Raw genomic sequence first — 144,179 nt, forward strand, 5'->3', positions numbered from 1 at the left:
CAGATCCCTTGCCATGTATTCTCCAATCTCATCAGGCGTTATAGGAGAAGCCTCGGAGCTGTTATCTTGGCAAATGGAGTATTGAATAAAAGGGTGCCAATAATTGTTGCACACCTATATTGAACAAAGCCTTTTTTTTTTTTTTGATAAACCTGTGGTTTTTTTTTGCAATTGTTTGATATCCACGAGAGCAGAGTCTTTTTGTGAATTGTTTGAACAAAATATCAAAAGGTTAAACGATAAAGACAATTCTTCACAGCCTTCTTTACTCATATTTACCAAGGGTGCCAATATTCATGAAGGACACTGTACATGTACATCAAAAGTTTGAGGTCCCCTAGAAATTCCCTTGGTTTTGAAAGAAAATCACACTTTAAGTAAAATAACATATAATAACAATAGACATTGTTATGTTGAACATGACTATTATAGCTGGAAACTGATGATTTTAATGGACTAGGTGTTAAGAGGGATATTTTCAGCAGCCATCACTCCTGTGTTCCAATGGCACAGTGTGATAGCTAATCCAGGTTTATCATGTTAAAAGACTTGTATATCATTAGAAAACACTTTTGTAATTATAATAACACAGCTGAAAAACATTGTGCTGATTAATGAAGCACTAAAAGTGGCTTTCTTTAGGCTAGTTGAGTATCTGGAGCATGATCATTTGATTATAGACTCAAAATGGCCAGAAAAAAAACCCAACCCTCTTCTGAAACTTGTCAGTCTGTTCTTGTTCTAAGAAAGGAAGGCTATTCCATGCGACAAATTGCCAAGAAATTGAAGATTTCCTACAACAGTGTGTATTACTCTCTTCAAAGAACAGCAGAAACTGGCTCTAACCGAGGACAAGTACATCAGAGTCTCGAGTTTGAGAAACAGATGTCTCACAGGTCCTCAACTGGAAGCTTCATTGAATGTTACCCGCAAAACACTTGTCTCAACATCAACAGTCGAGATGAATCCAGGATGCCGGCCTTCTAGGCAGACTTACAAAGAAAAAAGCCGTATCTGAGACTGGCCAATAAAAGGAAGAAATTATGATGGACTAAAGAACACCGACATTGGACAGAGGAAGATTGGAGAAAAGTGAACAGACTAATCCAAGTTTGAGATGTTTGGAACAGAAAGAAGACCATTTGTGAGACACAGAAAAATGAAAAGATGCTGGAGGACTGCTTGATGCCATCTCTCAAGCATGGTGGAGGAAATATGGTGGTCTGGGGGGAGCTTTGGTGGTGCTAAAGTGGGAGATTTATACATGATAAAAGTAATCTTGAACAAGGAAGGCTATCACTCCATTTTGCAACGCCATGCCATACCCTGTGGACAGCACTCGATTGGAGTCAATTTCCTCCTACAACAGGCCAATGACCCAAAGCACAGCTCCAAACTATGCAAAAACTATCTAGAGAAGAAAGAATCAGCTGGTATTCTGTCTGAAATTGAATGGCCTGCATAGTCACTTGATCTCAAACTTATTGAGCTGCTGTGGGAGCAGCTTGACCATATGGTTCGTAAAAGTGCCCATCAGGCCAATCCAACTTGTGGGAGGTCCTTCATGAAGCATGGGTAAAATTTCCTCAGATTACGTCAACAAATTGACAGCTAGAATGCCAAACGTCTGCAAGGCTGTAATTGCGGCAAAGGGAGGATTTTTTGACAAAAGCAAAATTTGAAGGACAAAAATTTTTATTCAAGCAAAAATCATTATTACTAACATTTATCAATGTCATGACTACATTTTCTGTTCATTTTGCAGCTCGTTTGATGAATAAAAGTATGAGTTTTTATGGGAAATTTTCTATCTATGTATCTATCCCTCAGTATGGAATTGACATTATCAATGATATTTTTATTGGCATATACATAATATACATGCTCTTGTTGATGATATTCATTTTGATTTTAATTGTTTAACTGCAAGTCAGGTATTTTTCAGGTTGTTAGGCTGAAATATACACAAGCTTCAATCAGTTGTGAGTGTGATCATACAGATATGGCAAAGATGAAACTAATGAAGAAGGAAACGTTTGGTGGAATTATTTTATTGCAAATTTGACCATATACAACTTTGATTAATACGAGACAGTGAGATTATATTCACTGAAATACAAATGGCTTTACATATCCTTTATGTACGCTCGTGGTGGCTTTACAATGTCCACTCACCTGCTCATTCATGCAGTTATCTTATCAGCCAGTTATGTGGCAGCAGCACAATGCATAAAATCATGCAGCTACAGGTCAAAAGCTTCACATAATGTTCACGTCAAACATCAGAATGAACGAAAAAATTTGATCTCTGTGACTTTGATCTTGGCATGGATGTTGGTACCAGATGGGTTGGTTTGAGTATTTCAGAATCTGCTGATCTCCTTTTCATTTTCACACACAACAGTCTCTAGAGTTTACACAGAATGGTGTGAAAAACAAAAACATTGAGTGAGCGACAGTTCTGAGGGTGGAAACGCCTTGTTGATGAGAGAGGTCAGAGGAAAATGGCCAGATTGGTTCAAGCTGTCAGGAAGGATATAGTAACTCAAATAACCTCTTTTTACAACCGTGGTGAGCAGAAAAGCATCTCAGCATGCACAACACATCAAACCTTGAGGTGGTTGGGCTACAACAGCAGAAGACCACATTGGGTTCCACTCCTGTCAAGTTTGATGTATTGTGCATTCTGAGATGCTTTTCTGCTCACCACGGTTGTAAAGAGTACTTATTTGAGTTCTCGTCTGATCTCTCTCCTCAACGTGGTGTTTCAGCCTGCAGACCCTCCACTGACAGGATGATTTTTTTTGTTTTTCGCACCATTCTGTGTAATATCTCTAGAGACTGGTGTGTGTGTGTGTGTGTGTGAGAGAGATATTCCCAGGAGATCAGCAGTTTCTGAAATACTCAAACCAGCCCATCTGGCATCAACAGCTATTCCATGGTTAGTCATATAGATCACATTTTTCCCCATTCTGATGTTTTATGTGAATATTAACTGAATCTCTTGACCTGTATCTGCATGAATTTTTGCATTGTGCTGCTGCCATATGATTGGCTGATTAGATAATCATGTGTATGTACAGGTGTTCCTAATAAAGTGGAAGGTGATTATATAGTTATAACAGTATAGCATTTTGCCTTCATTAAAAATGAGAGCTGAAAGTCACCCACCAGGAGGCCATCTGTTCAGCGGTAGGTGGTCTGTCATAAAGTATATTCTTAGTAACTCTCAGAACTTAAAATATACAGAGCATCCCAGAAGGAATGGGGCAGTCAGAGATTTCATATTTTAGCAGGTAAAAAAAATATATTAACAACATTTGTGCAGATGATACCAAAATCATTTTTACAAATGTGGAATCTGTTATTTTTGCTCTTCTACAGTGTGTTAATGTTGAAGATGTGCAGTTGATATAATGTGTTTACATAATCAGTTAATTTATAGAATCACTTATGGGTTTCCATATTTCTAATCATTCACAGTATTAGTTCACATCACCAAACCATGTACTTAAGCATTCTTAAACACTTTAACTGATGTTAAAATAATTATTACTAGTATAGTGTCAAAGTATTTAATAATAGTATTGATGTTTGTGTTAACAAAATAAATAAACACCTTCATTAGTTAATAGCTTATTCTTTCGATGTCTAAACATAAAAGTTACACAAAAGTAGCATAAATTGAATTACAAATGTTGCTAGTTAACGAAACTCATCTTGCTCAATATACATGTTCTTAGATAACGAAACTTGCATTACACAATGTAAATGTTGCTAGCTGATGAAACTTGCATTACACAATGTAAATGTTGCTTGTTAACAAAACTCGCCTTACTCAAAGTAAATGTTCCTAGCTAATGAAACTTGCATTACTCAATATAAATGTTGCTAGTTAATGAGACTCACCTTACTAAGTGTAAATGTTGCTAGTTAATTACCATTTCAGTAAGTTAACCAAGATATATTATGATTTTACTTCGTTATTTACTGTCAACCATATTTACAATATGGTTTCATCAATATAACATTAAAATTTGTAGGAGAGGAGGGGTTCATTAACATTTAAACAAACCAATTAATAGCAGTGCTAATTATGTAAATACATCACATATGTTGTATTAAGAGAATCTTAAGGTAAAGTGCAAATTTTATTTGGAAACAAAACAGTGCCTTTAATATATATATATATATATATATATATATATATATATATATATATATATATATATATATATATATATATATATATATATATAATATTATACATATGCTACAATGTTTTATTTTAATTTTTTACCTGCATATATGGTTAGCCTAACATTAGAGATAGCATTGTACAACATGTGGGTAATTAATTATAAAGTACATGGCCAACATTTCATTTACACAATGTAAGAATTATCTTAATGCTAGCCAGCAAACTAAGCTATTGGTTTTAATCATGAAATGTACTAGTTCACCTAATGTTAGTTACTTTTTTTTAAACACGTTTTAATCACATATATAATTAATCTAAATTTGTGGTAATGTTGTAGATCATGTCAACCAAAGACATGGTGAGTTCAATCAGTGAATGCATGTCTTACAATCCATTATTTTAGCACTTATAGGCTATTAGCCACCAGTTTTCACTGTTTTTGTCAAATCCTATCATGAGGGCAGAGACTCCTAAATGGCAGATGGCACCAAGTGGCTTCTTCTCTTCTTCTGCTTTCATTGATCCCATTCTGTGATTATCTTCATCTTTCAGAGAGAGCGAGCGAGAGAGAGAGAGAGAGAGAGAGAGAGAGAGAGAGAGAGCGAGCTGATCCCATGGAAGGCTGAAACAGGACACTTCAAAGGCCTTTGATATGAGGTAAGTAGTTTTATTGCACTAGACTTCACCAGAGACGTGCGTTTTTGAGCAAGAATATGGGGGGAGGTTGGATTTTTCTACACAGAAATGTCACTCAGTCTTCTCTGTGGTTAAAACGGAAGCTGCAGTCAGTCAGGATTGTCTCTTACAAATTCATTGCACACACTGTGTTGAGAGGAATTTAAAAAAAAAAAGCAGCAGACTGAATAATTGAAAGAAGACCTTGCAGTGTGTGTGATGTATTAAAATAAACGGAATGCTGGGAGCACGATGTATAGCCTAATCACATCACCAGCATGCGCCATTGCCACGCAATTTCTGTAAAGCATCTTTTGTACTCACTGTAGCGATCAGCGTAGAAGTGGAATGATAAATGAAAATGTGTATGACTCCTGTTGAAGTGCTACTGTAAGAGATACTAAAATGCTAATGCTCTGCTGTGTTGGGCGTGTTGCTTTTTACCAGAAACCATCATGTCAAATCTGAGTGTGAGGCAGAGCCTCTTATAGATTAACTGCCATCCTCTTGAGAGACGCAAATATGACCAAGAGCTACTCTAGGGAATACAAACTCAGTACTTATAGACACCAGAGTGCTTGGAGAGTTTTCAGTAAATGATTTTAAACTATATCGGATTTGCCTTCAAACCAAGAATTATATATTAATGTGTTAGCTTGAATAGTTGAATGTTTGTGTTCAAATCCAAGGACTGTCACAGAGCCACTGTTGGGCCCTTGAATAAGGAACTCAATTGTTTTGCTATATAGAGTTGTGCTTGAGAGTTTGTGATCACTGTATTTGGATCAGGTTATAAATCTGGACTAAATAAAAGCATCAACCAAATGAATACAGTACACCAAAACAAATTCAAGTGCAGAACCTTATGCAGAATTATTTGGTGTTGATCTATACTCGTTATTCAATCAATCACAGAAGACCCTGGGAATCGTGAAATATGGTTATACCACAGCACTGTTGAATTCTCGATTCTGATTGGTTAGAAGAATCAGAATATTGCCTTAATCTGAATCGGGCAATTGGACTGCGGTGTTTACATGAGTCGATACTAATTAGAATATTGCCAAATTCTTATTAAAATAGGAATATTAATTTGCATGTAAACATAGTCAATTTGTGCTTGAACAAATTAATTTAGCACTTAAAAATGTAAATACACAAACTTGCTGCTGTTTACTACATCATTCAAGTAAACAGTTTAGATTGAGCAAGTATACAAAGATGAGCATGTATTAAATTTGGGGTGCCATAGTACATTTAGGATAAGAGGAAAAGAAATCAATTTTTTTTTCTCCCCATTTCTTTATCATTGCTTAAGACCATACAATTATTTTCCTTTATTTAAGTAATTTTGCAATTTGATTGCATTTTATAATCTTTTCAGTAATCAGAATTTAAGCCAGGAGCTTACCTTGTATTTATAGAATATCTTATGAATATTCAATTGATTGTCTGTAAAAAAAAAAAAAAAAAAAAAAAAAAAATGCAGTATGCAACCATGGTTCTACAGCATGACTAAGTGGAGTATTACCATGAGCTTGTTTCCTTGCTCAAAGTCATAATCTTGTGATGGTGACACCATGTGAGTAGCCTATAAATGATCATTCTTGTCAACGCAAGTGACCCAGGTGGCCTGGTGGTTCACCAATCAGTCACAGTAGCAAGGTTATAGTTATACTGCATGCAAACTCACTTAACATAAAACCAGCACAAAGAACACCATATTGATCAGTTGTTCCGTTCAAAGATTTTAAGAAATACTATTGTTTTTTCACTTCCAATTGGAAAAACCTTACAAACGGATGCCGTGAGCAATCCCCCTTAAAGTGCTCTGCATAGTGTCCATCATATCAGAATACAGCACTGAATCAGTTTCCAGAGAGGAAAAATAATTGTGTGTCTAACTCTTTTTGTTGTTGTTTTTGTTAAAACTTTGGTTAGGTGATGTTAGCTGAGCCATTTAAACATTCCCTCCAAATTGTGCTACTGCGTTATAAACTCAAAAGCAAAGAAAGAAACATCCCTTTCTCAGGACACTGTATTTTAAAGATCATTTTGTGAAATCAAAATAAGCTATACAGATCTTTTATTGGAAAGGGTTTAAACAACGTTTTTCATGCTTGTTCAATGAACCATAAACAATTATTGCACATGCACCTGTGGAACATAACTTTAGAGACAGGTTACAGGCGGTAGGTAATTAAGGTCATAGTTACAATAAGTTAGGACACTAAAGAGACCTTTCTGCTGACTCTGAAAAACACCAGAAGAAAGATGCCTAGGGTTCCTGCTCACCTGTGTGAACATGCCATAGACCTGCTGCAGAGAAGCATGAGGACTGCAGATGTGGTCAGAGCAATAAACTGCAATGTCTGTAATGTAAGACACCTACAGGGAGACAGGAAGGACAGCTGATCGTCCTTACAGTGGCAAACCATGTGTAACTATGTGTACCTGTTACTTTTAATATTGACTCCCCCCTTTTGTTCAGGGACTCATTATTCCATTTCTGTTCATCAAATGTCTGTGAAACTTGTTCAGTTGTTGAATCTTTTAATGTTAATGCAAATATTTACACATGTTAAGAGGTTTGCTGGAAATAAAAGCAGTTGAACAGAAGGACCTTTCTTTTTTTTTGTTGTTGTTGAGTTTATATACTATAACAATTGTGTAGCTTTTTTATTTCATGAAATGTTGGTTAGCCAACATTAGCTGATCCAGATTTCCAGTACATTCCAGTACAAATGCTGTTGTGTATATCCATATTATAGTTGCCAAAAAAAGAGAACAAAAACCTTGGATAATACTGAAGCTGCACCTCCTTCATCATTTATTTAAATGATGACTTCCATATGGTTTGTACTTAAAGTTGCACCAGCGAATTATGCAGAGAAACTACGAAAGCCGGTTTTAGACAGTGATTTCAGCAGTCTTTTAAGATTATTACTTGTCACATTGTATGAGATGATCTCAATAAAATTCTATAACAGACATTGCGATAACATGTTCTCTGTGTCAGATTATCTGATAACGATCCTCTAAGGATAGACCTGTGACTAAAGAAAATTCTACTTAAGATTCTAATTCTACATTATCAATCGTGCGGATCATGGCTCATGCAGAAAACGGGTTCTCATAAACAGAAACATTGCTCAAAGTGAGCTTGAGGTAATAAGGATATTTTTTCTGCCCATTAACCTGTTTCGTTTAGGTTTCATCATTTCACCAGTTCGGTGTTTGTAGCTAATTGAGCAATTTAATGATATTCTTGAAATGATGCTCTCCGGACCTGCCTGATCCATCCTGTTGCCCTACTTCTGGTTGGAGTTCTCCAAACAGATGTGGAAATCAATTGGAAATGACTCGCTGCTGCTCAGGTTGGCCCCACATGGACAGCCTGAAGGTCATAGAGATTACTGAGGATGGTACCACTTAAAAACCATGAAGATGGCTTTGGACCACAATTCATATGAACAGTTATGCTACGATCAGTTTACAAATGCAATTATAACTAACAATTTTGCACTGAAGTCTCAACCAGTGGATAAGTTCAACGTAACAGATTTCATGTGAAAACTGTAATAAATTTCCTGGTTACACAATTGCACTGACAATCTGACAATGTAGTACATAGTTAAAGAAGGGATTTATTTATAATTGGACAGGTGTCACCCAGATGAGGACGGGTTCCTTTTTGAGTCTGGTTCATCTCAAGGTTGCGTCCTCATATCATCTCAGGGAGTTTTTCCTTGCCACCGTCACCTCTGGCTCACTCATTAGAGATAAATTCATACATTTAAAATTTATATCCTGAATTGATATATTTCTGTAAAGCTGTTTTGGGACAATGCCCATTTATTAAAAGCGCTATACGAATGAAATTGAATTGAATTGAATTATTCTACTGATGGATTTTTAGACAAGCATCACAGCAGCACCATTCATTTATGATGTGTTGATTTTTGTCTGCAACAGCAAAATTGGGCCAAAAATCATATACTGTAAACCGGCTTAAGGGTCCTCATTTGGGGTTGAATTGGATAACTGAAATTTACAACAATACAAGAATAACAATTTGCATACACGACAGCTTTCCTGCTGGGAAAGACCACTGTCGAAAAAATCCGAGGCGCAAACTGATATCACAGCACAGTGACTGGTTAAGCGAGAAGTTGACTTAAAAATGACTTTAATAAAAAATAAAAAGTGTCTGTACATAGAAAAAGCCAATAAAAGCACGTAAATATATGAGCAAGGAAAAATACTTTCCATCTGAAAGCATCACTACAGTGCTGTAATTTTTACATCTATTCAAGATACTGTGAATGACTAAGAGAATCTATTAGTCATGAATGAGTGAAAGAGAAGACTGAGTAAGTGAAAAGATCTGAAGCAGTTGAATTTTATCCAAGCAGGAAATAAATGTACAGTATTCACAGGCATTCGAAGTGCAATCGAGAAGAAATAACAATACAAAAAAGCCCAAACGACCAGGACGGTCCAACCGTCAGCCCTGAATGAGATCACTGCTTTAGCAGTAGATCATTTCTAACATTAGACAACAGCTTCTGTATTTTATGATCATATTCAGCATCCATAACCTCCCTCTTTTCTTCATTCATGAGCCTATAGGCGAGTCATCAATCACAGTAACACACTCACATAAAATGCTAAACTCACTAACAAGCCATCCATAACGCACCAGCCTGCTTTTGATCTCTCTTATCTTTTCAACGTGTTTCATGTGCTCTTTTTGTCTTGCACAGGATTAAAAGTACAGCATGTCTTTACACCCTGGTGTGTGCTAAAAATAGAAATGTTCTTGACACTTAGCAAAACGCTTCTCTCCGGAATTTATAACAAACCACATAATAAAAAAAAGGCTAGCTTATGATGAAAGAAAGTGCAAGCCTAAAATTGAATCAGCTCAGGGGGAAAAAAGGCTCTTTAGACAACTTTTTAAGCACCTCCTTGTAAAATATTGTATGTAAGACACTTGTTCTGCAAGTATTTCCAATGGTTCAACCAAAACTGCCTCAAATGTAGTCCCACATTCAGTTTCTTTGGAGTTGAACAAGTAATTAATGTTCACCCTAATTCATTTCTGTAAATATTTCTGCTTAAACTGCATCCAGTTCTTCAGTAATGCAACTTTGTGATGTGGTTTAAGAAACAGCATGATTTACTGAAATCTATAAACATAACCAAAAGCCTTTGTTTCACCATATAGCTGAACACTGTAACGTTATTAAGGCAGCCATTTTGGACATCTTAACAAAGTGTGGTATCATTCTATACTTGATGATTGTGTTTACACTAGGAATGTAACTGAATATGATTGCATCCTTGCTGTAAACAAACAATAGAAAAACAATAGAAACCATCACAGAAATTCTAATGGCTTCCACTAGAAATACCAACAGTTAAAGCCATTACCACTACTGGTTCTTAATGGTATCCACTAGACATAACATGACACCATTAGAAGGCAAAAAATTACCAGTAGAGTCCCACAGGAACCATTACAGTTTCCATTAAAATCAATTAAATTCCCATTATATCCATTAAACCATTACAAATTCTATGCAGGTTTCTATTTTTTTTCAGCGGGGATTACTCAGAATGAACAGATAATATGTTCTAAACAGTTACGGATGAGGATAGGATAGGTTTTTCTTTTTTGTTAGAAAGCGTGCCAGAAAAGTTCATAGGGTATTTGGTTGAGACTAAAGGTGCAAGGGCGTATCTAGATCTTTTACAAAGGGGTGGCCATATTAGAGCCAATGACTCTATTGTGGTGCCAATTGAAGGTGGGACAAAACACTGTAGAAAATGACATAATGTGACTTCCCATATCTGTGTACGGGCTGTATATGGTCTTCATACATATATATATATACGAACATAAAACACACACAACTAAGCAACATTATTTTGTCATCTATCAAGCTATATAAAATTCATAGCTAACAAAGCTTACAACAGCTTCACTTTCCCAGAATGCTCTGCAACTGCTAACCTCCTCTGCTACTGTTTCCTAAAACACACTACTACAAACACCACCACATGATCAGTCACATGATTCAAACCATCCAGAATTCTATACTGCAGGCACCTGAACACAACCACTGCTTTTCCTCGTTGCTTCAAATTATTCTACTTACATTATAAAACACTCCCAGTTTTTCTAGTGATGATTCTAAGTCTGTTGCTTGTTTGATTGCCTTTCTAGATTACAATCTCTATTTGTTTGATACTTTTGATTCCTGTCTTTCCTACAATACATAATCATGTTTACACTGATCAGCCATAACGTTAAAATCACCTAATATTGTGTAGGTCCCCCTTGTGCTGCCAAAACAGCTCTGTCCCACCAAGGCATGGATGCCACAAGACCTCTGAAGGTGTGCTGTGGTATTTGGCATCAAGAAGTTAGTAGCAGATCCTTTAAGTTCTGCAAGTTGTTAGGTGGGGCCTCCATGGCTCCCACAGATGCTCGATCGGATTGAGATCCGGGGAATTTGGAGGCCGAGTCAACACCTTGAACTCTGTCATGTTCCTCAAACTATTCCTGAACAATTTTTGCAGTGTAGCAGGGCACATTATCCTGCTGGAAGAAGCCACTGCCATTAGGGAATACCACTGCCATGAAGGGGTGTACTTGGTCTGCAACAACATTTAGGTAGGTGGTAGGTGTCAAAGTAACATCCACATGAATGCCACGACCCAAGGCTTCCAAGCAGAACACTGCCCAGAGTATCACACTGCCTCTGCCGGCTTACCTTCTTCCCATAGTGCATCCTGGTGCCATCTCTTCAATGAGCCCTGGGCGCCCATGGTTCACCGGCTATCCTTAGTTGGACAATTTTTGGTACTTACCACTGCATACCGGGAACATCCCATAAATCCTGTCATTGTGGAGATACTCTGACCCAGTCGTCTAACCATAACAATTTGGCCCTTGTCAAAGTCACTTAGATCCTTACACTTGCCCATTTTTCCTGCTTCCAACGTATCAACTTTGAGAATTGACTGTTCACTTAGTGCCTGATATATCCCACCCCTTGACAGGTGCCACTGAAACGAGATAATCAATGTTATTCACTTCACCTGTCAGTGATTAGAATGTTATGGCCTGTTATTTTTGATTTTGGTTTTACCCTTCTGGTTGTTTGCTCTGTGGACAACAATAAAACTATGCATTTACATCCAACTGTGCGTCGTTCAGGACAACATAACACTGCTGAAATACACCATCGGTATCTTTAGCTAATAACAAACTATCCAATGTTATGCTTCCAAATAATGAATGATATGTTAAGAAGTTTGACCTGGCTTTGTTCATTGTAGTCAGTAGACCAGGGAATAGTTTGCTTCTGTGTTGGCTAACTAAACTTTCTTGTTTTTCTCCATTGCACGATGAAAATAGCCACTGAAATTTCCCAGAGACATTTTAGTGAGCGTTCTGTTATCATTCAAGTAGCACAAGTCACACAAGTAGCCCATCACAGCAAGGTTTACCAAGTTGTTTGGTTTCAAATCATGACCTTAGTAAAGGTTATTTCTGTTACTGTAGTCAACATAACCAATCTGGCCATTCTCTGACCAAGAAGGCATTTCTGGCCACAGAACTGATGCTCACTGGATGTTTTTTTGTTTTTGGCACCATTTTGTGTTAACTCTACAGACTGTTGTGTGTGAAAATCCCAGATGATCATCAGTTTCTCAAACCAGCTCATCTGGCACCAACAACCATGTCACAGTCAAAGACACTGAGCTCACATTCTGATTTTGGATGTAAATGGTAAATGGTCTGCACTTATATAGCAATATTTCCAAAGCACTTTACACTGTGTCTCATTCACACACTCACACACCAATGGGAGCAGAGCTGCCATGCAAGGCGCTAACTTGCCATCTTGGGAGCAACTTGGGGTTCAGTGTCTTGCCCAAGGACACTAGTCATGTGGGCCGGGAATTGAACCACCAACCCTACGAATAGTGGGATGTGAAAATTAACTGAATTTCTTGACCTACATGATCTGCAGATACAGGTGCATAAAATCTGCATAATTTTATGCATGGTGCTGCTGCCACATGATTGGCTGATTAGATAATTGCATGAATAGCAGGGATACGTGTGTTCCTATTAATGTGGCTGATGGGTGTATAGGATTCATTATTACATTCATCCAGCACTGTGAATGAACCCACTGCATGAGTGTATGTGTGAAACTGAGCTCTGCATCCTCTTTAAAATATCAATTGAACTCAAATACAGAGATCTCCATTCTTTAAAATCTGAGCTCAACTCTTCACCATAGCTCACTTTACTGTTGCCTGAAACTCTGAGCTCTGTTTTTAATCCTAGAACAAAACCCCAATTTAGAGGACTATTCTCACTCTCCGGCACTCTGTTCTTTCCAGTTTATGAGTCCTCAATGGTGCCAGGTCCCATTTAGGTTGAGCGGAGGCTCTCGACAGTTGAGAGGCCCTCACCGTGTAATTAGCGGCTTCCATTTCGGGCCTTCTTTGTCTCCAGCTTGTCTTTAATTGGTGGTAAATTGTAATTATTATTCTAAACATCGCCGGGATGAGGTTATTGCTGGGCTAAATTGCTCAGTGACTTTTGTCTTGGGACGTCCTTCGACTAGAGATGGAGGATGTTGGTTACACAGGCACGGCTGGAGGACCAGAACAAAGTGCTCTTTTTTTTGCAGGATGCATCGAATGATTACATGTGTAGTCAATTCCAATGTGTTTTTATGTGACACAGGCAGTGTTGCAGGGTTATCATTATACCCCCTCACCTCCCCCTACACACACACGCCCAGGATAACCCCTTCATGCCGCCTGGAAGAATTTGTTTGCGTTTGAGCAGCTGTTGAAGTGTGAGCTTATTCATAGTAGGATTTCATCTCGGGCGTTGCCGCATTGTCTTTGTCTCTCTTTTTGTGTCTGGATGGCAGGACGGTTGGCGTGTATGGGGAAGGGAGGGATAAAGTTAAAGGAAAGGTTTGGCTAATTTAGAAGTTTACCTTGCAGCTTTTGTGTTTTTAATTTTGCATACTGACAGATTTAAGTAAAAAAAACCCCAAAAAAACAAGTACGTTAATGATGTAATCTTTCAAAAATGTCCACCATTAGTTTTTTTTATTGTTATCTGTTTAACATTCTTGAGTAATTCTTCTATACCATTCCAATTTAAACAGATATTAGACGTGTGCTTAAAGAAGCGCACACAAACCTCAAAGCGTTATTGCATTTATATAATAGAAAATGTCAGAATTATTCATAAATAAGAGCAGAAGCTAGCTGAGTATTAAGATTAGGAAAGTTGGAAAAGGTTGTGGCTTTAGTTCAGTGGTTCTGAAAGTGGTGACTTTCGTAATGAACGACTAAAATCCAAACCTCAATAACTCAAAAACAAGTCATTTGTACATAATGTGTACAACTTGGACCTAATGTCAGTCCGTACAGGATTGATTTTTTTTTTTTTTGTGTGATTGTTGGTACTTGTTTATACTGTGGAATAAAAAAGATGAACCATGTTCATATTACACATATCAAGAAGGTGTTGTTTTTTTGTTGTTGTTTTTTAACCTGATAGAAACAAGTTGAAATAAAATGCCAACCCAAAATGCTTTTGTTTCTTGTCACAGTCCCTCCATATTTTTTTTCTTTTTGAATGCAGCACAGGGGTCAATGCTGTGCTTAGACAATGTTAGATTTAGAAATATTAATAGAGAGAACAATGAACAACAAAGCACTGGAATCAAGTTAATACAGTATGGTTTTATTCATTTGTATGGCATTAATGAATGGAGCAAAATCAAGAGTCACACACACACACACGTGCCAGGCTGACACGAGGTCACACCTGGGTGCAAATAATAAAAAAAAAACAAAAAAAAAAAACTAACGTTTAGAGAGAGTAGTCAAGCAGTTGAACATTTCACACTCAAATTTTGGCCATAGTGGAATTATCACGTTCAAGTGCAATGTCGCATGTCATAAAGCAATGCATGTGCCGTTTTATACAGTATAAAGTGGTGGTTACTATGTGTTAATGTCTGGAATGAGATAATGGATAGAATACAACAAATATATAGAACGTATATGTATATATTATATATTTATATATATATATAATCGCACGGTTCAAGATCTGCGCTCGGCCTCGTCGCTCGCTTTCGGCGCAGTCCTTTAACCCAGCAGTGGGTTATTTAGAGCTGCTGATGAGGCATGACACAGGAAACCTCGCTGAACCACCGAGAGATGTTTTGCATAGACGCCAAGTTGAATTCATGCAAATGACTATGTGAGGCATTCGAAGGAAACATAAAAAGACGGACACGTACGTACACAGGGTCGAGATTAACCACATCAAACGGATGAATTGGTGAGGAATCGTGGCCATGTTCTGTCCGTAAGATCTGGCTTTACAAAAATAAGTGAGTTATATTCATAGATTTATTCAAATGAGGAAAAAAAAACTAGGACAGAACTAAAACAAGGTCTATGTGTATGAAAGTCTTGTGAATGAAGACAGTCGTGATTAGAAAAGCTACAGTTGATGCACATTTATGTTCGGGTCTATGAGTAAAATCAAAGTGTTCAGTCCAGTATTGCTTTTGTGTTATTCTGTCAGTGTATGTGTGTGTGTGTGTGTGTGTGTGTGTATGGGTGTGTGGGTCAAGTCATTATGCAGCCTAGCTCAGCATGAATGCCACGGCCTTTTTTTTATACACACCTGAATTCTCTGTAAAAGAAAAAGGACCTACTATTAGTCCCAAGTCACATCTCTGTAAATGAAGTGAAGAATGAGAATCTGTAAATCTGTGAGTAGAAAGAGTTGTTATCATGGAAACCATTGATTTGTAAAACAAAAGAGTCATAATAAATAAAATAAATAACCCATTTTCAAACAAATGTGATGAAACATTAAAAAAAAAACCCAAAAAAAAAACAACCAACACAAAGCGAGCGTTTAAACCGGTCAACTTCTTAAAAACGTTTTTTTTCTAATTTTTTTTGAATATATAGTTTAGAGTACTAAAAAAATCAGAAAGTTTGTATACAGAGGCATACACAGATATCGTTGTATAAAAGCTGATACAGAAGTGTTTAGCATCAGTCACCAGTGTCTCGTTGTATAAAGTCTTTCGCGGGAATATGTCGTAATCATTAATAAATAAGAGCAGACAATAGATGAGTATTAGGATCGGGAGAAAATTACAGGTTAGGAATAAGCTATGGCTTTAGAGGCTACATCAGCCGGAAAAAACAAAACAAAAACATAAATAGAACTATTTAAATACGCTATTGTCCTAATGTCTTAACAGAGTCAAGTTCAGGACAAGCTCTGTAACAAGCTATATCAAAACAAAACAAAACAAAAAAAGGGTAAAGTCTCGTTTGACTACACGGCTACAACAGGTAAAAGTAGAGGAACTCCTCGTTTTGTTTGAACAGAGGTGTGAGATTTCTTGTCTCTTTCAAGACGAAGGTCAGTACGGCGCAAACTTCTGGCGCTCGGGTTTCTTGATGCCATTGGCTGAAGAGATCTTGGCTGTGTAGGATGCCAGGGTAGCGTGGGCCGGCGCAGCGGCGGCTGCAGCTGTGCCGGCAGGAGCCGAGAGTGCCAGGAAGGGGACGGATTTCATTCCCAGGAGGCTGGAGAGGGGGAGGGCATAGGGGGCGCCCAAGATTGGAGCATGGGGCAGAGCGCCCATCGCTGCCAGGGCTGCGGCGGAGGACGAGGCAGGGGAGGCAGGCTGGGTGAAGCTCATGTTCAGCTCTACGGGGCTCGACATGGAGGAGGACTGGGCGGTGGATTTGGCGGTCTCTAAACTGTACAAGGAAGGAGTGGAGGGGAAGGGTGGAGAGGAAGAGGTGTCAGGAAGGACAGGTGGAGGGACAGGGAGAGGGGTAGGGACCCGGATGGAGAAGGGTTAGAAGGTTAAATAAAAGACATGTTAAAGAAAGAAATTGAGAGAGAATTCAAATAAAATAGAAGAAATCAAAATAAGGAAACAAAAAGAAAAAAAAATCATAAGAGAGGTGTGTTTTGCTGGAGGTTGCAACAGATTATTTGAGGGGGGACCTTGGCACTCATGGGGGAGGTGCTGTTTAATTCGGGGTGATGGCTCGGGTAGGGGCTTAGGGAAAGGAAACAGAATGATTTTAAATTCATTAGGACTTCCTCAGTCCACACTCGGTGGAAAAGACAGCAAATGCATTTGGCAATATGCTATCCATTGCGAACGCAACTGATTATGTGTGTTTGTGTTTTCGCTTTAGGGCATATCCTGAATTTGGTATACCACAAGGTCAATGAAAGGTGAAATGAAAGAACGGCGTGTGTTCAATATGCAGAACTTTCTGATGCAACACTCTGTAATGCTGTGTCTTTTGAAGGATGGGTGGCGTCCTTAGTCTGAATTTTGAGGCGCGAATAAAAACGGCAGGATGAAAGTGTTTGATTTAATCGACTCATTAATGAAACATTGTTGAACTGGAACACTATGGATTCACTGCCCCAAGACTTTGCTACTCTCATTTTTACCCTTCTATAACAAGGAGCAACTCTGCTTATAATTACATTCACAAGACTTTCGCCCTCATCAGAAGTTTACTTCTTTGCTTTTCAGAGGTATGAGGCTAATAAGAATGGGAAGCTTATAGTTTCACATCAGTTTCACTCCACCAACTAGATAAGAGGTGTGGCCAAGTGCGTGTGAAATAATTAGGATTATAATTAAGATCCATTTTGATTTGTATATATAGCCATAGTCTTCTTTCAGGATTTTATTCAACTGTGAATAGCACTTCAGTATGGTAAGCAACTGGTAATTAATAGGTAAGTACCATATGTGGTTTGAAAATACTTTAATACTACTATCTAGCAGTTCCTTACCACAAATTCTGATACATACTAGACAATTACCACATGATATATTAGTTACCAGTTACTTATGTACGGTAAAATAAAGTGCGACCCAACTGTTTCTGTACAAGTGACATTGCTGAGCCAAATAATGTATGTTAAGGCAAGTTGTGACCTCAGTATTATAAGATTATAGTTCAAAATAAGTGAATCACATACTACTGTGTTGTTTGTTTGTTTGTTTGTTTGTTTATTTATTCTCAAAAATTATAGCTTAATTTCTAGCTTTTTTGACTAATCTTACAGCCAACCATCATCCAGGATGAACAGCACAAGTGGCCAACATCCAGGTTTTATTTACACTCAAAGCAAATAACAGACTTGAATATCACTGACATTACTAGTGTAACTGGGGGACTAAAGGTCACCTAGCAGAAACTTATCACCAAAGATCACCATGAAATTACTGTGGATGGTACTACATAGAAACCAGAAAGATGGCTGTGGATGTTTTGCACTCAAGTCTCCATCATTGAACAGTTAATAACTTCAGCTCATTACAATAGACTTTAAGTTAAAACTATATAATGAATTCAGTAACTACTCTGACGCTCATACTCATAAGTTGCTCATAAGTTCCTGTTAACACAATTGCATTTTTGACTATAGAGTATACAGTTACAGAAAGAAATGATTTATAATTGCACTATCCGGTGCCACCCAGATGATGATGGGTTCCCTTTTTGAGTATGGTTCCTCTCAAGGTTCCTCATGGCATCTCAGGGTGTTTTTCCTTGCCACTGTCACCTCTGGTTTGCTCATTAGGGATAAGTTTATAAAGTTCAAATGTATATACTTCTGTAAAGATGCAGAAATATAAACCTGTTTTGTGGCAATGTCCATTGTTAAAAGTGCCGAACCAATAACACTGAACTGAATTTGAATTGAACTGAACTTTCTAATTGTCTCAGAATTTTCAATAATGTCAGTTTGAAGTAACTTTAGAGTTCTGCTAGATGAAATGACATTCAATGTCCCATATCACAAAAATGGCTCTTCATCCAGACAGAACCTTATGATACTAAGGTCACAAAGTGTGTGATGATTTAGGTGTGTATTTTCCCTAACTTGTTAGCTACATGGGCCTCGTGGCTCTCAAGAAGCAAATGTTGAACACCAATCACATCTTGTGTAATGGACTCCATTTGGTGCAAGCAGAACATTGTGTGCATTTTAAATCAGACACGAGTCAAATAAAACTTGGACAAGCCAAATGTATATCGAAAACCAACAGGAATTTGTTTTCCGTGCAGAATACTGGAACTTATTTGGAATGAAATAATATGGTGCTTATTGAGAAGACTGACCGTGCCCCAGTCTGCTTGTTGAACACACCTGGGATGAGCCTCCATTTATTATTTATGAGTCATTCTGTATACCTGCTGATTCAAGATGGAGGCCTATAAATATGCTGCTGACATCTGATTATGTCTTTGAATATGAGTGTCTCCAGCAATGTATGCGAATATGTGACAACTGTCAGAATTTCTGTCAGAATAAAGGAAACATTTCAGCTATATTGCACTGTAATCAGATTACACCATTGTGTCACATCTTATTAAATTTCACTGATTCACACTGATCTAGTACTATCATAAATGATTATATATTCAACTCTATATTCTGATGTGGATTTGATCTGTGCTATTATGCTATGTCTTTATAAGACATTTGATGGTTATTTTCATTCACTTGAGTTAAGTATGAAATTTGTTTGGTTGTCATGTTACATTAAAGCTGACGTTGACAGGCGAACAATACCCCAATAAACACAGCGAAGCGTTCAGAAATCTATGCCTCTCTTGTCTGACTCCACAATTAATCAAACTTTGACTGTCTGAAAGGAGTGAAATGCAGTCAGTGTATGAGATGGTCTGAACACTCTGCCACTGGCATCGAACAAGCCACCACCTTTAGTATTAAATAATTCCTCAGTTTGCTGTATTTTTCAACCTTTTTCTCTCCATTATAGTCTCACAGTTCTCCTGAAGAACTACTGAGTCCTATTTTGTGGCCTAATTGTGTTTGGGAAGATCCCAATTTGCTTCTAAAATCAGCTTTACTCAAAAAGATCCTTATCCAAGAGTGTTTTCCCACTGCACGTTCAGAAACAATAACTGGCCTAAATGAGAACAGAACTTCTGGTGTTATAGTATTTTTTTTATCTTCTTCTCCAAATTAACCCTAACCTCACAGTGACAACAGTAAAAATGTCTGCATTGTTTTCATGGCAACCAATGATACCACTGAGTAATTCAGGACAACATGTCCAATCAGCCATTTGGTTAAAACGACCATTGAAGAATGGTTTTCAAATATCCAGAAGAACAATAATAAGAAAACATAATCATTAAAATAATCTTTTTTTTTTTTGAAAATGAGGCAAGATGGAAATAACGTTGTAAGGATATACAGTAATAAACACTATAGAGACCTCGGAAAACTGTTGCTTCTTGTATTATAGGAAACAAATAAAAGCATTTCTGTTGATTTGGGTGTGTTTTTTGAGAAATTAAAAATTGGAGTGTATAAACCTTCGAGCTACTGATTAGAAAGTCCCAGTACTGCCAAGCTGCCACTATTGGGTCCTTGAGCAAGACACTTAACCATCCAACCAAGGAATCATTGGGGAACTCTTTCCCCCCCCCCCTCTAACAATGTGCTCATTCTGGCAGCGATGTCACTCTATGCTGGTCGCTTGTGGGTGTTCCTATCTTTACTTTACTGCTGGATTTCACTGGTAAGGCTGAACAAGCTAGCTACGGAACATATATAAAACCACCCACGTCAAATTTCTTCCCACTAAAAATAAAATACTGAAGGGAACTGCTTATGCATAAAATGCATCCATGCGGTACATCATTGTACCAGTATCAGAATGAGCCTGAAATACCGTCTTGAGTTTCAAAAATTTTGCCACCTATTTTACAGTCTTAGGCCTTGATGTACCAAAAAAGAATTGTTCTACAGTAGTTTTGGGAAATCAAACACTTTAAGCTCATAGCAAAACAGGGATTATCACTGGCTCAGGAGTTGTGAGTGGGAACGAATATGTGTGAATAGTCGGCGGGAAATAGAAACACACCACCGTCCTTCACTCCTATTCATAATCAAATTGCTTCACTTCTCTTTTGCATAAAGTTAACCTTTGCTTATCTTTGTTGTGTTGCTTGCTCAAACTACTTCTCCTACTGTCACTGGAATCCACCATCATTCATTGAAAATGAAGGACTTATGGCTGCTATGTTGCATTGCTGCAGCAAACAGTGCTGCAAGCTCTATCCTGAAGCATCCTTAGGTACCAAAAGCTATACAAGTGCAACATACTGATTTGGATTGTGCCAAATGTTCTAGTATTTTGTGCAGTGGAAAAACACCCTAGGGTAATATCAAGACATGATATTGAAAATTAACAAATGGGGAAAGATGACTAGCAATGCCGTGGCTCCGGTGCGAGCAGTCAAGCTTGTGGTGCTTACCAGGACGTGATGAGGTACTGAGCTAGATTGATGCTGATTGGAGAGCCTGTGATGGTGACGTGTCTGTCACTGGTGCTGTCCAGCTGACTGCCAATCTTGATTTGAGCCCCGGACACTTGGCGGATCTCGTTGATTTTTGTACCTTGTCTGCCGATGATGGAACCAATCAGCTGTGAGGACAGAGGAGAATCAATAACAAACATAATGAAGGTCATTTTACCAGTTACAAAGAGAACTGAGTCATTTTATTAACCATTTGTACTGGTGGATGTGGCCAATTTAGCATCTTGCCTTTTTAGCATATGGTTGGTACATTTATAAATCTTTGTATTGTGCACATCTTCCGGTCAGCCAACAAACCAGAACTTTGAATGAGTTTTCTGTTGCACTAGTGGGATTAACTGAATATGATTTTTTTTTTTCTTTGGCACTGGGAATGACGGTGCAAAATCTGTTTCATATTTCATTAAGTGCATCCCGGTCATTTGGGAACTGTATGTAGTTCTGAACTTGTCGGAGGAGTGATGTCAGCACTACAGACAGTACAGCAGAGAAAGCTGAGTGTGACATTTTTCAATAACTGTGAGGGCCCCAGTACACTGAGAAAAACCTCAGGCCAGAAAGTGACGGATAAAAAAAAGCTTCTTTAGGTTTGAGACTTGAAATAATGCGGATGACTTCAGAGAGACTTGGCGTCAGGAAAATGATGACTTGGCAGATTTCACAAAATTATATCATCAATCATGAAACAAAAATACACTGAAAAGTCATAAACCTGGTCAGGGCTAAATGGGTCATTACTATATAGTAAGAGGTTCAGAATCGATAATCGATCAGCCCAATATCTTATTTATTTAGATGAATGCGTCACAAACCATTAATCCTGGAATTACAAATTTAGGGCCAAATTGCTGTTCATATACAGTAGTAGTCCTTGATTTGGAAACTACACGTTTGATTCCCATTTCAAACCCTTCATCATCAGCTCAAAATAGCACTGTATCACAGAACCTTTTGGCTATGTTTTGGAGCACTGCTATAAAACTCGAGTACATCTGTTACCCCACAGTGCTTTGCCTTGTGAAGCAGATAGCCTGTCAAGTGTAGTCTACAAACTCCTCAATCTGTGTTTAACTGCAGACCGTCAAGACGTGTAAAACAAGACGCCTTCGCTGGATGTGCATCGCCTGTCTGTGCCATTAAATGGCTATTGATCTTGAAACTCAACATTGAAGCCTAGACCAGTTCAATTCGCAGGTTATTGGGTAGTTATCCAATGCTCAGGATCTGAAGTGAAGGCTCTGAAAGGTGCCTAGAGAATATTGTCAGGCCTGGACAATGAAAAAGTGACCCCCATGCAGATGTGTTGGCGGTTTGGCATTCGTTTGACAGACAGCTCCTTCTTTTTGCTTCGCTCTCCCACTCTGTCGCTGCATTCCTCCCTCGCACTGCGAGTAGCTGAGTGTGTCTCTGTGTGTGTTTTACCCACAGAACATTCCTTTCCTCACAAGTCATATGGCTGCTGCAGATCCTGATTTGTCACACTGCTCTCCCTGGTGCCTGAGGCTATTAATGGCTTGGCTGATTATGTCGGTGTCTAAGTGCTTGGTGGAAGACCTCCAGGTCTTGCTGCCACCCCGACGTGGTCCATCCCCATCCCATGCTTTTATGAAGCTCTGAATTATTCATCCACACATCCTCAAGATGCAATAAACAGCAGGTTCCACTCCCCATATTTTTGAAGTTATTCTTAACAAAAGTGTGCAGTCTCAAAACTTTTGACATCATCGGTTATTTGGTTTGAAAGAATTGCCACTATGGGAACAAATCACATCAGCAAGGATAAATCCCCCTCAAGTCCTTAGCTAGAATTAGGTCTATTTTTGCCTGGCCTTTAGAATTCGAAAAACCCAGGGAGATGAAGGAGGCCACGACTCAACAAAGACGAGACCGCTCCCACTGATCCTGCCGGTCTTGACCAGTCCTCAGCCTTATAGACCTGGTGTCTGAGCCACTGTGTTCGCAAGCACCAGCTCTGATCCCTGTTTAATTGCCACATGTTCATGAAGACTTGGTGGGGAGGGCTGCTGTGGAGAACGAGCTCCTCTAGAGAGGAAGATGTGATTGCTTGTGATAAACAACTTCCTTCTGCCAGGCGTTTGATGTCTGTTTGATCTTGCCTTGCTGCAGAATCACTACGCTGTGAGGCCATTTCAATAATAAATGCCACGTTATCTCTCTGCTCATAGCTTTTTGGGGGGAATATGAATGTGGAAACATTCACATTTGGTTCTGTTTGGAGGAAAAAGTATGTACTTTGTGTACGTGTAGCCTGTGACACATTTGTAGTAATAGAATGGATGCATTAGGTAGATTTAATATAACATGACGTGATTCGGAGTTCATGTATTTATAATTTTACTGCAATCTTGTCTGTTGTTTAACTCATGAATATTAAAGAATAACTGTGCTATATTTGCTGCACAGTAACATTTTGGCTAATTAGTTCCTAATTAAACATATTCTGCAATTTTCTCTGATAGTTTCATTAGGCTCCATAGGTAAAAACTAAAGAGCAGTAGAAAAGGTAGGCAAAAAACCTACGATATCCATCCGGAAAACTTCGATGACTCCAGCCTGTATTTATATTTATTTATACCACAGAGCTGTTAAATTCTCGATTCTGATTGGTCAGAAGCGGTTGATTCATTTTCTATAACAGCAGATCTGACAAGAGTTCCAGCTGCAAGGCATATTAATGCGATCATTCTAATACTACTTTATCGTTTCTAGTTCACAAACAGCCAATTCACAGGGACTTGTATAGCAGACGCTCCATATAATCTAAGTCTACTAATAACATTTAATTAACATTTGGGGGACATGGTGGCTTAGTGGTTAGCATGTTCGGCTCACGTGTCTGGGGTTGGGGGTTTGAATCCCACCTCTTCCCTCTGTGCACAGAGCTTGCATTTTCTCGTGCGTCAGGGGTTTCCTCTGGGTACTCTGGTGTCCTTCCCCAGTGAAAAGACATGTGCTGTAGTTTGACTGGCATTTCCAAATTGTCCATAGTGTGAATATGTGTGTGATTGTGCCCTGCGATGGTTCCCAGGGATAGGCTCCAGGCTCCCCCGTGACCCTGTGTAGGATAAGCGGTATGGAAAATGGATGGCTTTAAAATTTGACATATTTAAAAGGAGTCTCCAGTGTCAGCACTTTGTAACAGTCAGAGGTGAAGCTGTTCAGGAGGACAGAGGACTAAATGTTACGAAATGTAACCGAACATCTGGTTATAGCTGGTACAAGTGACAACAAGAACTAACTTATTTCGTGGATGTTGCAGAACAATAAATGGCTATAAACAGATAAATGGTGTGAAGTGCCATAAAAATAATGGGTCAGGACATGCGGTTATAGGAAAATTCATGTCAGGCTTCATGACACTACCCTGTTGTTGATTATTTTCCCATAACAGCACGTCCTGTTGTGTTTTCTTCCTTACTTATTTAGAGTTTAATTCAACTGGAGAGCATATCCACTTGATTACTGTAACATCACTAGTTTTATTTGCCTCACACCTCCAGGGTTGTGGGTTCAATTCCTGCCGTGGCCCTTTTTGTGCAGAGTTTGCATGTTCTCCCTGTGCTTCAGGGGTTTCCTCCAGTTTCCTCCCCCAGTCCAAAGGCAAGGTAGGCTGATTGGAATGTCCAAAAGAGTCCATAATATATGAATGGGTGTGTGAATGTGTGTGTGATTGTGCCCTGCAATGGATTGGCACCCCTTCCAGGTTGTCCCTAGCCTGGGATAGGCTCCAGGTTCCTCGCTACCCAGTAAGGATGAGTGGTACAGAAAATGGGTGGATAGATGGATAGTTTATATATGTTTACTAAGAGGTTTTGGAGTTGTTTAAGGCTATTTTATTGAGTACAGTTGAGTGTTGCATTGTCCTTGAAATTTCATTCCTTGCACTTGTTCACTTGTCTCATAACAATTCCAAGAATCCCTTCTGCCATGAACCACAACTAATAAAAACCCAACACTGAATAACAAAGGATCCTCCTCCCTACCCAAGCAGAGGCTCTTAAAATAGAAAAGCATGTGATGCACGATTGCGGATCATGTACGCCAGGTTGGAAGCCAGTGGATTAATCCAGTGGACTCAGAGAGAGAGAGATCAGGGCAGGGGGGAGCCCCAGCATGCAGCCATGACACACACATTGATGTTCTCCGCACTGAGCTTAGGGCTTCGATGAAAGGATGAGGGGGTTACTTTTATTTACCACTCTGTTTTGACAGCCAGGGTGAGTAAAGTACGTCAGCTGCCATGATAAGATTGAATCCAACTGAAGCTCCTCTGAGGGAAGCAAAGCAGAGGGAAAGGTGGATGAATGGATGGATGCATGGATGGCTAGATGGATGGATGGATGGATGGATGTTTGTCTCGACAGGTTATGTAACAGAGTATGAAAAGCCCGATGAATGATATTGGAACGCCTTTAAGGACTGTGTTATGCTTTTATGAGTTATGAACAGCCACAAATGCTCTTCAACAATAAGCCCACGGGTGTATGTCAATGTGTTCTCTATGTTCATATATTAAACTCACCCACCACACCATATTTGATTTTTTACCTGGTGGATTTGATACTGCTTATTATTTGTGTTGGATCCATCTCATAATTCTTGTCTGTGAGTTGATATTTATATAGCATGACAGATATTTTTCAGTCCAAGGAAACCGTATTACAATGCAAACATGCTCCTTTCAGGCGACGTAGGAACAGATGTCCTATGGACTGTATTCTTTCAAAACTACCTCTTCTACTCGTACGCCGGGTTATGAGTAAATGAAAGCTGTGCTTTAAAACCACATGGCTGCAATTTCAATACACCCAAATGGAGACATAGTGAAGACAGGCTGCCTCATTAGCTAAGACTGTAACTAAATTACAGCTGTAAAAATTAAGCCATAAACGCACTGTGCGCACTGGCTGTGATCAAAAAGTGTGAAGAACAAAGAATGCAGCTCTTACGTCGTTTGGAATGAGGAGCTCCTGTGATGCCGTTTGGGTGCTGGACTCCATGCCTGCTGAGAAAGACGAGTGATATGGAGTTAGCAAAGCTCAGGAGAACTCAATTGCATTTTGCAGCTCTAAATGATTCCCCCTTTCCTTCGTGACAATCGCTCATTACGTCAACTTGACGTGGAGCTTCTGAAATGCCCTGGATGGAACATGATGGATGCCAGTCCTTTTTATTTCTGTCTGATGGGCTGAAAGACAAATTCAGCTACTGTGAGGCCTTCATTTGATGAAGTTTAGTGGGGATGTGATGTATTTGTCTTTATTTTCTGTTCTAAGTGTTGAAGAAACCTTCCTTGGGGACCTTACAGAGTGGGTAATGTATGTTAGTTTTCACTGTACAAGGTTCAGTACCCTAGAGAAGGAGTTGAAATGCACTTAGCAATGCCTGCAAGATTCAGGAGTAAGGGAAATTGCACACTGTGTAAGTAACAAATGAAGCATTCGACAAAAATTCTAGATAGTTGTGACTCTGATTACAAAATTGTTTAGACAGTGTGTCATTTTGAAAATCAAACCAAGATTTTTTTTTTTCCAGATTTGTTAAAACTATAATGGAATTCATAATCATAAGATGGTTGCTGATTGATACTCTGTATCCAAGCAGGAAGAGAAGAACAATATGTGGTATGGAATTGCTGAACTCGACAAATCCACAAACTTTCCTGGACTATGGCTCTCAATATCTTGTACTGGTCCACTGCCTAGAATATTATTTAACAGTACACATCTTTAGCTTACGTAGCACTAGGTAATGTAGTCTAGCTTTGCTTCCGACATATAGCCTAGAACCCAAATTTGTAGTTTGGGTAGCTCCATGGTCCACGAACTCATGAACTCGGGTTACTAAACTCGAGTTACACTCGGTACAAAGTTTCAACATTTTCTCTCTATATACTATCTGTATACTTTAACACTATCTGCTGCCCCACCTGGATGCACTACTACTACTACAACTACGACTACTACTTGCATTCCAATGAAAGCAACCTATGTCTACACTTCTGCACATCTTATCTAGGCCGGGCCCTGAGCCAGCACTCTTAGCCATCAGGAGCCCTTTTTAATAGACTGAAACACTGCCTTGACTGATGAGCTTTTTACCTCCAACATAATCGAATTCTGCAGCCATCTCGTGAGAGGGATATGCTCTCCAAGCTTCTGCAGCAAGAGGGGGGCTACCATTGTGCTTGCTTCCGATGCACGGAAATTGCTTCGAGGCTTTTTCCCCTCCCTCTTTTTCACCAAGCCAAAGCGTTTATTTACCATAATGCTTAACCGTTGGTGCCATTCAAAAGGGCTTGCTCAGAAAGGAAAAAAAAACTTGCTTCTAAACAAATATTTTGGATCCCTAGACATGGTGAGAGATGTCCCAGAATTGATGGACAAGAAGGGGGTAATATCCCATGTCTGCAGGTCTCAGGAGAATGAGAAGATCCTTCGGCTGTGCTGGAAATTGGAAATAGGCTTTAAAAGCCTCCGGTGCTTACTGTGAAATCCTAGCCAGACTTGGCCCTATTTTACCCAGGTCTAATCTACACGTACCATATGGCCCTTGGAGTGCAGGTGCAGTGGCTAGGCTGAGACAGACACTGCTGGGAGGTTCATTTGATCCACATTTCTGTTCCCAGGTGTTTCAACGTGAGACTTCTTCTGAAGATACTGGCATCCATGACATTTTATGTGATCAAGCGTCTGAGAGACATTCAATTCGATTTCCATATTAGAACACTACTATGAACTTCACGGGAATGGGGGCCAAGCACTCTCCAATCTTTCAAGCAGACAGACATTCTTAAGATCATTTGCTTAGAAATGTTAGGCTTTCCCCCCTCTGCTCACCAAAAACTGCACAAAACCTACCAGGCAGGACGGCTGTAGCTGCTGGCTGAGCGATTGGTGTCAGACCCTGTTGCATGGACAACTGGTGCAGCTTGGCCAGCTGAGAAAGACATACATGGAAAAAAAAAACCAATTAACGAATCATTAAATAATAACAATGAAGTACTAGTAGGCCAAATAAGAAAATATTTTGCAGCCGGGCTACCAAGATTTTGCCACTGAAAGAGTATTATAATGTATTAATCAAGAAATTATTTTGTATATAAGTGGCCACAATGTCATAGCACAAATCTTTAGAAAACATCCTATTTAGAGAACTGGAGTAGCATAAGTTCAAAAGAAAAATGAGCCTAAAAGAATATATTTTCACTCGACAGTTCGAGTCTAGCTGCCATGTGTTCCATAAATAGTGGGTACTCAGCAATAACCCTGTAGGATTTGAGGTGTACAGAACCCACTGGATCATGATAGGACCTTTTATGTTTTAGATGGTTCTCCAAAAACGTTTTGAGTGATGGGTCTTTAACTTTGTCTGTTAGTTCCACAAATAAATAACAATGTTCCTACCACAAAGGTTGCCATTATGTGGATGAAAAATACTCTTCCTTTTCTTGCAACACCAAGCAAGAATCACAGACCAAAATGTTCTTTAGGGAACTAAAACTGGACCTTTAATGTTCTTCTATGGCATTGAACTTTTCTCTTTAATTGCACAGAAATGTAACCGTCACGCTTAAATAATGAAGTCAAATCTGGAACTCTTAAGAGTTCTTTGGCCTGTCACTCTGTGGAAGCCTTCAAGGAAATCAAAGAACCTACTAAATATCCCTGAGAATCCTTGAGGAACCTCAGTGTGTTATTAACTAGTTAACTAGCACTCACTGACAATTTTGAACCTACAGTAAATTCATGAAAAATATGTACAAAATTGAGCAATAGAAAACGTTGTGGTTGCATTTCGCTTGATGTTAGTGTGAAATATTTTGTAGATTGTAAGAAAATCTACTATTAAAACTATAAAACCTCTACATTTTTGCCTGCTGGCTGAATTGAAATGAACTGATGTAGGTACATAATAAAATTATCATTGTAAGTATGGAACAAGAACAAGAATATCCTCAGCCCTTACCTCTGAATGTGGAATGCCATATTGGTTTTGTACAGTGTATGCCTGCAAGAAGAAAAAAAGAGAGATAGAGGTGTTTTTGAAGTATCTTCCACTTCATGTATTTCACCTACATGTCTTGGAGTTTAGGGCTGAAGCACAGCTTCTGTTATTCACACCTCAACCACTGCCATCAGTGGAGCGCAACGCCTCAAGACGGCATTGTGTCTCTGAAAAGAAGAATTTCAGTTTCAAACCGAAGAACTCGCGAGTCCGGGCCTCAGCATTAAAGAGAATGCGAGGCTCAGTTAGTGGAGTTAGTGGAGTGCTACGCACTATTCCCAGAGGCTCTCTTGTATAAGCCTGTTTAAAAGTTTAAACATACTGCAGAGGAAGAGTGGGAGGGAGAGCAGGAAAGAGAAAAAGAAAGAGGAAAACAAGAGGAGAGATGGGAAGACAGCATGAGAGAAAAAGGAAGGAAATACAAAAGTCTAGTGATGCACTAATTATCGGTCATGCCATAGGAAAACCCTGGTTTGTGTTCCTCGGTGCTGTGTTTAATAAGAGCAATTGGTCACAGGAAAAAAGTGCTCCAGCGAAACAAGAGACTCCTTCCCTTCAATTCCAATACCTCTGTGTTTTCTTCCTTTATGGGTTCTTAATGTTGTGCTGTATAAGGCCTGTGCCAGTGAAAGAATCATGTAATTCAGTTAACCTTGTGGAAAAATGCTGTAAACGGTTAAGCCATGGGGGGTGGTGTGGGGCATGTGAACAGTGAACACTCATGATATCTGCCTACCACTAAGACATGCAGAATTCAACTAGTATAATAGAACTAGTAAACTAGTATAATACAACTCAACAGTGGCATTTCTAGACCAATCTCATCTATGCTAAGTACAAAAAAAAAAATGATGTAGGATATCACATCATCCAACATAAAAGTTCAATTATGGTAAGCAAGGTTTTTCCCATCACTGGGGCCTTGGTTAACCGTCACCAGGCACAGGCCTATGCTATATGCTAACTCATTCTTTTATAAGCATGTTGACTCGATTTCTCTTTACCTGTGTAAGTCAAAGCAAGTTAGAGATTAGAAAAAAGGACACTCATTTGAAGAATTTCATTTAATTATTGTTCTCTCTCTTTCTTCCTGTTCTCTCGCAGTGCCCTCATAAATAGTCTCTAAAGCATTTATAGGAGCACTTAATGCACTCTAATTCCCCTCAACTCTCTCTCTCTCTCTCTCTACCACACACACTCTTGTGGTCCCAGGTTCCTCAACAGTTTATCTTAGTTTTTTGGCTCATCGGTTAAAAACTAAGAAGCTTTTTTTCCTGTTTTGTGTCACGTCCCTGCTTCATTGTGTTTGCTATTTGTGTGTGTGTGTGTATTTACACAGGTCATATGCCTCCCCTGTTTTAGCTCTAGTCAGATAAGAACATCAATAACACACTAAGCACTAGGGCTAACCACACACACACACACACACACACACACACACACACACAAACAAGGAGACAAGGGGGCACCTGGCCATGATATTCAGCGCCCCTCGGTTCTCAGCGTGCTAAGCTGCTGACTGTGGAATGGCGGATTTTATCACTAGCCAGGCCTGTAATGCTGAACGATCAGATGATAAAGTCCCTAGGTCAATAAGTAAGTCTGGCTGATCACAAACCTTATTGTATGACATCACTACTTTCTCTCTCTCTCTCTCTCTCTCTCTCTCTCTCTCTCACTCTCTCTTTTTTGCTTCACATACTGCATAGCATAAATAGTGCTTAGTACTAAATTACAACATTAGCTTGTAAGCTATCTGAGGATTGACTTGGCTTAGCTAACATTTACAATAACATTAACAATAAACATTTAGTTACTGCTCTAGAAGTAGCTATACAATGTTATGTAGCAAGTTTCCTAGCCAGCTAGCTACTATTTGGTCATTATTTTGGTGATCTAGATCTAGGCCTAAATGGCATTAAGGAAATATTACACTGATATTTAAAAAAGACAGCAAGTCAACCCAAGTCCATTTTAAAACAAATAAGCTAGTCGTTCAATTCAGATGAAATGGCCCTGTAGAAAAGTCGGATGGGTGGGGTCTGGGCACATGGGAGCCATAAGCCAAGGTGGTAGAATTGATGAATTGCTGGAAGAGTTAGTCAGTAAAAAGCTTTGTCATGGCTAGGCCTGCCCCTTTAGCAGAGAAGCTCTGTCAATTAACAGTAGTACTTTATTTTTACTCAGAGTTTTGTTAAACCATTTTTTTTTGGACCTCAATTATATTGTGCTGGATGGCTGGCACTGAATTTAGTTACCTCTGTAATTTCTCATTTCTCTACATATTTTGACCTTTTCAGGTGCTGTGACTCTGCTGGAGACACTGCTAAATAATATTTTTTCAAACAATTCTCATAGACGTGAGTCAAAAGCACTTCAATTTCTGCCTCAGAGAAATGCTTCTGTTTTTTTGGCTGTTTAGTAGCCATTCTGCACTTTCCCATCTGTGAACTTGGCCTTTTTATAGAGTTTTGTGGGCGTCACCAAACGGAAATCAGCTGTTATTTACCGGTAATTGACGGGTGATTGACATTCATCAACATGCACACGCAAATACAAAGAAAACCGGCTTTGGTAAACCCGTCATAAATTTTCTGTTCAGTTTGGCTTTTTTTTTGGTAAACATTTACATACAGCTTTACTCAAAGATTGATGAATGAGGCCCAATGTGTGCAGGTGAACATTTTATGTTAGGCTATGTTATTTTGTTATGACATTTCATAAATAAAACATGGAAAAAAGTGTTCTGTGACCCTGAAGCACACAAACACCTCAAAAACGATCTCGATCTGTTTTAAACTTTTAGATTCAGCAAGTTGTAAACAAACCCAATATGAATGCTAAATTGCTACATACCTCTAGGGCAAAATACTGAGAATATCGTGAAATGTTTCCAGATGCTCTAAACCATCATTCTCAAGGAATATACAGATACAGTTTAACAAAAATTTTATGTTACCATCTCTGCCCTTACACCAGAAGTCATGTTTGGTGTCTGAAGTTTGCTTTTGCACTGTAGCTAATATGTAAGTTATATATAATATGTAACTTATAGCCACTAGACTTTGTGGAAATAACATGGTTAATCATCATACACTCACATCAAAATGTATATTATACTTTCCTAAGTGGTTTCTGACACTGTGTGACACACTGGTGTCTATAAATACGAGTTAAAAAACTAACAAAAAAGCTATAATCAGTGGTGGCGGCCATTTTGAAAACAGCACACTGTTCCTGAGCACACAGCTGATCAGATTCAATTGATTTAGAAATGTACACTACATAGAAGTAATTTACGTGAAGATATTATTCCAGTTTGCTTGAACATTTATTCTTTTTTTAATACAAAGTTGAACATTTACAGCATATTGTTTTTTTTTGTTAGCAATATTAATTTGTTAGCAGTATTAGCCTTGTAGTGGGAGCGTATCCCAGAGTGTTTCCCAGAGTGAGACCTGGGACATGTTCATACTTAACATTTTGCTCTTTTTATGATGGTTTACTGTGTTTTATATTCTACAGTATGGTATTTCTCGAGTTTTGTCTATACATTTCACTATTGTTCACACATGAATGTAGACTAACAGCTATTTTTAGAGCAACACAAATGAGGGTTCAGCATGTGCAACCTAGTTAATTTTCCAAGTTCATAACTTTCATAAATTTCAAGTGTGGATGAAGGATGGATTTCAAACTATTGTATTTTGTTATTCATTTAAATGTGTCTTTGGTGTTTAAAGTTAAAAGGAAACTTTATGAGTCCTGACTACATAAAACCTTTGGAAAAGTTAATGCGCGTTAACAGAACATTGAACTGGACAACATAGGACCCTGGGAACATATGAATGTATTTGAATGTATGACCCCCCACCAACACAAAATGTCCTGATTACATTTGAGGTTGTGCTTTAATGTTTGGTCAAACTGTCCGTCAGAAACAGGAATAAAGCCATGCATAAAACTAAAGGAAAATGTAAACAAAAGAAAAAAAAGGGAGGTTTTTTTGTGCAGTCGTTCTCCCTGGCTCAAGAGCAAGTCTGGTTGCAACATGCGACATGTAGCATGGCAGGAGAACAAAGTCTGTCTCCATGCATTGAGGCAGTTCTACTAAAAAAAAAAAAAAAAAAATACCGTAAAGATGCAGCGGCAAGCTAGTTGCCTGTCTGATGTCCGTTATTAATATGATACTCACTTGTTGCAGATCCAGAGCTCCCTGAGCCACTGAGAATAGAGGGTGAGACCCAAACTCAGAAGCTTCGAAAACCTTAAAGAGGCAGACGGGGACAGAGACACACAAACCAAGGCTTTCATTTGTATATCATTGCTACAAGCCATATTTTTACAAAAAAAAAGAAGGTATATTTGTATGATGGCCATACAAATTAAAGCATAAAAGAGGCTAGACATTCATTCCATTGATAAACATTTATCTTGCAGTGATAGGGTGATATATCAACGCTGTGCACATCCAAACTTGCTGCTTCTCTAATTCATTTTTTGGGGCCATCAAGCGACTCAAAAACTAGTTTTAATGACAATGAATATTCATGAGTCTAATTGATCATAATGTGAGCACTGCTTCATGTGTAAGAGTGTTGCTAACGAACAGTCGTGCCAGGGTGAATAAACATTACAGCCATTCCACTGATAAGTTAGAGAGATGCTAGATCATTCCGGGTGTTAAATGATTATAGGAGAGAGTGTGAGATGAAAAGTGTGTTTGTGTGTAGTAGTAATCACATTAATAGACTCACAAAGGGAATGCAAACTACTCTTAGGGATGTGCTGGAATTCAGTTAACATGATTTATCAAGATATTCAACACATCCATTATTATCGCGTTCACGATTAAGGGTAGTACACTTTACCATTACTGTATAGTTTAGTGTTCCTTTAAAGGTAATTATGATCCAGTTAAAAACCTTAATCCTTTTTTTAAAGGTACACTACAGTCATGTGAAAAAATAAGTACACCCCATGGAAATTGTTGCCTTTTTTGACATATTTGGACAAGCAAACATTTGATTCTCTTTGAAACAGTCCCTATTACTAAAGTTGATACACTCTATCAAATGACACATAAAATTGACATTTTGTAGTAATTTTCACAATTTAAATTAACAAAAAAACAACAAACAAACAGAAAACAGTAAGTACACCCCCACATTTATCACACCTTCAAATCCATAAAATTAGAATCAGGTGTTCAAGATTAGAACCTGCTTAGGGAGTGCAGGTAGAACCTGTCTTATTTATACCCTTCGCATATCTAGTGTCTGGTGTTCCCTTTGTTATTGAGGTGTGTGGTGTCATCATGCCAAGATCTAAAGAGGTCTGTATGAAACTTTTGAAAAAAAGTTGTGGATGCCTATGAGCCTGGCAAGGAATTTAAAAAGATCTCCAAATTATTTGATATACATCATTCTAATGTAAGGAAAATAATCTACAAATGGTGGAGATTTCAAACAATTGCCAATTTGTCCAGGACTCCCTGCAAATTCAGCCCAAGAGCAGACTGTCTGATGCAGAAAAGAGGTCTCCAATGACCCCAAAATTTCCTCAAAGGATCTGCTTGTAATTGTTGGTCTCAAAGAGCATGCTTCTACAATCAGAAAGCGATTGCATAAATTTGACCTACATGGGAGACGTGCCAGGAAAAAGCCTTTGCAGGACTATAGTTGGCCAATGAGCATATAGGTAAAGACCAGGCCTTTTGGAACAATGTGCTCTGGACAGACAAATCAAATATAGAGTTGTTTGGCCACAATGACAGCAGACATGTTTAGCGCTGACCAAAGACAGCTTTTCTGGAGAAGCACCTTATACCAACTGTGAAGCACAGTGGTGGAAATGTTATGGTTTGGGGTTGCTTCGCTAATTCAGGAACTGGACAGCTTGCATTCATCGATTCAACTACGAATTCTGCATCATATCAAAGAGTGCTTGAAGATAATATGAAGCCATCTGTCCAAAAGTTAAAGTTGAACTGAAAGTGAACCTTTCAACAGGATAATGATCCTAAGCACACTAGCAACTCCCCCAATTAATGTCTCAAAAAGAAGAAATGGGGGGTTATAGAATGGCCTAGTCAAAGCCTGGATTTGAATCTCATTTAAATGTTGTGGGGGATTTGAAATGGGCAGTACATGCAGGAAAACCCTCAAACACCTTGCAACTGAAAGAATATTGCATAGAAGAGTGGTCAGAAATTTCAGCAAGCCTGGTGGACAATTATGCAAAATGACTACAAGAAGTTATTTCTGCTAAAGTTATTTCTGGGGGCAATACTAACTTTTGAGGCTGAGGGTGTACTTACTTTTTCTACAGAAGAATATCACATCTATTGATATTTCTGTTGAATAAATTATTGAAAAAGCTCATTTTCCTTGTTGTTTTGTTCAAGTATATAAAGTTTATTATTAGGCCCTGTTTCAAAGATGATCAAATGTCAAAAAAGCCAACAATTTCCATGGGGTGTACTTATTTTTTCACATGACTGTATATTGACCTTTCCAGGTAACAAATACATATGTTTTAATGGTACAAATGATAAAGGTACTATCCCAGCAACAAGCAAACGTACATATTAGCACCCATGTTTTAGTGAACATTGAACAGAACTGTCATTCTGAAAAAAATGTTTAGGGACTTTAAACACAATATTACCATGATGTAACAACACAATATCGGCACATTCCTAATTACAGCGAAATTTTTCACCTGAAATCAACGTTAACATTACTCAAACCCAAACCAATATCTAAGAAACTACAAGTTTAAACTGACATTAACTCAAAAGGACACCAATAATATAGCAGTTGATTTATATCTTTATATTCATGGATTGTGTCCAAATCCTGCTGGTTTCATACAAAAAAGTATGCATCCCACAACCAGAAATGTTTATATATATATATATATATATATATATATATATATATATATATATATATATTTCCTCATTTATCAAAAACAAAAACAAAATTTTGGCCAGATATTTACTATTCAAGAACAGATTATTGAAAACTGACAAAAATCAATTATAGCTGTTTGAGAAAGCAGTGTATAAAAGTGAATATCTGAAAACCCTGTTCACACATCATTTGCTTTATTTATTATTTTTTTTACACCTGTATTGCTATGTATGCTCATCAAAAAGCATTAATTCTTGTTCTTCACAACCAACACTGTCTATTACATGGTCCTCTAGTATGAAATTAGATTTGTGGCAAAAGTTTTGAACGTAAAACTTTTCAAGAAACGAATATACAATGAGAAAGAAGGAAAAACACTGAAACTGAAAACAGTGAACTCAGTGGCAAAACTGGAACATGGTCGTCAAATAAACTGAATTCTTTGTTAACAGCTTTCTCAGCTTCCTTTTCACTAATCATGGTTTATGAATGCGCTGCCAGAGTTTATGCTTACGTTTACGCTTTCAAACTTTTCGTTTACGCTACGCAAGTTTATGTTCACCATTCTGGCACAAATTTCTCATGTGGGTGGGATTAACAGCAATTTACTCTCATTGGCTAGTGAGATTCGGATCGACAGCCAGAGTGTACAGCTTAGGAGGAGGATGATGATGATGATGACTAAAACAGCGCTCTGTGCCACTCCTGAGAGCTCATCTCGAAAGAATAATCATATGAGACTACTCAAACCTTAAATATTAATTACAAACTTATACTGACTAAGTAAGTAAGTAATTTCCACTACAAAGTACAAACAGTATTATTATACAGAGAACTGCATCCGGAACGTTCTCCAAACTTCTCGCCACTGAAGTCCATACTCCCAGGTCAGGGAGCTGTCGATCTAAATCTCACTAGCCAATGAGAGTAAATCACTGTTAAGCTCCACCCACACAAGAGTTTTGTGCCAGAATAGTGAATGTAAACTTGCGGTGTATAAATGAAAACTTTAAGATAAGATAAGATAATACTTTATTAATCACCAGATGGAGAAATTAGGGAAGAATAATCATATGAAAGCTTAAACAAAATCTCTGGGAGCGCATTCATAACCATAAACCATGATTAGCGAAAAGGAAGCTTAAAAAACTGTTAAAAAAGAATGCTGTTTATTTGTTTATTTAACCATGTTAAAGTTTTGCCACTCAGTTCACTGTTTTCAGTTTCAGATTTTTTTTCTTCCTTCTCATTATATATTTTTCCTGATGTCTTGAAAAGTTACGTTCAATACTTTTAGCACAATTTTAATTCCATACACTAGAGTCTAGACAATGTCTTTGATTGAAAGAAGTAGCGATTATGAACAGAACACTTTTTTCTTAATGAATATTAATATGAATCAGTTCTCATAATGATTCGCGTTCTCATTATAGCGATTCGTTTTTCATAACTGATATGTAAAGAATAAAACATGACAGGGAGTGTTGTTATAGGAAAATAACACTCCAGCAGGGTGGTATACATCCTGAAGTGTTATATTCCTCTCACACCACAGCAGTTTGGCACTTCTTTAAAGAATGTCATGTTTTTTTATATATACATATATGTATATATATATATATATATATATATATATATATATATTATCCATTTATAGTTCTAGAATGTCAGATGTGTTAATGTTAGTTCCTGTTATTACTTGCGTAATTATCTTTTAAACTGTTGTTCCCTCACCAGCCATGCTTATTTTATCTCTCTTGAAGGTAACAAGACAAAAAATGCAGTTTGCCCTACATCCTGAAGACTTTCCCGTGTTAGAAAATTTAAAGGTTTTATACAGCTCTAAGCGCTAACACTGGAGACTCCTTCCAAAAATGCTAAATGATCATTTCACCAAAAAAAAAAAAAACCTACAGCATCTGCCATACAAGTCCCTGTGAATTTGCTGTTCTTAAAGGAATGATAAAGTATTTGAACGAGCAGATTAATATAAACTGGTGATTTTCCTTACAGATGGATCTACTCTCAGAGCTGCTGATATAGAAAATGAATCAACACATCCTGACCAATCTGAATTAAGAATTCAACAGTGCTCTGGTATAAAATGAAAAAAGAAGAAGAAGAAAAACCCCCCAGCTCTTTGTAGTGAGACTTTTATTAAATGCTGACACACTGAAGTGGTTATAGCATATTATTATTATAATGTCACATACACTATATGGCTATAAGTTGTGCACACCTGACCATGACACTCATACTGTATGTGCTCATTGAACATCCCATCCCAGATTTAGTTGTCACTTTGCTGTTATAATAACCCCCACTCTTCTGGGAAGGCTTTCCACTAGATTTTGGAGTGTGGCTGTGGGAATTTGTGCCACGAGAGCATTAGAGAGATCAGGCACTGATTTTGGTTGAGGAGGTCTGGGGTACAGTCAGTGTTCCAGTTCATCCCAAATGTGTTCAGTGGGGTCGAGGTCAGGGCTCTGTGCAGGACACTCGAGTTCTTCCACTCCCAATTTGGCACACCATGTCTTCTTGGAGCTTGCTTTGTGCACAGGGGCATTGTCATGCTGGAACATGTTTGGGCATCTTAGTTCCATTGAAGGGAAATTGTAATGCTACAGCACACAAAGATGTCCTATACTATTTGGAGAAGACTCACATATAGGTGTGATGGTCAAGAGTCCACACACTTTTGGACATATAATGTATTTGATATATAGTGTGAGGGTGTGACTGGGTAACACAGAGTGGTGTTAGTCGTATGGCTGAAAAGGATGACGAGTTTTGAAATTCTCACCTGGTTTCCGGAGAGCAGTACCGCCCCGGGTAAGGGGCTAGGGCGGTATGGAATTGTCGCACCTTTCGGAGGTGACTGCAGGAGAAAAGAAAAATACAAAAGATTTAGACTGTGGATTATAAATTTCCTTGGATTTCCAGGCTTATCAGGCAGAAGTGAATATATGGATGAAAACCTCTTACTTTTTCAGGTATTTATATATTATTAAGCAAAGATTAAGCAGGGGAAGCTCTACTGAGACTAAAATCTAGCTGTTGAAAATGAGACAGAAATTCAAAACATTAAACAAGGTAATAGATAATGATACTACATAAAAGATTCCATTAAGATGAAGTGAAGCAAAAGCAAAGTTGAAAAATAAAAAGGAACAAACCTTGCAGTTTATTATATATGAAAAAAAACCCCTCCAAGCCTTTTTAATAAGATTTGAATAATAAGAACACCCCTACCTAAAACAATCAGTTAGGACTAAAATCAGTCTTCTATTTGATATGAACAGATTGTCAAGGACATTTGTTCATTGAAATGCTTGTGGTGAGGCTCAGGTGAATTGCTACATGAACAAGTCTAGGTGTTTTCATACTTCGCTTTTTTTTTTACATGTCGTCCTATGGGTAGCAGCCACAAGGTGGGTGGAATAAAGCTGCTTTAAATAAAAAAGATCTGCTGCCTGTGTTTGTGGTCACAGTGGAGCTTGCAAATTTGAAAAAAGTTCAACTTTTCAGAAAAGTGAAGAGTGACATAAAACTCTTTTATCTTTTTACCACCCGACCAATAAAACGGCAAGTTAGGATGTAAGCAAGAAAAAGAAACATGCAGGATAAAGTGCTGGTGAAAAATGTTTCTAAGTGAGAGAACATGTACAGTGACCTCCACTAATATTGGCACCCTTGGTAAATATGAGCAAAGAAGACTGTGAAAAAGTTGTCTTTATTGTTTAACCTTTTGATCTTTTGTTAAAAAAAATATCACAAAAATACTCTGCTCTTATGGATATCAAACAATTGCAAACACAACACAGGTTTATCAAAAAAACCCCCAAAAAAACAACTTTGTTAAATATAGGTGTTTAAAGGTTGTACAAAGCTAGATTGCTAGACATTGCCAGACACCCAGACATGAGGTAGTTTGAATTTTACATTGAATTTGAATGATTTTCATGATTGTACATTTGCATACAAGAAGACTATATAAGTGAGTTTCTCTGAGTACACGGTGTGACGACATTGCTTGTTTAATTTAATCTAGCTTGCTAGTTAGAGTAGTTAGTTAACTGATACCAGCTAGGACTGTTCAGAACACAAACAATCCAAAACACGCACAAGTGTGAAAAACATCTGATAAGCACAAAATATAAATGAATATAACCAAGTAAATATGAATAAAATAAATTATTCATAGGTTTAGAAGTTAGTAGCAATGTAGTGTGGTACCAGACTATGAAGTTTCAGTGTGTTCTTTATTTTATTCCACTGGCGAGACTGCAGACTGATGTGCCTGTATTTCCTTAATGAACAGAAATGCTGACAAGCCAAACACAAATGCAATGTGCTTATCGATCAGTTCTTCAGCGCATTACTTAGGAGAGGCCCATTATCTTTAAGCAAGAAGCCATTTGCTTAGATTATTCGCTGCTTATTGTTGAGACTCGGGATGCTTGCTAATGGTAGTGCCATATGATGCTTTCACAAAAAAGTATGAGTGTGAGAGGTGAACCGAAGACACTGAATATTAAACTGAAAAATCCTCACTATTCATTTCAGATTTCGAGACTAATGTGCCCTTACACTGAAATATAGCTTTTCAAATATTAAAAAAAAAAAAAAAAAAACAAACCAGCACAAAGTCAACATAAGTTCATATATACGTTCTATTCGACTTCTTTTTAGGCAAACAAAGTATTCCTAAAAAAGGAACACTTATGAAATGTCTGAAAGTCTTTACTTACATCACCTTGAACATATAAAAATGTCTACAAACCATGAAAACTACACGGAATTAAAACAATCAAGATCTTTTCACGAATAGCCCAGGTCAAACATGAGTTTCAATTCAGATTTAAAAACACTTACAGTCCTTGCTTTTCTAGTATTCAGACTCAGAGACTTAAGTTATGCCGGGAAAGAGTTGCTTATTCATAGACGGGCTACGTACCTAACTGGAAGGCCCATTTAGATTAAGGAGCTCACCTGTGTATATTTTTTGCTTCTGAGGTTACCAGATTTTCAATAATGTCTAGACAACCCATCTTTAAACATAAGCACTTGCCTTTAAGACAGAAAAGGCAAGTGAAGAATGAAACTGAAGAATGAAATACGTTTTGTTTTCTTTCAGATGTAATATGATGTAACATACAAGCAAGAGGCAATTTGAAAATAAAGATAAATACTAATACGAGGACTATTATGATGATATGAATAAGAAACATAAATTTAATACATAATACAGTGGTGCTGGACTTAATACAGCTCCTCAATCGAGCTGATGTTATGCAAGAAACACTGACTTAAGTCCAAGGACAGAATCAGGTGTAACTATGATATACTACATTTTAGGTGGACTCCACCCTGCATAATTTATTTTGGCAATTAATAAAATACCATTTCTTGGTAATGGACTCTACTTATTAGCTGCCTTAGTATCTAAGTGATCCAGCTTTAAAGAATGATTCAATGTGCTCAAAGTAGTGTGATGTCAGCTGTGATTTGGATCAGGCCAGGCATAGCCTCGCAGCTACTCATTCAAGTGAAATGAATCTGTTTAAACATTCAACATGTGACTTTGAATAATTTGCATCCTTGAACAGATGAGAACAGCCAGTAAGAAGCAAGCCTAAAGCAGGACTTGAAGCTCTCAGCGTTGGGGTTTAGCGCAAATGGGCTCTGACATGTCATGCTGCCTTCTAACCCTTTAACATTAAAGGAACAGGAACTGGGTGCATAATAACACCACTGATTAACCAAAAAAAAGCCAAACAAACTAAAAAAGAAGCCAAACAAACTAAAAAAAAAACCCTCCTTCCAGAATCGTTCAAGTAAAAAGGTGGCGAAAGCATATTCATTTTGGACTTTGGGAGATCTGAGGAAACGAGCAGTGATCGTACCTCAGTGACAAATCTTTTTTGCTGGGTTTAGAGGCAGTGTGCAAAAAAGGCATAAAGAAATTACAAATCACCATGTGCACTGCAGGAGATTATTATAACAGTCCTTGTAAGTAGTGTTCCGAGAAGAAAGTGCAAATTCGGTCCCATATTTCAGACAAAGCTTTTAAAGTTTTGTCAGGTTTTATAACTGTGGCCTTTGTATTTAACTGCATTTAAAGTTCCAATGACAGACTGCAATAACAGAACTAGCACTTAACTCTTTAAAGGCTTGACTTAATCATTGTGTATTTTGTGAGTATTTTTTCATTGGCTTTTAACAGGCAACATACGGTATGCAAAACATAAAATATAACATGACTCACTCAAGTCTTGGATTATTATTCAATGACTCATCTTAAAGCATATTATTATGTAACTACATAAGAATTTAACATAATGGGGCATGCTGTTATTGGAAAACAATCAACAATGAGATAGTGTGACGCCACATTGGAGCTATTTTCCAATAACTGCACATCCCAAAGTGTCTTTTTATACCACAGCAAAGTGCCAGCATTTATTTATTCATTAAAGAATGATGCATCATAAATTTGATCCGTTTATAGTTATGTATACATTTTAAATTCAAACTGTAGTGGCACTTTTCTCATTCCATAAAAAACTTATTAAAAGCCTATTTTCTTTTTAAATCTAGGAATGAAACATTAGATCCCTTACATTTCCAGATTTTTAAAACATTTTAAAAAGTGTGAAGATTAAATAAAAGGACAGAAATGGTATGTACCTCGAGTATGACAGTGCAGATGAGTTTGACACACTGGATGATGGCTTCTTGGCTCCCGGATATCGTCACGCCTCGTTCTGTGGAGTTGGGAAGCAGATCACCTGCGACCTGCACTTGTGCCCCTGTGCTCTGTTAGTGAAAGAATAATCCATCAAGACACCCATATTGCTTTAGAATTATTTGCAGCTCATTATTATTTATAAAGCTTGTGCAGTACACCTCATGCATTATAAAGAACAGTAACAACATGATTACAGTTTATCAAGAAATGACTTATAGCACAGTTAATAAAAAACAAATGCTTATAAGGAATCATTACCAAACTGCAAAGAATTATAAGCACAGTTAATAATGATTGATGAATATGGGCTTCATAGAAAAGGTTGCCAAATAAATTTCTTTTAATAAGTAAAGGCAGGCTGATGTATCGAAATAGTGAAGTCCTGGCCTCGCTCAGGTTAACAAGCCTGAAACCTTTATGCTAGCCATTAAAATAGTACATGTAGGTATTAGATCTGTCATCTTGTGAAGGTTCTTTTTTGGTGACTGTACACCTACTTAATCCAGAAATATACTATCTCAGGTACAACCTGTCCTCTGTAGAACCCTTTACCTTACGAAACAAGATCTTGGCAACAATACGTAAGGAATGAAACATGACCATGTTTGCTGTTATAGGAAAGTAATCAACTACAGAGTGGTGGGATGCTGACCAAAGCAAGGCAGAGTTACTGTTGCCATTTTTTTCTATGACAGCATGTGCTGTATTGTTTTATTCATCTTATTCAGCAGCGATTTGCCAGCTGAAATTTGGTGTACCGCATGATAGTGCTAATTTGTGAGTGGATTTATAATGATAACTGGGTTACATCAAAAACATGGCCGCCATCAAGCAATTAGTTTTCACCAAGTAAGTTGAGCTACAGTCATACTGTTCATCTATGGCCTCTTTAATGTTTACTGTAATTTGGCAAGAACTGTCCACTGGGGGCACTGTTTGAGAAGGGTGCTTGGATCGCTTGAACCCTAATGTTTTTGCCCATAACTTGAGAACCCTGAAGCGTAGACACGTTCTTTGTTCTTTTTACCACAGATTCCTTGGCTACTTCCCAAACCAACTTGCCATTTAGACCATTAAGTTCCACCCACTGAGATTTTGAGCTAATTTGCAAAATATGCAACACCTACTTTTGCAAAATAGTCCTTGGATTTTTGCTATATCCTTACAAATTTGTCTCCTAACAGATATTTTCACAAAATCAACAATTATACATGGTTTTTCTCTGTTAAAGAATAAATTTTCCATGAATTATTAGCCTTAGATTATGTAGATGCATAATGCATTATTATATGTACATGCATTAAATCTATCAGTTAAATTACAGCCAAAACTACTGTCAGAGCCGTGCTTTTCTAGAACATTAATCATCTTGTGGCCAATCAACTTCAAGAATTCAACAGCATTGTGGTATAAGGCGTGAACACCATTTAGATAATTTAAATAAGCATTTCATCAAATGTTTAACAAGCGCAACAGAAAAAGTCCACTTGATGATTCAGATGGATGACTTGAAAATAATAATCCAATAAAGGTTCCAACCCATTTTCTACGTATCCCACCCATTTCTTCCACCTCCCTCCATTTCCTGCATTAGCGACCACTCCAAAGTTAGCATGACCCGGCACGTGGCATTACCTCATCCCCCGGCCGACAGCAGAGACCATAAATGTAAAATAAGTGGGTTTTTACTGGCATCCAGAGCCATGAAATATGCAGTAGAGTAAGCGACTTGAACACACTAAGCATTGAGGAACGCTCCTTAGAGGTCTTCTAGTGGAAGGAGAGGAATAAGGGAGGGAGAGGTGGAGATATAAATGTATTTCTCTGGTCCTTACCTCTCTGATCTCTTTGATTTTTGAGCCGCCTTTTCCAATTAGAGAGCCGCACTGGCTGGCAGGGATAACCAGACGCAACGTGACTGGAGGCTTGCTGGTTACTGTGCCGTTAGCCACGAGAGTAGCCAGGTCCTGAAATACACAATACAGTATATGTAAGAAAATTGGAGTACATTTAACAGATCTTAGAGCAGAAAAAAACATTTAAGTGGTGTAATATTAGATCCAAGCATTATGTGTAATGTATTTGATGTAATGAGTGAGGTGTGCTTCAAGATATAGGTCTGAAATTTGACCTTCATAAAAACCATGTCTATGGGAATTCCCTAGACTCTTAAATCTGCTTCTATCATTTTATACCCCAGCACTCTTGAATTCCTATCTGATTGGTGAGAAGGTGCTGATTAATTTTTTATCACGACAGCTCTGCCAATACAATTAAAGTGTATATGTTAGCACCTCTGCGTGTAGAAAGATCCATTTTTACAAATGCGAAGCTTGTACAGTTTTATCAGAATCCCACCACCCAGCCTGTGAACAGAATATCCTTATCTATTAAAATAATGTTAACTCCTTTGTAGCTGCCTGCATTAATTGTGGAACATTTACAGAATGCCCCTGGCCTTCCCAAATGAAACCATTACCAAGTGAAGACCTTGTGTTTTGGATTCCGTGCTTGAAAGCGGTTCTTCGCAGTAGAATTTAATCAGCCCCTCCATGCCCGTCTCCTTCAGTGTTTGCCAATCAATATAAATCACTGGCTAAAGGTTGGCAGCGATTGAACAAAGTTGAACAAGCCTTGTGGCTGAGATTCCCATTGATCTCCACCACCAGGTTATGCATAATATTTACCCATTCCACATCTCGCGTGTTACTTTCGAGGTTGCAGTTGATGCACCACTGGCCTCAGGAACATTCGTTGGAATCAAAGACTCGTATTTGAATGCTTCAGCAGTATGACTGATAAGAAAACTGCAACGTGGCTTGAGCTCAGCAACGCAGGCCAGTTTTCATGAACACACTCTTTGCTTTAAGAGGAATGAGCTTGAATGTCCTTTAGTCAGGCTGCACAATTTCAGAGGCTCTTTCTTTAATTAAGCCTGGCAATAAATAGTGCTCCAAGTCAAGGCCCACCATCACTGCAATTAATTAATGGGGAGCAGGATTCTTGCTGGGGTTTGAAATGTAAATAGCAACCACTGTCTCGCTGCCCATCAATTTCTGCTCTTTCTACGTGAAGGGAATAATTACGACCTGAGTGGGCACCTTGTAATGGGACCCAACAAAGAATTTATTCTTGCAGATGTGTTTGCACTGGGTTTGTTTGTGTCCACAATGAAAATCCTGTAAGAATGGATTGGAGGAGACAAAAAAAAAATCCAGAGATGTATCTATTTCTGCAAATATACACTAAAACATATGACAAGAAAATCTTGAGGATTTGCACTTTCACCTCTGAATATTGGCATGGATATGATTTGATCGTAGGCACGAGTCACGCAATATGGCCAAATGTTTTGTTTATTTTTACTCAACTAGTGGAAATAGATCCCGAAGTAGCCACGCTCACTTTATAGCACATCGGCTAGCTATCTAGCTAGTTAGCGCACATTGATTTATTGATTTACCAACGCCTGTTGGTGTTTCTGTTAAAGATTCTTCTGGTCAAATCTTCATCCGTTCTTCCTTTTCATCTTCATCTGATGAGCCAACTCAAAAGTCTCGTTTGCTGATGATGTCGCTAATATGTCTGTGCTAACCATTTCGAAGTACGAAGTGGAATTTTACGTGCCAAACAAAACACGAGAGGCGTAATACACACATGGAAACGTCCCAGTGCGGTTATAGGAAATATCGCCACCCTTGGAACACTGTTTGTCCAATCAAATTAGTGGACCAGAACCAACTGCTGAATAATACAATTTAGGTTCTCATAGCTGTGAAGAGCATGTGCCTTCCCCACTCCCCAGTGCCTGTTGGTGTCATGTAAACTAAGTGCTAGCAAGATGTCCAGGTCAATCCTTTCACCCTCTTCCTCCTAATCTACTTTCACAACCTGGCAAATGCTCAATCATTCATTATGATATTAACCTCCACAGGTCCACGCATTGGCTTAAATCCTGTATTCTCCCTTACAGCCATAATCTGGAATTGATAAAATAATACCACAGCACCTCAGGATAAAGGCTGAATTCTTAACAGAATGCATAGATTTTTCTGTCTTGTTACTTGACTTGAAAATCTGTAATGTTTTATTCAGCTGTTTTATGCACATGTTTTCAGAAGGTTTTCAGAATGTTGTCTACATGGCCTTACTTTCAAGCGCAGGTGGCTGATGAGTTCAAATTCATTACTTCTTTACACAGTTTCAGCATGCTGACATATGGGTTTTAAGTAGTCCTTAGGCTGTAGCTTGATTTCTTAAATTTTTGACAAAAGCAACAGAGTAAAGAGAAAGGACAATTAGAGACTAATTGAAAACAACTGGGATTGAATTTTTTATTTTGATAATTTTTTTCTAATGAAGTATTGAGTTCAGATTCAATTTGATTTATATAGCACTTTTACCAATACATATTGTTACAAAGCACTTTTACAGCAATCTGGTTGTAGATTTAGATCCCTAGTGAGCAAACCAGAGACTACAGTGATGAGGAAATAGTCAATGAGACAACATGATTAAGGAACCTCAAGACTCCATAGTGAACACATCCTCTTCTAGGTGATACTGGTTGGCAGGATTATAAACCATTACTGTTATACAAGTGTATGATGTAAAGGAAAACCGTGCTAAGTGTGTTGAAAGAAGTCGTGGGATTAAGTCTTAATGATTACAGCAGCAGTTCATTGGCACAAGTCTATCATATGAAGGTTGATTTTTATTATTTTTTTGGAAGAGCTGATGGTGTTTAGTTATTCCCAATGTAATGTTAATACTAAACTGAGGTAACTGGGTGTTGTCATCTTGAAGGGAGCTTTCACACTTGGCTTTTATTTTTTTCTCAACCGCCAGCACACATTTTGCTTGTAATTCTATGGAAAGAAGTTGCAACGGAGGTGGAATGTGGCTGCTTTTAAACAGCACTGCCTTTTCAGTGCCAAGTGACATTAAGTGTTTTTATTTATTTATTTATTTTACCTCCTGGTAAAAAACATCAGGTTGCAAGTTGGGCAAAAAAGTTCCCCAAAAGTTATTCAGCAAACATAAGGAGATTTATGACATCATTCCTAATGTTACAATGTTGCAATGTAACTAAAAATAACAACTTTGCTATTTTGGGGATATTCACCAGCACACAATGTGACCTCTCACTATAACTGTGACTTCATACAGTCATGCATTCTCCTCTAAATCTTCAGCAAAGGCAAATAACCACAAACACCTCACTGAGATGATCCATACTATTTCATCTTTTTAACTATTAATAATAAATCTAATCTAGATATCAAGCTAGATGTATTATTTAGTCGATACCAACTAGGACTTCTACGAGCATTGTTATGGTTACAATTGCGTGAACTGCTTTTTTTTCATATCAGCAAAAAAGGCGCTTAAGCCAGTGCTTTTTTTGGGGGGGGGGGGGCGCAAGTGTGAAAGGAACCTAAGGCATTCCACTCAGCACTTTTTCTGGGGAGAAACAGCCAGATATCGAATGACAGTATGCCTTTACAACAAGCCTTACTACTAGAAGCCATTCAGAACTGCCTAAAAGACTCTTGCCTAAATTCTTTGTATAACCGAGTACAAGCTGCATGTCATGAAACTTTTTAGTTTTAGAATGTTTTAGAATCAGTCAATTATACAACAGTTAGTTCTGGTCCACTAATTTGATTGGTTGAGTCATGTTCCAAGAGCGCCTATATTTCCTATAACCATACTGGGATGTGTCACTGTGTGTATCACTCCGCTCATCTGCGTTTGCCATGTAAAATTCCACTTCCTAGTTCGAAATGGTTACTATAGTAGTGTTAGAGACATCTCGAGATGAAGATAAAAAGAAAGAAGGGACGCCAGTTTTACCAGAAGTACCTTTAAGGGGAATGTACAAATTAAGCTAGCCGATGTACTATAAAGTGGGTGAGGCTTCTTCTGGATAAATTTCCGCTAGCGAAGCAAAAATAAACAGAACATTTGGCCATATAGTGTCTGAAAAGTCACTTTGATATTAATTTCTTGTTTATAAAACTATTGCATAAAAGCAATATCGCACTTTCAGTTGTACTGAATATCAGCACATCTGTGATTACCTGCGGCGAATCCCAGCCGTGCTGATATTCAGTATAACCACACTCTTGCTCGTATAATATTGCTTAATTCTACCATAGCACAGTTAAATTCTTGAATCTGATTCATCAGAAGGTGTTGATTCATTTTCCAAAACAGCAACTCTGGCAATAGTGTAAATCAAATGATAAGTGTATATTAATGCACTAATTCTAATATGTCATTGTTTCTATAGTTACAACTAATTGCCATGGACTTATATATCTAAAGCTAATAAGAACTATATATTTTTTTAAAATGTGTTGTAATTAACAGAAAGATGTGTAATCACTGATATGGTGAAGCTTTCTGTAAGGACATGCTTATTTGACATTGATGGAAGGAGTCTCCAGTGTCAGTAAGTTTTTCCTCTAGAGGAAAGTCTTTAGGACAGAGGACTTTTTGGTTTCTCGGTAACACGTCACAGTGTTTTGTTTTTTACCCCCTTTGTCTTATTAACTTTAAGAGAAAGCAAAAAAGAGAAGCTGGTGAAGAAACGCTGCTATAACGTAAGTAATAACAGGAACTAACTTCACAACAATTAATGTAACTATAAAGATTTCACTGCTATGCAAATTGCTATGGTATAACACAAAAGGGTTTGCTGTTCTAAAAAAATAATCCATAATGGGGTGGTGTGATGCGAACCAATATGAAGTATAATAATAATAATAACAGCCTAGAACATTTGTGCTTCAGCCCTGTCCACATGGTGTTATCTGTCCTAGTCTGTTACAATGCATTTTCTCAGTGACTGTACCAGTGTGTAATTCTTTTCTGTGTTTGGTTGCTCATTGTTTTTCACATTGTGTGTTTGTCCATGATTGTTCATTGTTTATGTATCAGTGTATTCTAAAGCGTCCTTGAGTTCTGGAAAGGCGCAATATAAATTAAACATATTATTATTATTATTATTATTATTATTATTATTATTATTCTTGTGTTGTTTCTGAAAAACCAAAACCCCACCGAAAGCTGTAACAGCAAGAAAATTTAAGGATGTTTGAAATGGAACAGGCCCCTAAATAAAACTCCGTCAAGCTGTGATGTGCATCATGTGCTTGGTGCGAGTCGAATCTTGACCCTGCTGCAGACTCCGAGGTTTCTATGACAACTCATTCATTTCTGACTGGGCCAGGCTGAGTTGCAGAGAGATTCCCCGCAGCTGGTTAATGACCTGCACTCTGCCACGTGCATAAAGCAAATAATGGGATAGGTGTGAGAAGCGAGGCAGCAAGGCAAAGTTCTTGACAGAGGCGTGATTGAGGCAAAGGAGTCATTAGAGAATATCGGGTAGATTCGATTTCTACGTACGGCTAAGGATGGTGGAGGTCAGAGATGGGTTGACAGAATTAGATGCGTGGTAGTTAATGGTGTGTCACTGAGAATAATTACTTGTGGGCATTTTGGGTAATTCTGTACTTGAGCACATAAAAGAACAATTCATTGATTACTCAACATTTAAAACGAACAGTCTTGATGGGTAAAATTTTGCTTCACATTACTGTGCCAATTAGATTTGTCATGTCATGACAGTATCTGAATCCGTTTCTGTGTAGTCCACCAAATATCTGTAGTGGGCGTGGCCTAAACCAGAAGGGTTATTTTTTCTGAAGTAAATAAACACTGGAAACCAATTGGGGCAGTGATATTTCAGTGGTTAGGTTGTTGGACTGCTGATTGGAAGGTTGTGAGTTCAAATCCCAGCGCTGCCATTGCTGGGCCCTTGAGCAACACCCTTCACCCTCAACTTAACTGCTCAGTTGTATAAATGAGATAAATGTAAGTCGCTGTGGATAAAGAAGTCTGGCAAACGCCATAAATGTAAATGAAAGAAAAAGAGGCTCGGACAGTTCCTCAACCTCAGCTGTGTCACTCGAGTATGTAATTGGTCTCAACTAGAAATGTGTGGGGGACTGTTTTTTTTTCCCCTTTAAATCCCACTTGCATAGTTATATTTTCAATTTTGCAATATTTTCTAACAAATTCCATTTTGTAAAATATAAATAAACTAGTAGTCCACATGAATCCATGTCCACATTAATCCAGATAGATCTGAAAACTGCATTTGCGTTTTAAAACTGGATAGCAGGCAGAACAACTGCAGTACAACATCGTCCACCATCTTGTTTGTTTTGAGTTAAATGGGTCACATGCCTGGGTCACATGATTAAAAAATATGCAATTATTTTCGAATATCTCCGTTTTCTCAGTCCACACGTTTTCAAATCTATCCACTTGGGAGAGCGTTTTCCAAAAGCTCAGTTTTCGCTCGACAAAAACACCGTCTCAGTGTGGACGCAAGGTCAAAACATAGAGAAGAAGCGTTTTCAAATGTATACAGATGAATGTAGCCGTAGCCTCATTTAAACCAACACAACCCTGACGAGGCAGTTGCCTAATATAAAGGAATAAACAAATGAATGATGTTTATGTGCATGCTAGAGAAGTGTGTGTGTGTGCGTGTGCGTGCATATGCATGCTCTCGCCCTCACCTCCTCCAGCTTTATCGTGATCATGGTGAAGGCTCGGAACACACACTCTGTGGGGCCGGTGATGGTGATGATCCGCTCGGGACAAGAACCCTCGGAGATATTAATGCGTGCGCTGCTCTGTTAGGATAGACAGATCAAAAGAAAGAGAAATGAATGATAGGACTAGATGGGGTAAAAGAAATATAGGGAGGTGGTAGACATCATTGCTGATATCTATCTTTGATATCTCTGCCCTTATTCTTTCTGTCTTTCTCGCGATCAAATCACTCTGAAACGCTTTCTTTTATTCTTATGTGTGTCATTTGGCACCTCTGTGGGCCAGCGTCTGGGCTCGGAATTAGAAATATGCTTGCAGAAATGTGTGTGTGTGTAGGCATGTGTGATAAAAGATGTCTGAGTGCCCCTTGCTTTCATTATGCATATACTGAAACAGACAGAAAGCAGGTTTCCCACTCTTTTTCACAGATCATTTCCCAGGACTTTTCAAGGACATTTCAAATTTCATGATGATGGGAATAAAAGACAGGATTCACGGCCTAAAGTGATATATTTCTCTTTCCAGAAGTCTTAAAAAAAACATATAATTCATGGCTATGACTTAAATGGTAAATGGTCTGCACTTATATAGTGCTTTTTTGACCTTAGCGGTTCCAAAGCGCTTTACGCTGAGTCTTGTTCACCCATTCACACACACATACGTAACTATAAATCTTAACTAAAACTATCAAATCTATAACTATAAAATCTGAAATACACCACATACACACACACAGAGCTTCTGAAGTTAAACTCTTCACTTTATTATAATGAACTCGTTATAACGCCTGCCTAGGCCCTTCTCATTAAGCTTTCCCTTCCCTCTTCCCCTAACTGCAGTCTCCAAAAAAATAAAGGCATTATCAAAAATAATTTCCAAAAAGCATCTGATCCAAACAGACTAAACAATATATAAATGTCTGTCCAAAACATTTTCTGCATTAAGCTCCACTGAACAGTATCCTTTTGAACTTTTTTAGTGTAATTGCTTCAAACTCTCTTGCATGTTTTCCAAACTTTGTTCTAGAGCTGCTAACTCCTCACGTTTCTCTGCGACAGTTTTTCGAAAAAATATCTGATTTTGACAGTAAGGTGAAGTCATGCTTTCTTTCTGCCCTGAGTGCCATTTCATCTGCCTCTTTTTGCATGGTTTCAAGGCTTTCATTATTTTTTTTGTCTTTTTTGCATTGACATTTTCAATTTCTTGGTGCAGGTCTTTTCTTTTCCTCTCACTGGCAGTTTGGACTTTCTTTTTCTTTTCATCCTCCAAGTACTACATATATCTCATCCTTACTCCTTTGCAGTGTAGTATGAGATCTCTTGGCAGGACTTCATATAGTGCTCCAGGTTCTCTTTAAAGCATATCTTTGTTGATAGAGTATCCTCATTCCATTGCCCCTTGTCCATGAGACAGTGTGAGCAGATGTTTAATCAGGTCCCACAAGGCTGTATATTCTGTTCTGAAACTGACAAGATTTCCAAGAAACTTGTCTAGCCTGGAAGTCTAAGCAAAATTTTGTAATTCTGCTTTATGTTGTGTGTAGGTGTGTATTGAAAGTGTTTTATACTGTGCAAGAACCTCATCACACTGAGGTGCAGTGTATCAACTGGCATTGAGCAAAACTTGTAAGAGTTTCTGAAGCATTTCTCTTGAACTTTCTCCGCTTGCGACCATGGCGACAGGGTCAAGGGAGCTCGTGTGCCGCACAGCTGGGTACATTATGGGATTTCTCTCCATCATTTTCTTGCAAGTCATGGAAAGGAAGGAGACACATTCTTTCTTGAACAGCTGAATTTTGACAGGATGTTCCTGGAGGTTTTCAGATGCCTTCTCTAAAGCTTGCTTCGTTCCAAATCCAATGTCAAGCTGTTTGAGCGGTACACGCTTTGCTTTGTCTTGTGGATCTAGTTTCAGCAGTTGGAGAGGTGTCTGTAACTTTTCCAGTTCTTCCCTTTTGATATGGCATGATAGCAAGCTTCTCATGGTTGACTGGAGCTCCTTTGCTCAAAGAGGAACCACTGGAGAATCTGTCTGGAATTTTTCCAAAAATGCTTCAGCTGTCTAGTAACAAATACAAAAAAAATGGAGCTTGGCAACAAAAAGAGGGTCTGAAGTAACCTCCTTTACTGTGCAGTATGATGCTGATGGTGGAACTTTACTTTTCAAAGTATGTTGATGTACGTCTGCACTGCAGGCCAAATTTTGATTGCTCTCTCGGCAACTGCCGAATCTTCTACCCATCGACGAGCACAGAACTTCAAAGGAAATGTTGATGTTTTGGTCATCTCAATGAAAACCCTACGTCTGGCTATTGAGTCATGGAACAAACGCCAAAAAGCCCTCAGTACATCTCCCACCTTCCAACCCGTTTCTGTCTCTCCACTTTGAAAGCTTCCATGCACAACATGCAAAGCACAGCTTCCCAAATTCAGCAACGTTGATGCATCATGGTCTGATTGGCTCTTGTCTTCTTGGAACATCTTCATGCATTTCCAGTTTACTATAGGGCCATCCATTGAGATCTGCCGGAGCTTCTTGGGATCACATGTTGAAAGGGTTTTCTTTATTTTCTCCAATAGCTTCTCTGCCTGAGTATGTCCCATCAACTGTGAATCAAAATAGCGCACAGCTACTTTCTCTTCACGATCACTCCAGTAACGGACAATAACATCCATCTGTTCCATCTGTGTCACTTTATTCAAGCATTCATCAAATGATACTACATAGCATTGTGCCTTCCTGACATCTTTTATCGACTCCTCTTTGAAATATGGCCACAAGCCAGAGGATAAAAGGTAAGCAGATTTTGTTGCACCACATGAAAACCGTTTGGCAATATCACTGTCTGGGAACGTTTGACTAAAAATGACTGACACATCAGAGCTGGAGTTGAATGAGTAGTGTGACCCGACCATTTTGATTCCCCAACGAATCTCAGCTTCGAGCACAGCTTGGCTTGAAAAGAACTTTGATAGTGTTGAGCTGCCTTGTGGGCCTGACCATGTTGCCTCTTCATTTGTACTGGACACTTGAAAAAAAGCTACACTTCCCTAACCCCCCACCCCTTCAACCTCTGCAGCAATGCTGGCAGCACTCATATGTCTATTTCCCAAAGACAACCTCTGGATATGACACTGAGCACGTACACTCAACTTCTTTGGTCGACCATGGCGAGGCCAGTTCTGAGTGGAACCTGTCCTATTAAATCGCTGTATGGTCTTGGCCACCGTGCTGCAGCTCAGTCTCAGGGTCTTGGCAATCTTCTTATAGCCTAGGCCATCTTTATGTAGAGCAACAATTCTTTTTTTCAGATCCTCAGAGAGTTCTTTGCCATGAGTTGCCATGTTGAACTTCCAGTGACCAGTATGAGGGAATGTGAGAGCGATGACACCAAATTTAACACACCTGCTCCCCATTCACACCTGAGACCTCATAACACTAAGTCACATGACACCGGGGAGGGAAAATGGCTAATTGGGCCCAATTTGGACATTTTCACTTAGGGGTATACTCACTTTTGTTGCCAACGGGTTAGACATTAATGGCTGTGTGTTGAGTTATTTTGAGGGGACAGCAAATTTACACTGTTACACAAGCTGTCACTCACTACTTTACATTGTAGCAAAGTGTCATTTCTTCAGTGTTGTCACATGAAAAGATATAATCAAATATTTACAAAAATGTGAGGGGTGTACTCACTTTTGTTAGATACTGTATAAACACTGGATACAGATTTTAAGTGTGTGAATTTATCCCAATTTCATGGCGACGGTGGCAAGGAAAAACTCCCTAAGATGTTAAGAGGAAGAAACCTTGAGAGGAACCACATCTACAGTGGTTGCTTGTAGGTCTTTGTTATTTTGTCTGCAAATTTCCTGTCCGCTGTCTTCAGAAGTCATTTCCCTAAGAAAATGTGTCATTTTTGTCTCCTTGTTCATTTGTGTAGCAACTTTTACATGTCCTTGTCTTCGTTCATGTCTCTCGAGCGCTGAGAGACCCATGGTACCGACATCAAAGGATTTCCTGCAAAACCGCTGATATGCCCGTTACACATCTCCTGATACTGTACTTCTCTTAGCCAGTCCATGAACTGGGGATCTTTCCATTCCTTCTTAAACGTGCACTGCCTCCCTGACATTTATGTTGCTTAATTCTTTTATGTCATTTAAGATCAGAAGTGTTACAGATGCAATGAATGGTAGGAATAGCCTTTACATGTCCTAGTATCTCTTTTTACATCACTCCTTGTTCTAATTTTGGATTATTGACAGTATTCAATCGTTGTACTTCACTGTCTTTCCTTTGTTTGGAAAGCACACGTTCTATATTTATTTACAATTACGTTATATACATTCATATTATATTAACAAACTATTTAATAAAATGATACCAACAATCACTAGTAATAATGTGAATTTAATGTAACATTAATGTGTGTGTGTGTGTGTGTGTGTGTGTGTGTGTGTGTTTCTTTACGCTCGTGTGCTCACTGACTCATTCTCCAGGGTGGGTATGGGCGCACGTGCTTGCGCGTGAGTGTGTGTGTGTGTGTTGGTGTGTGTAGATGACTCAAGAAATTGCTGTGCTGGACTGTGTGAATCATCCTCCTGCAGGCCCCCTGCTGTCTCTCTCCATTAACACTGATCACTCCATCAATCACACACACACGCACACACACACACACACACACACACACGCGCACACACACACTCCGCTCTGGCTTCATGCATATGCCACACAGTTGTGCTACACAAACACTGTAGACCTGCCATTTCAGAACTGGGAAGGAATCAGTGGTGTGGCAAAATGGGAAAACAGTACACTCAGAATGTGCATCAGCTACAGTATTGAAGTATTTCTTCATGTAAGTCACTTTTGTAGAATAAGTGATTTGTTGCTTGGTGTAAAATGAATGCACGCTATTACATTCCTGTGCTTTACTTCAAGGTCCTAACATGCGTTCTTGCATAAAACTAGTGTTTAAAGTGTTCCTATTACGTAGTAAAAAAAGCCATTACCCAAAATGTACACCACAGCACTGTTGACTTCTCTATTCTGATTGGTCAGAAGGTGTTGATTCATGTTTTTAAAACCATCAGACCTGACAATCGTTCTGGCTGCATGGTTGATATTAACGTGCTGCTTCTAAGATGTCCTTACATTTACATTTATTCATTTAGCAGACGCTTTTATCCAAAGCGACTTACCAATGAGAAAATACAAGCAAAAATGTCCTTACACAGGAACTTGTAAGGTTGCTGCGCCACATTAACAGATTTAACAAAACACGTGTAATCGTTGAAGGTGTTGACGTTTTCTGTGAGGAAACGAGTCTCCAAAAAAAGGCAAAACAAATGAAGGGTAGCGCTGGTAGAATGGAGGACGGAGGAGTTTGCAGTTTCTCAACAATATGATTTTTTTTGTCTTCTTAACTTCAACAGAGATAAGAAAAGAAAGTCTGGGGAAGGAATGATTATTTGTAGCTGCTTGGACGTAAGTAATAACAGGAACTATCCATCCATCCATCCATCCATTTTCCATAACGCTTATCCTACACAGGGTTGGGGGGAGCCTGGAGCCTATTCCAGGGTGCTCGGGGAACATGGCAGGGCACAATCACACACACATTCACACACTACGTACAATTTAGAAATACCAATCAGCCTACAACACATGTCTTTGGACTGGGGGAGGAAATTGGAGAACCCAGAGGAACCCCGGAAGCATGGGGAGACATGCTTGCACGCAGGGCAGAGGTGGGTTTCGAACCCCCAATCCTGGAGGTGCGTGGCAAGTGCTAACCACTAAGCCACTGTGCCTCCATAACAGGTCCCCCCCCCCCACTCCCGAACTAGCTTGCCATATGTTATTACATTATGCTAGCTACCTCTGTTTAGCCTAGTCAGAGACTGGGTAAGAACACTGAAGATTTCAGTTGCCCAATTGCCTAGCTAAAAAATTTACGACCTGTCCAACCCACATAATGTGTTTCAGCCATTAGAGACATACTTCTGTTGATGTATATTACTGTAGAATTTGTACTGCCTTTCTCTAACTGATGGAATACAACTCATTCTTGTTTGTGAACACTGGCTTTGCACGTCTCCGTACTGCCTTTAAGAACTAGCTTGTTTAGCGGTGTGCGAACAAGGCTGTTTTGCCGTCGTTTCCAGGTTCCGCTGTGTCTGCAGCTTGATTACATTTATGGCTCAGCCCTTGAAAGGCTATTTCTTGCTTATTGCTTATCATTTGTAAAATTTATTCCTGCAATGTAAGACGCTCGCTTTACAGCGGCTGAGATGAGAATGTTTTTAGTTTTAGTTTTTACATTTCCAGGCCACCAGATGTTTGTAGGGAAACAGATGGTCTGATGACCTCTGTTCAACCTCATTTTGACCCATGCTTGACTTATTGGTTTCACTGTTTATAGCTAGTATTCTCTATTACTGTAATTCCCACCCAGCTCGGGCCATTGTATACGATCAGTTCTCAACACTTCAGTTCTCTATTAGCTATACTGACTGCCGGTTTCAGCTCATATCCAATATAACACCCCATGATTAGGATTTTTATAGATGTACTTGGACTACCAGAGAGAAGAGTCCAAATTTGGCCCATATGAATCAGTTCTATCATCGTCTGTTCCCACTCATCCCCCAGTGTATCAAAGGGGACTGCAAGCTACATTTCTGCATTTGGGTTTGACGCCAACATCCTACAGCAACCAGCCGCATCGCATATCTTATGCTCGTGCAGCATTTACATTTTGGCCCAGCTCTGGTCCATGTCATGCATGAGATATGGTCTCATCAAGGTTGTTCTGGCAACCAGATTCAGAGGCGTTTATGATCATTTCATGGTGGCATGTAGGCCAGATGAAAGTGTGGACCAGCACTGGTCATGAATTTTTTTGTTCGTTAGTTTGTTTTAAATTTATATAGTATTTAGAAATGATAATCATGGTGCTGAATTGTAGAAGCAGTGTATGTGCAGTGTATGGGTTTTGCAAGTGGCAGATTTTGTGTTTTGTGCTACTGGGCTGGTTTTTAGTAGACATTGGGCTGAGAGGGGCACGGTGGCTTAGTGGTTAGTACATTTGCCTCGCACCTACAGGGTTGGGCACTTGATTCCCACCTCCACCCTGTGTGTGTGGAGCTTACATGTTCTCCCCGTGCTTCAGGGGTTTCCTCCAGGTTTCCTCCCCTAGTCCAAAGACATGCGTTGTAAGCTGTTTCTCGTTTCCAAATAGTCCGTAGTGTGTTAACTGGTGCGTGTGTGTGTGTGTGATTATGCCCTGCGATGGGTTGGCACCCCGTCCAGGGTGTCCCCTGACTTGTGCCCCACTCCCCACGACCCTGCATAGTGGTATCTATCTATCTATCTATCTGTCTGTCTGTCTATCTCTCTGTCTGTCTATCTATCTATCTGTCTGTCTATCTATCTATCTGTCTATCTATCTATCTGTCTGTCTATCTCTCTGTCTGTCTATCTATCTGTCTGTCTATCTATCTATCTGTCTGTCTATGTATCTATCTATCTCTCTGTCTGTCTATCTATCTATCTGTCTATCTATCTGTCTGTCTATCTATCTATCTATCTGTCTGTCTATCTATCTATCTATCTGTCTGTCTTTCTATCTGTCTATCTATCTATCTGTCTGTCTGTCTATCTATCTATTTGTCTATCTATCTATCTATCTATCTATCTATTTGTCTATCTGTCTGTCTATCTATCTATCATATCTGTCTGTCTTTCTATCTGTCTATCTATCTATCTGTCTGTCTATCTATCTGTCTATCTATCATATCTATCTGTCTATCTGTCTGTTTATCTATCTGTCTATCTATCTATCTGTCTGTCTGTCTGTCTATCTATCTCTCTGTCTGTCTATTATCTATCTATCTATCTATCTATCTGTCTGTCTGTCTGTCTGTCTATCATATTTCACTTTGAATGTTGTTTTAATAAAACAAGTAATAGTGTCTCAGCTCCTAAACTTCAGAACTCTCAAGCTCTTCAGAACTCTCAAGCTCGAGGACACACAGACAATCCTTCATCAGGACAGAATAAAGACTTACATAAAGTCGTCCCTCCCAGGTTTTCCCAGAGGTCCGCGCTTTATTTTGCTCAGTCAGTATCAATGCATGTAATTATCTTGTCATACTTTTGAGATAAATTGTGATATTTGACACTATTCAGCTTAATTAATTGGACTTCCAGGCAAGAGCGAGAAGGGACTGGGCAGCACACTGGAGCTCTGATTTGCTTGAGAGAGAGAGGGAGAGAGAGAGAGAGAGAGAGAGACAGAGAGAAGTGCAGTGTGTGTTTTACATCTTCTGTATTATGAAGCAAAATCATTAGTCTTCATTTCATGGTGGCAGCGAGCACATGTCTGACAAACACATTGTTATGCTCTCTGAGTGTGTCTGCATGTGTGAGTGAGTGAGTGTGTGTGTGTGAGAAAGACAGAGAGAGAGAGAGTGAGAGAGAGTGTAAGAGTGAGTGAGTGAATAAGAGCAAAACATCTTCTGAGGTGTTCCAGCTTCACATCAGTGGCTTTATAAGCAAAATGAAAAGGCATTTTTCATGTGCCAAGGCACTGAACACACACACACACACACACACACACACACACACACACACACACACACACACACACTCTTCCTTACATACACCTAAGCTTGTTAAATCTCCTTGTGCTTTGAGATTGGCCTTGAAACCCATTTAACAGGAGTTCATGAATGTATATACATATATATATATATATATATATATATATATATATATATAGTGTGTGTGTGTGTGTGTGTGTGTGTGTGTATGTGAGGCAGTAGTCCTTGAGATGACAGGCTTCATTTACATAATCATACTCTCTCTCTCTCTCTCTTCTTGTGTTGTCTTGTTAGTGTCGATGTGAAACACGCTTTGTTCTGTGTTCTGTCTTCTCTCTGTCACTGCCCGAGACCAATGCACTGAACTTTTAATGTGGCTGTGTGCCAGACGAGCTTCAAACAAGTCCCATTTCCTCTTTGTTTTGAATAAAACACACACACACACACACACACACACACTTCTTATAGATTCTGGATATCCTACCTCCTCTCGTATCCTCTTCACCGTTTCTCCTTTCTGTCATAAACAAAGAACAGATGATTTATTTATTTATATATAGCACATTCAAACATCTCAGTACACATTATTTAAACAAACCCATGCAGAGAATAGAGGAATCAGGAATAATAATAATAATAAAAAAAAGAATTAAGAAATATTTTTCAAGCTATATGACAATAATTAGAGGAGGAAAAAAAATATGGTTTACACACATCTTACATCCAATTTCGTAAAATGATGAAATCATGAAAACGAATGAGATCCTATGATGAATATTTTTGTCCTCAGTCTTGCTGGGTCCAAGGTGAATGAATTTTACGAATAATACGTTATAAGGTCTTTCATAATGGCTTATTCTCAAGGGCATGTTGCAGACATTGTACGTTATCTAAGACGAGTAAGAAACAGATTGAAAACTGGAGTTGTTATTTAACATAGAAAAGCAAATAATTGTTGATATGGTGAAGCTTTCTGCAATGTTCATGGAAGATTGTCTATGGAAGGAGTCTCCAGTGTTGGTGCTTTGTGACAGTGAGGTTTCCGTGACGGGAAAATCTTCAGGACAGAAGACTTTGCGCTTTGCGTTACCTTGTTAACGTTAAAAAATGTGAAAGTTTTTTTTTTTGTTCATTTTCATTTGTTAACTATACAGTAGTTACTGTACGTCTTGTATATGGAATATATCATTGTGGCAGCGGGGGCGTGGCCAAGCATCAGCTGCAGTCGGAGAGGAGGCGAGTTGAACCGGCAGGGAACGCGATGATTCTGACCTGTGTGCGATCACAATGACTTTACTTATGTGTGCTTTGTTTGTCTTTTTAGAAAAATAAGAGAATTCCATAAACCAGAGAGAAAGAGAGAGAGAGAGAGAGAGAGAGAGAGCTGACAGAGGTCACCTATAACACACCATATCACATACCGGCGCATGAGCTTGAAAAGAGCTGATGAACTTGAGCGAGGTGAAAGCCCTGAAATATTGGGACAGGGTTTTATTTTGGTTTTTCAAACGAGTGTTCAAAGCACGCTGAAAAATAAAAACGAAGCAAAATCCCGAAGCTCTGCCAAAGTCCGCCTGTCTCCCTAGTCCTCCTCCCCACCCACCTTCACACATACCGGCTTCTACAATAATCTATACGTAACTATAAATGGATCAAAACAACAATTTTCTTTCTTTTTTTTTTTTTCCAGCAATTGTTTGAGCGATTTCCAAATTTGCCAAATAAATAAATAAATAATGCATCATTTATATTATACAATCATTTTTCCCATTTCTTGAAGGCTGCCAATAATATGAAGAGATGACACTTGGGTCTTGATAATGGACTCAAGATATTTGGAGCCTGCTGTTAAGTCGAGAAGAGCGAGTCCACGAAAAAAAAGAGGAGAATTAACAGGCCTTGATTCACATACGCAGACTATCTCTAGTATTTCCCAAGTGCTTGAGCAGTGAGGATATAGGAGCCACTCCACAAACCTGTGTTTAATACCCTTACTGCTTTTCGCTGGCTCATGACAATGGTTGGGTTTTATAGAAATGGAAGGCTTTGTTAAGAATCATATTAAACTCGCCTTTAATTTACACCACTTATGCTTTGCTAATTCTTCCTGCCAATCCTCACTCGTAAATGTTTTAGAACTGACGAACCTGATGAGCTAAACAACGATTGGGAGGTTCCATGATTGTTGGTGTCATTAGCTCTCATACAGTTCAACTTTATTATTATTATTATTATTATTATTATTATTATTATTATTATCATTATTATTATTATTTAGCATTTTCCATGGCTGAATCTGAAAGCATGCATTTAACCATCCAAAACAATGTATTAGCACAGCCCAGGCAATAATATGTCATTTTTTACAAGGTTTGTTTCCAGAAAATTGCTGCATTGGTTCTTAAATGAGTAACAGGCTTGAAAGTAACAGTTCATGAGCATAGAATTAGCAAATACAACAACATGTGGTGAACTCGCAATCATGCTAATGGCTTGAATACATTAACTCTCTACTGCATGAATTATTACATTTGCACACAAAAAAAATGTTTTATGGATTTTTATTACTGGAATTAGTTCAAGTAATAAAAATACATAAAAAATGTTGAAAAAAATTAGGTGGGTAGTAGGTAAATTTTTGCCAAATGGCCAAAATGTGCAGTGGTGGAAAGTATAATACAGTCGAAAATAACACAAAATGTGAGATTACAATTCCAGTTACTGCTTTTTCCAGACTGTAAGCACAGATTTGTTTTGACACTTAGTAAGCATGCAAAAGTTATACCTTCTAGAAAGGAATTACAGTTAAAGTATGTGGATGGATTTATTCACTCAAAATATTTACGAAAATTAGATCCAAACATGTTTTGGGTGAAGTAACTTTTTAATTCTTTCTCTCAAAATATAAAATTTAGATAAGGTGCAATTGCAAAATGTTTGAAATTACAAGTTTTTCTTTCTTTAAATGTGAAAAAAATGTAAATATACTAGTAGAGAAGTCTAATGTTTTTTTTTTGTTGTTTGTTTTGTTTTTTGCTATGTAGGACTGTTTTAATTCATGAATGCACATACCACAGTTTTATGATGACATTTTGTTGCCATATGGCAACAATTACATTTTACAATTTAACAAAAAACTCAAAATATATAAACTTGCTTAAATGACAAAAAATAAATGTGAACTTCTATATCAGATAGTGTTGAATTTTTTTCCTTTAAGTAGTCTTGCTTAAATATTGAAAAATGAAACACATTTTGAAAGCGCTCTGATGATGACCTTCACCATGCCATGTGATTGCAGAAAAGGAAATGCAAATAGCACTTGATGGTCATGTGACATGGCATTTTTTTAAAATCTCAAAGTTAAAGCCCCCGTTTTCCAGTGACATAGGAAAATAGTAGTTTTATATTATTGACTATCAAAAAATTGGAGATAAATTAATTGTTGCCAAATGGAAACACCATGTAGTAAAGGGTTAAGGACATTCCAATTCAACTAGCTGTTACAGTTGTCATGGAAATAGTTGTCTATGATATATGATATACAGTATAACTCTCTTGCTAATACAAGACATGCAATCCCCTTAACCACTTAACTAGCTAACTAGCTCACCGTATGTTATTACATTATCTTAGCTACCATTTCTAGCCTAGCTAATTAGTTTTCTGGGAAACCAAAACATGGGACTGGGCAGCACATTGGAGCTTTTACTGCGTAGTGATACGTTTAGCTAGCTAATAAATTTATGATTAGATATTGAATACCTTCAACTTTTCATTCTAATGTAGTATCTATTTTAACAGTACCAGTGTGCAACTGCTAATATTGGAGCAGCAGGTTCGAAACGTGTGCACATTTAACAGAGAAAAATGTCCTCATGTCCAAAAAAACTCATGTTCACTAGAGCACCTGCTGCTAAGTCAATCTCTCTTGAGCTGAACAGTGGTCTGTCTGTCGTAGTCAAAACTCCATCATGCTCCAGTTCACTGTGTGCTAGCATCTGCTTCTCCTCCTTGGGGGGGTTGGGGGTGGGGGGGATGTATTTGTCTGCGTGTGTGTATATGTGTAGCTGGGAAGGCAAAATGCTAGTAAAAGCTCAGGGGCTTGTTAGCAACTAGTCCTCAAGTGAGTGCCTGTCTGGCATGTGGGCTTTTTTCTGAGAAAATGCTAACAGCTTCTGTGTGTGGCCAATGTTGAAAAAGACTACATCGGATGTGATTCTGTGAGATACAACATGATGTGCGTGTTGGGGAAGGACGCTGCAGGACTTACTGATAGCTAGCGGCTCAAGTCTCAGAAGAACAGCACATGCCCACGCAGCCATACACGCAAGTTACACACTGCTCGTTAATGATGATGATCTTTGCTTTTATGAAATCTTCATTCATGCTGCCTTCAGGGATAAACAGTGTCAGTTAGCGATATAAAGCAATACAAGGTTTCGAAATGTAATCATCTCCCATCATGACTTTATTCGAGGCAGGAAAAAACTTCATAGACGGTTCTTGTGATTACGGGTTACTTGGCATTCTTATTACCGGTGGGTCTCCAGTTGACATAAGCAATTCTAATAACAGATTGTCATAACATAAAGCAGCACCAGCACTTAAAGGTAAACTCCACCAATAAACACATCAAAAATCCCTATAAAATGGCATCTAGGCTTTGATTTAATTCCTTATGTTGACATTGTTGACATCTTTCCTTCTGAAACAGGAAGTCAGGCTGACAGCATTTTGAAGTGTTCTGAACTACTAATAGTGTTCCAGATATGCCACACCCCAATTAATTGAAACAGTAGCTTGGCAAGCTAGCTAAATATGGAGCAAAGAGTTTGTTGAGAACCTGTGAGTCTTACACTTAGCCGTATTCTTACTGACAGAGAAGCCCCAAAAGTGTATAAAGGCAGAATCGCTACAACAGGCACAAGTTGGTAAAACACCGCCGAGAAGTCCCTGTCCCTTTACCATGACTCCGTACTAATTCCTCTCTCTGCAACACAAATAAAACCATCCATTTATTTGTTTGTTTTTAAGACTAAGCAATTGGATTAGTTGGAAAAGGGAATAGTGTGCAGAAAGATAGCCAAAGCCAAAAACCCTCTTGAAAAAAACCAATAGAAACCATCACAGAAATTCTAATAGTTTCCACTACAAATACCATTACAAACCGTCAGGTAACCATTCAAATCATTCATTACCATTACTGGTCCTTAATGGTATCCACTAGACATAACATGCCACCAGCAAATTACCAGTAGAAACCCACAGGGACCATTACAGTTTCCATTAAAACCAATACAATGCCTTTTATAACCATTAAAACCATTACAAATTCTATGACCGTTTCTAATGATTTTTTTTCCTGCAGGGAATTCAATGCCAAACCATGTTTACTGCTAACAAATTAATACTGTAGAGCAAAACCCACTTCTGGGGGCCGGATATATGTTCCAGAGAACGTTTAATTGGACGATCACAAACTTTTGACTTAGAATTTTTACATAATTTTCCTGGAAAAGACTTAAAAGAATTAAACTTAGCATGAATATATTTTAGGATATAGTATCGTATTGGTGTCTATTATACTAAGGGGCAGGTATAAAGCTGTTAAACACTCATTTTGATTTTAACATTTTGATATTGAAATATTTGTGATGTATTAAGTAATTCTGGTGCTAATTTGTTGGGTGGCGTTTGCATTTTCATTATTACTGTGATAATATCAAGTACGATGGTGCTGATGGTGGTATTAGCATGAAAGTTGAAGCTTTGTAAGCTGATGTTTGAGCAGAATGTACAGATGAGGAGGTGAGACAGCTGGACAGACTAACCCTGTGTTCATGCAACAATCCACTCATATCACTTGTAGTTTGTTCTTTTTTGGGTAGTGGTGGCTCTGGGTTAAGGCTCTGGGTTACTGATCAGTAGGTCAGGGGTTCAAGCCGCAGCCCTGCCAAGCTGTCACACAAGGCCCTTAACCCTATGTGCTCCTGGGCACCGTATCATGGCTGACCCTGCACTCTGACCCCAGCTTTCTAACAAGCTGGGCTGTGCGAACAAAGAATTTCACTGAGACAAACAAAGGCTTCTTCTTCTAATGGCTGCGACTAGTGGACAGCTTGAATACCCTACGGCCTATTATACGACTTGTTTAAAATGCATTAAACTTTGATTAACGTGTTACATACTAGGCTTCGTACTAGCTTCACTGACAGATTAGGAAAGCGAGCTAACTGTATTATCTACGGACACTCACCAGAAGCAAAGCCTCCTCCCAAGCTTTATTTTCTTCATAATGCCTCTATACACATTTAATGAGAGGTCGTGTAAGACGGGATAATTTGAAACCTTGGTTACACTTGGTTTTCTTCCATTTTTGTGTGTCAATTAGTAAATGGAAACTATTTCCATCCATCCATCCATCTATTTTCCATTCCGCTTATCCTACTCAGAGTCGTGGGGGAGCCTGGAGCCTATCCCAGGGGACTCGGGGCCCAAGGCGGGGGACACCCTGAATGGGGTGTCAACCCATCGCAGGGCACAATTACACACGCATTGAGAAAACCGGAGTACCCAGAGGAAACCCCGGAAGCACGGGGAGAACATGCAAATTCTGCGCACACAGGGGCGGGAATCAAAGCCCCAAACCCTGGAGGTGTGAGGCAAATCTGCCACCGATGGTGCAGGTAGGAATTAAATTTGTGAGTGGGAAACTGAAAAAAACTGGGACCGCACACATGATAGGATTGGTCTGCGGAATCATTTGAGCCAATCTTTTGGATTTGTCGCTTTACCGCATCATAGCTAACTTGCATAGAACTGAGAAAATCCCACTCGAATGTTGCTTCCTAGTGTGAAAATAAGATTAGGGATTAAAGCGCCGCTGCATTAGTCTCTTTAGGCAGAGTTGAAGCGAGGGCTAAATTTCACTAGCACCTCTACTGTATCTCCAGGTAGTTAAATGGCATTGTGGGTAATCTAGAAAACTGTTAACCAAAATGAAAATGGATGAACATGCCAAAGAAAAAAAAAATAAACTCAGGAATTCATTTTGAGTGGATGTTCCCTTTAAATAGCATGCAAATGAGCAGCGAAACCTCAGACAGCGAGGTACTCACCTTGCCTATGATGCTCCCGACCTCCTGCGAAAAAAGAAAACAGACATGAGGCAAATGTCAATTTATTGATCCGAGCACTTTCCCCTCATACACCTGTCTGTTGGTTTAGGCGAGGAAGCCGTCTGTCAACTCGGCCTCGTCCCAATTCTAACAAACCGGCCTAATCCACTATTGGACTCCTTGATTTTTAAGGTGCAGGGAAGTGCACATTGTAACGCACAGGCTATATACAAAGGAGGCTGAACGTGAAATAAGAAAGGAAATGAACCTTTAGTAAATGATTTCTTAAAGTCGGAAAATTCCATTATTGGTTTCAATTATAAGAGCAGCTGTCTGGCTTCTAGTTATCCTTCGCTAGTCTGTGGAGTCAAAATCCATGATTAAAATAAAGCAGGACGCAATTACATAAGGCTATTTCGTGTTCTTGTCGAGGCTTTCTCTGTGCCATTCGAAGGTCAGAAGCTCATCCTTGAAGCAATAAATCACCTTATACATTTAATTTCTCAGGGATTCTTCATGCGTACGAAACAAAATATGTTAAAAAAAAGTGGCATTTCAGTTGAATGATGTATGAACTTTAGTGTACATACAGTATAAAGTACGTGATAGAAGAAAGTAACTCGTCTTGTACATCTGCAACAACATTAATTGTAACTAGAAATGGTTAAAAAGCACAATGTATCATTCATTGCTGTGGTATAAGAAAATTCAAACGCTTCCGTCTTCACATCGGTCTGCTTCACACCATTCTGTCATGGATTAGTTTCCTATAACGGCATAACCAGTCAGTTTTTTCCATGATTATTAAAATAAAATCTTTATATTCTCATTTATTTCTGACAATCTGGCCCACACCAGGTTCTGTAATGAGCTACCATCAGGTAAAACCACACCGACACATCACACAGCAGATTCCACTGTGCTGTTATATATTTACCACAAAAATGTTTAAAAAATCAGTCAATCAGTTCCAGAAGCCATGTGGGCAAAAAAATAAGCACACCTGCTGTACGAGAATAATTAACAAGTAGTTCAGAGCCAGGAGCTGCTAATCAAACATGCCTTGGCACTGATTCTACAAATCTCTGGAAGTGTACAGGTGGCATGAACACCATTCTTCCAAAAAATATCCCCTCAGTTGGTTTACTGATGATGGTGGTCCAACACGTCAGTCTAAAATCTCTTATGTTCAGCTCGGATCTGACGTGGTCACTCTGAAGGACATAGATTGTGAATGACATCATTTTCATCCTCATTATCATATAGTATTGAGTTGACATGTAAGCATTTTTCTGTAACACTGAATTTTGTGCTGGAAAACTAATGCTTGGAAATCTAAAATGTTTTTGTACTGATTTGATAATGTAGAAGCCATAAAATAAAAAATCTAATGCACAGTTTGTACTAAAAAAAAAAAGTAGGGTGCCTAAGACTTTTGCACAGTACTGTATGAATTTTGTATGGCCAGAATTCACACACCATGCTGACAGTTCTGGCATTTTTACCTCTGAGGTTTTCCCTCCCAGCATTTAGGAGGCATAGTAGTAGGGTTCATGTGTAAGAAAGAAAAAAAAAATTCTGGCTTAAGCCACACCCACTTCAGCTTTGAATCTGAATACAAATATAGATATTTGGAGCATTAAACAGATACAAATGATATTACAACCCTTGCTTATATAGTATATACTGTAAATGTCTAAATGTCACCAGGTGAGATGTTTTCTCAGGCCACCAAACATATGCTTAAGCAATGCTCCTGTTCTATATTGACATTCATCACAGTTGACGACTTGTACATTATTAATTTCATGCAAATGGGAAATGAAGTTAAAAAAGCCCGGCATGTAAAGCCAACAGGCAAAACACTGTGCTGTGCTGGTTCTAACGACTTCATTGTGCAGGCAGGCCAATAATGAGTTTCCTTGAACCCTCACAGTGTTAAACGAACACTCCACCCACAAAAAAATTGCTAATATGGCTAAGTATGAATGAAAACTAGCAGGGTGGGGGTGGGGTCGTGGTTATTATGATCTCATTTGCATATCCTTAATGTTAGCCCGTGTTAAGGAATCATTTAAAACCCATTAGAGTTAAGCATCATGGGGTGAGTATCCCAAAGGCATCATAGCACAGAGATTATTTTAAGTGAATATCATAAGCTTGTCTGTGTAAAACGCAAAGCTTCTATTGCTGGAGGTTTGCTATTTCAGGATGAGCTGTGAGGGTGGGCATATTTTATCTTGCATGTATGTGTGTGTGTGTGTGTGTGTGTGCACGCGTTTTACCTTGCCGTGCATGAGCAACCTGAGGGTGAGAGTGACGTTCATACCCCCGTCTCCGAAGTCCTGCTCACAGTTCATTCTGGCTGTGGAGTCCGGCACAGGGAGTCGCATGAAAGAAGCTCAAGAGATAATGGAGCTGTTCAAGGTGATGAACTCTGCCTTTTTTCTTTTTTTTCTTCAATTCTGTAACACAAAAAACAGCAAAACACACAGATCATTCTCAGTGAGTGCTCACATTCCTTTAATTGTATGTAATACAATACACACACACACACACACACATATATATATACACACTACTGGTCATTATTTTTATTTATTTATTTTTTTCCCCATATTTTAGAATAACAATAAAGTCATCAAAACTCTGGAATAACACAAAAGGAACTATGGGAATTATGTTGTGACAAAATATCAAAAGTAAGTCAAAATAATTTCATATTTTAGCATCTTCAAAATAGACGCCCTTTTTGCCGAGAATTTCCAGAAATGTATTCTTGGCACTTTCTCAACCGATTTCTTGAGGAATTTCCCTGAGATGGTTTTTAAACAGTATTAAAGAAGCTCCAACCTACGCTGGACATTTATCGGCTTCTTTTCAGAATATTTCGCTTAAGAGTCATCCATTTAAAAAAAAAATTTTTGTAAATAATAAAAAAAATTTTTGTAAATAAAAAAAAAATTGTAAAAAAATATATTTCTAATGAAAGAAACGAATATGTCGGCACAATTATATTTTCGTCTATAACACTGATTTCAAACATTTAATCATACACCTTCAGATCAAAATGTTTTTAAGATCATGAGAAACATTTCAGTCAAGTATCTATCTATCTATCTATCTATCTATCTATATATATATGTTGTATGTATAATGATATATATATAGTTACAAAAATTGAATATTTAACACTCTGGTGGAGGAAAAGTAAGACGATGTCTGTAGACATCTTAACATTCTATTTAATAAATATTTTACCACTGAAAAGAAGGGAAATCTGTAATTGTGAAAATATTTTATAATATTTAGTATCTACAAAAAACTTAAACAAATAAAAAAAAAGCCTTTGAGGAATGTTATCATCAAAGACAAATTATTTAAAGCTGAAAAGGAGAAAATCTGTAAAAAAAAAAAAAAAAAGTTTTTATTTTATTTAATATCTACAAAAAGCTAAGAAATTAGCTAATACTAAAATGTAGAGAAATACATCTGTAAACATGGAAAATTTTATTAAAATCTATGAAAAATTTAACATTGAAAATAAGGAGAAAGTTATATTATTTCATAACTACAAAAAGAAATTATTTAACACTATGAAAGGGGGGGGGAATATCAGTAAAGATGTAACATTTTGTTTAACATCAACTAAAACATATTACTGAAATAGGGGGAAAAAAAATCTGTAAAAATGTTGATATTTTATTTAATATTGCCAGGTTTTATTCTTTACTTAATATAGCTCCTTCACATCAGCAGAAGGATGTCGAGACCGGGTGTAAAGGTGGCTAGAGGGAGCACATGATCTTAACAGACAAGCCGTATGTTATGCTGTAAAGCTGTAAATTTCACATCGTCCCAACGTCCGTGTGATTTCTGAGTATCAAGGGTAATGCCAACCTTTTAAATGTCAACCTGTCAATCATCTGTTTTCATTTGCATAACAAATATTTCTTTTTGAAAAAGCTCATTGTTTTTGAGCAAACGTATCTGTTTACAAGGCAGGTTGTGTTTTGTAAGATTCGTCCGTGAGCTCGGACATTTCTGAGCAGCGGTTGGAGCAGTCAAATATCTCATTTGCAAAAGAAATAGGCAGTAAAATGAGAAGAGAATGAGGCTGATCTTGAGGTTGATTAAGAGAACCTAATTGGTGAGTGGGAGAGAAAATACACATAACCCCGACCCCACCCCCCTATCAAAACGACCAATCCACTTTACCTGTGCAGTCCAATTCTATCCACTTAAACCATCAAATATTTTATTCCAGTCTATGTAGGATCCTGAAATGAGGTCATAATTTAAGGCTTAATCGCCAAGTCGGAAGCTTAGGGGGGGAATTGCATAAGCTCTTGGCTCTGGTGTGCTGTCTGGGTAGAATATTGGAAGAAAAAGACATGGAGAGAGAGAGAGAGAGTGAGAAAGAGAAACAGACAGACACTCTGGCAGACAGCACACATTTTACAGCCATGGTGTCTCTGTGTGACATTTCTAATCATATTTACCGTAAATTTTTAATCATCATAAATACTCTAGCTAGATGAATCTACTGTAAGCCTCCAGTCCAAGTATAAAGTCAAATGGTTAAAGGTAAAAAAAAAAAATGATCGAAGTCATCTTGTAGTTCGCTAACTAGCCGAGTCGAGTCTTGAGTCTGGACATTGCATTTTGGAACTTTGAGTCCAGCGTCTGCACCAAACATCTGGAATTGGATTCCTCTTTACTATGATATTGAACATCACTGGAGAATGGTGAGATGGTGCTCTTTTGATTTTCGGCGCTAACAACGAAACCTAATGGTTGATATCGTTGAAATTTGTTCTCCTATTCACAGCCATGTTGTCCTGTGAGGTCATCGCTTCACTACTTCACTGCTTCACTACTACAAGTTCTGATGAGAATAACGACAATACAGCTACAACCAGCAAATTCAATAAACTCTATTACAATCTCTAAGCATATCACAAATGATTCAATACAAACAGAATTAGTTTATTGTGAAGGTTTTCTTTTAGTGCTTCTTTTAGTGGATCATAACAAGAGTCATAACCTTTCAATCATTAGAACAGAAGCTCAAGAATTTAGTGACTGCTAGTTTTACTGTATGATTACCAATTCATTTTACTGCCGTTTATTAGAGGCTACCAGTCTTCCTATCAGTCCGTGCCGGATTTCGCAGAGTGTTGTGGCAAAAAGTGCGTGATTTTGCCTTGGCTTTTTTTTTTTCCTTCAAAATCTGCACTGCAACTTGCAGTGTTTTATGTGCTTTTTTCATGAAATAGTTTTGCACGGTATTTCGCAGTGATATTTGTCGGTAAATGAGACTTTTTACTGTAGCTGTACTCATCTTGTAGCTGTACTCATTTGAAGCTTACTCATTGCAAGCTTCTCAGAATATTGTGGCTTTTGCATGATTTTGTGTTCATTTCTGCGATCGCAAAATCGTGAAATCCTCGAGGGACTATCTTATGGTACATTTTCTTTTGAAGCCACATAGTAACACAGTACTTCAATTCCCCTGAAATATATTAATCTCAAATGTTTAAATAAAGTTTACTGTGACTTTACTATGCAAAGCACATGTATGAATTTTTGTTATTATTATTATTATTATTATTATTATTATTATATTATTTCTACCCTCAGAGACATTACAGCTCCAGCACATGTTAATTGCAGGCTCTGCCTTCATTACCACTTGCTAACTGATGATAGCAGGTGTGTTTGCAGGGGTCTCAAGATTTCCATACGAGTGACAAGTCGAGGGAGAGGCGAGGCTAAAGAAGAAAAGCAGGCCACAAATGTGATGGAACCCGAAATGAAAAGATGAGCATGCCTCTCACGAGCAGCATTGTTAACGAGGCTGGCTTGTCTGAATTCGCTGGTACGGGGTGTTAATAATCTGCCACTCGACCAGTCGTGTCTGGACGTGGAGACATGTTCAGTCATTAGGGTATAGACCTCATTTCTGCCGTCTGTTTCTTTTTTTTCCTCTCAACAAAGTCTCACAGACCAATTAAACAGACGTTTTGAGGGGGACGATTGCATGTCGAGATACAGCACCCAGTGATTATACCCAGACTGTTCTGTCTAGAGAGGGAACAGGCTTTCAGTGTCTCTAATTGATGAAGCTCTTGTGACAAAGGATAAGAGCCAAACTATGGAGAAATCCGATGGCACATAGGATAGACTGTCGTACACATCAAATTTACCCTAACTAATTAAATAATACATCAACTAAAGAATTCATCCACCAATACAATATATGTCATTAAATCAAAGGGTATGAGGCACGTTTGCCTCGCACCTCATTACATTACAGCATTTGGCAGCCAGTTGAATGATCCTACAATTATCTCAGTCATACTTCTGAGCAGTCGAGGGTTAAGGGCCTTGCTCAAGGGCCCAACAGTGGCAGCTTGGCAGTGCTGGGATGTGAACTCACAACCTTATGATCAGAAGTCCAACGTATTAACTGCTGAGCTACCACTTCCCACCTCCTGGGCTGGGGGTTCAAATCCCGCCTCAGCCTTGTGGGCATGGAGTTTGCATGTTCTCCCCATGCTTTGGGGGTTTCCTCCGGGTACTCCAGTTTCCTCCCCCAATCGATAGACATGCATTATAGGCATTTCCAAAACTGTCCGTAGTGTGTGAATGGTTGTGCGATTGTGCCTTGTGATAGGTTGGCACCCCATCTAGGGTGTACCCCACCTTGTGCCTTGAGTTCCCTGCTCCAGGCTCCTCTGTAACCCTGTGTAGGATAAGCGGTATGGAAAATTGATGGATGGATGGATGGATGGATATTTACAGATTTGAAGATCCACATTTTAAACTGAATTTGGACATTTTATTTGTATGTTAACATCCACGTAAGAAATTTCTAATTGTTACTATTGTTTTCTTCTGTGGCTCAAATTGACACAAACTTGCCCCTCGTTGTCTCAGAACTGATTGTACCCTAGGTATTGAGCGGATATAGTGAACAAAGCCAGTCTGAACTGGATGTGTGTATGTAGGATAGGGTAAAATCTAAATAAAATACTTCCTACATGAATATGAGTGGCAGATGGTACAATTTGGTGGATGCTGGATGCTGTTGGCTTGTGTAAATTAATGATCTAAGTAATTATCAGCAATAAGAGGGAAAAATCTGACATCTCAATGACTTACTGTCTGTTGCAGTATAAAATGATATGCTAATTACTAGTTGCATGTATTCAAATACCAAATACGTCACTAGAATATAACGCACTTTTAAAGAAATCCGACAGCCCTATTCATCAAATACTACCCGGTTCAGAGGCATTTTTAAGCAATGACACAGGTGCATGGTTCTTCACAATTAGCACATTTGTACTATTTGTTCAGCCTCTCCTTAGCCTGTGAACCGCCTCAAAGCACAGCTCAAATAACACGCTTGGCCACTCAAGGCCACTCGATGTAATGTGGCAAGATTAACCCCTACAATGGTGCATTCCACGTACACTGCTTCTGTTACAAGAGATCTCTACTTCTAAATAGGACGGGGGACAGGACAAACAGGTGTCTAGCTGGCCAATTGCAAAGTATTTTTATACGACTTCTTTTTTTCTTCTTCTTGCGTACAGAGTGAGAGGACACTGGGTTCAGAAAGCCATGATGCGAAGAGACTGCAATGTTTGCCAAGCTGATTCTTCTCCAGTTGAGGGAGGGGTTGGCGGGATTCATTTCGGTGACTTGGCGACGTGAACGGGAAGAATCTGTCGCAGACGTCCTTCAGCACACACAGTGGAATTTCTATTACAAGCTGCTGTGCTTCATCACAGCGGAAATGAGTAATTGAATCGCTCTCAAAATCCTCACTTGGATATCATGCCAAACATACAGAAGCACTTCTACACGCACTTTGGTTACTGTTTCAGAGTGCTGCCCCTCATATGTGACAGATTCATGGACTCTCTCTGGGGTTTAGTATCAGGATGGTCATCATTCCGGCTAATGTTCAGGCCTCTGTAGTTAAGTTTCAGCCTTGGGGCCTGTCAGTTCTTGCTGTGACAATGCGTATTGTCTTAAATGCATGCTTTGAAAGTTACTGATGATTACACAAGGGATGAAGCACTGAATCAGAACAGCTCTTCCAATCAAATCCATTGATGCCATGAACATGAAATGTTTACTGACAGAACACATATCTCTTTAATTACTTTATTTTTTTTTTAAAAAAAGGGCCTAGCAAGACAACTGAAGCCTTTCAGAGCAAACACTATTGATTGACTAGGACTCAAAATGGCTGCTCACCATTGTTCCTAAAACCCAATCAGTAATCACCATTGTTCTCAAGGGCCAATCACTCATCGCCATTGTTCTCAACGACTAATCGCTGATCTTAATTGTTCTCAATGAGCAGTCACTGATCATCATTGTTCTCAACCAATCACTGATCTTAATTGTTCTCAACGACCAATCACTCACCATCATTGTGCTCATTGATCAAACACTGATCCCCATTCTTCTCTACGACCAATCACTGATCACTTTTCCCAATGACCAATTAAAGATCATCATTGTTTTCAATGACCAATCACTGATCACCATTGTTCCCAATGACCAATCACTGATCACAATTCTTCCCAGTGACCAATCACTGATCAGTATTATTCCCAATGACCAATCACTAATCACCATTGACACCTCATTACTCCATGGTCCCTGGTTCGATCCGGAACATTTTCTCCCTGTTCCTGTGTGGGCTTCCTCCAGGTTCTCTGGTTTCCTCCTCCACCTCAAACTTGCATGTAGATGGACTGGCTACTCTACATTGCAGATAGGTGTTAATGAGTGTGTGTGAACGGTGCCCTGTGATGGACTGGCATCCCGTACAGGGTGTATTCCTGCCTCTCGCTCTCTCCCTGTATCCACCATGATGGAGTGGTTACTGAAGATGAATGAACGAAAAAAAATCTGAGCTTTATCAATTATGCAGTTTTGACATGTAACAGGTTAAAATCTATTTTTCTAATCAATTGACTTGTTCTCATAATATTGCTATAAACTGATTTCTTTAAGCATTGCCTTTTTTGGTCTAACAGGCAGTGGTTATGCAGATCGCTTCTGCCGAGTGGTGATGTAATGGTGATGGCTGAGTGATTTAACTAAACTTGCACACACACGCATGTGGAAAGCAATGTAGTCTGCCTTCGCCAGGCATTGACAAAGCAAATAGAAAAAAGAAAGAAAGAGCTTTGTTCCTCCCAACACCCACCCTCCCTTCCCATGTGTGTTTGTGATCACTGTAATTACTTTGACTGTAATTGTAGGGGTAAAACTGAAGTCTCTTGTCTGGAGACTGTGAACTCCATGTGTGTGTGTGTTGGACTGTTTGATCCTACTGTGAGTATGAAGCATGCAGACTCTTTCCTCTCTTGTAGTGCTCTTTTGTGACAAGTGTACCAATCTATCAACAACACCCACAGTGCATATAACAGATCTGCATTTCTATCATTTCTATGTAAGATGTTGAACGACTAAAGTTCACATGTTCACAGATATTTTTGAATGTTTTTTTTTTTGGCTCACTTTACTTTTACCCCCCCAACTGATAGTTAGGCTTTTTGAAAACACCTCATAGGTGGTGAAATCTTTAGTCTTTTCATCTGGCCTGGAAAACCTCTACATATTTTTGAAAGTGCTAAAATATTCATGTGGACAGGGCCTAAGAAGAACCAAAAAGCACAGCAACAAATTTCTCAAGCAGGACCCGTATCTCTTCCCCATTGATAATCCATGCCACGACACCTTAAAGGTCAGTAGCATAATAAACCCAGTAAGTCTAAGTTATCGCTACGTGTCCAGGAAAGACACTCATTACATTGTCTGAAGCTAGGAAAAAAGGATTATAATGATGATACTTGTGATGACACTTAATGATGACACTTGTGCTTCTTGGAGTTCAGACAGCTTGCTGATTCTGCTGTGGAGAATTGTGGGTTGATTTCAGAGGGAGACTGAATTGCTGATGCTTTTTGTAGCTGTGGCAATATTTACACTCTTCTTCGCCGAGTGCACAGAGCCGACTCGGACGAAACATGGCAGAATAAAACGAGCTATGGAGTGGGAGTGACAGACAAATGACACCGATGACCTTGGCCACTCAAGGACCTCATGTCCAGTGGAGATTTATAAGAGGAGCCGGAAAGTGACTCAGAGGAGAGAAACAATCGGAGGGAGGAGGGATGGATGGGGAAAACACACTGCTTTATGTTTAGGAATTGATCTAAACTGGTAAAACTCTAGAAAGACAGTATTGAATCCAGTAAGGCTTGGTAATATGACAGTATAATCATATTGTGAGCAATTACGCCACAGTACGTTTTTCTGAGCTATCACAGATATTATCAGTATTGTTAGAACACTGATCGGTTTAAACAGTTTTTCACAATATTAAGTATCGGATTGGGTATTACGATATATTTTTACACTGCTGACCCCTAATTTATTGTGCTAAGATGTGTATGGCCTGATGTACCAAGCTGTTTGCGTGCATTTTCAGGCCCAAATAGGCCACATTCAGCCTGAATAAACTTGCTGGTTCTGTACGAAATTAACGCAAGAGCAATTTACGTAAAGTGAGTTTTTCTCTCTCTCATACATATGCATTTGAAGGCAGCACAAAAAAAGAGTGAAATGTGAAGTGCGACTAATTACATATTCCATTCAGTGTACTCAACCTTGGGAAATTAACCACTTTTCATCAATCCGGTCCCCCATTCCAATAGACCAACAAAGGCTTGCATCCTCTTACTGTAGGACAACATTAAAAGGACACATTTCATTTGTTGCAGTAAGGCATGTATGTGTAGGTGATGTACTATGCTGTTTCGCAAATACATTTCGCAAAACAGTGCTCTCTGGCAGTACTGGGGTTTAAACTCATAACCTTCCAATTATCAATACAGATTCTTAACCGATAGGCGTTAAATATATACATATACGTATATATGCTAATGCCATGTGATAGCTATAAATCCAAAATGTTGAACATGTTGTAATGCTTTATATTGAGTACAAAGGACACTGTGATGTGCAAGAGAGCAATTAGGGCATTAGGGGCTGTACCCCCAAAGATTTTTTTTCTTTAGCCCAGAATAATTCTCCTCTTGGAGCGGTTTGTCACTACGTAACTGAACATCAGTAAAAGAAGACAGTGCTGTACTTTGTATCTTCATTGAACGGACGCAAAACTAATCAGACAGGGTTTACAGGAAAATCCGTGGAAATACTTGTGTCTTATTGGCTGACACGTCTCAATTCTGCCGAATACTGAAAGCTCACACAGTCTGTTAGTGTGAGAGGAAAAATGCATATATGCCAATTTAATTTATTTATTTTTTTTTTACCAGTAAAGTGGTTGAAACTGAAACATCAATATCCTCTCATGCTGAGCAGGAAAACGATGTGTATAAATGTCCATAGGAGTTCCAAATTACACGAACATGATATAAGCAGAGCATAAGGAAAGCTAATGTATTTTGCATGGTACTGTAGCAGCTAAACCCATACAATGATAGCATAGTTGAGCCTCCCCTTGGCTAGTGACACCAAACTAGCCTAGTCTTGTGTTAGATAAACCCATACAATTTTATTTATTTATTTATTTTCAATTCTGTTCCTATTTAATGTGTATTCTTTCCTATCTGTCTTTTGTGTAATTGAGCTGCTGTAACGAGGGAATTTCGCCAGTGTGGGATCAATAAAGGTTATCTTATCTTATCTTATCTTATAACCAAAAAGTTTTATATTTTACCAGTCTGGTAGTCACAGTGATACCACCCAAGACAAGTTTTATAATAAGAATGCAAGAAACAATGAATGGAAACAGTCTATTTAGAAGTAGATTTAAAAAAAAAAACATTGATGGAGAAGAATCTGGGCTCAGCCCCGGATGATTAACAGTCCAGCTAACGCCCCTGGGCTATGCTGTGTGCATGCCCAGCATGGCATTTGCTGTCATTTTCATTTCATTGTACAAGGGCAACTTTTGGATATCTGACTGAAAATGTGGCCAAAACATAAAAACAGCATTTTCAAAATTACCAGTGTTACTGTGGACGAGGCCATAGACACCCATTGCCAAGTGCAAACTAACTCACATAGTCTCGGGATGACTCTCTCACACACGCGTGCACAAACAAATAAGCTGTTGGAAGGACAAAATGGATTTGAGTGCTAAACAAATGTGCTCTGCTGGGGCGTTCTACAAATCGTTCCTCCCGATTTGGATGCCGGGGAACAAATCAGTCCACACACGCACATACTGTACCAAATGCACTCTCAAATCATGTTAGATCAGACTGAAAGCTGATCAAAGAGCATAAACGTCCCCCCTACTGTTTTACAGACTTGGCTAATCGGGGCGCAAATCAGACAGGAAGCAAAATCGATAACTCTAGTGCTGAGTGAATCAGACTGAGTGAGTTGACAAAATCTCAACATAACTCACAATGTCCTGGCAGACCGGCCACATAAATTGTGATCTAGGGTCAGTTCCATTAAGTCAAATCCCTGCTTTAATTATTAAAATGTGTCTCTTGCATACATTCGTAGCGGCTGTTGTGACTGAGATGAGGCCAGAGGATTATTCAAATGATGTTGGGCACCACAAAACATTTGAATGTCAGCTCTCGACTTTCACTGCCTTTGGGGAATAGACGAGATTGGCCGGAAGTGATGCGATGATACCATTCTAATGTTGTCTGGAAGAGGAGGGCGGGGGGGATCTTGGGTAGTGTCATGTTTCATTGGTATTGATCCTCTATGACTGGATTGACCTTGACTGCAAGTATTCCTGATATCTCCTGTTTCAGTAACACAGTAGAGTCCGAAAAACTGAATCCACTGCCAAGGACTGATTTTATTTCTGATATTTATTTTAAAAACACTACACACACCCAATGAACAATTAATTTAAGAGTTTGGTAAAGAAACATCTATCTAAGAATCCTGTTTGAGAAATAGAATTTGACAAAAATTTGATTATTCTCTTGAACTGATTGAATAAGTTCTTAGTAGTGGACTAATACTTTGAGATCCTACTTATGCTCTCCCTCTCTCTTTCTCTCTCTCTCTCTTTCTTTCTCTCTCTCTCTCTCTATATATACTTATATACACACACACACACACACACACACACACACACACACACATATATATATATATATATATATATATATATAAAATTATTTTTAGTTTTTCAGTCAGGAGTTCTTGAGTTTAAATCACAAAAAAATTCTATGAAAAGAAGAACACACAGATTTGCCTCAGCGGATATTATGCAAATCGTCTTCCTTGATGGAGATGTATTCTTCCTGGAAAGCTATACTGACTTCTTGTTGGGGGCTAATGTGATCCAGTCAGTTTGACCGTGACATGGTTGTTGGTCCCAGATGAGCTGGTTTGTGTATTTCAAAATTGGCTGATCTTCTGGGTGTTTCATGCAAACAGTCTATAGAGTTTTACACAGAATGGTGCAAAAAAAGACAAGACAGTGCAGTGAGCTGGAGTAGTGTAGGCAGAAATGCCCTGTTGACGAGAGAGGACAGAGGAGAATAGCCAGATTGGTTTGAGCTGACAGGAATGCGATAGGAACTCATGATGGGAACTGTGATGAGCTGAAAATCATCACAGAACACACCGCATGTTGAACCTTAAGGCAGATCGGCTACAACAGCAGAGGAACACGTTGGGTTCTACTCCTGTCAGCCAAGAAACTGGACAGTTGAAGATTGGAAAAATGAACTAAAGCTCTTGACCAGTATTTACATGAATTTGTGCACTGTTGCCACAGTGGACTAGTTCAACAGACAGACTTCATATAAAACCATAATCAACTTTCCTTTGCTTTCACACTATCCGTTGTTACCCAGATGAGGACGGGTTCCCTTCTGAGTCTGGTTCCTCTCAAGGTTTCTTCCTCTTAACATCTTAGGGAGTTTTTCCTCTCCACCATCACCACCAGCAATTGGGATAAATTTACACTTTTAAAATCTGTATCCCGTGTTTATATGTTTCTGTAAAGCTGCTTTGAGACAATGTCCATTGTAAAAAGCGCTATACAAATAAAACTGAATTGAATTGAATGAATGAGCAGGGTACAGGTGTTTCTATTAAAGTGGCCAGTGAGTGTATGTGCACAGTGCCAAATCAAGTCTAAATATCATACCTGATTCATTCGGTATCTTTCATGAGGCAGATTTTGATTTCCTGAATTAGATCTTCAACACAAAAAGGCAACAGGAGCTCTCTAAATGACGATTCTGAGGCTAGATAAATTAAGATTCCGACTCCAGGCGTAGAAATTAGCTGTATACCAGAAGTGACCGTGCGCCATTTGTGACTCAATCAGCTTTGTCTGAATTACAGAGGGCAGGAGAAAATACATTAAAGGTACACAATGTCTGCTCATACCTCTCCATATTTAATCCCCAATTTGTGGAGCTTTAAATTAATGCATGGCTTGGTTTGTAGGGTAATTAGCAAATGAGTTCATGCTAAGCCTTGAGATGACTTCTTTCTAAAGTCTTCCACCTCTTATAACTACACAAATGCTGATATCTGGATAGTAATTTGATGGCAGCAGGATTCCAAGTACTATCAATATTATCACTATTTCTGAAATAGCTGTCCTCTAGGCTATTTCCGTTACAGCATCCATTCTGATGTGTCAGGAATCCAAATCTCTGTATCAATGTCCCAATGGTTCTGCTCGTGCCTCAGCTCCCTGCGCTCCCATCTTGTCTCCATTTTTTCTCATTTCGAGAAGGAAGCTCCAGCTGAGAGCAGGCGCTGAATTAAATTTGTTCAGCGATCTAGCAAGGCTGGGACTACGAGGGGCTGAGTAGGTATTTAATGAGGCAATAACATGGAACTAGCAAGTTTTTTTCTTTTTTATTTAATTAGATTCTGCACAAAGGCAGTACAGTTATTATCCTTCCTCAGCCCTGGCAGTGGGTTTGGTGTATCCTGTAGGAAACTCCATTTCCCCTCTTCTGCTTTGAGATCTTATTTCTCACAGCTCGGCCTCTTTACTGGCTTCTTGCACATCAGCTGCTGAGAAGGTCACCACTTGGAGAATATTGGCAGTGAGAGAGAGGGAAAGAGAGAGAGAGAGCGAGGGAGAGAGAAGTCACCCCGCCTTCTATTCTTGTTGGCCTTTTCTGACTTCTACCCCGGTGTGGCCTGAAAGCCCGAGTGATAGAAGTGTAAATAAAGTGGAGATTGAAAAGAGGAGAAAAGCAAAAAGGAGCTTGGTTATTGTTTATGTTTGTTCCCCAATCCTGTAATTTGCTATATTGACCAACACCTTTTTAAAATTTATTTTTATAGCAACTCCGTTACTTTAACTTGTGATTCTTTTACTTTGAATCAGTGGGCTAGAAAACTTCAACAGAAGGTTTCATTTTTGGCATCGGCATTAGATTACTTGCTATTAACAAAGGTTTTATGGTGGATTATCTTGGATTTTGGTGACATCGAGCACAACACCACATAAAGTGGTAAGAAACATACAAAGAATGGTATAAAGAATTTCTTGATTATATGATTATACAAAGTGAAACATCTCCTAGAGTTCGTGTGCGTTGGGTTGAGTATTTTTCAGCTTGTGACTGAGAGGGTGCATGTGAAATACAGTCGCAGGTGTAATTATTGTGAACAAGGTGGATAATTTGATGTATCATCCTTTTCCCCAAAAAATTTGGAGGAGCCTTTAGAGGAGAAACTAAAAATAGACAGACTAAGCACACTGTGTCCAATCAAAGTACAAATTACACAGACAACAGAACGGTAAGTTTAGTGTTTTTTAGTTTGAACTAAAGGGTTACAACTTTTGTGATGATGTTTGGTATTCAGAGGACACACAGCATGACCCCAGGGACCTTGTGATATAATGCACTGCTCAGCCTTAATAATTTTACTGTGTCGTTATTGATGGATATTATATTTTAGCCCCATACCTAATATCACAACCAGCCGTTACCGCTTGGGTTAAATGAATGCTATTAGATGAAATGGCCACGCATATTCAAAAGCTCCTGCAGTGCACAGAGCTTAGTGAAGAAAAAATCCAGCTCTTGTTAAGCAAACACGGGCCGGCTTGTCACAAACTGACCCAAATACATAAAATAATTCCACAGCAACACATTTGAATTGAACCAAAGCCTGGGTATTCGAGCTTTCATTATTCCGCCGCCTGCCTTTCCAAGAAGGTGGGGTTTAAGGCATCTAAGCTGGAGAGAGTGCTCTCCAGTGACAAATGCGTGGCTTGGTTTAGGGACGTGACACTTAGGCACAATGTTGCTAAAACAACAACGTGTACCACCCACAGCCTCGAATTTCAGCACTGCAGGTCAGAACAAAACCCTGCAGCCAAGAACTTCCCTACCAGGCGCTAAAATATTTCTCTCTTTCAATTTTTCAAATATCAGTTTCATTCACAAGTCAGTCTCCTAGGCTTTTGAGTCTCATTGGAGGATGAGTCTTGACAACAAAGAATAAAACAGGACAGTTTGTCCATATTGAATGTTGTGTTAGGGTTTAGTCAGTTGTTTGAGTGTAGATGTTTGGGAGCGTGTCTCTGATCTCAGGGAATCTCCTCAGCTGTTCCCGCCTGGACAGCTGGACCCCAGAGGGGGTAGAAGGGAGGAGATTGTGGGCAATTCAAACAGCCCAGTGGAGTCAGTGGGATTCAGCAAGATACTTAAAAGCCTGCTTCTAAACTAAAAGCTAGTTGTAATCCATTCTCATTACTCCAGACCACACTGTGCTGTAGTTGTTCATCATGCTGGCACAAGTTTAGCCATTTCTGTGGCATAAAACCTGTCCAAAGTGACTGGCATCATAATAGTTTGGTAAAGTTCAAGTCCTACAAAATTGCTCCGATATTTAGGATCGCTTTCCCAGACAGTTAAAAAGGACCCTTGAATCACATTTTCCTTTATTGCCTGTCTTTGACATCCTGAGATTCAAACCTGCTAAAGAAAATTCTAATAAATATATTCATTTCCTGGTTTTGATTTGTCGACTACGCCTCGTCTAGCAAGTCTATAAATAGATCCAATTAGAAGTGTTCTATGTTCAAAAAGATTATTTTCACAGCAGATGCGATGTTTAAGTATGAAATATGCTAATGGGTGAAATTTTCCTTTCAGCCTAGACACTGATGAAAAATAATCATAATAATCACTGAAATTCTTTTCTTTTTTTTTTTCCCTGAAGAATAAGATTGATGTGCAGGAACCAACCCATGAAGTGGTCAGATTCTCGGCTTTTCTTTCAGCTTCTCCTTAAGGCCTAATGAGGTCTACAGAGAATGTGAGGTTCTTGATCGATCCGCAAAGACACTCTGTAAAAGCCCTGCTCTTTGACCTGGTGGGTGGGCTGAAAGAATAGTGGCCAGAAGAAAGACTAAAGGTCTGAGTAAATAATTAAGGATTAACACAGAGGCTCGCATGGGGTTAATTACTGCATGTGCTAGATTACGAGGCAACACACTGAGATGTTGACTTTTCAGTGAATGATTGAGATGGCACAATTATCATATTATATTCTTTATAAGACAATAAATATAATTATATATGTGTATTTATGATGATATTTGTAATTTTTTTTTTTTTTTTACCCCATTTCTCCCAATTTTAGTCATTTGTCAATTCCCACCCACTAACTAGTTCTCCCCTATCATACAACATGCTTCTTACATGACATGTGACGCCAGCCACCACATCTTTTCGAACTGCTTGGAGAAAAGCGCTCTCTACCCTCGTCCACATACAAGGCCTGACTGATGCCCACGGTTGGCTAGTGTCAATGTGATTGACAAGGGAGGGAGTAATTGCATCCCTCCCACACTGGCAAGCATGGCTGTGGCATTGTTTCAGTCTCGAACTTTCAATCTAGAACACTTATCTGTTTTGGGCCACTTGGGAGCCTAGTTAATACATTGTTTTAACAAGGTGGGAACATGAAATGATTTTCACAAAAAAGATTTGAGCATCCAATCAACAACTTATAGTGACTTGCACTGAAATGAAGACGTGAACACATCTTTACACGTGACAAGAGAACGTCACAGCCCATAGCTGAAATGATAGCCAATGACTTTCTATTGTGTTGTCGATACCGCAAACGTCATTTGCTTCATCACCAGAGACATGACCAGGAAACAATAGAGAGCTACAGAAAGACTGCAGCTACATAAAGTGGTTGGGGGACCAAATCCCACCTCCGCGTTCTCTCCCCGTGCTTCGGGGGTTTCCTCTGGGTATTCCGGTTTCCTCCCCAGTCTAAAGACATACGTTGTAGGCAGAATTGTCTGTAGTAGGTCAGACTGTACTCTGCGATGGGTTCGCACCCCATCAAGGGTGTCCCTTGCCTTGTGCCCCAAGTTCCCTGGGATAGGCTCCAGGCTCCCCTGCTAGCCTGTGTAGGATAAGCAGTATGGGAAATGGATGGATGGATGGATGGTTCTCCAATTGATTCAAAGTTTACTACTTGCTTTTGTATAAAATATCCAGACTGTTCTATTATAAGTTGTGATCGGCAGTGTTAATTAGCGAACTGGATTTCTTATCACAGATAAGCACGGCCGTCAAAGGTCATTTGAAATCTGCCATTGTCTATAATGTAATTTCATACTTCTGGACAGAATATATAGTGCAGGTTAATTTTAGCTTTCAGTCCGAGCCTCTTTCTGACAAGTAGTGAATTACAGGTCATATCCTGACAGACAGCCTCGTTTAACAGAACGAATGGATATGACACTCAATGCTTATTATCACAAATCTGTGCTTTAATGGGTAGACTAAAGGTTACTTCACCCACTGAGGCTTGGTATGTTTATATGAAAAATAGTTCACTGGTGTAATTCTAGTAGTATTTATGCCGGCCAATTAACATTAACCAGTCTATAACATAACATAAGCTAAATTACACACGGAATCGAAATCCATTTGCTCTGAGGTCCGTTTGCTACTCTTGTATTCACATGCTTATTTTTTCTCCAAGAACACCACTCCAAATAGACATTCTGTCTCACAGCGGTGTACAAATACAGGTTCTGAGAACTTGTTTGCTGACATCGAAATACAATTGGGACATGTTTTCAGCCAGAGCGTCGCCAAACCAAAGCTAATTAACTGAAGGTGACCCTCTGATTTATTTACATTCTAAACAAAGGAGCTGCACAATACCCTGGAAATCAATCACGCCAGATAATCCAATTCTTCTAAAAGGGGTAGTGGAGGGGGAATCATTCATGGAAATTATTTTATGAGGCTTAGGTTACGGCTTTGGTTTCGAGTCATGTGCTAAAAGAGTCACTTTCATGGTGACACTGTATCTTTTTAACAGGAGTTAACGGGAGAGATTCAAGTCTGAGCAAATTGCCTCAAAAATGTGCAAAGAATACAAAGTTTTACCATTTTATTTTTTTCATTTTAGGATCAATAGGCACGTTATATCTCTCCATATTGCATCATAAGTATAGTTGGAAAGCTTATTTTTAAAAACATGATATAGTCCACGTATAGACATTTCCTGAAACAACGTACTGATTTGTGCTGAAAGATTTTGTTAGTAATATTATGCTTATCAGCTGTTTTATCAAAATGACTTCAGGGGCTACGTATAGCCATAGCATTTCACAAACATCAATGCTCCATATCAATAAATCACAGGTTTATATAATGTGCTCGTTCTAATATTTTTTACCTTTCTATAGGAACAACTTGCACAGTGATTTGTACGGCAGATGCTCGCATAATCGGATTCGATTATGTAATATGTGATCGTTCTTTGACGAGACTTTTATCTAGCATCTTTGGAAGGAGTCTCCAGTTTCAGAGGTAAAGCTGTAACTTTACATTTTCCTCTACATAAAGTCAGTGTATCTGCACTTCAAATGTAATACTTTTTAATACCACATCCAAGACATTTCCAAAACATTTTAAGACCTGCACGTCACTTCAATCATGCTACGCGATACATCAGCTATAATGGATTATGTTCATGGATATACATCCATTTCTGGGTTTAAGTAAACTATAGCAGGGTAAACATATATAAAGATAGATGGGAGACCTTAGCAAATATCCTTTTTGCATTACTGTTTGCTTCAACAGTGAAAGACAAAAAAAAGCCCAGTATTTCCTTTCCATGACTTTCCAAGGGAGGAAAAAAATATAGGGAGATGGATTATGGCAGTCAGAAGAGAAAAAGATGTCGAATTTACCATCACTCCCTCAGCAGCTGTGTTAGAAACCCTCTCACAGCAGTGTTTACTATTCTTGTTGTAATTTACTGCCAGGGTAATATATCAAATAGTGTTATAAATGTGCAGAAATTTTTGTAAAGAAGAAAATATAAAAGAAAAACCTTTGCTATTTTGTAATATTAATGCATTGAATAATACTTAATCATAATAAAAATATAATAATAATAATAATAATAATAATAATAATAACAAAATAAATAATAATAATACTTTTTTATAACAATAGTAATATATTTCTGACTTAATTCACTTTTATGCGTTAGACCGTGTGGCTTTTATTTTGGAGGAAAACCGCAGGAAGACCTCCTTTTAGTTGGCAACATTTTTTTAAAGTTCACTTCTCATTACCAATCAGGTGAAATGCTGTAAACCTCTGCCCACAAAAATGTTTGAGATTACGCTAACGTAAAACCAAAGTGAATCTGCCGTGTGTCGTGTCTAAATGCAGGTTATAAGCGACTCAAACTCACAGCACAGACAGAGATGAAGTTGGTGTGGAGCGGCGTTCACTGTGAACCGAGTCGCTCTAAAACTCCGATGAACCGCACACACACTGTGAATGCAACACAGCGACACGGGTTTAACGTTTAAACCAGCAACGAGCCAAAATAACATCGAAATCTGCTTTACGGTGTCGGTTCGGTTGCATTTTTAAGACCTTTGATACGTGGATTTCACATAAAAGACATTTTAATGCTAATTAAGGCCTTATTTTTACATTAAGGAATTTAAGACATTTTAAGACTTTTTAAGGACCTGCAAACTCCCTGGTAACATTAGCAAGCTACATTATTTTGTCGTATTAACATCAAGAGAAGAGAAAAAAAGAGAGACTGCTGAGGGAATGACTTTTTATAGCTGGTATAATATTAGCAGTTCTTCAGGGATTTAGCGATTTTGCAATCGCAGAAATGAACGCAAAAATCATGCAAACTCTGCAATATTTGAATTACCACAGACTTTCCACAGATTTGGGCCAAAATGCATCATGTGACATCATCCCAACGCACATTCAGCCAAAGCCCTCTTAGATTCACATATGTCGAACATGAGTACAGCTAAAAGGTCTCATTTACCGACAAACATCACTGCAAAAGACCGTGTAAAACTATTTCCTGCAATTGCAGTTCCGCCAATTCAAGTAGCTTTCAGGTAAAAAAGTGAAGAAGAAAAAACGCCGCGATTTGCACCGCAAATTTTGAAAAAAGCCGCAGCAAAATCAAACATTTTTCGCTGCAGCAGTCACAAAAGAAAACTCCCCGAAATCCTGTACGGACTGTGTTTGCTGGTGGTCCACAACATAAAATGCAACTATAAATAGATAAAAAAAAATACAACATAATTAAAAAACAATAAATATAAAATAAATGAATAAAATCTAACTTTGGAAATTGCTGTGGTATGAGAGAAATAAAACATTCAGGGATGTGCTGTTGTTGATTATTTCTCAACAACAGTTCACCCTGTTGTGTTTTATTGCTTACATCAGAATCCTTGTTGACCCTAGAATCACCCAATTTTAGTTGGTATAACCACCCTAACCATTATAGAGTACCATTTTAACCTCAGTCATTTATTTGCTTTATTTCTTCTCGAGGCTAGTAAACAAACCATGGCCACAGTATGGCAATTATTTTGTAACTAATATATTTTTTTGTAAATCATCTCATTATTAGTTATTCCTTCCTAACTCTGTGGGTTTTTTAGGGGGATTTAATGGAGATTTGTTATGAGACTTGTTAGACCATGTCACCTTAATTGTGATTTACTACTGTTTTCATGAGTGTGTGTGTGTGTGGGTGCTTGATGGAGAAGTCTGACATGCTGGACGGCCTGGTCTCATTAGTAAATGTCTCCCCTAGTCCTCTAAGAAGAACAGCGTCGTGTCCACTGATTAGCTACTTGCCGTTTTGACTCGCTGTTCATTTTGTCAAAAAAATGACAAGCTAATGTATGCTGATGTGAAGTCTGTCAGTCTAGCGCTCTGACTTGACGCCTGTACTCATTATTAAGTAGTATAGGCTCAAATGGATGTAAATAGCACGCTGACATTCCAGCTCAGCTACGGAGAAAAATCCATATTAGAAAGTAGTGAGTAATTAGTGAGTTCTACACTACCATCAAGTCTTTAGATGAATTTGCTTACAGAGTCGCAAGATGCTAATGTTCATCGTAGCAAGCCACCTCAGAACCTCATAGTGTAGCTAAGTCAGCAGTTTTAGCTGCTAGCATCCTTTGTGTGCTTCTATGTTGTTCCATGTTTCACTGACTGAGCAGGCTTGCTTCCTCCGTCCCCTGAGGACAGTGATTTGGGAGATAGCCAGAAGGCCCTGATTACCTCCGTCCCAGCTGGACAGACATCCTTTCCTGCCTCATCTGTCTGCCCGTTAACCCTCAGAGAACGTATTGATTTTCGCCCATCGCTTTAAGCAGCTAGCGTATACAGGGCTGTTGTGCTAATTCTTCAGTTACTCAGTACAATACAAACTGAGAGCTTTCCTGTCTTGTGAAATTCTCCAGGACGACGACTCGCCATCTGTTTGTTATATATGATGACAGACGCCCAGAGTTACAGCAACGTAACCAAAAGAAGTTGACACAGTTAGCAGATGTCAGATATTTTACAACACGGATCCTCAAAACTGACCAACCAAGGATTATTTTCGATAATGTAATGATCATGTCTGTAGCTCCCCTTGAGAATACAAAATGGTTTTTTTCATCAATATGATGCAAAAATTCAAATATTAGGCACATTAGGAAAATGTATTAATTAGGACGTATGGAGCATTATACATTATATTAAAAGTGTTTTTTTGTTTAGTATATTAAAAATTGCAAATCAAATCAATTCACTAATTAAACTCATTTTATTAAGTGATTAAGGTATTGAGCTTTAGATTACATTAGTATGACTGGCAGAACTGTAAACCTATTCGATACAAACAGAACTGTAATTACTTAATAATGACAAAGACTAAAAAAAACTAAATGTTACAGAAAAAATGCTTGTAAAGAAAACAACATTATGTAAGAGATGACATTTTTAGAGAAAGAAAAAAGAAAAGAAAAAACATAATGAAGGCTATTTGGTTTTGAAAAATAAGCACGTATAAATTTATTTATTTGTTTGTTTGTTTATCAAGCTATTTATTTATTTGATTATTTGATTATTTGTTCATTTGCCAATTTATGTATATTTTAAGACTATATAATAATTGTTTTATACGCTGTTTTCTACAGGTCACTACAGCTTTTAGTGTACACAGTCTCTAATTTCTTTGCTAAAACACTCTATTACTCTATACTCTACCTCTATACTATAACACTGTGCACTCTATTTTATTTGTTTCTTTCCTTTTCATCATTCAGGTGTAACCTCCTTTTTAGTACATACTGTACATGCCTTTTCAGCAAATGTACCTCGCAATGACATTGTACTCATAATGCTGCACCCCGAAGGCTCAAAACCCCCTGTACCTGCCTTGCATTTATATAGCTTTATATATTTATATATAACAGTATGCTGACTCAGTTTCACAGGTGGTCACAAGAGACCCCAAGTCAGTGTCTCACAATCTGATCTTTCATTAAAAGCACATATTTACCTACTATTATTATTAACGATCTGACTTCAGCTTACAGGGTGAATTATTAAATAAATAAAAATTCTTAAATATATAAAACATGTATTCGTTCGTATTTTTTGTATCACTCTTATAATAACTGTATTATATATTTTTATATATATATATATATATATATATATATGTGTGTGTGTGTGTGTGTGTGTGTGTGTGTGTATGTATGTATATATATATATATATATATATATATACATATATATATATATATATACACATATATAATATTAGTTATTATAAGAGTGCTAAAATATATTATATAAAAATATAAATAAAAAAATATATTATTAGAAGGATGATAGAAAAAATAGAACCGGTTTAGACCTGTATACCTGCTGTATGTATAGATTGCATTTTACTATACAGAAATGATAACGTATTAGAACAAGCACATTAATATAATATAACATAATATAATTTAATCGAAAATTCATTCCAGTAGCTAAATTCTAAATACCTTGAAATATTCTTCTCTCTCTGCAGTACAGACTGGATCAAGCGTCTGAGTCTGATGTCTCCGAGGCCCACATTAAATGATGACAGAACCTTTACATGTACCTCATTTAATAATTGTACAATTTATGTTCAAATATCCACAGAAATGGGGACGCAAAAGCCCTCGCCCTTTCCGAGATCATGTGCTATGTGATCCATTTTTACAGATACATTTAAAGCAGCCAGCGATTCAGAATAATACAATATGAGGACATTTCCGCTTAGGCAAGAAGGCCGGGATTTTGTAACCAGAGTCGTTTGGCCAGACTTGTCTCCTCACCCATGCTTTTTTTTTCTTCTAAAAGTTCTCCACCAGTCTGCTGCTCCTCATTCGATTAAGCTAATGGACATCTGGACGGCAATCAGGGCCGTCCAGTGCTTCCGCCTTAGCACAGATGCACCGACACAAAAGGATCTCTGAGATGAGGCTCTTTAATTGATGGCTTGCAAAGGACAAATTGTTAGTATGTTGCAGTCCAAGATATCATTTCCTCCTAATGAAATCTCTAATATCTTTGGGTTATTTGCCAGCTGATGACAACTTTGATGTATTTGTAATACAAACATGATTTTCCTTTCTCTAACCTCTTGCTTCGAATTAAATAGCGTGCACCAATGGTAGCTTTTCACAAGCAACCAAACAATTAAGCTAATGAATATCCGCACTGCCATTACTGCTGAAACCCTAAAAACTCCAGCTCCATCCACTACCCAGCCTGATGAGTAGGCTTTCTTTAAATACCCTAAAGGCTAATAACATTACAGCAGGCATTATACATTACCAGCGTGACCTGTGGCAGGCATCACAAGACAAAGATAGATTGCCAAAGGGATTCTATGGAGAGCCATGGCCATGTGGCCCGCTAATGACCCACACCCATGTTCACATTGAGTAATCATGTGATAGAAAGGCCTGTCCCTTTTTTCAATCACACAGCACTTTGAGGACATCGGGGGCCTTCAGGCTCAGCTTGAGACCTCTGCTTCTGAACATGTTGTTCAACCTTGCAGATTCATTTTTAGTCTGAGTCTGTCAACTCAAACATTTCATAATGAATCCTAGTGCAGAAGATGTTCCTGCTAGTCAAATAAAACTCCACAGGGTCTTCATAGTAATGCTGCTTCTCAAATACATAGGTACAGATATAGAGTTTCTTGCTGTGTTTTTTTTTTTGGTTTTTAACTTGATGTAAAGATAACTTTATATATATATCTAGCACTCTAAATGTTCCATCTAGCATCCTTAGGTTTCCATCTAGCAATCTTAATGTTCCATCTAGCAATCTTAAGGTTACATCTAGCAATCTTAAAGTTACATCTAGCAATCTTAAGGTCATATGGTTCCATCTAGCAATCTTAAGGTCAGAGGGTTTCATCCAACAATCATATGATTCCATCTAGCAAGCTTAAGGTCTTAGGGTTCCATCTAGCAGACTTCAGGTCTTAGGGTTCCATCTAGCAGTCTTAAAGTTCAGTCCAGCATCCTAAAGATTTCACCTAGCATCTTTATGGTTCAGTCTAGGATCCTTAAGACTCCATATATCATCTTTAAGGTTCCATCTAGCATTCCTTAGGTTCCAGTCAGTATCCTAAAGGTTCCATCTAGCATCTTTAAGGTTCCATATATCATATATTTAGCCGAGCTGATCTCCAAACGTTGACTTCCATTTTCAATCAATTCACATCTGTCTTCCTTCTCACCATCTCTTGATGTTCTTTCCAAACCTAACCCTTATTATAGCCTACTGAAAGGCTTGGCTGAAAATCCTATCAAGCCCTTTGACCCTGCTCTCTGTGAAGGTGACATTTCCTGTCTGTCACCCAACACCACTTCCCTTAGCTAATGATAAAGCTTGCAACCTGAGAGCCAACAAGAAGTGTTCTTGATTGATAACCTCCTACCAGCAAGCTGATGCAGGTTATGGATATTTGTATCCCCCCCCCCCCCCCAACCCGGCTTACCGGAATTCTTCATCCCGTAAAGCAATGCTGAAATGCATATGGTGTGTTAGCCGATCGATCTTGTTTTCCCGTTTTTGTTTCACGCATACCCGGACGGAGCAAGAAACAAGAAAGATGAGGTTTTGAAATGGTAAATAAATCTCTCTTTTTTTCCTAGTGGGAAAGACAAAATATTTTTAGGTTACACTTCCAAAATCGTGAGAAACATTTTGGGAGCTGAGGTCTTGTGTACTGTACACTCTTAGTAGATGCTGTGTGACTTGGGAAGCGTGTATGAATTTTTTAATGAGATAAATGTATAAATTAGCATATCTAATCAGAATATAGTGTTTTGCCTTATAGCTATGACAAAGGGAGGATTCAAGAAAAGGGTGAAAGGTTAAGACAAGCATAAGCACACACAAAAAAGACCTTCACTCTTTTTTTCTTTCTTTAGTATTTACTATCTAAATGTACAACAAAAGGAGTCAAGTAGAAGCCAATATCTTTTTTGGTCTTTTATCGTCATTCTACTCATCACCTGATCTCTGGCTAGTCCTGCTTCTCTGGCTAGAAAATCTTCTAATGACAAATTACAGAGACGTACATTTTGTCCTTGTGCCTAAATTGCTTGTAATGCGAGCTGGTCTATTCTTAATTCAATTCTGTGCACTTAGATCTCGCAACAATGCTCCGGCTCTTTAGGCTTTCCGGTCATTCCGGCATACTCTGAGCTTTCCAGAGAATTCAAGCACCTAAAAGAATATTATATTAGCGATCAGCAGACAACCACGTGAGGCTATTTTTACTTGGAAAGCACTCCTGCTTGGGCCCAAAACTCTGTCAAAGAAAATGATTCTTTTAAAACAACCCTGAATCCATGTAGGTATGAACAGCATTGTCCAAATAAAACTTATAACCATGATCTTTTTGATAAAACAAAGAAAAGTACCTAAGTGGGAATGATAACTGTATAACTAATGATAAAATCCTCTTCTTGAAGCCTTGACTTCTCTCACATGAAGGGAGCAGAACTAGCCGAAGGGCCAGAATTTAGACTGAAAACAAACAAAACACTGACAGCAATGAGCAGATTGTTTTCTGCACTTAAAAACAGATGTCCTATTGATCCAGATCAATATAAAGCAATGCAATTTCACTACTTCATCTCCGCTCAGAATTGACTGAACGTGATCTAGTCTCTCTAGTCTCTTTTCACTCATAACATATATATGTACGTGGAATTATGTAAGAGTATGTAAGAGTACTTCAGTTACAAACACACACTGAATCTGGACAGTTGAAGATTGGAAAAACTATCCGCGGTATAGCTTCAGATTCCTGTTTTTGGCTGTTGTGATCTTCGTGCTGTACCCTGTCCACCTCAAGGTTGGATTGCACATTCTGAGATGCTTTTCTGCTCACCACGGTTGTAAAGAGTGGTTATTTGAGTTACTGTTGCCTTCCTATCAGCTTGAACCAGTCTGGCCATTCACCTCTGACCTCTCTCTTATAGATAAGGTGTTTCCACCCGCAGAACTACTGGTCACTGGATGTTCTTGATTTTTAATTTTTAGCACCATTCTGTGTAAACTGTACAGACTGTTCTGTGTGAAAATAACAGGAGATCAGTTTCTAAAATACTAAAATACCATGCCACAGTCAAAGTTCCTGACATCACATTTTTCCCCTCATACTAGTGTTTGATATGAACATTAACTGAAGCTCTTGACCTATATTTGCATGATTTTATGCATTTAACTGCTGCCACATAACTCACTGGTTGGATAATGCATGAATACCGGATGGATGGATGGATATGAATTCAGGAAGCAACTACCATATGATCAGGAAGGTCGGGGGTTCAAGCCCCAGCACTTCCAGGCTCTGGGTTACTGATCAGAAGGTCGGGGGTTCAAGTCTCAGCGCTGCTAAGCTTCCACTGTTGGGCCCTTGAGCAAAGCCCTTAACCCTCTCTGCTTCAGGGGCGCTGTATCATGGCTGACCCTGCGCTCTGATCCCAACTTCCTGGCATGATGGGGTATGCGAAGAAAAGAATTTCACTGTGCTGTAATGTTTATGTGATCAATAAGACTCGTTATTATCAACTAAATACTTCAGTATTAATAGAAGAAATGAAGCATAGTACACAAAGTAGCAGGGGTAGATGTCTATATTAGCACATTTGTCTCACACTGCCAGGGTTGGGAGTTCAAATCCTGCCTCTGCCCTGTGTGCGTGGAGTTTGCATGTTCTCCCCATGCTTCAGGGGTTTCCTCCAGGTACTCTGGTTTCCTCCTCAGTCCAAAGACATGTGCTGTAGGCTGATTCGCGTTTTTAAATTGTCCATAGCGTGTGAGTGTGTGTACGATTATGCCCTGTGATGGGTTGGCACCCTGTCCAGGGTGTCCCTCGCCTTTTGCCCCGAGTTCCCTGGGATAGGCTCCACGACCCTGTGTAGAATAAGCAGTATGGAAAATGGATGGATATTATATTGTTGTTATAATATTCTATTTAAATATCCACTGGTTTTACCTCCTACAGCCTCAGAAAAACTTTGCTGGCACAGCTGATGAAGTACTTTTGTCTAAAATGTCCAGTTTCTTTGGAGACTTTGAGTAATATGCTTCACTTGTACTATATCTACTACCTATAGTTGGAGAGAGAGAGAGCTAGAGAGAGAGAGAGAAATATCAGAATCCTAATATTTTACATTTGAAATGGACTGTATGTCTAGACGCCTGGGCCAACAACAGTGACATGATACGTGAATTTTATCACCTATTTATCACCTGTTTGCTTCTATCGGCTGGAGGCTGGGCTGATAACACGGTGGCGTCTGTGTTAAATAGGGGAGCTTGCCTTGCCTGGAATGTATCTGTAAACGCCAGCGCTCTAAAACAGGCCCCATGATATGAAAGCGGCTCTGGTCGAGGGAGTCAGCCAAAATACATCATAAAAATAATCGAAATGCACTGTTCCACTGGGACCAGACCGACTCGTCTTTGTCCTTCAGTTCCCCTCCCATAAAAGCGGTACACATTGTGATACAATAACATTTTACTTTAAAGGCATGTATATTTCGAAAAAACTAAAACGGCCATCATTGTCTAGTCAGTGCACTGTTTGATTGTCTCATATTTCACGATATACTGGAGCTTAAGGTGTCAGGCTGCCTTTTTATTTTTGAACACACACACACACACACAAAAAATCCCACACATGAATCAGGCTTCTTATAACATTTACAATGTATTTACAATGATTACACCAGAGTGCCGTTGATGCCCGATTAATTTTCTATAACAGCAGCTCCGACTGCAGGGTTTACTTTAATACACTCATTCTAACACATTAGCGTTTCTAGAGTAAAAACTCACACAGAGACTTGTATGGCGTACACGCCACATAAACAGAGATTTAAAAAGAAAACTCTAATTGTAATTATTTATATGATGAAGGTTTCTGTGAGGAGATGTTTATTTAGCATTTATGGAAGGAGTCTCCAGTAACGGTTGCTAACAGTCACAATATGATGTAAGTGATAACAGGAGCTAACTGGTTTCATGAACATAACGTGCTGTTCTTTAATAATTAAATGAATGTAATGGTGTAAGAGGAATAAAATACTATAGTACATTGGAAAATAATCAACTACAGGACGCCTACCAAGTGTTTTATTACTCACACGAAGCAGTTCTTAAACTAGTTGGGTGTTTGTTGTTTTCGGCTAGTTTACCGCTAGTTTGTTGATTAGCCTAGGAAACTGAAGTCAGAATGTGTGAGACATGATTGCTCAGAATAACCCACAGGCCAGATGAGTTCAGAAAAAGATATACACTGTCTCAGAATAAATCATAATAAATAACTGGTTTGCATAGGAATGACACCCTATCTTAAAACAGAGCTAGTTGTGCTTCTTGTGTTCATTCTAACTATGTTTCCTTTCCTTAACTCATTTCTTTTATGCACAGTCTGTGATTTTTTTCCCCCCCTTTTCACAGGAAAATTACAACGTTAAGGTATATTCTCTGCACATTTCCCAACATTCTGATTTCTGATATAGTGTAAAATTTACTTCCTGGGTGTTTCTGGGTGCAAAATCCATTTCCTAAGATAAAAAAAAGATAAGTTGCAAATCTTTTTGTGGCTGTATTTTACTTCATGTTTATATTCCTGCTTTATGTTTAATATTGTTTCAAATATACCAAATGGACTGTAGATAATGTGTCGATTTGTAAGACAACTGTTTCCTTTTGGATTAATTCCAACTGTTTTTTTTTTTTTTTGCATAAATGCTTTAAAAAAACACACTTGGGATTAAAAAATTTTTTTTCATTGTCTAATCTATCTAGTGGTAAATCCACATCACTCCATGTGTAATTTATTTTCCAACAGCCCACCCTGTCCCCACCACCCTCCCACCTCTTAAAGTGACATTTAATCAAAAATGTCCAGACTGCTACTTGGATAATCTAGCATGGCGCTAGTCCAAAAAAATTGAGTGTTAAGTGGAGTGCATGCCATGACTAGCTCAATCTAGAATGGGCGGAACCGATAACAGGTCTCCAGTGGAAAATTCCCCTCCAGACAGCATGAGGTCTGTTACCTGCTAGAGGCAAAAAAAATCCTAATTCAAATTTAATTCTGTATTTGCAACACCGTGCAATATTCCGGACCTTGGATGGATGAAATCCTGTCAAAACAGTTATCGAAAGCTATCAGTCAGAGCCGTCTCTCCCACCAAACACCTCACCAGTTCACAGAGTCACCTGCCCTTTAGAACTACCCCAGCATTCTTGGAGGCTGTGTGTTCAGTTCAGAGAACCCCATGCTGCTGAAGCAATTGCTTTGTCTGAACAGTTTGGCTCTACAACAGCTGTATACATGTGGTAGTTGTGGAAGCTGCAGCCAAACAACAAAGAAAGACCTGCTTTGTCTTCTTTATCATAGCCATAAAAGAAATGTCAGTGGGTGGGCTTGTTTAAGATCGTTTTGAATGCTATTATTGGGTTTAAATTTATTCTAATTCAGTTCGTTAATTCGTTAATTTTGGAGTATTCATATATTTGAAGGCAACATTCTCCTTTTACTGAAAGTTTTTTTTTTTTTCCACAGAATCCAAGGTTTCAGAAATGGGGGAAGTATAATAAGGGGTAATACCACCTGATTATATAAAGGTTGCATGAACAGTTGCATGAAATCACTACTGTACTTACTTACAGTTGCATTATAATTCGTAATAACCAGTGAATTTGGTGTAGATACCTGCTAAGTTACATTGATTTAAAATCAAAAAGAACATATGATTCATATGATAGATGTGATTGCCAAGGAGACTGAAAGTGACTGCAGGCAACGTTGCCTTGGGCACCTCAAAGTTCATTCAAATTCAACTTTCAACCTGTTTAATGCTAACCATAGACAGGACTGGCTAGTTACAATGAATGAAGGAGCACATCATTATTTGTGTGTCAATATCCAGAGCTATTTCTTGTACCCTTAAAGACATCAAACCTGTTTTTGTCCCACCTAAAATTGCCCTGAGATCAGTCGTCATGACTCCTTAGCTCTTGGATGAGGTTGAATTCAATTTCTATTGAAATCGAGTCTCAATACAGCCACTTTTCCTTTTCCTGCTCGCCATGTTTTCTCCCGTCTTCTCCAAAGGATGACCGAAGGCCAGAACACTTTTGATTTGAAATTTAAAAACATGCTGGATTTAGATCATTCACAGAGCTAGCCCATGTTGCATGTTTCTATGTTTTCGCATCCGTTTTGATGACTACAACTTTGTGGTAAAAATGCTTACTATTCCTATGGTGCACCTTCCTGTGCAGTGCTAATTGCTATGTAGCAAGAAATAATGCCCTAAGAAAATAATAAGGCAAAAGTCCAGTATGACAGATAATTAATAATAAGCAGCTCATCCATTTTTCTTAACGACCAACAATCCCACCTTCTTGCTTTCTATTGGCTCACAAGACCAAGGCGTGTGGATGCACAAGTTCAATTTCACCTAGATAAAATTGACACTAAGCGAATATAACCACTACCAGAAGCAAATAACTCTTTCATATCCCAAGTCCTTTCCCCTTCAGTGAACTGGCTTTATTGCAGTTTTCAGTGTCTCCTGTTGCACTATAGCAAGACATCACAGAGTCGAAAATGATATTAATATAGAGTAGGTGTTGGCACTTCTGAGCAAGACTAGTTTCCTTGGACAGGTGATTTGAGTTAGGATGGTAATTGGGGTGGAAAGGATTATTTTTAGGGTTGTCACCCTGTGTCTCCATGTGACCACACCCCTGGATGTAGATAAAAGTGTCTGTCATTACGTTATCACTGGACAATCATACGTGCTAGCATGGTAAAATACTAAAATGGGTGAAACATTTGACCATTTTACCCTTTTCAGTCGTTGCTGCTGTTTTGTTCTGCTCATTTATCCCATTTACAGGCTTTTTTCATATTGCTACGTTACACTAAAGGACTTTAAAAGGACTAGTATGAGAAGGGAAAGGTAAATAACAGTTTACCATCATTAATTCTCACCTATCGCAGAGTTGATGGAAGATCACAGCAGGCAGCCATTGTTTATTTACACACCAACATTGTGTACTCGCCACATGTCAATTAATCAGACGAATCATTACTGTTAAGATTTCTTTCTAAATACAAACTGGTGGTTTCTTCATGTACGACAACAGCAGGTTTTCATGCAGAATTCCGTATCCCATCTGTTTGTCATGTTGATGGACAGGTGCAGGGCAGGTTAGGGAGGGGTAGTCAAAACAACAAGCAAGGATTTGAGAAAGCAGGAAATCTGATTAACATGCATGCCACTAGGCTGCGAGGTCTGACTGAAAGGTATGAATGTGACTAGTGCGCTATTTGCATACAGTCAATCTCCATCACCCTGCATGCGACTGACGCCACTGCCTGATTAGATGTCCGTTTGGGACGTCATATTGCGCTCGAAATCCTGGGCAGAGGCATAGATTTCTGACGAACAACACCAAGGCATCACAGACTGGGTGGGTGAGAACACACACACACACACACACACACACACACACGCACACACACATATATATACACATGTGGTGGAGGAGAGCGAGCAGCAAACTAAAAATAGCATGAGCCTTGTTAAATATTTTAGGCACTTGCCTGGCAAGAGGGAGCATTTCCTACCCAAACCCCCCCCCCCCCCCCCCTTCTAAACAAACATGAAGAATGCTGAAACCTGCACTGAAAAGCTTGAAAAGCATAAACATATTTGTTGCCGCTGCATTGTGTGGCTTTTCTTGCATATCCCTGGAGATTTAGTGGCAAAGGTATAAATGCTCAGAGCCAGCTAACTTCCTGCCAAAACAAAACAACAACAACAGAAAAAAACCCTCACCCTCCTGCCTATACAGGTGCATGTCAAAAAATGTGAATATTGTGGAAAAGTTCATTTTTGTCTGTAATTTAATTTAAAAAAGTGGAACTTTCATATATTGTAGATTCATTACACATAAAGTGAAATATTTCAAGCCTGTTTTTTTATCTTGATGATTACGGCTTACAGCTCATGGAAATCAAAAATCCAGTATCTCAAAATATTAGAATAAAGAATTTATAATACAGAAATGTCGACCTTCTGAAAAGTATGTTAATTTATGCACTTGGTCTGGGCTTTAATCCTTTTGCATGAATTACTGCATCAATGCGGCATGGCATGGAGGCAATCAGCCTGTGGCACTGCTGAGGGGTTCTGGAAGCCCAGGTTGCTTTGATAGCGGCCTTCAGCTCGTCTGTATTGTTGGGTCTGGTGTCTCTCATAGATTCTCTGTGGGGTTCGGGTCAGGTGAGTCGGCTGGCCAATCAAGCACAGTAATACCATGTAATACCATGGTCAGTAAACCAGTTACTGGTTTTGGCACTGTGGGCAGGTGCAGAGTCCTGCTGGAAAAGGAAATCAGCATCTCCATAAAGCTTCTCAGCAGATGGAAGCATGAAGTTCTCTAAAATCTCCTGGTACACGCTGCATCGACTCTCGACTTGAGAAAACACAGTGGACCAACACCAGCAGATGACATGGCAACCCAAATCATCACTGACTGGAAACTTAACACTGGACTTCAAGCAACTTGGATTCTCTTCCCTCCACTCTTCCTCCAGACTCTGGGACCTTGATTTCCAAATGAAATGCAAAATTTACTTTCATCTTACCCATGATTGTGGTTGTGTACTGAACCAGACAGATAGATTAAAGGCTCAGGAAACCATTGCAGGTGTTTTGAGTTAATTAGCTAATTAGAGCTCTTCTCAGGTCGACATTTCTGTATTATAAATTCTTTATTCTAACATTTTAAGATACTGGATTTTTGATTTCCATGAGCTGTAATCATCAAGATTAAAATAAAATAAAAAAAGGCTTGAAAAAAAAATATTTACTTTATGTGTAATGAATCTACTGTAGAATATATGAAAGTTCCACTTTTTAATTCAATTGCAGAAAAAAATGAACTTTTCCACGATATACTAATTTTTTTAGATGCACCCGTAGTTCCAGTTTTAAATCCTGGCTTTACAATCAGCTCTAATGTAGTGAGACTCAAATAAGATTAGCACTAATGCTAACATAAGGTTGTACGCTAGTGCTAGGAAAAGCCAGCTGTTTTTAGCACCCTTTGGTCCTATTACAATCCATCACTTCTGAAGACCCATGACGCTTTATTAAATCGCACTCCCGTCAGCACTCCATTATGAATATGGTGACTGAGCTTTTTTTGTTGGTGAGTTGACCAACCTGCAGCAGCCTCCCTCGATGGACAGGGTGACGCAAGAGCCTTGACTTGGGACTTGATCAAAACGTACAAAGTGGCTGCGTGGAGCCTTGCATAATAAGTGAGATCATACCAGTTGAAGTACAGCACGACGGAACCTGGACCATCACTACAAACAAACATCTGATATTATTCCCTGCTGTCCTCTTAAGATCTTAAGAGGAGATCAAGGCTTGATGAAAAAGCCAGAACCACATGCGCATACAGGTCTCCCTTATTGTATTTGTCTTTTGTTTATTTTTTCTTCTATATTCTATTCAAGTGTATGGTTGTCTCATTTTGTTCAGCAATCATTCCATGTCACTTACATGAAGCAAACTTTTCTTGGCTTCAGATCATCGTGATGGTCAGTTCATGTTGTTTATAGTTGGAGAGCACTGATAAGTTTCATGAGCTTAAGTGGGTGGCTGTGGCTCAGGTGGTAGAGCGGGTTGTCCACTAATCGTAGGGTTGAATCGGAGGTTCGATTCCTGGCCCACATGACTCCATATGACACCAGAGACATTTTTGGCATCGTCAGAACACATTGAAGTGGTGTTTTTTGGGTGGAGATCAACTTCCTAAATCATCATAGCCAATAGGGAGGTAACCGGATATGAATACATTATTCGAAATGAATATATGTGTTCTAAATGAATACAAACACAGGTATGAATAAAAAAAAAAGTAATAACTAATAAAGCTTGTCAGAGTGCACCATAGTGCATCTGGTTATCATTAGAGGTGTGTAATAGGATCCCAGACAAAAAAAATTGTATGAGCAGGGGGTATTAACTTTGATGCGAGGGCAAGCAAATGGTCAGATATGAAAATCGAAGGACAAAGACCATGTTCATTAACATGAATGTGTGCTGCTGCACAATACACTTACAGCATCTTTAGTAGGTGCCTGGTCAGGATTGCGGTGGTTGAAATTAGGCTACTAGTTTGCTGATATTTTACGAAACAGAACCGATTCATTTGTTAGCTAATATCACAGGCAGTTACAAACAAAAATAATAACTGTGTCAGTGGGATTTTAAAAACCAGCCCCACACAGATCTCTAATTGAGACCAATTATGAACTTGAGTGATGTAGCTGAGGTTGAGGAACTGTGTTTTCCAGTGTTTCTGGGGGCAAAGTGGTAGAGTTTACTTGTAAAAATAAATAAATAAGAATATCTGGAGCGCTAAACAGATAAGAACAGTAATAGCTAGCTATTCTGGGTTCAGGCTAGCTCAATGTGTATTCCTGTTTTCTGAGGCTCTCAAACAGTCGGTCTTAGATTTATTCTGGTAGCTCTGGATTTGAACTTTGCAATGGCAAAGTAAATTTCTGCTCCGTTTTGCTGAACATTAGCATAAAGGACCAAACATCCATCCCGGACTGTCTAATATTGGAGGATGCATGGCTACATTCTGTCAAAATGTAAATGTTGTCTAATTTTTTAACAGACAAGTAAAACTCACTATACATTGTGCACGTTGTCCGCCTCATTGGCATCATCGGCGAGGCATACAGTTTTGACTGATGCCAAAATGTCTTCACCTTCTCTCATTGCAATGATAAAATACTAACTCAAACCGTCATTTTTTAAACCCAGTAGCAGGAAGTAGTTCAGCCTAATCAATTCATTTCAGAAGAACCGTCCCAGATAATATTCACGATTAGCCTGTATTAGGTTGTGATGAGTGGATATGGGACTTTCTGGTAGAGCGAGTGCAGCGAGAGAAAATGATTATATCTTCAAAAATGAGTCTGCAGGCCTGTCTCGTCCGTAATTGATAGTGACACTACATCCTCATCACCTAATGATAAAGAAATCCGCCAGGTTATTACCACCACATACATGTGGATTCAAGAAGATGACGATGAGGAGGTATTTTCTTGTCTGATATGGATGGATTTATCTACATAGCATTGGTTGACTGAACATTTTGGGGGAAATGAGATGAGTAGACCTAACTAAAAATCTCACACTAACACCAAGCTTTTGGAACTCCCCATTTCTCATCCATACATTAAAGATTTTCATATATCCAGAATGCATATTCACCTATATCCACTCACTGGATCGAATGCTAGTCAGCATTCTGTCATGATGGATAGTCTTTCAGGTGCTTGCGATTGGTGATTTGGTGTGTGAAACAGACCTGATCAGTCAGAAGTGCTTCAGTTTGAAGATTTCCACCCAGCAAAGTCCTTTTTTCGCTGCTGCAGCCTGCTAGTGGGACAAATGAGTCAAGTTATTGGCATTTCTAATAGCCTTTAGACATGCATGTGTCACTCTCTGGTCAAGGTAATTTATGGAATCTCTTCACCCTTCGCTTCTGTACCCAATTCTGTCATTCCATCTCTCTCACCCCCGCCCCCCACCCCCCATTTCTTGCAAGATCTCTGGCCAGTTCTCATTATTGGAAAAGGCCTCTCTCTCTCGCTTTTTCTCCATCGCTCAGTCTCTCCTTATTAGATCTGCAATTCCAGAAGCGCATTAAGATATTAAATCCAGGAAGGGAATGGCTGCTGCTTGCCGACTTGGCAGGATCCCCACTCCTACCATTTCCCCTCCCCTTTCTTCTCTATCTCTCCATCTCTCTACCAAATGGATCCAGAGTCCAGTGGAGAGGGAGTGACTGAAAAAGAGGGCATCTCTCACTGTCCTGGCCCATAGATGGCTACACAAAGCTCTTCCTTGTGAGCAGGGGAATGACGGGAGGAGACTAACACAGTGGACGCTCTGTCATCACTCGGATCCCGCTGATGTGTCACTGAATAAAGACGTGCATGCATGCGCCCACGCAGCCCCGGCACCACTGGAGCATTCTTCATGACTTGTGAGCATCTATTATGGCTGTTCGTTAGGATATGCAGCTTTGCCAACAAACAGAAGAATGTCTTTTTTGTGCTAGTCCTGTCACTGGGTCTCCCTTGTGACAAAGAGAGATGAGACATTTAGTCTCATAAGGAGCTGTTTTTGCTCTTACGAAAGATTATGTTTTCAAATTAGACCATCAACCCTCAAAGGGTTTTTAACTGCCACCAAGAAATAAACTGTACGCTATAATAAGCTTGGGGAAATTTGCTAAAGCCCCATTTTTATATATATATATATATATATATATATACCCCCATTGTATATCCATTCTCTTCCAGATTGCCCCAACTAGTTGACCATTCTGTTATGAATGTAATCAAAGATTGAATTATCATCATGTGTTCCCTTCACCCCATGATGTAGGAAAACTCATGTTAGCATTTTACCGATTGTACAACCATACCGAAAATTTGTCTGCACAACTGGTGGATATGGATAAGAGAGGGAAAGCATAACTTAGCCGTTGTTGCTCATGGGTTAAACATGTCCAGGTCCCTCAACTTTGGTAGGTTGTTAATGCATTTGGGTCCCTACAAGACCATCACTTCTGAGGGAGTACTGGAAATAACTACCAAGGAATCCCTAGATGAACGGGCCCTCATTGGGCCTGGACAATGGAGGTTGTGTTTTTCAAGAGAGATTAACTCAAATTTTGGGCTATTCCTTGATATAAGGTATCAGAAATCAAGCTTCCGAGCTTCCTAATAGCCTCCAAATGACCTTGTCTACCCCTCATGGTCTGAGATGTGAGACACTGAGCAGGACAATGCTGGGCAAAATGTACAATCCTATAAGGCTCAGCTTGACACAATTGTGTGGTCGTTCCTGAATGGGGGGAAGAACCTCTTTAAAAAAAAGCTTTTCGCTGGGGTTTTACCCAGAATAACACGCTTAGGAAAAAATAGTCTCAGCTGGTTTTGTTATGGTTATGCAAATTTAGCCTAGATCCTCCTGCATAGTTTTAGGTTAGCACTGAGAATGGTGTGCATGCGTTCAATTAGATTACACGCATGATTGGAAGACTGCTCAGCTTCAGACTTGCTTTTGCTCATTGCTTTGTTTGGTGCACTCAAGTAATCAACCCTTTTCCCTGGAATTATTTTTGCGAATCGTGAATTTTTTTTTTGTGCTTTTGCCAGATTTACAAACAAGCATACACTAATGGCTGATTTTTTACACTTGTGCATCCACTAAATATCATCACAGATCATAGTCAATCGCACACGATCTTTATATGAAGCCTGAGCATGACGACTTTACACAAGGACGATAATAGATCCAGGACACATCTGGTGCCATCGGTTGTCTATGTGCAAAGATCTTACTGTCTCTACCAGCTCTGAGCAACGAGGTCTGTCTCTTCCACTGTTCCCTCTAGTCAGTTATTAACCCGTAACCCCCCTCAATGCCCCCCGCCAATCTGATGGCAGATCTCGGCACTCTTCCAACACACTCATCTTTCCCTCAGAGAATACCAAGTGCGTTAAAATGAGTGCTTTTTCCCCTCTCTTCTCACAGCTCCATTCATTTGCCTCCAGCAGCGAAAGCCCAAAGGTCCTCTGCCTTCCGTCTTTCTGACACTTACTCTTTCCAGCACCAATGTGGAAAGAGAAAAGAGCTACAAGAAGCTACAACTCTAAGAACCAAGGGGCAGATGTGTCCAGAGCTCAGGTACACACTTTTTCTGGGCATTGTTGGAAGGGGTGGGAGGAGACCAAAACTCATGAATGCCAGAAAATTCCCCTGCACTCTTCAGTGTATGATGGTTTGGGTTTATACTGCAGGAAATAGAGGGGTGAGTCAGACTTGTCATGGTAGCTCTGTGGTCCTCAACTGAAATGGAGCAGGCAGCCGTTCTGTTTGTCAGAACAGGTGTTTGATACACATGTCAGATCAATTATATCTGGCTTCAATAGCTGACTTTTTTTTTAATTAGCTGTCACTTGTTCAGTGAAAGTTTGCATTTAAAGACCAAGTGACCAATAGAAAAAAATCATTCAAACATAATATTTATAAATAAAAACTGATTCATCTTTGTTTAATAAGGTCTCAACCATACTATGTTCCCATAAACCAATATGAAAGCAAAAACATTAGGGACAAGCAATATGATGATATAATATCCTGATAAATTATGTCATGACACACCTTTTTGAGATATCTCACGTATGTATCTTTGATAACAATTACAAGCTTTCGCTGGAAGCAGCTGATTAGATGTTAAAAGAAATTGTACTGAATCTTACTAGATTGTTTTATTTTCCTTCTGTCCAATGTAGACATTAAATAATCACAGATCTCACTTGTTTTTTTTTTTTTTAACGCAACACTAATGTTACATATTGTGATACCTATATTGTATCATAGAAATGTCTTCAAGGATCACAATATGATCATTTTGTCATATCGTCCACCCATGAACACATTTGCCCCACATTATTACCTGAATGGCTCTTCTTTAAACTATGAAATTTGAAAGAAACCCTCGTTAATAAAGGGCAGATTTGGTCTGGGAGACTCCAGTGCCCAAAATTGAATAATCACACTAATTAAAATGTGTATGTATTTCAATTAACAATGACCTTATTCTCTAAGAATGTAAAGAAGGGCTTGTTTGCTCCAAGTGATAGAATGTAGACCATGCGATTCTATGGGCCTAAAAACAGCAAGGACAATGTACATGTTCTGTCATTATATAAAAGCCACTGAACACTGAAATCCATTCATCCATCCATTTTCTGAACTGCATATCCTACACAGGGTCACGGGGGAGCCTGGAGCCTAGCCCAGGGAACTCGGGGCACAAGGCGGGGGACACCCTGGATAGGGTGCCAACCCATTGCAGGGCACAATCACACACGAATTCAAACACTATGGACAATTTGTAGCAGTAAGGTGGAAGAAGCAAGCTCTGACACTGATAGTAAGTGGATATGAGTGACAAACAACAGGCACAGAGAGAACAAGCTCTAAGTTTAGACCTGGTCTCCAGAGAAAGGCAACAATCACAGAGTTAAATCAGGATATGGCTGATAACCCGATGGCACCGCATGCTTTTAAAACCTACTGGCTTGAGTAAAACGGACAAATGGAATTTGATTAAGTACATTGTTAAAAGCGCCATACAACTCAAATTGAATTGAAGTGAAAAGTTTACTCGTTTAAATTCAGGTTAAACCCAGTGGGCCTCGCTTACCAAGCTGGATCCAAACAAATTTATTAGCAAATCATGTGCGGGAGCATTTATACAAGCGATTTGGTATAAATGAAAATCCACTTTGTTTGGAAAAGCATTCGTAACCTACGAGTGTGTGTAAATTTACGTATGTGGAGACTCACTAATTGGTGTGAGTTACTGCAATTTTATATTGAATATTTAAATAGTTTATTTATTCCAATTGCGCTCTCATTTGTGTGAAACTCATGTTGTTTCACATTAATGACTTGAAATAAAGCGATCCAAAACAAATCCATAAATTAACACCAAACAAAACTAGCCATTCAATGAAGACAAAAAGAAATGCTGCCATATAACAGGAGGAAGAATTGGTGTGTTTGTAGTAGCTCATGTGCTGCAATGGCTGAGCTGCATTATTGGAAGATTAGTCGTTTTTGTCATCTTCTTCTATTTGCCTTATATGGAATTTTGTGGGCGTCACTAAATACAAATCAGCTGTGCTGTGAATACAGTTGGTAGTTAAAGGGGCCTATGAAAATGACTCGGTAGGCATGGAGCCTAGAAATAAAGTCCTGGCTTATTCATCTGATTACACAAAGGTCACAATGTCCAGCATTTATACAATGGCTCATAGACTAAAGGTACTGCCAAAACAAACAATAAAAAAAAAAACAAAAACAGGAATGTTCCATCTGTCAACAAAATGGAACACACCGCACCATATCTATAAATGACCTCCACAGGAAAACACAAAGATCTATTTAGCAGGAGGAAGTATCATATGAGGAAGCACTGGTGGAAAACTGGTGCGTCAAAATTTTTGGTGCATTTTTGTAACGACTCATTTTTGTGCCTGTGAGTTTACCCAACAGTCGTGTTTAATTTGACTTAATAAGCATCACTATGTTGTAAGTTGACTGTATAATGAGGTATATAAAGGTATCTAAGCCCGTTGCAGTGTTAACATCATTGTAAATTAGTGTGCAGTGTGTTATTGTGCTCTGTCTGATGATGACTGTTGTTCTATGGTGCTTCTGGGAAGCTCACTCTAATTGTGCTGGAGTGCGGTAAGGATATAAAATCGAATAATTTCTATCAAAAAAAGGCCATCTAGTCAAGGACTGTACCCTTTAGTATGTTTTACATATGACTGAAGTATATGTTTGTATGATATGATTTTACCGTCAGAAGTTTTATGTGGGTGTGTTGATAAATCATGGGTCAGATTATTGCATGACAACATGTGACACATTGCTGTATAGGCTTTCTTTAACATGATACAAGGAATATTGGGATGATAAAATGTGGCAATATAATGGCTATTTTTATCCATTCTTTTTATGGTGCTTCTGGGAAGGTGTGGTTAACGAAATACAATCATATCATTTCTAGAAGATGTGTCAAGGTTAAAGAGAAACAAGATGTGCCTTCCAGTCACGCTCTGAGGTATATAACGCATTCTGTACCTTTCTCAGTTTCTAATCCTGGAAGTCACATTGCAGCCCCGAGCCTCTTGCAACTGATGCCACGGTTCAGGCAAATGATCGATATCTTTGCAGAATTCTCTTTGATATCACACTACTTACTTACAGAAGCTAAGTTCGCTGTGCTCAGCTTTGAACTACAAATAAACAGGGAGAAAGAAAATGCAAATTTATCACGAATTAATCACATTAATCTATGCCATGCATTTTAACTCATAAACAGCAAAGTAAAGAGACGTCCTTATCAGGATCAGGAGAATTCAGATTGCAGACTGAGACAAACAGTTGTTTCAAGAGAAATGGGAGAAGCTGAAGATCCCAACACTGAACTAGTCTACCATAGAGCAAAAACTAAACAAATAAAAAAACATTTAAAAAGAAATAAACCTGAGCTGCTCTTCAGTGATGAATGTGATAACTGCTAGACATTGCAGTGTTTACTGTGTCTCTATCAGAAATCACTGCTTCTGGTAGCTAGTAACTAGTACCAAACACCAAGCAGGCATACAGTAAACTGGGTAAAATCTCAGTGAACATTGTATACATGCTCAATAACATTAACGAAAACTATCAATAGAAAATCTTCCCTATCATGAACTAGACTAGGTGTGATGAAGTTGATTATTTACCTATAACTGCACTTCCCAAAATGTTTTTATTCTTCTTATACCAGAGCAATTTTCTCATGCGAACAATTTTCTATATAATAAAGAACATCATCATACTGTTTATCTGTTTATAGTTACGTTTTAACATTGTGGAATGTTTTACCACATTTGTTCCCTCACTTTTTAAGGAAAGAAGCCAAGAAACGCAGCTTGTCAAGTCACTAAAAAAAATAAATAAAATTTTTTAAAAACAATTTATGTGGTGCATCCACCATACAAGTCCCTATGCACATTGTTACTATACAAGCGATAACTTAATAGAATGAGCACATTAACATAAACCTGTAATTTATCTTGCAATTCACACTATTATTATAGAAAATTGATCAATACCCACTGACCAATAAAAATCAAGAATTCAAAAGTGGGGAATTAAATATTAAATACTATCATCATGTACACTTCAAGTCACTCTCACTTCTCAATTAGTTATGAGAAGGCTGCCTAGGTAGATTTTTTTTTTTCAGCAGCGGTGCTCCTGAGATCTTTAAAAGTTTTTATAGTCATTTATGCTAAATAATCTGACCTTAGGTTAAATCTACAATGTTTGCGCATCTGGAAATTAAAATCTACCTGTAAAATACCTTCAGACAGTGGATCTGATAAATCCAGTTTCTAAGTATTAGCCGCTTAGCTGCCTTTTGTCTCTACACATGATTAATTACATTAAAGTGGACTCCAGTGGGAAACAATCTGCGTTTTGTGAAAGAAGTATGTTCGGTAAGTGGAGTGTTACACTGACAAGGCTTTTAATCTGATGCCAGAGCTAATGTGATTTGCTACAGCTCTGCTGTACCTTCAGTACCTGAATGCAACAGCACGTCTTCTGAAAGTCAGAGCTTTAGCTGATCCAAATAATAAGGAGTGGCGTTCAAAGACATTTTGAGGCTACTTTCATGTTTCGTTCTTTGCAGTCTTCGTGTACTGGGAGGATGCAGTTGCAAAATAACGCAGCTCTGGGGAAAGATTTGAAAATGTAATAACAAATCTAACCCTGATTTCGACTCCCAAGAGCCCCCACTCCCCAGCCTACTGAATGACCCAGGATGAATCCGCAAACACAATATTTAATTCTAACAACAACCAGAGTCAAAGCAACAGCGAGGGCTGTTATCTTTGAAAATACCCCTGCAGAGAAAATGCCATTCACACAAAGTGCCTTTTCTTCCTCAATGCCAGTGGGACGTCATTGTCTCATGATTAGTCTGTTTAGACACACACTGCATCTTTATTATTATTTTTTTTCTTAGTTGCATGCATGAATTAACAAACAATAGTAAAACAAATGGAGTAAAACTGATGTGTTTCCAAATAGCACTGGCTAGCAAGAAGCAAAACAACATGCTAGCTAAATAATTTCATTAGAAGTTTCAAAAAGGTGTTTCAGTTCCAAAAAGCCTAAGGTACACATGGCTAATCTTACATTACAAGCATCCTCTGTGAAGCTGTATGTCAAAAATATCTATTTGTTTTAAGCTAAACTGCACATGAAGGCTCTACTCTGTTTAGCTTCCTCAGTTTAGCTGCCATTTTGATGCTACATCCATGACTGATTTTCATTATACTGCTAATTACAAATAAAAGCCAATGGAAAGCGATTTAATCTTGTAAGGAGTTTGGTCTCTTTAGCAGTAGCAACCTCCTTAAAGCTTGTTTTAAAAAAGTAGCTGCTACCACCTCACAAATAGAAAGTGTAGTTCATTAAACTAGCTAGCTAACAACTCACATAAACTAGGTTCATGTGTAAATAGGCTAAGCACTAAAAGGAAGGTAACTGTTGTATGGATTGAAAACTTTATATATGAAAGTAAATCCATGTCAACATTTCAGACCATCTATTGTATGTTGCACTCCATTTTAGATGAAGCAGCAAGCCGTGATAAAACACAATTTAACGCTCTGTTTAAGACAGTGATCTGTTTATTTCGGCTCTGCCAAAAATAAGCTTTTAGCTTGCTTAAGAAAATGGATGATATGAGCTTTTCCTAGGTGTGTAATTTTGGAATGGCAATAGCCTCCGAGCTAAAATTGCTGACTAACATTAAACATTACAAGACCCTTCAGATTACTCAAATGAGTGTAAACAATAAAAGGTGCTGATTCAGTGTTGCTAATCAGTTTAGCTTCAAATCAGTTTTCTTGTCTTGAGAATGAGGGTGGTGTCCGGGTAATCAATTAAAGAACCAGTGGAGTGTAATCCACTTAAGTGATCAGGGGTAATGAGTAATGGACCCATGACCAGCTGCTCACTTGGGACACCTATTGAGGGTTGTAGTAGTGATGGATAATGAAAACTAATAGAGGAACAAACAAAGCTTTCATTGTTTTTGATAAACTTATTGTCTTGTGGCACTGTATTGCCATATGGCATGTTCAGTGTCGAATAATGTGGCTGTGTTATTAACAATGATTAGGTTGTTAATTGTTAGTCAATGGAAGCCATTAAAATACGTTATACAAAGTGACACTGAATAGACCATATTTGAAATTGTAGCCTATTTTATTTCTGGATTTTGCTGCTGAACCAACCAAGGAAACCATAATGTACTGTAGAGCAACATATTTACACAAGTTTGTTCAAAGGAACCAAATCAGTACGGTGATTTAAATCACTAGCTTCAGTTAACTCATTACTTGAATCAAAAGCAACTTTTCTTGTACACTTCAGAATATGACCAGGTTTAAAATGCTGGTTATACAATATGGCTAATCAGTTTTGCTTCAAATCTGTTTTCTCTTGCCTTAGTGATTAATTAAGCAACCCGTCGAGTATCTATCTATAATTAGGTCTTCAGACATAATATACTGTATCTCACACACACACACACGTACACACACACACACACACAATTGTCTTACTATCCTAAACCTTTCATAAAAATAATTATTAACACAGCTACGGAATGTTATGTCTAGGCCTCAATCCAACCCTACCGTTTAACCTCAGTAAGCAAATATGGAACCTTTTGGCTCTTTTATTTATGTATTTATTTATTTTCAAATAAAAACTTTTTTATTTAAAGAAATCATCCTGGGGACCAGTCTAATATCTCCACAAGGCCAAAACTGTCAGATATTCCAATCGTTGTGGACACACACACACACACACACACACACACACACACACACATGCATACACATACAGTTCCAATCAAAATTATTCAACCCCCATTACAAATCATGTTTATTGTCAAAATTTACAGACTTTCAGCTGTTTGCAAATTCAAATGAAAATGCAACTTATAATGACTTTCAAAATTATTTCAACGCCCAGAATTGAATCCCTCACAACAGCGCAAATATGCAAAACAGGCGTTATCTCAAGCACACCTGATGCAACTAATCAAGGGCTTGAGCTGGAACACATGAAATACCTGAACTGGCTAGGGGTAGAAACTGTATGAAATACCTGGACGTGGCAGAAAAAGGAAGTGATCAAAGGCTGCAACCAGATTTCTGAGAAGGCAGGCTGTGAAAAACCCTCAAGTGACTGAAAAAGACCTGCAGCAAGACTTGGTGGCAAGAGGCACTGAGGTTTCAGTGAGCACAGTAAGGCACGTACTTAACGCAGGTTTCCATGCCAGAACTCCAAGACGTACACCACTACTGACCCAAAAGCACAAGAAAGTCGGCTCAAAATCATATAAATAAGCCACAGACGTTTTGGGATTCTGTTCTGTGGAGCGATGAAACAAAACTGGAATTTTTCAGAACGATGGATCAGCGGTATGTCTGGAGGAAGAAGAATGAAGAAAGAACACTCTGTCCACAGTCAAGCATGGTGGAGGCTCCGTGATGCTCTGGGGCTGTTTTGCATCCTCTGGCACTGGAAACCTGCAGCATGTGGAAGGCACAATGAAACTGAAGCTTGGGTGTCATTGGGCCTTCCAACAGGACAATGATCCCAAGCATACCTTAAATTCCACCAAGGCTTGGTTGCAGAAGAAGTCCTGGAAGATTCTACAGGGCCATCACAGTCACCTGACTTGAACCCCATAGAAAATCTCTGGTGGGATTTAAAGAAGGTGGTTGCAGCACGCAAACCCAAGAATATTACTGAACTGGAGGCCATTGCTCATGAGGAACGGGCTAAGATTCCTCAGGAACGCTGGCAGAAGCTGGTGTCTGGCTATGCAGCTCGTTTGCAGCAGGTCATTACAGCAAAAGGGTGCTCTACTAAGTACTAAAGACGTTTGCCATGAAGATAATTTAGAAGAATAATTTTGAAACTGGAGAAATCATTAGAAGTTGCATTGTCAGTTGAATTTAGGGAAACCACTTGAAGCATACGTTGTATTGAATTTTGACAATAAACCTGACATATATATATGCTCACATGAAGCGTATGTATAGGCTACTAATTGTGATGGACAATTCATGGATTCCTTAGTTTGATTTAGTTTGATTCACTTAAACTGATGAAAACATATAAAGTGAGTTGACTCGCTAACTTGCAATGACAAAATTTTTTTTTGTATCTTTGAGCACTTAAAAATCTGACCAACCAATTAAAAATCGTTGTTTTTCCACATTGCTAATCGGTTTTGCTTTGAAACAGTTTTCTAATTAGATCAACATAATCTAATTAGGTGTTCAGAAGTAATGTCTCTCTCTCTCTCACACACACACACACACACACACCCACACACACACACACACACACACAGCTGTTTGTTTGTTGACTTGTATGCTCTAATAATGATGGGAAAAAATATCATGAATTCCTCAGGTTGATTCACTTAAACTATTAGAACCTAATCAGTAATATAAGTGAACTCACTAACTTGCAGTGTCAAATTTATTTTTAACATGTTTATTAAAAAATAAATAAAAACCCTGCAAATCTGGAGGCACTGCCTAAAGGATATGAGACTCTTCAGCTTATTCAAAGGAGTTCAGTTCGAAGCACTGTGTTGATTCTATTGCTGATCAGTTTTGCTTCAAATTGTCAAATTCTGGAGCCTAATCCGGTTAGGTGTGTAGTAGTAATGAGTGTCATACGCCCAACTATCCACTTGAGACAAATCTGTTAAAATGTTGTCTGTTAGTGGACATTTTTTTTTTGTCAGATCGTTTCTATTTGTTTGTTTGTTTGAAAGAATCGAATCAGGCGTAATGACTCAGCGATTCGGTGTCAATTCCATCCGTCACATTGGAAGTGTTATATCGTGAACATCCTCGATAGTGTTCGAGTTTAGAGGTTAAACTCGAAAATGTGCTCGTGTAAGAGGTGGAAACGAAAGAAAACCGAACCCAGCGCTGTGGATGTTAGTTCTACAGTGCTCCAGATGTTCGGAATATCTGGCGAGCTTCAAATCTACCAACATCAGCCTGCGCTCGTGCTTTGTGCCGCATGCGCGCGAGGAGATCGCAGCTCGAGCCGCGCAACGTGCAGCTTTGGCGTGGGCTTCCCGACCAGTGCATGATGATGATGATGATGATCCCTGGTTGGGATTTAACGGCGGTGAGAACAGACATGTCCCGTGACCTGTTAGAGCAATTCCTGCTTTTATTTCGTACATGCGTTGACGCCGACACGCAGGTCTCGCGCCTCAAAGTTAAGCATTTGTGTGGTGTGATAACGCGGCGGTTCACCTTACGGGGCAAAACGGCTTTCTAAAGTCAAACACGTTTCCATAGGGCTTTCAGCGGGTCAGAAAAGCGCAGTGGTCGTGTGAGGGAGAAGGAAATGGAGAGTGTTTAGGTCGTGTTCTTACCTTTTCGGAGTGGCACGCGCGGATCAAACAAAGCCGGAATTGTGTTCAATATTCCTGCCCGGTGTCCACATTGTCAGCGCCAGGCTTTTACTGTAGAGGAAGAAAATCCCTGATGTGTGCGTGTCTGTGTGTGTGTGTGTGTGTGAGAGAGAGAGAGAGAGAGCCTGTGGGACAATAAGGGAGAGAGAGGGAGGGAGGGGGAGAGAGCGAGAGAGATAAAGAAAAAGGAGGGGGAGCGAGCGAGCGCGCGCGAGAAAGAGACAGAATGCACCCTCTCTAAACACAACACACAAATGAAGGGCTCAGTGATAATACACTCTGGATAATGCCTTTATTTACTCCACCAACTCTACATTTCTTCGCCCACTTTGTATTTCATTGTATTTCATTCACTTCAACATTCCCACTGACTCCCATACCTTCAGCTATCCCAGTGGATTTCCTGGACTAACCAAAAACCCTCATCTGCACCACTGCATTAACAACCGTATCCCATCACCACCTGGAAGAAGGAGCTGTCAGGATGTGCGTGCATCTCATAGCCTGGGTGTGCTTGCAAGTAATTTTGGTGCTGTATGGAAATCCACAAAATAGAAACCAGCCTGGTTTCTTGCATCATTTCAGTAATAAGTGTAAAGGTTATCACAGTGCAATCCCTGCCTAGCTCCCAGTGTTCCTGAGAAAGGCTCCGGATCGATGCGTGACCCTGAGCAGGATGAAGTGGTTAAGGAAAATGAATTAATGAATTATTATACTACAGCTCTTCATTTCTAAAGATGTTGAGATAGCAAGGACACCTCGTTTCGCAGTAGAAGCATCGACTAAATAATGCATTTGTTTACTTTGTGTATGGAATGTCGCCTTGTGCAGTTCAAGGTTGACTTGTGCATAACAGTTTTCTAGACTACCTCTTGAAATTTACTGCCATCTAGTGTGAACGAGACCAAATAAACATGACCCTGGGTCACATTCTGTCAGGTCTTACTGCCTAGCAGCCAAGTCTGAATATGATTTGAATGGGAAGTAGATATTTGTTCAGCCAGGCTGTACACACACACACACACACACACACACACACACACACACACACACAAATGTAAGCTTCAATCTATCAGAGTTAGAAAATATAATTAGTGAATGATACCTATACCATTACAGGAATCTAGTCAAATAAATGGTCAGTACTATTGCCTTTGGTTATTCATTTCCTGCTCTGGACAGCATGGGGTATCCAGCATGTACACAACATGTAGTGCTGCAGAGGAGCGTTGGATCTTTGTAGATGTGCTTCCTCCTTGTGGCTGGTTAATGCACACACTTCAAACACACACACACACACTTTTCACCTGGCTCAGTGTTGCATTATAAATATATACATCGCTCTCTCCAGCTTTCCTGAAACATTCCTTTTCCTTGTCTGAAAATTGCATCTGAATTAAGTCATCATACAACAGCTGTCTAGTTTTATTAGCTCGATTTGGCAACCATGTTTATCTGTAGGCTACACAATGCACATTACAGGACCCAGTGGAACTCGGTGTTCTAATTAATGGCAACAGTCATTGGAACAAAAAAAAGACCTAATTGTTATTTCACTGCATGTCCAATAAGACCGCACATCATTTATGGAAGATTTTCTTTAGTTAACCATCTACTCTCTGAAATCAAGCCAGTGCCTGGGCCTCCAAATAACTCCACAGGCTCATTTTCATCGTTTACAAACAACCAAAAATACACAGTCTTTTGAAATGTTCACTGAATGTTTGTGAGTGTATATGGTAACATGTAGAATACGGTAAAGGAACAGAAGTTAGTTAGCCTCTTCTTGGTGCCAGTCAATACAAATGAGAACTTTTATAACTTCATCAATAACTAGTGGAAGAAGCACAACTCACAAAAATGGTCCTAAATAATATATAATGTCTGATCTTTTGATTGTCCAATGTTTTTCCAAAATGAATATATATATATATATATATACAGTGAGGGAAAAAAGTATTTGATCCCCTGCTGATTTTGTACGTTTGCCCACTGACAAAGAAATGATCAGTCTATAATTTTAATGGTAGTTGTATTTGAACAGTGAGAGACAGAATAACAACAAAAAAATCCAGAAAAACGCATGTCAAAAATTTTATAAATTAATTTGCATTTTAATGAGGGAAAAAAGTATTTGACCCCCTCTCAATCAGAAAGATTTCTGGCTCCCAGGTGTCTTTTATACAGGTAACGAGCTGAGATTATGAGCACACTCTTAAAGGGAGTGCTCCTAATATCAGTTTGTTACCTGTATAAAAGACACCTGTCCACAGAAGCAATCAATCAGTCATATTCCAAACTCTCCACCATAGCCAAGACCAAAGAGCTCTCCAAGGATGTCAGGGACAAGACTGTAGACCTACACAAGTCTGGAATGGGCTACAAGACCATTGCCAAGCAGCTTGGTGAGAAGGGGACAACAGTTGGTGCGATTATTCGCAAATGGAAGAAGCACAAAAGAACTGTCAATCTCCCTCGGCCTGGGGCTCCATGCAAGATCTCACCTCGTGGACTTGCATTGATCATGAGAACAGTGAGGAATCAGCCCAGAACTACACGGGAGGATCTTGTCAATGATCTCAAGGCAGCTGGGACCATAGTCACCAAGAAAACAATTGGTAACACACTACGCCGTGAAGGACTGAAATCCTGCAGCGCGCGCAAGGTCCGCTGCTCAAGAAAACACATATACATCCCCGTCTGAAGTTTGCCAATGAACATCTGAATGATTCTGAGGACAACTGGGTGAAAGCGTTGAGGTCAGATGAGACCAAAATGGCATCAACTCAACTCGCCGTGTTTGGAGGAGGAGGAATGCTGCCTATGACCCCTGGAACACCATCCCCACCGTCAAACATGGAGGTGGAAACATTATGCTTTGGGGTTTTTTTTCTGCTAAGGGGACAGGACAACTTCACCGCATCAAAGGGACGATGGACGGGGCCATGTACCGTCAAATCTTGGGTGAAAACCTCCTTCCCTCAGACAGGGCATTGAAAATGGGTCGTGGATGGATATTCCAGCATGACAATGACCCAAAACACATGGCCAAGGCAACAAAGGAGTGGCTCAAGAAGAAGCACATTAAGGTCCTGGAGTGACCTAGCCAGTCTCCAGACCTTAATCCCATAGAAAATCTGTGGAGAGAGCTGAAGGTTCGAGTTGCCAAACGTCAGCCTCGAAACCTTAATGATTTGGAGAAGATCTGCAAAGAGGAGTGGGACAAAATCCCTCCTGAGATGTGTGCAAACCTGGTGGCCAACTACAAGAAACGTCTGACCTCTGTGATTGCCAACAAGGGTTTTTAAACCAAGTACTAAGTCATGTTTTGCAGAGGGGTCAAATACTTATTTCCCTCATTAAAATGCAAATCAATTTATAACATTTTTGATGTGTGTTTTTCTGGATTTTTTTGTTGTTATTCTGTCTCTCACTGTTCAAATAAATCTACCATTAAAGTTATAGACTGATCATTTCTTTGTCAGTGGGTAAACATACAAAATCAGCAGGGGATCAAATACTTTTTTCCCTCACTGTATATATATATATATATATATATATATATATATATATATATATATATATATATAAACACAGGATAAACATTGTAGTCTTTGGGAAAATCAAACAAACATTCAAAGGGATGTTTGAATGTTTGAATGGCTTTCATCCTTGAAAGCCTTTCTAAATCTATGCTATGGAATTCTTGCTTGGTTCCCCATGTATTATATTATACAGTTATAACACATACATTAATTATATTTTACTTAAGGAATGAAACATGACAGAGGTGCTGTTATAGGAAAATAATCCACGATAGAGTGGTGTAATGCGTCCACATAACAGAATGTTACAGTGTTTTATTTATCTAATACTACAGCAATTTTCATCTTTAATAAAACAAATAATAAAAAACACCAACAAATAAACAATTCTCATCTGTCCTGATGACTTACTGATTGTTACAAAGCCCTGACATGTCCATCAATATTAAATAAATATATCTATACAGAAGACTATTACATTTGTGAAATATCATTATTTAATCTGTTTATTATTCGCCTAAGATTATATGTCCACCATATACTGTAAATCCCAGTGAATTAGCTGTTACTGTAGAAACGAGAACATATTACAACGGGTGCATTAAAATAAACCTATATGAAGTACAGCCAGCATTATGATCATGGATGTGTTATAGAAAATTCATCAAAACCTTCTGACCAATCAGATTTTAAAAATGACTCACTGTTGTGGGTATAAACAGCCATAACAGATATTATACAGTTAAGTGTAAAAGTTTGCATCATGGTGGAAATATACTACAATTTATCTTAATATAAATCAATATATCTTAAATATTATTATATCTTAAATATATAGAACAAGGCAAAACTGACAGGAAAATAGTTGTTAAGAATAAGATTTGCCCTGACCCTATCGGTCTCCAGACTTGATCTGAAGAAAGCAGTGTATAATATCTGACGCAAACCAGAAATGTAAAGACGAATGGTGGAATGTCATGACCTACGCAATTAGACACACACTAAATGTCTTGCTGCTATTAATTCCTTGCTTCCAGCTATACATTCAAAAATCAGTCATAACTTTAAAATCACTGACCCAGTCGTTTAGCCATCATAATTTCACCCATGTCAAAGTCGCTCAGAACCTTACGCTTGCCCATTTTTCCACGTCCAACACATCAACTTCGAGAGCTTACTGTTCACTTGCTGCCTAACATATCCCACCCCTTGATAGATGCCACTGTAATGAGATAATCACTGTTATTCACGTCACCTGTCAGTGGTTTTAATGTTATGGCTGATTGATGTATATGCAATTTGTATCTGCTTGTTAGACTTTGTAAGTTAAAGAAAGTTACTTGAGTTTGACAAGCTAAAATATGACTGTATTTCGGTAGCATTCTTGCAGTGGTGCATCGTCTATACTGTTTATCGCTCACCATATCGCTATGTGTGGTACGTGAGTTGTTATATGTGCACTGCTTTCAGTGCTTCAACTTTCTTTTTCCAAGCCATTACAGTTGGTGTAGTTCACCTGAATGTCCGCTGACATTGAAGTGTTTGTCATGTGTGAGAATCTATAATTGGCTTTCATGGATTTTTGCAGATGATTTACTGTACCTGGCCGAGTGACTCGTGGCACCTGTGTTTCATCGATCAATGTCAGGCTCCGAGCATGCAATCTCCCTGCTACAATTAGACATCCAGACCTCTGTTCGGGCATGTCAACAAGCCTCACACAAAGGCTTTGTCTTTTTTGTTTTTGTTTTGAAGTAGTTTCTTCCCAATTTAATCCTGCAAGTTCTTAGTGTAGTCCTATCTCTTCACTGCAAAGGCAGTACTCATGAGATGCTTGTCTAGTGATGGGTGTAAAGCCTGTCACTTATCTTCTCCGATTACTGAGCAGCTCTGTGCACTTTGAGGACAAAAGTTTGTGACTGACTCTGTTGTAAAAGCATGTTGACGCCTCACCCATTCTTCCCAATGATGGCATGGGGAATGAGGATGCCTGTGGCCAATAGTGCTAGAATACCAACTCTAGAGACTTATGCTGCTGACTGATGCCCTTTGAAAGCCTGATGTCCAGTGTCACATTTTAAGAGTCCACGATTGTCCTAAGTGTTCCTCTTTACTGGGTGTAAAGGAGACCAGTTGCTCCAACACCATTTAAGAGTCGGGTATGTTGACAGACAGGCAGACAGGTGTCCCAAGCATGGCCATGTTCCTGCGGGGAAGGATTAGTAGACAAAGAGTGTACAGGTGGGAACCATTTGTGTTGCCCTTCAGATTAACACCATGAACACGCATGAGTCCAAATCGGAATGACGTGCTGAAAAAAGTGTGAAGAGGAGGGAGGGAAAATTCCAAACAGGTGCAGAAGTGCTGCACAGTGGACAATGAATATGTCCCCATTATAGCTGTCACGACAACAGACGCTTTGTCATTATAAAACTAATTCTGTATAGTTTTAGTGTGACCTCAAGGATTTCCCCTCATCGTTTTCCCTGGAGGGAATCCCCTTCACCTTCAAAGGGCTATTCAAATAGTCTGCTATCTTAAGTTATAGATTACTATCTAGCTAGCAAGCTATCTAATCAACCTATGAGTTAAACAGTAGCTAGATACAGTATTAAGACAGGTAGTTACCTATGCTATCTAATCAACTCACAGGCTAGTTATCTCACTAGCTGTTAGTTTGTTCTGACTGATTTGTTTTTCTTTTTTTTCCTGTATCACACTGTGACATTCTTTGTAGTTGTGAAGAAATGAAAACGTTACAAAGAGAATTAAAATGCAGGACAGGTCAACAGAACTGAAGCTAATTCATTTCACTATTTACTGAAGATTACTGAAAGGGGTCGTTTGGAAGCTAAAAGGCTACAAGCTAACAGTGTGTTTGTTTATTTGTTTGTTTTTTGGTCAAAACGTGTTCAGTTCCATTTAATCATTACCAACCATTTTATAATTTATTTTCTTCAAAATAGAAATTGGAGTATTTCCTTCGTCTTTATACTAAAATCTACTGAAATTCGTATCCACGTGACATAGACCTTTCCTTCGCATCCACTTCATTCACCAACTTATCCCAGATAGAAGGTCAGTGATTGCCCAATGTCAGCCTACGCTTATCACTATCAGTCCACAGTGGTATGCTGACGAACTCATCCATTTCTGGCTGCCAGAACACATCCCCAACCTAATCTTGATAAGACCATATTTCAAATTTCTTATAACAACTTATAATTGAGCCACTTTCAGGCCACAATTGAAATGCAACACAAGAACTAGATATGGCTGGTTGCACATAGTCTATTTTGGCCCATGATTCCAAATACCACGAAACCTCCAATGTGACTGCGTACAATTTTGACCCACAGTACATTTGTCGTTGACATAAACGATCCTCAAACTCAACTATGTTGAGGCCTGGTCCATTTGCTATCTGTGATCACTCTCATATGAGTAGACCATTCAGTCTTTGCACAGGAGGCTCATGGAATCATTTCTGCCAACAGCCCAGATGTAGGTACTCAGATAAAACTGCTAAAAAAAGATGGATATATGTACCAAGTTCCACTTTTACTAACTAGCTAACAGCAAGAAAATACAGTGGGGTCGAAAAGCCTGAGATCACTTATGAACACGCTTCTATTTTGCATTCTTTTCTAATTTAATGGCACGGACTCCACAAGTTTGTGATCCATTTTAGATCAAATGCTGCAGTAGAAGAGATTAGGCATGAGGAAAAGCTGACCTTTGGTACAAAGCAGTTAACAGGGTGAATAAATCGCAGGATGATGCAGTTATTGCAACAAAAGGGATATGCAAGCAAATATGAAGTGTTATTTACTTTAATTTACTTAAATTCTTATCTGTTCCTATACTTTTGCTCACCTACAAACTGGGTGGTCTGATACAAAATGTTCTTATCTCGTTTAACACATCTCTCTCTCTCTCTCTCTCTCTCTCTCTCTCTCTCTCTCTCTCTATATATATATATATATATATATATACACACCAGGAAATAAAAGCTGAAATTCTTAACTCTCTTCTCATATTCATCAAACTCAAATGTATTCAGTCTACAGCAAAAACAAATGAATTGGCTTTGCTGTTCCAATAGTTTTGGAGAGGACTGTATATGTGGTTTAACAAAAACACCATAGAAAAGAATTATATATATATATATTTTTTTTAAAAACATTCACTCTGACGAACTAATGCTTGGTCTTTACTGTCCAGTTTAACATGGGATAACTCTAGGACCCTTTTTGTCCTATGTACGTCCCCAGATTCCAAATAATGTTAAGCTGAGTGTTGGCCCACATTTACACTTTAAACTAGCCCACATACCACTATGGAATGACCGTGATTATCTATATCTGCATGTCAGAACACAGCCATGACTCAAGATTAGCCATGACATAGACCATATCTCAGGCATGAACTTAGTTAGGCCAGTTTTGGACAACAGTGTGTTACTTATGTCCATCAATTATTGTTGTTTGCTATACTGTTATAATATCTTTTGGCCATTTTGATCTTTGACTGGGTCTAAAAGTGGGTCCACCCCATTACTCTAACACTGAAACATGTAATCATGTATAATATTATTAACAGTTGGTTAACAGATCATTTTTGTGCCTGCAAGTTGAATACAATTATAAGGAAATTGTTTTGCAATAAGCCTAATATGCAGTATGCAGTTTACCAAATGCCCAATAGATGGCAATAAGTGCGTCATAATAAATGCACTGCACCTGCTTAGCATTCAGCATCAGTGAGCTCTACCGTAGTGCAGTATTAAATCTTTCTCCTTCTGCAAATAACAACCCCAGAACTGGGTTACGTACACACGTAGATTAGTATCCCAAAAGGTTTGGTCGTCTTTTTGTGTACCAGAAAGAGAGAAGAAGAAGTTAGCACTGTTGGTGACCTATCCTGTCACTCAACCTCATCCCAGCTGTGTAGTGCTATAAGGGGTCTCATATATCAACCATGCATTCCTACACATAGAATGTGATTTATCAAGGTATTCTTGTGCATGAGGATGTACGTATATTTCGAACTACTCCTGACCATGTGTATAAAAAGCTCCAGTACTAGGAAAGTGTCATCCCATTGATTGTTGATCATGTTAGCAAAACTAACTAATTTCTCACTAGGGTCCAAATACAGACAAGGTGACAGATAAAATATGAAGTCAAATCATAATAAACAGCACCTCTAAAGATTTTTTGAGATGACACCTTGCTTGAAAATTTGGCATGCGCAACCTTTCACAAGGAATATACTGTATGTTAAGGAGTGCTGGAACCTCTTTGCTGAGATTGATGAATGCTCATCAGTTGATTTTGTTTGCCCAGTGCAATTTTAGTTGATCTCTGCCAGCAACTTGCCCCACTTTTGGAGAGGCCAACAAAAATGCAACAATAGCGTCCTTGTGTGCACCAGAGTCCTGTAGGTATTTAGCTATGGCACATTTCAGTGAGAAATTAGAGAGAGAACTGGCATTTCCCAACCAACTATTAGCTAAATAATGACACATCTTACATGCATTCATAATCATTACATTTCCAAATACGGCAGTGGAAAAAGCAACAAAATTGAGGGATTTTCATGCAGTCACAAGGTTTCCAGATGTAACTGGGGCAATAGCTTGCACACTTGTTCTATACACGGTTTGATAAATGAGACCCCTGGATCAAAAGGTTACAGCGTGCTGTCCATTCAGTTCCATAAATCACTGGGGGATCCTGCAAGATGCACAGCTGATGATCTCTGTGGAACGTCTGGAATACCACTAGGTAGAGCCGATAAGTGATGTTTTTGATGATCTTAGTTTTCCTCACCCACAGAATAAACAAGGCTACGTGTAATATATATATATATATATATATATATATATATATATATATATATATATATATATATACACACATATATACATACATATATATATATATATATATATATATATATATATATATATATATATATATATATATATATATAGTATCAAGTCAAGTGGGTTTTTATTGTCATTCCTCTATATAGCTTGTATACATTGGAATGAAATGTCATTTCTCCAGGACCACGGTGCAACACAGAACAGTACTCAAAACTACAGAAATTACAATACACACCAGTGTAACGACAAGTGCAGGACAATAAATACATAGAAGAGAATAATAGATACACAGGACAATAATACACAAAACATGGGCTGTAGACTGTAAACTATTTTGTAGTGTAGCAAGTTCCATAATAATAATTGACTGATGCAGCTTTATAATGTGCACATGTGTAAAGTTTTGAGTCATACTGGGTTAAGTGTTTGACTAGCCCCGGTGAGCATTGGGAGGCAGCAGGGTGTTGAGTAATCTGACTGTGTCAGGGAAGAAACTGTTGCAGAGTCTGCTGCTGGTGGCACGGATACTCCTGTACCCTCTGCCAGATGGCAGGAGGTTGAAGAGTCCATGAGAGGGGTCATACGCAATACTAGTGGCTTTGTAGATGCAACGATTACTGTATGAGGCGTTGATGGTGGATAGAGAGACCCCAATAATCTTTTCAGCTATACTCACAATACTGCTGGTCAGAGGCTGCACAGTTCCTGTACCACATGGTGAGACAGCTGATCAGGAAGCTCTCTACCGTCCTTCTGTAGAAGGTGGTGAGGATGGGAGGGGGAGGTTGGCTCTCTTCAGCCTCCATAGGAAGTGGAGGTGTTGCTAGACCTTCTTGGCTAAGCAGGTGGTGTTGAGAGTCCAGGTGGTGTCGAGGTCCTCCGTCATGTGCACACAAAGAAACTTGGAGCTTTTGACTCTCTCCATAGTTGTTCCGTTGCTCTGTCCAGTGGTGAGTGGTCTACTTTGTTCCTCCTGAATCCACAATCATCTCATCAACATTAAGAGATGGTTCACCTCCTCTCTGTATGCTGACTCATGATTGTTGCTGATGAAGCCTACAGCTGTAGTGTCATCAGCAAATTTGTTGATCTGATTTGAATTGTACTTTGCAGCACAGTCATGAAGTGTCAGCATCACAGTCAGTATTATTGCAAATCAGCAAAGATTTTTATTTATTTATTAACACAACCTGAAAAGTCAGGTTTCTGCAAACTAGCAGCAGAATATCACACTTGCCTTAGGCTAAAGGCTACTATCTGGTGAATTTTAAGCGTAATGATGTATTAGGCAGTTAGGTGTCAACAATATACAGTAATCCTACATACAGTCTACCGGCTCATTTTGAGCCATTTTAGATGTACCTTTGTTCACAGTGTTTTATGTACTATAGAAAGAGGTGTTTGCCAGATGTCAGCAAAATTTCCAGGTCACCTACAGTAGTGTCCAAAAGTCTGAGATTACTAGTGAAAAGGCTTCAATTTTGCCTTCTTTTCTATTTTAATACAACAATTTTCATTACAAATAATGTGAAAATTAGAATCATGAATTTCAGCATGTCTTAATATTTGGTATTTCCCCTTTTTGCTTTAATGACAGTGCACACTCGAGCTGGCATGGACTCCACAAGTTTGTGCAAAACCTTATAATCCATTTTAGGTCAAATCCATCCAAGTTTTGTTTGAACACATGCTTCAGTAGAAGGGATTAGGCATGATGGAAATCTTTTGTACAAACATGGCCAATATCACATAAATGTTTACATTTAAATAGAAATAGGGCCTAGAAATAGTGCAGAATGTTAAATATGAAATATTCAAGACTATTCAAGAACAAATATTCAAGATTATTGAACATTTACTTTCTTTGTTTTAAATACTTAAAAAGTTTAAAACCTCTGGTTTGTTTCTTTCCAATTTTATGTGAAAAAAAAAAAAAAAAATCCCAGATTCTCAATGTGGACTCAGACTTGTGGATACTGTAAGTCTCATAACCCGCACAGAAAACCTGAAACTAACCCAAATATTCAGGCATTGCATAAGGGAGAGATTTTTCTTCTTTTTGTCAGACTTTGCATGGAAAATAAAAGCAACACACCCATTTCTGATATACAGACATAATCCTTTCCTAATCTTTGCTATAAGTATGTTACAATAAAAATGGTTCTTTACATCATAGACACACTGTCTGTATTATATATCATTCTAATTATTTGCTATAAAACAAGAGCTTGATGGCTACAGTATTTTTAAAATAGCCCAATTTAGCATAAATCTGGTTGTCCTGTCCATTTCTCCTCCTTCACTGAAAATGTTCATACAGTGAGCATTGAATAGCATGATTCCTGCCCCAATGGGACTTTATTATCACTTGTCACAGTTCACGTTTTTGACTACTAGGTGCAATAATAACTCTGATTGGTGACATCGTACTCTATAACATCCTGTAAAGATACTTCAGCATTTCATAACAAAATATTGCTACCCAGAAATCAGTTAGTGTTCCACATCACTCTTTACCCAATGCTCTATACACCCATTTCTCCACCTAAAAGCAGCGTAATTAACCTCCTGGCATGTGTTAGCCTCTACAAATTGTATCTGCTAAAAAGAATAAATAATAATAATTAAAAAACAGTGACACTGCAGTTACAGTATCTACAAGCATGTGCTCCTCATTACTCATGTGCTGATTAGCCTTTGTGTAAGCAAATATGCTAAGTGAAGTGGCCATTATAGTGAGCCTACTGTGATCATTCTGAGTGGGTTTGGTAAAGTTTCATTATCTACAGTGACTGAATACGACAATATGATAAATCAGAGTATAGAAATAATGACATTATAGATCTGTCTCTGATTTAGCATTACATTTACGTTTATTCATTTGGAAAGTGTTTTTTTTTTCCCAATATGATGCACAAATGAGGCAGAACACAATCCAGAAGTGTTAAAGAGATACAGTGATATGAATGTTGTAATGTAATGTAATATAATGGTTTTGGCCTAGTGATCAGAAACACTAGCAAGCCACAAATAAGCAAAGACACACACACACACACACTCACATATTTAGAGACGGTCACATTTTAATACTTCACTCATCATTACAATATACTGTATAATGATGATGATAATGATGGTCAAAATATACAGTCACATAATTAAAAGAATACTAAATACTGTTTAATAGGGGGAGCTGCCTGATGGGTGGGAATTGGTCATGAAAAAATAAGGGAGATATTCTAAAAAATAATAAAATATAGATAATAATAGACAATAAAAAACAAACAAACAAACAAACAAAAGACAAAAATAAAAGAGTACTAACTACTGCTTGTGATCTAGGGAACAAGATAAGGCTGCATGGTTATTATATGTAAGGAATAAAACACAATGGGGTGTGGTGTTATATCAAAATAATCAACAATGCTCTGGTTTGATGTAACCCGACATGAAGTGGAGTTATTGTTACCACCCTAAAGATAATTTTCCTATAACAGTATAATCCAAAGTATTTTAATGCACATCTATTTGCCAAAAAAAGTATTAAAAAAATAATAATAATAATAATGAACAACTCTTTCATTTTACCAAGAAACCGAAATGGACAAAGTCCTTCATTCATATAGACTCTATCATGGTGGAAAAACATACTAACTGTTACAAAGTGCTAACACAGTAGACTCCTTCCATACTACTTATCCTACACCTGGTCCTACAAGGAAGCCTGGAGGTTATCGCAGGGAACGCTGGGTACAAGTTGAGAGACACCCTGGACAAGATGCCAGTCCATCGCAGGGCACAACTGCATACACTAACACAATTTGGAAATGCCAATCAGCCTACAATGCATGGCTTTAGATTGGGGGAGGAAACCCCCAACCCCAGAGGCCCAAGAAAAACATGCTGACCTCTAAGCTAACCAGAAAGCTTACAGAAAGCTTCACTATATGTTTGTTTCTATGTTAAATAGTAACACATTTAAAAAAATGTTTACTATTAGCATTAGATTATGTGGCACATCTCTGCGAATTAGTTGTTACTATAGAAACCTGGGATTTGAATTATACCTGGCATTACTCAGGTCTGATTTAAAAGGTCATCACTTCTATTTGGCAAAATATTGGAATATTATCCCTCAGCCAGTATGCCGTTTTTGAGTTACTGACTCATTTTGAATGAGTCATTTTTGAATGGTTCTCTGGTTTGGGTAGATTAAAACGACGGTTTGTAGTTCATAATCTGAAACCTGATCATACCACGACAGATAGATATAAAGACACTTAATTTAGTTGCTTTTCGGAAAAACCTTGTGCGTTAATTTGGACAGCAAGCTTCAATCAACAACACAATTTTCTCTAGTGTGCTGTTGCTCAAAACAGCTATCTCAGCCACATTTTAATTAGAAAGTGATTAAACGAAGGATATAAAGCCGAGGCCACGCCACAGCAGGCTGATTGCCTTTATCAGTCAAGAGAGAGCTACAACCAGTACTACCTCACTCACCGAGCCTCAGGCAAATAGACTTGCACTCCATTATACGGGGGTTGTGTTCATGTAGTGACTAAGCCATGGCTGGGAAGAAATTCTACCTTTAAATGGTGAAATGGACCGACAGAATATTCTGCCAGGCAGATTGAGAAGAAAGAGTGGATCAGGACTCACTAGAGCAAATTTTTCTCATGTAAAGGGATATAAGAGAGCTAGCACAAACAGGTTCAGAGATGACGGATAAGAGGAAGAAGACACGAAAAACATGAAAGTAAACGTTAGGCTTGGCAAATTTGACCTTTAGCCCCCATGGTGTTGGCCTAGGTTTTGTAGCATTATTAAAAAAAAATCACATCCTTAAATGTTTAGTGATTTTTAAAAACTTTTTCTTTAAAAATAAAACAGAAAAGAAAAACACTTCATATAAAAGCCCACATTCATAAATCATTGTAACAGCACTTATAGTTGGTAATAATTGATTGTATGCATTAAGCTTTAATAATATTCCTTATATATAATACAAATTTGTTTAGAAGTAATTGTCATTTTTGGATGTTTTAGAACAAAACACTTTTTTTTTTGTAATGTTCCACTTCTAATTTGGCATTAATGTTTTCTTCACTTCGGTAATATGTCTGAGTGTGTTTTTGTAATTAAGCTGGAACTAACTTTACATTACAAAATTGGCATTAATAGTGTCTTACAGCTTATAATGAGGAATAATTTAACACATCATTCATGTTAAATGAAGTACTCAGAGTTAGTGGTTGGCACATTTACCTTGCACCTCCAGGGTTTGGGGGTCGAATCCCGCCTCCGTCCAATATGAGCGGAATTTGCATGTTCTCCTTGTGCTTCGGGGGTTTCTTCCAGGTATTCCAGTTTCCTCCCCAGTCCAGATACATGGGTTGTAGGCTGATTGGCATTTCCAAATGGTTCGTAGTGTGTAAATGGGTGTGTGAATGTGTGAGAAAGGTGGGTATCCCCCACCTTGTGTCCTTGAGGTCCTTGGGATTGGCTCCAGGCTCCCCAGATTTCTATATCATATGCTCACCTGCTTGCAACTCAATACATTCTACACATGTTTATTTTCTGATTAAGAACAAATTAGCTAATACTAGCATTGTGTTATGGCTGTGCGTATGATAATTCACGTGCTGCCATTTCCCCCAGATGGAGTTATCAAATCTAGCTGAAGTTACAAAGCAATTATGCACTCTTCCTTTGATATACAGCGCGGAGAAATTAGACATCTATGTGATTACGGCTGTTGGTGTCCCAGCACATCAGTGGTTTTCCTCTTTCCATCCTTCAAGACATGCTCTTTCTAATCATTTGACACACATTAAAAACACATATAAGGTAAGCCCAGATTCATCAGAAACCCTGAAAATAAAGCAAGCACTGCTTACTGTGAAAATATAAAATGAAATAAATTTGTGCCTTCAGTTATGGACAACAGAGGGCACTCTGAGCCTAAACATTAGCATCCTGAGGCTTAGAATACAGTACATCTCCTCATGCAGGATTTATAGTCAGAACTGAGATGCTTCCCCCCCCCCCCCCCATTATGGTGAATTAAGGGTGTTAAAGCAAAGCCAACCCTTAAGGCTAAACCCCAAACCAGCAAGTTTCTTTGGCTGCAGATGAATAAGCATAAAAATGCCTGTCGAAGTAAACTTTAACTAGCTTGCTTTAAATCAAATGCATTCTTTTTTTGGAAGTTGCCCAAAACAGTGTGTAATTATGCATGTAAGTCTTTAAACACGATGTTAGATTATATGCAAATACAGCCAAAAAATAAACCTGTTTTAATCCAAAAACCTTATTAGAGTTTCCCATTACATTCAATCATGGCTCCAAATGTTATTATGGCTAAGAACGATGGAGGATGAAACACAGAATAAATAAATGTGTGAGCATGGCAATTAAATAAATATGAAAGAATAAATAAATATGAATAGAATAGCTGCTGCATTGCATTTCTTTGAAGTTAGTTAAGCATTTCCTGGCTTTGCTGTACAAGGTGCACTTTGATGTGAATATGTGATCTGCAACGGATTAGATGAGAGATCAAGTTTTTTTTTTTTTTTTTTTTTTTTTTTAGTTTTTTTTGCACTAAGGAGAAATCAGACACTCAGACTGTCATGATCAAAGTTTGTTTCTCTATCCTGCCCAGGCCCCCATGGACCGAACTTTGCCCCATGACATGAGCTCCCACATAGCAGCTTTAATTTCCCATTCATAAAAGAACACCTCTCGATTTAAGTACCTTGATATTCTTTTTGTTATACGAATAAACAATTGTTAGGTTTAAATATTTTATGACAATTAATATTTTAAGTCTACCCCACGAACATTGCTCTACATTGTTGAACAGTTCCTTTGTATTTCTGACACATGAGTATCAGCACACGCTGTGCAGCATAAAGCCTAAGTGTTGAAATCTGGTGAAATAATCAAAAGGAGTAAAAGGGTCATTTTAGTGCCTATCCTTTTTTTTCCATCAGATCCCACCCACCATCCAGATTCCCCCTTACAGCTGAGGTCGTAAGTTTACATTCATTTATTCTCAAGAAAGCAACTTGACACATTATGAGCCGGGGGGGGGGGGGGGGGGCTTTTGTCTTCTTGGAAACATGTAAATATCTTATGTTGCTTCTGAAGGGCAAGTACTAAATGAAATAAGATCTATAAACAAAATAATAGCAACTTACACCAATCATCCTGTTCAAAAGTTTATACCCCCTGGCTCTTAATGTATCGTGTCGCCTTCTTGAGCATCAGTGAATGTTTGCACCTTTTGTAATAGTTGCGTTTGAATCCCTTAATTATCCTCAGTGTGAAAAGATTCATTTCAAAATCATATAGCCGCTGTTGGAAAAGGGGTCAAATATGCAGAAGATTCTGGAAAAGCAAAGAATGTGCAGGACCTGGAGGATTTTTCTGAAGAACAGTGGGCAGTTTAACGGCTCAGGACAAACAAGGGACTCATGAACAACTCTCACAAAACATAAACACAATCATTGATCATCCAGGTAACAACACACAGTATTAAGAACCAAATGTATGTAAACTTTTGAAGTGGTTCATTTGTGTAAATTCAGTTATTATTGTGTCTTGTGGACTAGATATAAACATCTGTTATGTGAAATAGTTTATTCAGGTAGTACTAAATAAAAAAAACTAAATGCAATTTTTCTTATTTAAAAAAAATGAACATTTTGCAGATTCTGTAAACTTATGATCTCAACCGTATCATACGATAGATACTAACTGGGGAAGGTGAAGACTAACATGTGCGTCCTCCACATATTTTTTCTAACTGCTGCTCATGCTACATCACAGGGCAGAGTAACACACTCTGAGGAAAGTGCTATCAGCCCATGAGCTCACAGACTCTCACAATTGGCTAGTGTTGCTGTGATTGACAGGGGAGAGAAAGTATGCCTTCCCTCCCACCCAGATCGCACATCCAAATTTGCTCCCTTGGCTCCCAGCCACGGATGTGGCTTCACATATCCCATTTCTATCTCTTGTACTGTATATATTCCCATCTGTGAACCTCATGAGGATGCTCTAACATATGAAGGCCTTCAAGGTTGTCTCTATTGATCATTACTGAGAAGAGGAAAAGATGGAATTGAGAGTTTAAAATAAGTGTTACTGTTGTATCAGCAGAAACAGCTAAAGCGATAGCCTGGGGATTACGTGGTCCACAACATTACAACTAAATGGTAAACAAGAACACTCCAAGCAGCAGATACAAACAGCCAGACTGCATGATGCTTTTGGGTTATTTTTGTTTTTGGCTTGTCTTAAATGAAATTTCTTCAACATTTCTTTCTTTCTATAGATCTGCTTTCTCTGCAACAACAACACACACGATTCAGGGAATGAAAGAAAATATCAAACTGAGTTACATTCAAGCAGTGCTTAATTTAAGGGTAAGAGGGTAGTGATCCGGCAGATCAGGAGGCACGCGAAAGGTCACGATCCTCGAACTTACAGACATGTAAAGTGCTTCCAGTATCTCACGTAGCCAAGATATTCAATGCCGAACAGACCATAGAGATTTTTCCACAGCGTTCTCCCTTTTCCACACGTGGACATGTATGTTCCTTACGCGGTTGTAGTTTACTCCACGTGCAAGCTTTATCTTTATGTGCGCCCAAAATATGTTCTTGTGAGTATGGAAATTTGACACAAAAATAACGCCATATGTTTCATATAGTAAGCGTACTTACAGTAAACATTAACTGCACAACATAATCAAGGAAAAAATCATCTTACCTAAAACAAAATATTCCACAAAGCTGTCATGTCGGTGTCCTCCTACTCTTCCCTGTGTCCCTTCAGTATCCATGAGTGCACAAATGGCTTGGGATTGAACTTTGTAAGCGGTGGACTCATGATGTTCAAAAACATCAGAGGCGAGATGGTGGGATGAGAAGGGATGCATGCTGTGAGCTACAAATGAGATATATAGAGATTTTGGAGAAACCCCGCTCGCGCTCCACTCGAAATTGGTATAGTATTCACAGTAGCCAACACCTGCCTCAGTCCTTCTGGAACTTTTTGTGCATTTGAGTCCATGTACTCCCTAAAAGCCCGAATGTCTGTACGGTGGCTGTTAACTCCACAGTATTTAATTAGAGGCAGTCAATCTCACTTTCAAAGCCATGTGCAGGTTGACAACGTATAGCCTCCTAAGCGCTTCTAAAAACCTTCCACAATCAGGCTATCATCAGTGACCTGCTGCTGTTTACTCTCTTTTACTCTTGCCTTGTTAGTATTTTGTTTGTGTTTTTTAAAAAATTGCTGGTAATGATAACTGGTTTCTTTTCGCCATGACACACTCTACAACACATGCACCGTACAACTCAGGTGAACTTTGAGCTTGAAATGATTACGTTATGTGAAAGAGGCTATTGATTGGCTGTTAGCAATATTTGAGCATTTCTATTACAAAGTTCTGTCGGTCTGTTTTACTTTTGGTGAATTAAAAAAAAAAAAAGAAACTATTTGTTTTGATAATATTGGTGTGGGAGACTTTATATCCAGCAGCAGACCTGCTGGATCCACATATAAATGTTCCGGAACACAGTTGTGCTATATTTTAGATTGATCCGGCTCAAATTACACTCTGCGTTCAAATGAAAATATGACTATTTTGTTAAAATCTTATATCTATATGAAAGTTAAAGTGTCCACACTTGAATAAAACAAATTACAAATGAATAAGACTGTTATTTTATTTTTCACACTGTCTCACACAATTTGCATCACTCATATTTGTCCTTTTCATGCTTAAAGGTTACAAAGTTAATCTTACAGAAGTTGCTTAGCTAGTTTTATATATATATATATATATATATATATATATATATATATATATATATATATATATATATATATATATATACCTTTTCCTACATCAACTCCTATGCAGTAAAGGTTCTGACCAAGACTTGAAGTACCTTTTCATGTTTCATCATAATTCCCTCGTAGGAATTTCTTTTAATCGTCTTTGCCATCTTTACACATATGCAAAACCTCTGTGTATTCCTCTAGTCATCTTTTTCCTTCAGTGCAACACAGGATAATGCATGACAAAATGCTCATTACCCCAGAAACTCCTCCGCTGGCACTCACTAATGAGAACGAACAAAGACGTCAAATGAAGGCACCTAAGGTGTGCACTCGAACACTTTAAATGCATCAGTGAATACATAATAGGCCTGCAACAGGGATTGCTCACACTTGGAGCCTTTACTATCCATCCTGCTCGTGCATTTGGGTTAACAAATTATGGGTGCGTCGTTGAATCCTAATGACTTTACACTAAACTGAAACACTTCATAGCTTACCTGGCTCACTTGTAAATGGATAAAATGGGGCAAATGTGACATTGCATGAGCTCTTGTTTCTACAGTGAGTCCGATTTGGTCCTAATCACCTTGTTAAGACCACATGTACTGTGCTGCGGGAGTAGCCATGGTAGAGGTGGTAGAGATCTTCTCCAAATCCGGCCACCATCACAGTTGCAAGAAAGAGCTCCCTACTGTATACCTGCCACCCTCCACTGCTCATGGAGATGAGCAGAGACAGAAAGAGATGCTGGATCAGCTGTCAGCGGGCTGCATTAATTAAAGTTAAATGTCCCCGATGTGGCACTTTAGGGTAGTAAAAAGCGAAGCAAGTGGATGAGAGCAGTCCCGGCAGTTTTTCTTTTGCAGTGAAGCAGATCAGAGCCAAGAGTTTATTAGCCAGCATTTCAGTTCCAATTCATCATATTGCTGACCTCTTTTAACCTCTCCTTGCTCTCTGAATAGATTCATTTGTAGTGTTAGTTTAGATTTCTGGAACTGTTCTAGATGCAGTCAGTAGTGTTTTGCTGACTTTTCATGAATTTTTATGTGTATAAATGATGTTATAGCAAATTATGGCCTGAATTTGTGAGGGACAAGGAAAAAGTGCAACCAAAGAGAATATTGTAGTAATAACATCTCACCTCCTCGGTTTCTCAGTAGAGCTTCAGAAATATATTGACTTGGCGATGTAGTTCAGAGCTCACGTATCTTAAATGCCAATGGTTACAAAGATGGCAATAGGAAAGAACATAAGACTCCCCTTCCTGGAGCCTGCTAACATACCAGGATTTAGGGATCTCATTCTAGTGATTCATGTTTTATTCCAGTTTTCTGGAATAATTTACAAAATCATCAACTATATCATCAAACAAGGTGGCACGGTGGTGAAGCCTTTTGAGTACCAGTTTCCCAGTTAGAGCCTGAGCTCGAGTTGTCTTTTGTGGATTTTCACATGTTAAAATGGGTTTCCTCTGCGTTCTCTGGCTTTCTCACACCTCCCAAAAACATGTTGGTAGGTGGACTGGCAATTCTGACTTGCCCCTGGCTATGAATGAGTGTGTGAATGTGTGCATGGTGCCCTACGATGGCCTGGCTTCCAATCCAGGGTGTGGTATTGTCTGGATGTGTCCCTGGGGCAAGCTCCAGATTAACCATGACCCTGACCAGGATAAAGAAATAAATATAGCATCAAATCAGACAGCCTGATACATCAAGGCTATGTTAGTGTAGAGATTTTGAAAACAAAATGGCATTTAGAACCATGTGGTGCCTTGAGTTTACATTTCTTTGGCAATAGGATACCAATGTCTGTAATTTTACCAAAAATATCTTCTGAATTATTTACTTTCCATACTGAAATCCATACTTTTCCAGGTCTGGAAACATGGAAATGTTTGGAAAAATTTCTGGAAATGTGTGCCTGAATTCTGTACATTTCCAGAATTTTCAGACCTGAGCAGAAACCTGGACATCACTTGAGTTTTCTAGATATTGTCTTTCCAAATTTGGTAAACCACTTGGCAAAGCTTTAGAGTAATTGACATTGGTTAATAGACTGTGGGCTGTGCGTATTAAAAATTGGTAGCAACCAAAAATATAGAGCATGTAGAAATTTATTAAAACTCTGACTTTTTGTCAGAATATATTCCTTGCTCCTTCTTCTTTTTTCTTTACAATTTGAGTATTCTTGTGCATGTAGTGAAATGTAACAGCACATGTCCCATTTTCCAACAGCTGCTTCAAACCAAGCCAAAGCTATTTGCGCACCTGTTTTCTCTCAAACAATAGCAGCCATTAAGAGCCATCTGTCTGGCTTGGTTGGACTGAACTTTCTGTAGAAAGAGGGACTCAACATGGGCACCGAACTGAGTGCGACAGGTATTGACATCTAACCATGTAACCTTCCACACCTGGTTGGAACACTACAAAAAGAAAAAAAAAACCCTTTTATATAAACTGTACAATACGACAGATTGAACTTGTCAGGTTTATCACTCATACTCTCATTTTCAATTTGCCTGAGATGCATGGTAATATGTTCTACTAAACTACAGGCTCCTGAAAACTACTGACTTTCCTAAACTTTCCTGAGTTCTATTTCAACTGCACTGAAAGACAACAATACACTGGCTAAAAGCACGTAATCGTTTTTTTTTTTTTTTTTAAATACAAATGTGTAATGATTGAGATATACAAATAATAAAAAAGACTATGAAAATTGACAATTGTTATAGCAGCCTTTATTCTGAATCTACTGACTGACAGGCTATTCTGTCTCATTCTATGTTCAATAATAATGTTCCTTATTTTTTTATTAAAAAGTCAAAGAACATTCATAGATTATTTAAATATGTGCTTATTATGTCCCATATGTGCTTTTTGATCATCCATTCCAGATTTAGTCCCCCTTTGATGTTATAATAACCCCCACCCTTCTGGGAAGGCTTTCCACTAGATTTTGGACTGTGGCTGTTGGGATTTGTGTTCATTCATCCACAAGAGCATTAGTGAGGTCAGGCACTGATGTTAGGTGAGGAGGCCTGGGGTGCAGACAGTATTCCAGTTCATCACAAAGGTGTTGTGGTATTGAAGTCAGGGCTCTGTGCAGGACACTCAAGTACTTCCACTGCAACCTTGGCAAACCATGTCTTAATATAAATTGCTTTCTGCACAGGGGTATTGTCATGCTGGAACATGTTTGGGTCCCTTAGTTACAGAGAATGGAAATTGTAATGCTACAGCATACAAAGACATTCTATGCCATTGTGTGCATCCAACTTTGTGGCAACAGTTTGGAGAAGACTAACATATGTGTGGGATAATCAGGTGTCCACAAACTTTTGGCAATATAGTGTATTGTACTGTATAACATATAGGTAGAGGCAATATTTATCTATTCTCATTTCGGCTAGGGGTTTTGTATACTACCCACTGATAATGGCACCAGTGGAAATTAGCTTTTGGTTAATCTCTATCCAAAGAGAGCGATGCAGAAGCGCTTTAGCCATTTAGTCTGTAAAGCTCTCTCACCTCCTCATCTGTACACTCTGCTCAAACAGATCAGCTTCCAAAGCTGCAATTTTCATGCTAATACTACCATTAACACCATCATGCTCTTAATTTTGTACTGTAGATTCCTACGTAGCCAAGCAGAGTTTCTGCTATAACTTGGTGCAGCTGCGTCATATAGCTGGATTGCATTCTGGGAGTCCAGTGTTTGTCATCTCCACAACTTCTATGATGGATTTCTCAATAATATGACAAATATACGTTGAGTGAAAATAAAAGCTTTTGCTCTTTTGTTTATTTGGAGATAACAACATAACCGGACCAATTACCACTTATGTTTATGATGGTTGAATTTGTTTTCTCTGATTAAATGCCATTGTAACTGTGCTAACAATATCCCCCTCCCCCTTTGAGATAACTGTGTTAGACAACCGATAACTTCTTACAAGAATAACGAAAATATAACACCGAGAGAACAAATTAGCACCAGACAAATATTTCACTATTAACACATTTTCCATTCACTCCATATAGAAATGTTTAGAAACATGCAAGATGATCAGAAGCAGGTACAGCTCAAGTGCCCTGCTGTTGGCATTTTTTATTTTAGTTTATCACACATAGATAGCAATTGATTCTGACAGCCTCAGGGTCAGGTTGATTTGTACATGCATTAATGTACACTGTCTGGTGGCTGTCACAAAAAAGCAGATATGCTGGCTGCAAATGCAAGTGGAATACTTATGCAGATGCTGACACTTGATGTCTTGCAGCTTGGTTAATAATTAAAAAAAAAAAAGAAGAAGTCCTAGATCTTCTGCCAGTGTATCCAAATGTTTCATCTTTGAGCGCTAGCATCCTGCTGATTACACACCTGTGTTTGAAGCTTCGCCGGAGGTGATGGTGGTGTGGATGCCGAAAAATGAGAATGCTGTCGGAGTTTAACCTACAACCTGGTTTTGATGTTTTTCCAGGCACCAAAAGTGAAATTGCTGTGGGAAGTGAAAAAAGAGAGCGCAGTCTTTCATCTTTCTGTCCTGAAAGATGAAGATGATGATGATGATGACTGGCAGCTGGCCAAGTAAACAGCTCAAACCTACCAGGCTTGCTGATAGAATAGGGGTCAGGCTCGGTAGCACCAGCAGGCACGTTTCGCATGTTTTTTTGGTTGATGCACACTTCATTTCTGTCCTTTGACTAGTAGAGGTGGGATCCATGGGCCAGATATGTGGATGAACAATTTTTTTCTCTCTCTTTATTTATTTTCCCCCTCCCCCAGCTTATATATTCACAGATTGTGCTAGACGGAATTGCTCAGGCATTAGCTGCCACATTTCACAGGCTGATGGCTTTTGCGTGGACAGTGTCAATGCCATGAAGGGTTGGGGCTGTGCTTTTACCACTGACAAATGCTTGATTGAAAGACTTTTACTTTAAAATTGAATATTGTTTACAAAAAGGCTAGTTATTTAGCTTTTTAAATTGTTTAATAACAGAAGTAGAACTGACAGGCCAAATGACCCAATCTAAAATATTCTAGAAAATTCTTCATGACCACAAATACATGACCACAGATGTATTATTTTGGCACGCTGGTGTTGGAGAATATTGCATTTTGGTGGATATTTATGTTATTACATTACCAAATGCAGCAAACAATGCTAAAGAAGGAAATAATTTAATGTAAATGTTACCATAATGATTTGTTTTGCATATATATATATATATATATATATATATATAAACCCGGCTTCAAGGTTATAGGTGCCCGAAGCTCATTAATGCGTGTGGGGAGCGATGGCTAGTCCATCTGGTCCGATCCCACAGAAGAGCTACTATAGCACAAATTCCTGCAAAAGTTAATGCTGGTTATGATAGAAAGGTGCCAGAACACACAGTGCATCGCAGCTTGCTGCTTAAGAGGCTGGGTAGCCAGAGACCGGTCAGCGTGCTCATGCTAACCCCTGCCACACTGCAAAAATTGTTCAGGAATGGTTTGAGTAACATTTTCACACTATCATGGCAGTAGCTCAATTTGTGTTAAATGTACTGTACACAGTGTTGGGGAGTAGCTAACTACAAGTGTCATATCACAGCAAACCACTGACTACATTTCCCATCCTGCACTGCGGCCTACAAACATAGCCGCCATGGACTGCAATTCCCAGAACACTCATTCATTCTAATCACGCACACCTGCATCCAATCTCACACACAATCACACCACAGTTTAAAAGGACTTTCTAGGCCTTCACTCTTTGCGAAGTATTGAGTGTTATCACCATACCAAACGTTTATAGCCTGTTCCTCTGTTTGTTTCATGGTCCTTCTTGATCTTGTTCTTGTTTCTCATCTCGATTCTTGCCTTGCCTCGTTTATGCCTGTTTGCTGATCGCCTGACCCATTGCCTGTTTTTTTGACCACGCTATTGTCTCATGATTTGGATTTGTATGTCTGCCTCTCTTTATTAAAAGCTCTTTTCTGCACTTGCATCCGTCCTAACCTCTATTACGTGGATTACGTGACAACAAGTACATGTAGCTACAATTATGCATCCTGCCTTTTTGACTTTTCACATGACATGTAATTTCAACATTATTTTTGAATTCATCAAATTGACATGTTCAAACTATTGTATCCATCAGGAACCCTAGTTCAATATTTCTGATTATGCTTGCACAGAGCAGTCTGGAGAATAACCTGATACTGGGAATGGATTCTTCTAGTAGTGAAAACAATACCGTTGAACAACCATGACCATGTTTATTGTATCAATTTCTATAAGTGTGAAAGTTTCAAACAGCAGTGGATACACACTTTATTTTTTTGTAACCTATGCAAATGGAAAACAAGAATATTGTTAATATCCGAGACTTTCAGCAGCAATTTAAGGACATGCATAAAGGTTGGTAGCTCACTGTCTGTTTGTGTTATTGGTGTTAATTATCTAGCCGGTTATATTAAGAGGGGGATTTCGAGCTGAAAATGAGTGTATATTTTCAATAAATTCAATTCACAAAGTGTTCATAATGTGTTTTCAATACAGTAGAGGGTGAATAGAATTTTCAAATGACTCTTTTTGTTAGTTTTTTATTTTTATTTTTTGCATTTTCCATACTGTCCCAACTTTTTCGGAATTGGGGTTGTAAATCAGTTTGATTGTTTGTGTTTTTTTTAAAGCGTGGAAACAAATGTAAAGCGTTTTTACTCACAAACCTTTTGGTAACTTAGGGCCATGGTGTATTTCAAGCCTATGTGTAACAACTACGTGTGAATTGTACCAACCCATCCTCAAGTGATTTGCTAGAAAAGTGTTTATTTCTGCCCTGCGGGGAGCCCAATCACAACAAATCCTGTTGTTGTTAACAGGTTTTCCAATATGGTACAAAAGTCTACTGAATGGCTTTTGCCCATTGTACATAGCTTTTTTTTTTTTAGTGCAACTTTATTTTACATCCTTTCACCAAAGACATTGTGTGTCCTGGCTTCATTGTCAAGTGCAAAAGTACTGCAGGTCTCAGTGCAAAACAACATTTCAACAGCAAACTTTAGATGTACTTAGGGTTAGGGTTAGGGATTTTTTTCTTTTCTCCAGAGCCATCCAGTCCCTATAGGGGATGAGTTACATAAGATCTGCATCAACACTGACATTTTTTTTTTCTGCGATTTTTTGCACCCCAAACATTTTATTCTTTAGCACAATTTTAACATAACAGCTTTTAATTAAGATCTGTACATAGTAATTATTATCTGCGACGACCAACGAGTCCCCATGCACTGCCCGTCGCTTAGGTTGAACGTTTGGTGTTGGGAATGCTAAGGCATGGCAGGGGAAATGAAAACATGACACCACTAAAGAACACCGGTTGTCCCTCTGTCGTCTCTCCCTTTTATTCCTTAGTCTGCATGCCGTACCTCTTCAAAGGCCTTGACAGGATTAAGAAGGGGATTATTGACTAAAATTGTACATGAAGCTTGTAAATTCCATGAAAGGCAACTTTATTACATGAAGCAGTGGACTTTCCCAGTGCACATTAAAAGAAATAGGTGTTTCTGTTTTCTTCTTTCCTCCAGTACTACATGCTATAAATAAGTAATATTAGGAACACATACATAATATTGAGACCATGGTTAGTCCTTTAAACTCCCAGGAGCCATCTTATCACTGCATACATACTGTATATTTCCTGTTCGTTTCACAGTAGTTATTGAATTATTCTTGGTCATAGCAGAAGTATGTGCCTTAAAATGAATGACTGAATAATAAAGAGATTTAGGGGTTATTAATATAATATCTTCTTAATTAAAATCGTCTTAATTACTGCAGTTCTCAAAGCAGTGCTGGTTTGTAGCATGTCTTGTTTGATCTTTCTTTGAATGGTTGCACAGCATCTTGTCTTTCGCCTTCAGGATAAACACAAACTGTTCCGTCTAAGAGCCATTTTTTATTTTATTTTAAACCTAACGTGTTTGCTACAGTAAGTCTCAGCTGAAGACATGAGCAGATCTTGACAGTCTGTAATGTTTACTTGTAGTGAAAATAGTTTATGGAAAACAGTGCGGCACCGTGGCTTAGGGGTTAGCACTCCGGGGTTGGGGATTCGAATCCTACCTCCACCCTGTGTACACAGAGTTTGCAGGTTCTCCCCCTGCTTCCGGATTTCCTCCGGGTACTCCAGTTTCCTCCCCCAGTCCAAACACACACATTGTAGGTGGATTGGCATTTCCAGAATGTCCGTAGAGTGTGAACTGGTATGTAAATGTGTGTGTGATTCTGTCCTGTGATT

The 144,179-nt window shown here is 38.7% G+C and overlaps 1 protein-coding gene across 7 annotated transcripts; it reads right to left on the bottom strand.

Annotated features, from left to right (window-relative positions):
* Window positions 1–14,397: 14,397 nt before the first annotated feature.
* On the bottom strand, window positions 14,398–116,692 carry pcbp4 (poly(rC) binding protein 4). Of its 7 annotated transcripts, none has more exons than XM_053652636.1 (15): window positions 116,546–116,692; window positions 69,713–69,892; window positions 67,428–67,451; window positions 60,791–60,823; window positions 51,658–51,774; window positions 44,899–45,030; window positions 43,003–43,131; window positions 39,116–39,190; window positions 33,591–33,662; window positions 29,512–29,562; window positions 29,357–29,398; window positions 28,249–28,327; window positions 26,338–26,390; window positions 21,305–21,474; window positions 14,398–16,729 (listed from the first exon to the last, which is right to left on the bottom strand). In XM_053652636.1, the coding sequence occupies exons 2-15, from the start codon at window positions 69,818–69,820 to the stop codon at window positions 16,387–16,389; spliced, it is 1,428 nt and encodes a 475-aa protein (XP_053508611.1). In that variant the 5' UTR covers window positions 69,821–69,892; window positions 116,546–116,692; the 3' UTR covers window positions 14,398–16,386. The 7 variants fall into 7 exon arrangements, with proteins under 7 accessions (XP_053508611.1, XP_053508609.1, XP_053508613.1 ...); XM_053652634.1 differs by having other exon boundaries at window positions 26,338–26,393; XM_053652638.1 differs by lacking the exon at window positions 29,512–29,562.
* Between the last annotated feature and the right edge of the window lie 27,487 nt (window positions 116,693–144,179).

This window comes from Ictalurus furcatus, chromosome 21 (genome assembly GCF_023375685.1).
Source record: "Ictalurus furcatus strain D&B chromosome 21, Billie_1.0, whole genome shotgun sequence".
Classification (NCBI taxonomy): domain Eukaryota; kingdom Metazoa; phylum Chordata; class Actinopteri; order Siluriformes; family Ictaluridae; genus Ictalurus; species Ictalurus furcatus.

What these genes read in the sequence shown, in the direction of transcription:
- pcbp4 (XM_053652634.1), bottom strand. Translation starts at nt 69,820, where the DNA reads ATGCGACTCCCTGTGCCGGACTCCACAGCCAGAATGAACTGTGAGCAG. An exon ending in GGTTGCTCATGCACGGCAAG is followed by an intron (nt 67,452 to 69,712) that starts GTAAAACGCGTG and finishes CTTTTTTCGCAG; the next exon opens with GAGGTCGGGAGCATCATAGG. An exon ending in CACTGATGGCAGTGGTTGAG is followed by an intron (nt 29,399 to 29,511) that starts GTGTGAATAACA and finishes TTCTTCTTGCAG; the next exon opens with GCATACACTGTACAAAACCA.